At 30.8% G+C, this 144,179-nt stretch overlaps 1 protein-coding gene across 1 annotated transcript; it reads left to right on the top strand.

Annotated features, from left to right (window-relative positions):
• The first annotated feature begins 51,983 nt into the window (after positions 1–51,983).
• LOC147072868 (neurotrimin-like) lies at positions 51,984–104,564 on the top strand. The gene is made up of 9 exons (XM_085945903.1): positions 51,984–52,319; positions 53,404–53,495; positions 77,559–77,713; positions 79,380–79,520; positions 80,612–80,705; positions 94,462–94,655; positions 96,972–97,077; positions 98,243–98,366; positions 104,295–104,564. The coding sequence occupies exons 2-9, from the start codon at positions 53,411–53,413 to the stop codon at positions 104,296–104,298; spliced, it is 903 nt and encodes a 300-aa protein (XP_085802029.1). The 5' UTR covers positions 51,984–52,319; positions 53,404–53,410; the 3' UTR covers positions 104,299–104,564.
• Positions 104,565–144,179: the final 39,615 nt, after the last annotated feature.

Below are 144,179 nucleotides of genomic sequence, written 5' to 3'. Positions count from 1 at the left end.
TGTTGGTATAAATATTTTTATTATTGTATAATATTATTCTCTACCAGTTTTGAATGTCTTATAGGTATAAAACACATACTGTGTTTTATTAAATTTAATACAATGTACTCGTACCTATATCCACTTAAAATAATTGGTTAGCACCATAAAAGAAATAACCGAAGACGATGATAGATATTAATATTATACAAAACTGCCAATCATAAAATTTAAGTGATAAAGTATAAAGAGTTTTCTTTAGTCAAGTAGCAGGTAGTATCCAAGAATACACTGAAAAAGTTATAATAATTTACTTTGGAAAACTTTCTGAGGACGACGGGGGAGCGTGTTGTGAAAATTTTCCTCTTAAACTACTCAAACGTGATTTGATTTTTTTATAACGGTACGACGACTTGAATATAAATCGAAGTATTTTATTGGCAGAATATTTACGGCCTACCTGAATATATGAAAAATCTTGAATAAAAAAAACCTTTAAGTAGATGTCTCGTGTGTAACTCATGGAGTATACCATATAATATAATATATATGAGACTGTTCATATGAAATATTAATCAAATCGATTTTTTATTGAAAATATTGGCTTTGATATAAGCAGAACACAAACCTCCGTCTATATAAAATTTTATCCTTCGTCGCATCGGGTTTTCAGCGGTTACATTGTGTTACTATAGACAATTAATTAAGTGACAAATTACTACTTTATAGTGAAGAAACTTGAAAGTTGGGTTTGTCATACATTTTTCATTACATGCATTACCAAAAAAAAAAAAATTTGTATCTAAGGATTAACTCTTGCTTTAAAACGTTTAGTACGCAAAAGCTGATACCTAAGTCTTGTATTATTGTGATGATTATATTTTCTCACCTTTAAAATTTACAATTAAATCTCGAATTATAAAACGTATGTTTTCTTCAAATAAATCTACAATGCGAGGTCATGATATGTAGCTAACATAATCAGTAAGTAGAATAGTTGATCTATTTTATACACAAATAAGCTATCAGTGGCTATCGATAGTAGTTTATCATATTTATGTATTGATAGATTGATAGTTAAAACATAGCACTTTTTGACAGTTTAGACCAGTGATTTTTAACCTTTTTGGGTTAAGTATTTTGAAAAATTTTGGAGAACCCCTACCCGGACGAGACATTCAGATCGATAGGAGTAAATAATTACAATATATCAGTAAGCAAAGGAATACCTAAAGAAAGTGCTGCCCATAAGCGATCTTAAAAAACCGTCCATCACTACCGTAAGTAGCCTTATTTTTTTATTTTCACGGGATCTACTTAAGGCTAAAGTTGAGGCATGGTCTAAAAAGATCGTGGCTAAGCAATGCGCGGATTGTGCAAATAACGCGTGCCGAACTAAATATAATTTGTCATATAAATCCAACATGCATCCATTTAATGTTCTGTTTATTGTTCTATTAGTAACAATAATAATATATTCATTGACATGTTTTCTTTTTCAAGTAAATGCGTAACGTTTTTTAGCCATCTTTACACGATTTAAGTATTAATACCCCCGTCGCCATCACGAAACAAATTGACGTATTAACACCTTGATGTTCGCTCTCCGATTGCCAGCGAGTCCAAAATTTCATCGTACCTATAGATGAAAATTATTTGCCGTTTCACTGAAGTACCGTCTTAAGTTGTATTATTTCTATTACCTATAATATCTTTAATTTACTGCCCTACATAATCTTTTAATTATCTACGCACTTTCAAGGAACGTCGCTGGCGGTAGTCAGTATACTATATTTATTATTTAATACTGTTGCAAAAAATATTTTAAAACATATTTATTACCTTTACTTTGAAGCAAGAGTTTCAGCTTAGGAGTTGAAATATTAACTTTATGTTAACTAAAACGTTAGAATACTTCACATTTTTGCTTCAAACGCTTTCGCAAAAACAAAACGAACAGTAGATAATTAGGTAGCGACGCTCATTACAAACAAAGCAATTTCTCAGATTTTATTCCGGTATCCAGTGTTGCATAAAAATTCTCTCTCCCAAGTATATACAAGTACTCACTAGATATCTGGTTCAATGATGCATTTGATTACATGAGTATCAAAGTGGGACATAAGTTTTTTACGAAAATTTAAAAGAGATTCGCGAACATGAGTGTAAAGTGTCCGTTTTTCATATTACACAAGCTGAAGTACCCGGCTTTGCAAAGGGTCGCTTCGTGAATACATTTATCTTAGATATTTATTAATAATAATAGGTAATTATCTTTTTAATATTAAAATATCTGTGTAATACAATATAGCAATATGAAAGTAATAATTATAATAGGAGTAAAGGTCAAACAAAAGAACACTAAATTAAAATCGAATCCAATATATGCAAACGTTATTAATAGTATTAATATGTAGTAAAAAAAATCAAAATTGGATGGAACAAACAAACAACAAACTTTGTATTTTATATAATAATAATTTAAAAACCTTCGCAAGTGTGCGCACAACTACTGACGAAAGTTTCATCGCAATCGGATGAATGGTATAGGAACGCATACATATAGAAGAAAAAGATGAATTTCTAATTCAAAAATCTTCGCGGGCGTGCGCACAACTACTCACCAAAGTTTCATCGCAATCGGATGAATGGTATAGGAATTCATACGAATAAAAGAAGAAGAAGATGGTTATACTAATTCAGAAACCTTCGCGGGCGTGCGCACAAAAATTAGTCAAAATTTCATTGCAATCGGATGAATGGTATAAAAACGCATACGAATAGAAGAAGAAGAAGAAGGTGGTTGTACTAATTCAGAAACCTTCGCGGGTGTTGGCACAATTACTGACAAACGTTTTATTGCAATCGGATGAATGGAATAAGAACGCATACGAATAGGAGAATATAGAATAGAAGAAGAAGAAGAATATGGTTGTACTAATTCATAAACCGTCGCGGGTGTGGGTATAACAACTGACGAAAGTTTCATTGCAATCGGATGAATGGTATAGGAACCATACAAATAAAAGAAGATAGAATGAAGAAGTAGAAGATGCTTGTACTAATTCAGAAACCTTTGTTATTATTGTTGAAATGTTATTATTCTATTATCTTACCAAAAAGTTTATCTCGCAAAGCCCTGGTATTACTTTCGGATCTCCAGGGTTCCGCAAAAATCCGGTTGGGAATAAATATATAAATTTTTCTCAGCTGGTCGAGTACCCGCGATGGACGCGTGGTAACGTGTCCACATATGAAGTCGTCGGTCTCGAGCTAAAATCCAGAGAATAAATTATGTTTTTTTTTATTTGTGCAATGACTCAGAACATAAACTTAAAACCTAGTCCAAAGCAAGAACATCTATGTACATAAACATTGTTTTCTATCCGTGTCCGAAATTAAAAATACATCAATATTTTCATATTAAAAGTATGTAAATGCAGGTATATTTTCGTATAGGAATCTTATAAAACAACTTAATTGGAGATTTAATAAAAAACTGATAATATTTTATAAAAAAAAAGTTTAAAAATTACTAGAAAGATGGGAAATAGTTGTCAATAATGAAAATATATTTTAAATTATTGTGTACCAATTCGAAATATAGACTAAATTAATGTAACAGAAATCAAAAAAATGTGCTTGTTAGGTATAACGTAGAAATACCACCAAAGAAACCATTAGATAAGGAAATAGATTACGCCATGTGACAGAGGTTGCTAAGCAGATGAAATGGCAATGAGCTGGTCATGTCGCTCGCCAAGTGGACAACCGCTGAATAAATGCCGTCATACAGTAGTACCTACCCTAAAACCCACTATATAGGCGAGATCATAAAGTTTGGTGAATGTACATGGTAGTGAAAAACAAGGGACTGAGAAGAGTGGAGGAAGCTAGGGGGACTTCATCCAGCAGTAAATCGACTTTCGGTGATGACGATTATTAATGATTTAAAAAAAGTTTTATGCTGCTCTATGGATAATAGTAGATTTATTTCCGTTACCAATTATATTTACGTGGCGTATATTGAAACTGATATTAAATTCCCTTATGAATAAATTCCGTTCCTCTTTTAATAAAAAAGCTCCAATTTTTAGCACTGTCAATAAACCTTGGAGATGTGTATCTTTGCTATTATTTCGCGGTATCTGTAACTGTAAAAGATAAAAACTTGCGAGGATCATTTTTATAAATGTTATTTTTATTATAAGTACTCGTGTATGTCTTTATACCTCTTGAAATTTTATACTTTCATAGCCGGTAAATAATGTGTTAGTTGTATAACCAAGAGATACAATGAGGCTCATAAATTTATACGAGTTTTTACAAATAAAAATACAAAATCACGTTCAAATACATCGTTTCATTTAAAAGTAAATTATTAAATACACAATCAAAAGGTATACGAGAGATTTATCCATAATTTCAAGTAGGTAAGTATATTATTATGATTAATTGTTGCCCCGATTTTGATCTATTTTTTTTCTATCTTCATTAAATCTGGGATTACGATTATACGTACCCTGACTAACTTCGTGGCAGAGCACACTGCAAAAGGCTAGGGACGGCGCAGGAGCCTAAGGCCAAGTCCAACGTAGGCGTGTTCGGCGGAGCGTTGAGCGGCGCGCGCAACTCAAACGTATAACCGTGTGTGAAAATGTTTGTAGACAGTCTTCTTTTTGTTATAAGTTTATATGTTTGAGTTTTGCAAGCCGCTTAACGCTCCGCCGAACGCGCGTACGCTGGACGAGCGCTTAGAGCGTGTCCAGATGACGTGTGTCTTACCGCGAGTGTATGTGGACATGTCAATGAGTTCACCTGTAACTCGACCGCGCGCGAGAAATGACACGCAGCGATTACACGTGGACGGCTCAATGAAGTCACATGCACATGGAATGCGCGCGAGTTTTTACGCACAAGTTAAATTGCACAATCTGCTAAGACACTTTATAGTAAAGTTGCATTGTATACGCTGCAATTCATATTCATTCGTAGCTCCAAATATTTCAGAATCTCTGCTTCAATATCGGCAAATCGTTATCAGATTTTTCACATATTGGTGGCGCTTTTGCAGTGGACCGTAATTTGAAGATGATGCTGGTTGGTGGATTACGGATCTAGGTTTACACATTTATATTATTTTTTATTCAATACGAAATATACGCAATATTACGTTTTATATATGATAGATTTTCAAAACTCTGTAATTTGTACATTATGGTAATATATTATTTTTGGAAATATAAAAAATATTATTGGTTTAAAATTCAATGGAATTATGACGGAATAAAATGAATACAAGTTCTAACTTCTCATTTGTTTTTAATAGACAAAAATATTTGATAAATATTATAAGTTATACTCATATATTATTATTATAAGTATCATAAACATTAAAATTTCTCAAGATAAAGATTGTATATCTGTTTTTTGCACTTATAAATCGACACTAATATTCATGGTCCATAAACTGCTTTTGTATGTATACGATATATTTATTCGAAGAGATATTGTATCACAGCGAGACATACAAGATACTTTTTGTAAGACTAAGACCAATAATAAATTTATATTAAAGATTAAATAATATAAAATTACCTATACGGGTACTAAAACCATCGGAGTCCAAACTTCAAATGGATTGTTTTCTACTATCTAGTTACTAGTATTAAAACTGATAGTGATCTACCACATTCCATTGACATTCTTTAACTTCAACAAACGTATCATATTTGGGGATACTGAGACCTTACAAAATAAACTAAAAAACTTATCTTTCACCATCATAAAAAAATACCAATCCCAAAGAGCTTACTGCGTGGTAGTAAGCGCGGATATTTTCTCTATCTATCACTCCTGCTTGGCCATGAGTACCGCAATACAAATAATATATATTATATTATTTAAAACACAGTGATGTTTTAGAAACATACCAGAGCTCAAATTTATCAACGTAAAAGCATACCGTGCGCTCACATAACGTGATAATAGTCTGTTTTTGGCCTAAGCGATGGTCGTAGTGATTTTTGAAATTGTCGCTGCATGTCGTGAGCGTAGCGTTGCAATGGCTTTTATTTGTCAGATCTAGCATTTTTGAATAAGCATCTGGCCTACAAAATTTGCATTTATGAAGCGCCTAGTTTCAAAAGCCCCTAAAACGGGTTGTGAAAATTTGTGAGTTAGATATGTATTTAGATAGATATGTTTATTACCTATAAGATAGCTAAAAATTTACCTTTAAAAAACGCCAAAAACCGTCAATACGTATGATCATAAGGGTAAATTTCAAAACCCGCTAAAATGGTAGGGTGTGCTTTTCAAATACCTCTAAAATGGAAAGCCAAAATACTCTTTATAATGTAACGAATTAAAAAATAAACACATAAAGTTCAAAGATTTAATAAAAATGCTTTTTTCTCATTTTTTTCAAAACTACCTGAAATCGTTATTCTCATTTTTCTCAGAACTACTTAAAATCGTTTTAGGGGCTTTTGAAACTAGGCGCTTTATGTGGTGTATTGTATTAAATATAACGTTTTTTAAGTACCGCAATTCTTTTATAATTTTACATAAATAAATTAGAATATTACTCCGGATTTCATTGACAATCAAAATGCTGCAATATTGCACCATATTATCAAACCAATGAGTCTATTCTACACTTGGTGCTGAATTTAACACTATACTAAGTGCTAAATTTTAACAGCAACAAGAGAGGTGCTGGTAAAATATAGCATTTATTGCAACAATTACAAAAAGTTTATTGTAATTGTTACAATGAGTGCTAATACTTTGATACAAACCTGCCCTATGTTTGAAAATATTTATTACTTTATCATTTTAGCGGTCAACAAGTTTAGTATAGAATAGACCCACAAGAGCTACAATATTTGAAGATAATTCAATATTAGTGGTAGATTACGTTTTTCTATGCCACAATTGATTTTAATGCTATTTTAATTTTCTATCGTATTTTGTTCTAACACTATAACAATATGCCTATTTCTATTAGGTATTGTTCATGAACCCTTTTCAATTTTGCGATACCAACATTTATTTATGTCACTAATTAATTAGTTTATGTAAATCATAACATTTATTTTTATATAATTTTGATGCGTGTTAAAAGTTATTGATCATCACATATTGTCTGAAATCATACATTGACTATGTAGACGTGACTTATCGGTTTTTATTTCTGGGGACCTTAAATTTGAAACAAGTGCGTTTTGAGTACGTACACGAAAGGGATTGCCGAATGAAAATATCAATACCGGTATTTTGGGATTTCCAATTGAATACCGGTATTCATAAAATATATGGAAAAACAGAAGAAATATTGTTATAAAAGCTTCTTTAAAAAAATAATATTTATTATTATAAAGTGTTCTTAGATGCATACCATGCGTTATTCCACCCAATATTTTATTAGTTTATTTCACTTTTTACACTTCGCAATTTCTTTAATTTTATCCCGTAAGAGGTAAAACCAAACACAATATTGCTCACGTTTTTGTCGAAAAAAAACATATTTCTTTGTTATTGTATTACCAACTCTTTAGTAGATAAGCATAAAAAAATAGCGACAGGAAAGTTCATTAATTAATACTTTATCATGAAATATTCGCAACTAGGGTTGAGATTACTAATTATTATACAAACAAATAGTATTTACCCGCGATTTTAAATTCATTTAAAAATACACCTGGCAACTGTTAAAGCATTTATGTTAATTATTACATTTTGTTTCCACTTTCAATACAGAATACCTATATTGGTATTGTCTTATTTTTAAAACCGGTATTTCGTTATCGAAAAATACTGGTACATATTGCAATCCCTAGTACACGATGGCCGAGCGACTAAGCGTCAAGCTTACAATATCGTGGGTCACAGGTTTGAATCCCGTGTCGGGTAAGAAAAAAATACACACAACATTTCAGTGTATGTTTGGACTCAAGTTATGGATCTAATAAGTTGAGGAGTGACTAACATTCATTTATCATAAAAACAAAACTCTGTTAAGAAACCTCTTTGTGCGGTGGCTGAGTGTAGAGCTAAATAATAATTTTTAATGGACAAGCCTTAATTTTGAATTGTATGATTTATTGATTAGTTGTAGAATAATAAATTCTTGTACAATATATTTTATTCTAGTAAAACAATAAAATATAATAACTAACACAATAAAGCGCTTGTTATGTCTTATAAAGATAAATTACAAGATAAAAAGAACTTTTTATGTACCACGCTTTTAAATTTTCTGTTGCACTATATAAACTTGACAATTCTATGTATTAATAATTTAGGACAAATAAGGCAATTGTCAAGAAATCATTTTTTGGCTATTTTGCAACAAACAAACAAATATAGAATACTGAAATGTCATTTTGATTTCCATAGTAACACACGTATAAATTAATAATTTAGTTTCTAGGACCACCCTCTTAGCAACCAATAATAGTGGATTGGATTACGGATTTCTTCGGAAATAACTTTTCATACAAAACATAATTAACTGAAAATGAATTCAATTATACTTAGATATCGCTAAAAGTATTAAAAGAACGCATTGGCATCGTGTTCTGATATATTCTTAAAGTTTCAAATGTCTAGCTAATCGGGAAGTTAGTTAAAAATCGATTACAAGATTTGTACTGGACAAACAACAAAGCGGACAAAGCAAGAATACGAGCTAAGAAAAACGTGGTAAAAAATATTATAATGCGCAAAAAATAGAAGAGATTTGAAATTTACGTTAGGTTCTGTTAATAATAATAAATTAATATATTATTATCTGGCAGTGTGTAGCCAGTTATTCTCAAACTCACGAAAGGTCTATCTAAATTACTGGTTTATCGCGAAGGAAACGAATCTGAATAATTTCACCGTTAGGGGGTCCATTTTCGGATAATGTATTCCTGGCATAGAAAGCACTACTTACAAGCGAGATCTTAGGACCGGATATACCGTACATTTTAAGATACCATACATTTTTCACATTAATGAACTATTATTTAAATACAAAAATAAAGCGAGGCGCACGGTAATGCTCGACACGGATAAATTTGGCTTAGTGCTATTTCGTTGATATGAATGTTGTTTTTTAAAGAATTAATTTGTGTCACGCCATTATATTATCGTGGTTAAAAATTAAAATAAATGTAGCATTTACTTACTGACTATTTTTAAGAGGGTGTTTTAAAAAGGGGGTGCCGTATAAGTATCATGTCAAGATTTTCAGTAAACAATCCGTAAAATATGTAGAAATTAGATGGTGATGTGGTATTACATCGTTTAACTTACCTTATGTTAAGTTCACTTGGTGAGCGTATGATATCATCATCATCAAGGGCGTGACAACCCGGTGTGGGTTTTGGCCTCCTCCAACAGCTCCTTCCATCTGTCCCTATCCAGTGTGGCCGCTTTCCAATTTGGTACCCCTAGAACACGGCAGTCATTGGCAGCTCCATATCCAACCAGCGAATCTTTGGCCTGCCTCTTCTTCTACGCCCGATTGGATTGCCGGACATCACTCTCTTTGCCGGTTCATTATCATTCATATGGTGCATATGACCTAGCCATCGCAGTTTCTCAATATTAATTGATTTAACTGCGCTGCAACCTTCGTACAGCCCGTAGAGCTCAGCATTATATCTTCTCCTCCAATTGGTGCCGTCCCTGATCGGTCCACATATAAGGCGGAGAATTTTTCTTTCAAAAATGCTCAGGCCTCGTTCATTTCGCAGAGTTAATGTCCAGGTTTCCGATACGTAGGGGAGCACTGGCTTTGTGCGCCAAGTGTCTTGTAAAGAGTGCTTTTAGTTCGGTGAGATAGTATGCGGGACTTAAAATATCTTAACAGGCCGAAGTAGCATTTATTCGCAGACATAATTCTCTTGTTGATTTCTTCTGTAATATCATTATGTCGAGTTACAAGAGAACCAAGGTATATGAAACTGTCGACCGAATCAAACTTGTATGCACCGATATCTAGCTTTGATGCGCTTTCTCGTGGTGTTACAAAGACAGGCATGTATTTAGTTTTTGCGTTTTGGAGCGTATGATATATATATATAGATATAATTTGAAAACATTCGTAGTTTTACAATAATCTCTGAAGCGCTCTCTCAATTATTGCATTAATTTTTGGTTGTCGGCTTATGTATTTTAAATAAAAGTATTAGTTACCGTAATTACTAACCGGTGACAGGATCTATCCAAATTTTATTTATAACGTACTTGCACTTGCTAATAATTTAATAAACTTTGTTATTCAACGAATGATTCACAAGAGTTAAGAATGCAACATTCTTTTATTAAACACACATATTTTGAAAACATTTCAGAAAAATATAAAACCACTAGAATAAATCGTTTTTGAAAAATAATATACGACGCCCAGCGGGTTCAAACTCGTGCGCCAGTCAAAAATAACGCGATTTAGAAAGCGTTTCAGAGAGTATTGTAAAATCTACCACTTAATTCCATCGCAATAAGATACGACGTACCATAGCTTGGTTGGTATAGCACACGGACGCGTATCCCGCAATGAATCGGCAACTTACATATGGATAATATCATCATCATCATCATCAGCCGGGGTCAATCCACTGCTGGATGAAGGCCTCCCCAAGCTTTCTCCAACTCTCTCGGTTCTGTGTCGTTCGCTGCCAAGTATTTCCGCCGAAATTCACCAGTTCGTCAATCCAGCGGCTTTTAGGGCGACCATGTAGCCGTTTCGTACCCCTTGGGTACCATTGGATGACGGCATTTGTCCAGTTGCCGTCCTTTCGGCGAGCAATGTGCCCCGCCCATCTCCATTTCAGCTGTTTGGCAACGTCTATTACATCGCGTACTCTTGTATGCTTCCTAACCCATTCGTTTCTCTTACGGTCCTTTCGCGTGATGCCTAACATGCACCTCTCTATGCCTCGCTGTGTGATTCTTAGCCTTTGGAAATCTCTCGTGTTGAGGGTCCACGTCTCGCAGCTATACGTGAGCACGGGTAGCACACATTAGTTGAACACACTACGCTTAAGACATAATGGTAGGTCACTCTTGAAGATACTATTCAGACGTCCGAAAGCACTCCATCCCAGCTTTGTTCTTCGAGCAATTTCATCGTGCATGCTTCCGTCTATGGACACCTGCTGTCCGAGATAGATGTAGCTGCTGACTTGCTCGAGTTGGGTGCCAGAAATACAGATAATCGCAGGGTCCGAAAAACAGTTCCTCATCACTTTTGTCTTTGAGACATTTATCTTTAGACCGACCATTTGACTGACATCCGCGAGTTCTTGCATTCTACCTTGGAGGTCTTTCGGGTCTTGTGAGAGTATAACAATATCATCTGCAAAGTACAGGTGACTGAGGTGCTCTCCGTTATTTGGAACACCTTTTTCCTCCCAAACAAGTTTCCTAAATAAGTCCTCAAGAGTAGTGGTGAATAGTTTAGGTGAAATGGTATCACCTTGCCGGACACCTTTGTTAATGGGAAATTTACACGACCGTTTGTGGAGTTTCACGCATGCTGTGGCATCACTGTATATAATGTTCAATATGTTTATGTAGCGTCTGAAAATTCCTTGAGAATTCTTCCTTGACATTGAGAATTTTTTGATGGAATCAAACGCTATAAAAAGGCGTTTGATGGATAAAATAAATCAAACTATATTCAAACTCAGTTTATTTCTAATGTAGTTATTTGTTATTAAAAGTATTTTTTCTGTTATATTTTCGTTTTAATTTTATTTTCCATAAAAAATTAATAAAAAAAATCAATCCCGAAAGTTTCGGGATTATGTTTATCAATCCCGGGATTCATAGGTATCGAAAATAGCTCGGGATCCCGGGATTAGAATCCCTAGTTATGATAGTGCTACTCTACAGTAGCAAGTTATGGCACTTTATAAACACAGAATATTATTATATGATTGCGGAATATTTTTCCCTAAATTATTTATTTTTAGATGTTTGCGTATTATGTTACTCATGATTTTTTAATCAACTATTAGTATAATGGTCGTACTTTGAATCCATACGTTAATATTGGAATATTAAACTGTTACAAACTTTAAGCATAACAGAAGACTACTCTCAACTGAATAGTTGAAAACAAAAGAGCTTTTTTCCATTTTATATCAAATACCTTTAACATTAATTTATGATGTAGATACGTAAAACTTCCTCAAAATTTAGACATTATTTTAATGATTATAATATCAATGTGTAATTAGTGGAGAGGTCCTTTTGATTTTAACCTACTAAATTATTTTATTCAGACGTTAAAATTCACTCCCAGCATTTTTTTCCGGATTAATCTTCAATCATTAAAACCTTTATATTAGGGCAGTGCTCGAAATTGAAAATTTTAAGAACTTTACTGATCGATAATTTTTCGAAAATATTAACATATTTATCTAATTTTGTATAGGTATCTTACATAAAAATAAATGATTGATACGTAAACGTAAGTTGCTTTATAATAATTCACAAAACGGAACTGCACTCCGGTCCATTTAGAGTCCTGTGTTAGAATAAGAATGATGCACAGACCAATGCAGATTATAATATGAGAATAAAACCAGAATTATTTTTAAAACTTTAAAAAAAAATTTAATTCGAAAACAAAGCACATTAACAACCGCTAGAATAACATAAATGTCATTTACCATATTAAAACAATTATCAATTATCGAATTAATCACATACGAGCATGTGTTTCGTTGGTTTCCTGATTGGTTTGATTGGGTTCAAACCCTCTTAAATTCAGTTCTGCACACTGTAACGTAGGAGGGAAATACTAATGACGGTTAGAAAATATCTGTAACTAGGTCACACCATGATTAAGGGTCGGACCAAGTGGCGCTGAAGGCTGAAACCACGAGTTAAACGTTGCATAAATGGCCTTTTTTGTTATGTGCTACTCATTTGTTGAAGCATGTTTATCAGATACATTACTAAGACAATGCATAACAAAATGAGAAACCCTTTCGATATATTTTCACAACGAAGAAACTCTGTAAAATTAATTATAAATTAATATTATTACTATCGACTGAAGGTACTTACTTAATTTAAATTGTAATGGATTTAAGTTTTGTAATGAACAATAATAATATGTTGTAATGGTTTGGTATAAAACATTTATATTGTCTATGTATGTGGATGTAGGGATTGCAATACCAGTTTTTCAAAACCGGTATTCCAGTATTTATCAATACCGAAATACCGGTTTTAAAAATCCAAAATACCGGAATTTTTGCTATTAAGAAAACAAACTCGTTTACGTTTTTGAAAATGAATTGTAAGTTATGTGCTGCTAAAATGCAAATATGTTAAGTGAATCCAACAGAGGTGAAAAAATAATAAAACAAATATCAAATACATTTATATAGGTAATTTTTACGATAAATTATCATAATATTATTTATAAATAGAAAACATCCGTGAAAAAAATATGCAATTCTTCTATAATTATTGATGACTGTATGAGCGTTGAATTTAAGAAGCTTTTCCTGTGCATCCGTACTTATTTGCACTTGATGAACTTTTGAGGGCTTTAGTTAAAATTATCAATATAGTTAAATTATTTGTAAAAAATCACTAGTTCTACAATTATGGTCAATACATATTTTTAAATGTCAACATAATAAATGTAGGTATGTAGATTTTTGCTCTAAAATATTATCTTAAAAAGATTTTAATAGCTATATTTATTAATAAGCACCTACTTCTGTTTTTTTACAAATTAAAAAAATACCGGTATTGATACCGATATTCAATAAGAAATACCGAAAAACCGGTATTGAAATTTTCATTCGGTATTGCAATCCCTATGGGGATGTATAATATAATAATATGGTATTATGTTGTTCATTGATATATCCATATATATATATTGTGTATTTGGGTATGTATGTGTGCTTATTTGTAGATTTGTTATAATAAAAAAATTTAAAAATAAATAAAAGTAGTAGCATGTAAGATTATTTGTTTAACCAATAAACTTTTAAGACAGATAGGTATTATTGATATATCTTATTAGTGAATTCCATTAAATTCCTATTATTGACGGCTTTATACCTATTGAATGCAGTATTTATTGATTATTATTTAGTGATCTATTAATTAGAGTTTTGACGAAGTATATACCCATTGATTGTTTTATTACTAAAATTAGTGATAGGGGTTTTTTTTAACAAATTCTTCAACTATTCACAATTTTTTGGTTACTTGTATTGTGATCCTTGACTTAATAGGTAGGTGATAAAGTTTATAATTACTCTGTTGTACTAATTTTATTCTTATTATATATATTAATTAATTGTATTCTTTATTAGTGTATTTTTACATTTAGGTGAGTGCACACAGTGCCTGAAGATGCCGTAAGGCGAAACCCAGGTGGCAAAAAACGACTCAAACGGAATAGTAAAAAACTTAAATCCATTAGAATTTAATAATAAATTATAATAAATTTTTGTAGTACAAAAAAAGGATTTTTTTTTAATATGATTTGAAATTACGTGGTAACAATAAATTAGCTATGGCTTTATTTCATGTAATTGACTGTATACATATAAAATGTAAGCTATTTAGCAGTCGATCGGCTAAATAAGTATTAAAGGTCCAGCGCATCTATTCAATACACAAGGTTGCTATCGGCGGCTATCGAGGGTAGTTTATCATATTCATGTATTGAGGCAGTTAATTGTTACAATAAGTTAACCGTCTGAACTGTAAAAAAGTGCCAAGAGTGGCTGTGTTAACTTTTAGAGTAAGATACACAGCTTAGACGGCTAACTTATTAAGTGTTACAATAAAATTATAATACCTCAATACATAAATATGATAAATTACCCACGATAGCTACCAATAGTAGCCTTGTTTATAGGATAGATGCGCAGCTATGCTAGTATTTTAGTTGTGACGGGTGATTTACTTACCAATAAATGTTTAAGTAACTGAAAAGTGTTCGAACACAGTACATCAGTGAGTGGCATGTCGAGATGTACAAAGTACAACGTAAAATGGAAATAAATAAATTAGGTAATAAATTTATTTGTAATGGGTATATTAAAAGAAACGAAGAAAGAGATTATCCAGAAAAACAGAAAAGAGATTTGTACCAATACGAGTGATAATGTTCGTCTCAAACAACTCATCATTATGAATGATAAATAGTATTATCGTGCATGTTGTAAGACTGCATGCATGGATCAAATAAGTTTACAGGCCGAACTTTCACGCGATAGTTGCAACTTGCACGACGTGTCTACTTTTACCAATTTTTACAACCTGTGAAATGTACCATACAATGACAACAACGCTTACGTTTGAATAATACGGTCAGTGAGACAGTCAGCACTTTTGCGTATAAACAGTTATTATTGCGGTAGTTTAATTTACACATTAGTGCCAGTAAATCCATGCACGTGTACAAGCGCTATAAAGATAACGTGTTCAGCATTATTTCTGGGCTTATTTAGTATTTAGTGAGGGATAATGGAGGTGGCTATTCGACAGAAAAATTACAAAATAATGGATTGACTCGACTAAATGATAATACTAAACCACTTGACAAAGTTTGTCTGTTCATACACGTTTAGTTACTAAATTGCTCGTCACTCGACTAAAATACTCACACTCACACTCACACTCACACTCACACTCACACTCACACTCACACTCACACTCACACTCATACTGAACAAGGTTTAATTGTGAAAACAATGTAAACATAACCGCTGATGTCACACTTGTGCTTAGAAACCTGCGCATATGTCAATAAAACTAGATCGCGAATTGTTGTTAGAAAGTTTATAACATATTAACATATATCGGTCCTTAGAGTAATTACTAAGAATAACCCTAAGGACCTGTTGTGTTTTTCTATAAAAGGTTGTATGTGATAAATAATAATAAATAAACTAATCAGATCTCTTTCACAATAGTTTCTAAACAGTGGATTTATGAAATTGATCTTTTGATGAATGTCAATATATATTAAGTGTCCCTGCGGAGACCGTGTTGCCATTTGAACAATAAATACATATTTCGTAGAATTACTAATTTATCATAGTACGTATATTTTAACAGTCACTTTTTACTGTCAAATATTAACCATTCAAGTATTTAAAGTTAATATTATTATGTAATTTATATTACACTGTTCGGAAATTTCACCATTCTCGAAAATTTAGAAATTTAAAATTAATTGTCGATTATCAAAATTTATAACAGTGGTGATAATTATAATGAGTTTAATAACTTTTATACATGATGTTTTTTCAATTAAATATAATTGTATATGCTATCCACGTTAGTCCATTATATCAAAACAATATTGTAATATTTATTAGCAATTTTGTATAAATATTACTTCCTAAGTTTTGCAGCATTCCATTTTAATAGTTTTAGCATCCCGGAGTTTGCCTAAAACATCTTCAGGCACTATTTATACGAGTGGTATTCAAAATTATGCACAAGAGCAGCGCAAGCTGTCTGAAAAAAATCCGTCCACTTGTACAATTTGACTCCAGGAAACTTGTACACACCCCTTGGTCTGTGGCAAGTTTTTTTCCACTACGTTACCGTAGGAGATAATGACTTGTATCTTTCTACATAGTTCAAATACCTTAGTTTAGATCTCCCGACAGTTTCTTTTCGTTTACTGAAAAAATACCTTTTGGGCTGGTTGGGTATCTTTCACCCTTGAAAACCGCCTTACTTTTAAATGTGAGACAAGTTTTAATGCAATATGGTTCGTATCTATACATTCTCCCATAGAATAATTTCCACATACGACTTCGAAGACCCTTGTCAATACTTTTCTTTTAAAGATATCAGCTACCTTCTTTCTTACTCTATTTCTCCCCAGGCCTAACACTCCGATCTGCAGATGAGGCTATCACCGCCAATGGATTTTGTATAAAGCTTTTACTTTTCTTCGATAATATCTGAAAAGTTTCTGTAAATCGTAGTAGAATTTATTTGCAAATCTAGCTTATTATTTCATTAACTCATATTCATTTTACATACAATTTTGAGTAATGAAGCCTATTATTATAAATCTACTATACAATATTAATAAGATAAGCTAAAATCTGCAGTGTTTTATATCACGTTTTTACGTTGACGCTAATTTAAATTACACTAATACATTATAATTACAATTTTAGGGTGGTTCAGTATTCCATACGTCATGTACTTACTCATATTCTCTATAAAATATTCTTAAAAAACTAGTATTTTTGTTTCTAATCCTATCGATTTAAAACGATCATAAATAGACTCCTCGTGGACGTTTCCGAATATAAAAATAAGAGAATCGTTGATCTACTTTTTGAAATAATGGGGATTACCATTTTTTATGTCTGTTGAAGGGGTTGGGGGGAGAGGCGAAATCGGTGAGAACAGAAATATTATACCTAATTATGTAGACATACTGATGATATTTTCAATAATTTAAATAACCGCAGTGTAAGTTAGAATATACATATATAATATATATATAGAGTAGGTAATTAGTAGGACGTTTGAAGATTATGGTACTTATTATGAGGGAAAAATACATTTTGTAAGGATTTTTTACGCATGAAATTATTTTACATACTTACACACTTTGGGTAATAACCCTCACAAAAAAGCTCTTAAAGTACCTACATAAGAAGCTTTTATAAAATTTAAGCTCAATTTAAAAATTTTACCACCTAAAGGGAGTGCGAATTACGTTTTTTTCCCAATGAATTGAATTTAATTAAGATCATGTTAATTTTCTTCTTATTAAAAAATAAATATAAATTTCATCACCTACAAATCATTCTTCAAAAAAATTTAACGTTATTCATATATAATGACAGTATGTTCAAATTTGTTTATATTGATAGTGTACAATTCTACTGTAATCTATATTAATATAAGTATATAAATTAAATTTGACTAACCTATTCTATTGCTAGCGTCATGAATAGGTTTATTGATTTTGTCAACTGCGTTAGCTGAAAATGTATTTTGATTGCTTAATTAAATTGCTCGGTAAAAAACCTATAGAAGATGAATACTTTTGCAATCCCGTGAATGAGTATAAGATACATGCTTTAAATAAAATTATAAGTTATATTAGTGGCAGAATTTACATTTCTACCCCATGAGCCCGATTGGGCTATATTATAATCGTGACAGAGATACAGATACCTCATTGGAAAAGAATATGAGAAAGGATACCAGTCGAGTGATCGCTAAAGAACGAGGTAAAAATAATAATGGCACTGGTGTTAAAATTAGACAAAACATTAAATAATTATTAGCAAGTGCAGGTACGTTATAGCTAAATTTTGAAAAGTTATTAAGGTAATTGATACTTTGATTTAAAACAAAAAAAAAACGACTGCCGAAATAAAGCAATTCAAAAACATTAAACAACCAGTTAATTTTTTCGTCGTTAGATAAGACGCACTTGGCTGAATTCGTAAAGCACATTGACATAAATCTACTGGATGTGAGTTTGTGTTCTGCTGGTCGTACATAATTATATCTGAGGTCCAATAAAGAATTTTACAGTATCAAATCTTCTAAATTATTCATTGAAAAAAAATATAAGAACTAGAAATATTAAAGAGAAAATACCTACATATTATAATTTTTTTAAAGATAAAATTAAAGATTTCAAGAAAAACTGACAATACAAGAATTCTTTGAAATAATTTATCTTATTATAAAATATGTTTATACAATAAATGTTATCTTTTAAATGTATAGAAAGCATTTAAAAATAATTTATAGTATTATGTAATGTATTTTTACTTAATTTTAAAACATTCATTTTTTATAAAAACCCTTTATCTTAAAATATTTTATGTATATAATATCTAATTGAGATACTTAGCTTATTGTTACAATACCAAGTAACTGTAATATTTATAGAAAATTTAATATAATTTATTGTTAATAATATATACCTAAAACCCCCTTAAAATTGTTGTAATTATTTTAAATAATTTATCTGTATATCTATATGATGAAAGTCATTTTGGTTTTAATCTATTCTGAGTGTTAACTCTACTGTATATGATAGCCGAGCAGATAACGTGTCGGCCTATAATGTAATGGGTTCCGAGTTCAAACCCTGGGTCAGGCAATAAAAAACACATATTAATTTTCAATTTGTGTTTGAACCCAGAGTATGGATCTATAAGGTTGATATGCTAACATCTATTTCTCGTAAAATCAAAAATCTGTTAATTCAACCTTCACTATTGGATGCCCATATTATTATCTTCTTAGGATCGGATATGGTTTAAAAAACAAATGCTATACCTACTAGGTATGTTGAAATTTGATTTTAGTGTTTATTGTTTTATATTTTATAATAAGAAAATGAAGATGGTATGGACCAGATAAATCCTTTGTTAATATAACCTCACTGTAAACAACAGCAAACGTATATATATATTCTTTTGAAAATTCATGTACAATAAAAATCTAAATAGTATATCATTTTCCATATGGCATATCCCAAAGGGCGAGTTTTTGATTGCGAAGAGAAAATCGAATTAAAAGCTTTTGCGCACGAGCGTCCCGGAAAAATGGTTGATTACCCCTGACAATAAAGGTACACTCATAATTCAATTTCAAGGGTCGTGGATTCGCGACGCACACATACATATAAACAAATTTTGAATAAACTTGCCATTTATATTGAGATATGAAAATAAACATTGATTTTTCCTGACCTGCGCGATTACATACTCTCAACACAATTAATTTTCATATAATATAACATACAAATTGGCATCGTATTTTTTATAAAGATTTTTTTTAGTTGCTGTATATTATTAGGGGGGACATGCTCGTCGTAGGTCAAAATTGAGTTTTTATTGTATTTTCAAACCATGATCCTGGACACTCCTTAAACGTTGTAGATAATCTATTTATATAATTTTGAAGCCTTATTATCCCTAATTTTACAAAAATTATCTCGTCATAAATTATACTAATGGTTTTATAAATGCGTTTAAAAATTAATAAATGTAAAAAATCTTAACACCACTGCACAGTTATGTACCGAAATATGCCTATATTCTAAAACATTAGAGCGAGAGGTTTAAAAGAATACTATTTTATGTAACAAAAATACTTTATGCAGTCATAAAATGTTTAAAATAACTATAAAGGATAATAAGACTTCAAAATTATATAAATAGATTATCCACAACGTTTAAGGAGTGTCCAGGATCATGGTTTGAAAATACAATAAAAACTCAATTTTGACCTACGACGAGCATGTACCCCCTTAAGAAGTTTTTCCTGTGCATCCGTACTTATTAGCACTTGATGAACTTTTGAGGGCTTTAGTTAAAATTATCAATATAGTTAAATTATTTGTAAAAAATCACTAGTTCTACAATTATGATCAATATAATATATTTTTAAATGTCAACATAATAAATGTAGGTATGTAGATTTTTGCTATAAAATAATATTGTAAATTATAAAATTATTTATGTTCAATAAAAAAATATTACTCTCTGAAACCTTGTATATTATTTATTTTGTAATACATTTTATTTTTTTAATATTTTTGACAATCAAAGCTTTTATTGAAGCAAGTTAATATAATATATATTTGACAATATAATGCGTGTATATAGCGTGTAAGAATACTAAGTAAAATGTAAATAGCATTAATATAGTATGTAAATAATGAAACAAAGAATATTAACATTCATTGTATATTTACTATAGAAAACTCCTTATAAAGGGTACTAAAATATGTATGTAAATAGTTCATAAACATTTCAAATAGTCTAAAAGTAGGCTTTAAGTAAGGTTCACAGTAAGTTTGAAAGTCACCCAAAGAAGTTAGTTTCCTTTGAATTTTTTCCACCTAACTGGGTCATACAACATCTGTTTTGAGTCTCAGAATGTTTTCCAGCGTCGGTTCGCTTTTGTTTTTCTTTGCTTTTTACACTCATTTTGCTAATAAACGAACTTTTCTTGCACAGGTGAGCGTTATTAAATTGATGCGTTCTAGTATAAATTTTACGTTGAATTTTTATTTCTATTTTCAAATTTTACATTAATAAAATGAAACAAAAAAAAACTGGAAGAGAATTCGTGTTTCTATATAGCTATTTTTTATTTGGCTACGTTGTATTATATTAAAGGTGTGGTAATCTAGCTGAATCTACTAATTGTATCGTATCCGGAAATTTGTACGTAAATAGTTCACCGCAAAACACTTATTCGTGCGCCGCAGTACGTGAAACATGAGTTTGTGTAACATTTAATCAAATGACGAGTTCTTCGTTAAACATTTTACCGTGGAGTATCTTTGTACGTATGCTACAACATGTGGAGATGTCTTAACTAGGATAGGTTAGGTTAGGTTAGGGTTAATTTAATTAAAACAGTACTATTTGCAAACTATCGCCGCATTTTGTAAGATACGTACAAATGTATTCCACTTTGAAATGTTCAACGAAGAACTCGTCATTTGATAAAATGTTATACGAACTCATGTTTCACGTATTGCGGCGCACGAATAAGTTTCCCACGATGAACTGCATACGTACAACTTACATATAACCTAATTGTATACAGTAGTTTGTTAGAGATAACCTCATCTATCGATATTATAATCAAAGCGAAAAATATATAACCTCCCGTTATGTTTATAACGATAATTTCAATGATCCAGTTTCATGTCTCCAGTAAGTAGGCAAAGATTATGACCATTTTCACTACGATTTTTTTTAAACCAACGTATCTATTCATTCAATAATAATTCAATGATTTATCAGTATGTTCAATACCTCCGATCTAGCTATCTAAAACTTCATTAAATACAACCACTTTCATTATGGACTATTATAATAGTAAATTTATGACTGGACATGGTGGTTTCGCTAGTGGGGTCTATAATCTTGATTTTATCACTTATTCAACATCTCTACGCAAACCGTATCCTATGTAGAAAAAAGGAGTCACTCTAACTGGCTGTTTTGAAAAATATATGTTTTTTCAAAAGTATCAGGCTAAACATGATAATTTTGCGTGGATTTATATCTTGTTGATTGGAATGTGACTTTTGTCTGACTAGTTCTGTGATTTTTTTAAAAATAATAATTTTTATACATCACCATCGCCAAATAAATATAACTATGTACATAATTATTCAAATTTAATTTATCGGTTAACAAAAAACTCTCCAGAACCTTGTAGCGAAACTTAAAGGATTCCGTCCCCATGGCATACCCTCATTCACCCTGCAACGGGAGTACAAAAGCGAAAGAAGGAAATGGCGCGATCCTGTGCTTGACTTATGCTCCAATAATCGTGACAGGGTGCAGTAAATACATAAGCTTAGTAGCAAAAGACTATAGATAATTAAAAAAATACTCCAGAAATATACATACAAGAAAAAAAAACTAAAACGCCGGGCGGGACTCGAACCCGCAACCAACGGATTCTTGCCAGCGTGTTTTGTAAATTGAGCCACATATGTCTTATTTGATTATGAATAAATTAAATAGTATTATTACAAACTGTTGCAAGATGTCCTTATTGGCAATCGGTTTTTATATTTGAAATCAAGGTACTGATAATAGATATACACTTACCTTGATTCCTAACCGACGTTAGGATCCCTCTACATTTTAGTCTAAATGTACCTAAGTATTTGCAAGTGCATTATATTATAATTGTCTAGATTTAGCTATATGTCTGTATGTAATACAAGAGAAATAACATGTGTAAATGTTTCGTGCAAAAATCCTTGGTGGCCGCGCGGCTTAAGCGTTGGAATTTCACGCCGTGGGTCCCAGGTTCAAATTCTGGGTCTGGCAAGTACACATATTGTTTTTCAATTTGTGTGTGAGTCAGGGTATGATGGATCTAAAAGGTTGAGCAAATGGCTGACATCCATTTCTCGTAAAAAAACAAAATCTGTTAATACAAACCTCTACTCTGTGGAGGCCCATATGATCCTATTAGGACCGGACATGGTCGGAAAAAAAATGTTTTAGAGAGAGAAAAATAGGGAAACGACATATTTATTAGAAGGGTTAAGGTGTGAGAAAACATAGTGAAGTTTCTTTCATTCTATGTTTGAAAAATAAACTGACACGCAATTAAAATAAACGTATCGTGAAAGAAATCAAAAGATAGGATACTCTCATAATAGTTTGACAAATGCTTACAGTGCAGTACTAGAATATCGAGTATATAGAAAGTATTCATCATCATCATCAGCCGGGGTCAATCCACTGCTGGATGAAGGCCTCCCCAAGCTTCTTCCAACTCTCTCGGTCCTGTGTCGTTCGCTGTCACGTATTTCCGCCGAAATTTACTAGTTCGTTAATCCAGCGGCTTTTAGGGTGATCTTGTGGCCGTTTCGTGCCCCTTGGATACCACTGGATGCAGCGGCCGTCCTTTCGGCGAGCAATATGCCCCGCCCATCTCCATTTCAGCTGTTTGGCAACGTCTATTACATCGCGTACTCCTGTCTGCTTTCTAACCCATTCGTTTCTCTTACGGTCCTTTCGCGTGATGCCCAACATACACCTCTCCATGCCTCCCTGTGCGACTCTTAGCCTTTGTGTTGACGTGTTGAAGGTCCACGTCTCGCAGCCTATAGAAAGTATTAAATAGCATTATACCTAATTAATCAATGACGGATTGACGGAAAGGTATACATAATTATGGCGTCGGATGGAAAAGACGATTTTGAAGTACTGAAACAGAATAATATAATAATTTTTAAAAACAATTTTTTTTTTCAAATTATAATTATTTACGCTGAATATAGAATGTTACGTTATCGTGTCTTCGTAAAATATTAGTTGAAGAAAAACCGTATAGTTTGCCCAGTTAATAGAATAATATGTGATTATTACTCACCCTTTATATGCCGTAATAAAGTGGTATTTCACCGATGCATCTTAAAAAGCTTCGTTTCTTTGATGGTGAAACTTTTTTCAGGAATTTAAAAACCTTCAGCGTTACCTCATACTTATTTTTGATGTATTGTAGACTCTTTATCGCCAGTCGAAATAAAAACAAAGACTAAAAAATACGAACACGGTGACCTAGTTTAGCATTGTTTATTTATTATTATCATGAGGCATTTTAAAGCGACGTGGGGTGAAAACTCACCCTTTTTGATTCTTCAGTAAGACTTCCAGGAATGTAATTCCTTATTTACGTAGAGCCAGATCTTTATCATATTTAAATAGATAGATAGATAGAGAATAGAAATCCAAGACGCAGATGGAGAAAATATTATGTAAATATATCATTATTTAGTTCAGTATTGTAGTTAAGTTTTTGTAAACACTATTAAACCCTAAATGGTAAATTTGGCTTTCAAGGTGAGTTCAGAACAAAATATTATAATATAAAATAAATTAAACTCTAACCCTTTACTGCATGATTTTTTTTTTGAATTTTTTTTTCTTGGTGTCAAAATGCCTTGTGAATAAAGGAAAAATAATAAAAAAATATTTTTCGAAAATTTCATTACATTCTGTATGTTACTGCGCGGTGTCGCAGATTTACGACATTTGGAAATCTAACATTTTAGTATGACAAAATACAATACCAAATGATAACAATTATAAAAAAATGAATGTACATACCTTATTTGATGTGTAGATATTTTTATTCAACCAATTTCAATCTTCTGTATATTTTTTTTTATTTATTCACAAATGCGGATTTTTGCGTACATACGAATTCTTCAACTGTCAAAGCAGAAATGCAGAGACTATAATGCAGAAATGCTTTATTTCTTGAAATGTCCAAACAAAATCGGTAAAATAGGATGTTTATGGTAAAACAGTTTTCTAGGCATCGAAAAAGGATATTATTTGATAATTTACACAGATGGCATTGGCTATATCGAAATAGTTTGAAATGTCGCAAATTTGCGACACTATGCAGTAAACTCTAAGCGAGTGACAGAGGCTAAGATAATACTTCTAAATTGAGGCGGGGCTATTGTATTTCACCAGTATTACAATATTATTTCATTTAATTTTCAAGTTCAGCTTTATTTTAATGAAAAATACAATATTTACTTGAATTCTGTATGTAATTCAGTCGTCCATTTTGACAGATATAACATGGGTATTTCAAGTTTGATGTTATTTAGATTGGTTTAACGGCAAAGTCCCAGAATCTTATCCTTACTTCTATCACCCTGATTCGCTCTTACTACGGAGCATGAGTCTCAGTTTGCAACAAAATTAATAGGAACTACCTAGGTTCCCACCGCCACCTGTCATGTATGTACAGCCCTGAATATGCACGACCGCCTTCTATGACGCTATAAACGTGTCTGAAAGAAGTGCTTTTAAGTGCTCATTCCGTGCCAAGAGTGAGCCGCATGGGACTGATGCTTCAACCATGAACTGCAGTGCTTAAAGAAGGAAGTTAACTGGCATACTCTACCGAGTGTAGAAGCCGTTTTGAAACAGGGTTCACTCTTATATTATAGGCCACAAAATCAAGGGATACAAAAGACGCCGATCGTCTTAAAATATTGAATGCGTATTATATTTACGTGATAATTATGAGTAACTGTTGAAAATAAGATATTTTTAAAGTGTTTAAGTTTATCCTACATTTTCCACACTCAAGATTTATACGCTATTATACCACACCCAGGAGGGTAACTCAGTTACAATTTTGCGTTCACTGAGCGCCACAAACGTCAAGCTTCCTATTTAAATACATTTATATGTGACAATTATAATAAACTTGATGAAAATGTGATGCCATAGTTCGAAGTTCACGCGTATGTTGACGTTTGTGACGCTTCTAAAAATACCAATGCGTTAGAATACTAAATAATGCAAATAGAAAGTCACTTTAATTCACTCACTCATTTCGGGTCTGCTACCCGTAGATAGCTCTTGTAGTTTCACTAAAGCCGATTTCTATGAAATAATATACAATTATTATTAAACTGTAAAATCTGTATCTCACAAGTCATCCGGTATATATAGAATTAGATTTTTGATAGAAATGGGTTTGGTTGATAGAGATTTTGTACATAAATTATCATATATATAGGTATATATATATAACAAAAACCCGTAATTCGTAAAACCATAAAGTCGTACGTGTACTTGCGGCAAAAGTGAGCCTATACTGTGTATTTACAGATACAGAAAAATACTCCAATAATCAATACTTATCACTGAACTGTAGGTACTATCAAAGAATTTGGTCTATAAATAGAAGGAACGTTATAAGTTATTTCTGTTATGATGTTTGAAATTATTTAGCAAACACATAAAGCATCATTAAGTGATATTTTGAATAAATATTAAAATTGCTCAGTTATCATTTCAATTATCTGACACAATGACTGCCATTTTTATGTTCATTGTGATTACTTACTCGACTGCAGTTATAAACGGTTTTACATAAACTTCACAGGATTTTTCAAATAAATATCAATTCGAAAGTGTAGAAGATATTATTCACTCATTGTGACAAATTGTCTTTTTTACGGACTGTAAATTGGCAAATAAATGTCATAGAAGTAGTGTCAAGTTCTCTGTAAATGAACCTGCTATGCCAGAGTTTTTCAAACTGCCGTATGCAAAAGATTTGAAAGGGCATCTACGCCTTTTTCATAATTTTTTTTAAAATTAAATCAGTAAGTAGCGTAATGTCGTCAATCGAATACGATAATAAAAATTTAAAATTTTTGTGTTCGCAGTAAAATTTAAAAAAAAACTAAAAGTATGTTAAACAAAAAACTGATATTACGATTATAAAGTATTTGCGGTGACCACCAAAAATCTGTTGAAACTGATTCGGATAGGAAAAAACACAATTAACGGTTCAGAAAATCTAAAATAGTAATGAAAACTCACAATTCTTCGCCATTTAAATATAGGTATGTTTCTTAATAGGTACTATCATGGTATACATTTGGGAAATACTGCGTTGAAGGTTTCTGATGATAATGATTAAATCGGTTTCTCCTTGAGTCTGTCTATCACAAGTAATGGCCACGATAAATACGTTCCTTTGTGGAGATGGTGTATCTGATGATAAAACAAAGTTACGAAGAGAGTCTCGTCCAATGACAGAAAGGAGAATAATGACGTCATTAAGATGCGTGGGAGTAAATAAGACAGTGTTTGCAAACGTAAAAAGAGCGTGCTAAAATAATTGTCTGTGTACGTGAACGGAATAAACAAAGTAAACCTAGAGGCATGCGTTGGAGATTAACTGGGGAAAAAAACTACAAAGATAAACATATATTTTTGGAACAGAAACAAACACAATGAAAATAATTTTATTGAGTAACAAACATAATGAAATTATAAAAAAAAATGTTTCAGATAACCCAATCCTCCCCTTTTTCTAAGTTAATATTAAGAATTATGCCCTGTGGGAGTATCCTCATATTATTGAGGCTCTTAAACCAAAAAGTTTATGTAAGAGACTTGTCAAAAGTGCGTCGGCAAGAGTTATTCTGCGACACAGTTACACATATTTTTTTGGTTTTAATTATTCAGTTAAGCAGGCGCTACATACCATGCATGTCCATGTCCTACTACACAACCAACATTTATCACGAGTTCTCACTCTCTCTTTGGAGTCGGTCACACTCAGCCTCTTTGCGTTCCTCTCGCGGTGTCCCAGGAGCCGTGTAACTATATGGTAATGAAAAATATTATATATCTACTGTCAAAACAAACACAATTTTTTCAAACTGATCTTTTTCAATGGTGTTTTGTTATAGTGTTCGATTTCGTTTAAATACTGTTCAAAACCACCTGTCGAATTCATCTTCACTCATATCAATAAGTGACCGAAGAATGGTTTGATATAGTTTTTTATCGATATAAACAGTGCACGCGATGGCCGAGTGTTAACAAACTTGGTAAGTCGAGGGTCTCAAAGGGTTAAAATACTGGGTTTGGCAAAATTAACATGTTGTATATCAATGTGCGTTGGAATCCAGAGCAAGTTAAACAAAAGGCTAACGTATATTTATCTTCAGAAAAGTGATACGGAACCTCGTCATGATGTGGTCAATATTCACATCAAATTGCAGTCAATTTAAAAAAAAATATGTCACCGTAAGTATTGCCTATGCGAGAGAATTTGTAAAATTGCAATTTGCCAAACACGCAAACAAACATTAAAACAGTGTTGTTATTTTCTTCCAATTAAAAAAGAAACTCATACTTACAAGTATTATATATTATTAAATGTCCAATTAGCAATTCGTTTTTTATGAATATTTTAGCAATAAGTTAATATAGTTTAATGTTATGTTCTTTAGTATATATTTTTTTAGATTAAGGAAAAATCGATTTTTCAATGAAATATAAAAAAACCTTGGCAAAACTACCTTTCCCACCATGTTCAATCCTAATAAGATTATATGGGCCTCTATTGAGTAGCGGTTTGTATTTTACGGGCCCTTTTAATTAATTTTGTAATTAACGTGTTAATTTGCATTTGAAAAGTAATTAGCAAAAACTAATGTTGATGATGTCAGCTACTTAGGCCACTCAACCTATTAGGTCCATACTCCGACTCATATACAAATTGAAAAACAATATGACGTGTACTTGTCAGACCCAGGATTCGAACATGGACTCAAAACGTTACAGGCCAACGTTTAATCCAAAGCTACGTACTACAGGCAAAAAACATGAAGAATTTTAATGAGTTTCGTACAATATATTTTTTTAAATTTGGTTTTCAAAAATACTATCTCAATGTTTTAATACATAGTCATTATTTATTCTGTCTGCATAGTTTTTAAGCTACAGATAGCCAGTTTCGAAGGTGGCACGACAATACTATGTAAATAGATAAGATTATTTCGTTATCTATAGTTAAGTATTTTTTTATATTTAACAAATAATTTAAATAAATTAAAATGTAACATTATTATTTATTGAACATTTATAATAAAATTTAGAAACATGCCTGAAAATAGGTAGCGGGTGGGACCATTTATGTGGGAAGATTTTTTTTTAATACTTGTGTTTTTGAGGTGGTTCTAAAATATGATAATCCCAATTCATTTAGTATTATGAGCCACCATGACAAATTACCTACAAGTTTTAAACTTTCACAAAATGATGGGAAGAGGTATACATAGTTACAGAAATATTAGAGTATAATCAAATTTATAAGTTGTCGTCTCGCTTGAAAGCCTTCTGCAGAATTCTGTATGAGTTTTCTCCATCTTTCTTAATTGCGCATGATAAGTACAAAGAACTACCGATTGTCATAAAATAAATCATCTTATAATGTATAAAATAACACACCCACCTAAACTTATAATAGGTTAGTCGAGTTTTACAAAAATGTATAAAGTGAAAAATATGAATCTCCAAAGTAAGGAGCAAAAATTTAGCAAGAAATATTGAACAAAATAGTTTTCAGCGATCCGAGCGGCTTTTATGGGGCGGACCAGGTTTTTCGATATTTATGAAATCTTGACTTGTTTGGCATGTATTAATTTTCAACCATGTTCGATAATCTAAGAAAGTCATATTTTTGTTTGTTTTTTTTTTACAAGAAATCGATGTTAACTTGTTTAACCTATCAGGTATATATGTGATTTTTTCAGACTCAGGATTCAAACCCGAGACGCAAGATATAAGCCAATACGATAGCCGCTCGGCCATAGTGAGCATACCACAATATACTAACAATCAATATGGATATAAAAATTAATAACTTAAATAAGTATCTACTTTATATGCAAACTGAAAGGATTTTCATATCACATAAATTGTCTTCCAAAGTTTTAGCAATGCAGCTGGGACCGAAAAACTAATTTATTTAATATTTTTTTAAAATTATTTTATTGTAGTGGTAATACAAAATAATAAATATGTAGTAGTTAACAATGTCACGTATTTGAATTTGCAATTGTCGAATAGATAGGTAGGTACATACAGCTTAATCAAGAATTCATAACAAAATATTATACGAAGCTGAAATTTGGTTAGTGTGAAATTTTTGACCTATTTAATTATTTAGAGGTGGTGTTTTTTCCATATTTTAGTGTATTAGGTAATATCTTACGAACTGGCTTTTAATTATCTTAGAATTATAACTGACATAGAAAACTGTAGGTGAATATATGGAAATCATAATTGCAATTTAAAATTGTAGTAATAATTAGAATATATAAATCATATACACAAAATAACTTTTATTTGAAACGCAGAAATTATTACGCTCTTGGAAGTGAAATATATCGATATTCAAAGAAATTTAGAAGAAAATAGTATTATTAAATTTAGTATTCTAATGAGCCACACCAATGACAGGTTTTTCTAGAGCAGCGCATCTATTCAATACTCAAGACTGCTATCGGCCACTGTCGGCGGCTATCGATGGTAGTTTATAATATATTTATATTGATGTATTATAATTGTTACAGTAAGTTAGTTAGTCAGTAGCGGACCGGACAACCTGGAGAGACTGGTGGTTTTGGGTGGCCTCCAGGAAAAGTGAAGCAGAGGAAGAGCGTCTGCGCGCTGGAGCGACCAAGTGAAAGAGCTGACAAGGGGCACCAATCATTCTGCCTCGAGAGAAGCGAAAGATTGAGAATAATGGAAAGTCTTGGTCGCTCAAAGGATGGCAAAATTAAAAAGTGGTCACGATCCTCAGCCATGTGCGTACGACCGAGAAGTTAGTTGTAATTGTTACAATAAGTGCTATGTTTTAACAGCACCTCTATTGGCTGTGTTAACTTTCAGAACGAGATAGACAGTTTTGACAGTTTAGACGGCTAACTATTACTTATTGTATTGGGATGATATTGACCAGTATCGCACTCCTCGACAATATTGCATGATGAGCCTGACACGAGAAAAAAGTTTTCATCCAAAAGCAATCACGCATCTACCAGGATAGAAACCAGGATATAATACTAGGATTGGAAACCACGTGAGAGCAAAGAAAAATGCTTTTAGAACAGAAGTGACCGATGAGCTTCAAGGGAATTAAAATCAAGCATGTCTTAAAGAAAGCTAGTTTAAAAATTGTATGTATTTCAGTGGTGATACCACAGACTAGATTGATATCGAAGAAGCATGACAGCCAGTCACCATAGACCAATATTTTAAATCACGGCTTATTTTATTATATTAAACCATGAAACGCAAATAACCATAACATTGACGGGTGCACATAAAATTGAAAATCTTTAGGACGTCAAGATTGGAAACCATCACTCCTGAAAGTGGAAAAAAATGTCTCAAAAGCAGATGATCTACGAGATTTAAGATAGTGAAAAGCGAGCATACCTTGTAGAAAGGCAGTCGAAAAATAATCGTTTGAATTATCGAAAGGAAAATAGTGATATATATATCTTAAAATAAAGACATCAAAGAAATTTCTTCCACAGCAATGCTGATTTATATTTAGAAGCAACGTCTCGTGAATTGGACTGATGCGTGAAAAAATAGTACAATATCGAACAAAATAATTACATGTAATCTAAAAAGAGGCGATAAAACCAAACACTTTACTTTCATAGCTCGAAGGTCGTAAGCGATAAAATGATATACTAAAACGCGCCTTTTTTATTTCGAAGGGACACAGCAAAGATCCGAGGGGGGCATTTATCCACCCGCGTGTAATAGCATTTTCCGAAGCAATAAATACCGCCATTGGTCAATAAATCTTTGCAACCCCCTACCTCCCTCCGCCCGGCAACCATCTTCAGTCGCTTGTCTCGACTTCGGGCCATTATTTTTATACTCTTCCTTTCTGAGGTCGCATTCTCAATAAAAAGGGGTAACTTCCATCTACCCGCGTCACTGGTGGAACTTTGACCCTGGCTTGTACAATTTAAAAAAAAATGTGCCTCGCATTGTTTTTTCACGCCGCCACTGGAATTTGTTATTTTGATTGCCTACGCATTGAACTTTGTATATATGAATAACAGAATATTCTCACGCCTTATGGGAAAGTAGTATCTATCTCTGAAGCCATGGATTAGGGTTCGAAACCTGCATCTAGCCAAAATTTATAATATTCGGCATACTCGATTCTTTACCGCTCTTTTCAGGAGTGCTGGGATGATAGGTATCAGTACCTACTATATAACAAAAGTATGTTTATGTGCGAGAGAGAGAGAGAGAGAGAGAGAGAGAGAGAGAGAGAGAGAATATATTTGTGTGGAGAGCACCTCAGATAGAAGTTAAGCTATTGTTTTGCTTTCTATTTTCATCGTTTTCGATGTTTCGAATACACGATTAATTATTCTAAATTGAAAAAGTGTCAACCAGCAATTTCTGTTTTATTGTCTTTGAAATTTTTATTGACGTCATGCGGTTTGCTTGATCAGATTCAACTCACCCACCTTTGTTCAACTTGTCAAGTAATAAGTGTTATAAAATTATTTCAGATTATTTATTTCCTTAATGGTGCATTAAATTGGTAGCGCGCTTGGCATTTACATCAGCAGGATTTACTCTACCAGTTAAATTGCTATGCCGTGCGTAAAAAAAAGTTAAAAACCAACTATTGTGATAATGATGATGTCGTGAAGAATTTTATATACAGTACATCCTTAAATTGCGAGTAACTTGATCTGCAAGTGTTTTATAAAACGTGATATACGAGCGTGGTCTTGCAAAACGAGAAAAGTTTGTAGAAAAGCTCCATCTGAGTAAGGCTGTATCAAAACGAGCGATGAAAATTTCCTTTAGATTACAAACACGTATGCGAAATTAATTATGTTTACAATGCAAAGTTTTACTATATCTTTTTCTTAATCGTGTTATCCCCTAACGAAGGTCGGACACCATCATGGCGATATTTATTTTAATAGTTCGAAGGAGCTGCACTCGTACTAATCACGGAGATTTGTAAGACACATAATGCGGCATCGTCTTCTGGTATGCTTACCGTTGATCTTTTCTTGGATGACAAGTTGGAGATTGCTGTACATTAATTTGTTCTCTCATAATATGGCCGAGGTATTATATTTTCTTGGGTTTGATACATCGCAGAACTTTTTTGTCCTTTACCATTCGATTGAAAACGTCAAAATTTACCACCCGGCCAGTTCTAAAAATCTAGAATCTAGAAATCCTCAATTCTTTGTTATATGATTTAACGTCCATACCATTTCTATACCATGGAAAAGAGTTGAGAGAATATAACAAAGAACAATACGCAGTCGCAGACGTAGGTACCTATATATTTAACTGTATACGTTGTTTTTTATCTGCAGTATAAATAATTTGACGATATCAAATTTCCATAATTAATTTTAATCGATATGTACCCAGTATTCAAATATTTAAATTTCTTCTTTCAAAAAACCATTTGAAACTGATTAAATTTGATATAATTTATAAAGTCTTTTAGGCCACAGAGTCATTAAATCAGTCAAGATAAAAAATGCTTCACGAACATAAACTGTGACCTTTAGGATTCTCAAACTTATGTCTACCGATAAAAATGTTCGAACAATCTAGTTGGAGAAGCTTTAATTTCTTTTGTACACCGCGAAAGTTTTTTCCCCAATTTCTCTGCCAAATCTTAATCACTGGATGAAATTTATAAAGGTTTTCTTTTTTAAAAGGCATCTCAGTATTTAAATAAGCACAGGGAAAATGATAAGAAAATTGTTTAAAACATTGAAGAAAGATAAATTTAAATTAAAATTTCGTATGTTTTACCTTTTATTTTAATCGCGAAAACTCCGGAAAATATAACAATGTATTTTTATTTACTTTTAGTTATTTTATTTAAATTTATTGTTATTCTAACAAGACTTAAGTAACAATTAACAAACAAGAGCAATTATTTTGAACCATATTGATTTATTGATAATGGAAATAGAATTGATATACCTACTCAAGTCGAAAAAAATCTTCATGGTTGTAGCATCAATAATTGGTAGTAGAATATTGTGCATTTAAAAAATTGAACGTCTGACAGAATTGACTTTTATTTTTTCAGATCCAGAATAAGGATCCAATATTGGACGTTAAATTAACAATCATATTATTATACGTGAGAATCTAATGAATTAAATAAACCTGTTAAAACCGCATATTATTTACTGAAGAGTGAAAATGGAAATTTACCGTAATTATACTTCAAAACTTGCTGAGTTAACAATTAAAAAGCTTATAATAGTCTATTTTTAACTATTAACTTTAACTATTAGGTAATTGTCTAACTTTCTGTTTTTATATTTTCTCATAAGTGTTTTCAAAATTATGTATGTTCAATAATAATTAGAATGCTACATTCTTTAATCTTGTGAATTATTCGTTGAATTAATTAAGAATTATTAGCAAGTTCAAGGAAGCTACAACACTAAAATATCTTGGAGTGATCCGTGACGTCAGTTAGAAATGAAATTAATACCTACTTTGATTTAAAATACAAAAGCCGATAGCCAACAGTAGCTCAGTTTAGAAAGCGCTTCAGAGAGTATTATAATAGCCATTATGCCATTATGTGTGTGGGCGGGAAACCCGAAACAGGTTCGATTCCTGCCGGGTGTCTTACTTTTTTCCAAAAAATTTTTTCTATCGGTTATAATTAGGGATCCCGACGAAACTTTCGGGATTGATTTTTTTTATCAATTTTTATGGAAAATATTATAAAAACGAAAATATAACAGAAAAAAATACTTTTATTAACAAATAACTACATTAGAAATAAACTGAGCTTGGAAGTTTGATTTATACCCATGTGTAAGTTGCCGATTCATTTTATTTTTTCACATAAATTAATATAAATGAGAAAGATTGGAAAAAACAATGCTTCGCACTATTAACAAAGTAATTACACCATGATATTCTCATACGTTTTACGGCAGTTTCATATTTGGCTGACTAATTAGATTTATGAAGCGGAAAGGCCAAAAGTACACCAAGATTTGCTTTACTATTTTAAATCTCGCTAACCGTTTCATTAAGTCTTTACTATCAAAAACAGCAATCTCATATTAAATTCACATTATTATTGATATAACAATATTATTTACTCAATTAAACTTATGAATTTCCAAGTTTGAACGAATACAATATTAACAATAAATGTCTTAATGGTATAAATTATACTAGATTTATTTTTGGCCGATTTTATCAATGTTATTTGTAAATAATATAAATTTTTTATATTAACAATGGAAAAAAAATGCCAATCCTGGGATCAGAATTTTGGCTCGGGATTGTATTTCCTAGTTATAACTTATTTTCTCAGAAGTGTGTTCAAAATTATGTATGTATAATATAGATATTTTTTAAAGTGCTTTGTATTAAATAATTTATAAGTAAAAGATTCCTTTATTCCGGATTCATTCATTAATTGTTTCGCTTTAAAGAAACAATAAATACTTTAAGTAGATCTACCAAAATGAAAAATACTTACTTTTCAACAAATATTTTCAATCAGGTTAAAATCCTCTTTAATTTGGAAACATCGAATAAAATAAGGATTCTAATCGCTCAAGTACAAATAATCTGTCTGGACGTCGAATACACTTCAAACGTAGGAATTTAGAATAATATTCCAGCAGAAAAAAGACGATCTATTCTGTATTAAAGCTTTTTATATCGCATTGTTGAAGTCTCAACAAGTCAATTTAAGTAATGTATACATATACCCAAGTCTACCAGACTTTTACCATAATTATATATGGTGATGTTTTCTAAAAGCCAGAATAATAGTACTACAATGATTTTACTCAAAATAAACTCTACTTAATAACACAATGTACGTAATTAATTATCTGGAATATTAAAAGGTATCTCTATATGTATTTTTAAAAAAAAAAAAATTATTTCATATTTTTTAGTCATTTGTCTTATTTAACGAATTCTCTTGTTTTTTTTTGCTACAACTATTTTGAATGCCTTATAGTCGCTTAAGGGGACGCTCTACAGAATCGGCCTTGAGAATTGAGAATATGATTTTTTAACATGTGGTCCATAATAACTGGTCTACTAGTTAATATAAAAAGGATGCCGCCAATGTTTGTCTCAATAAACTCCCTCCAAGTGAAGCTTGTGAAGTGAAGCTATGGGGTGACCAAAAAATAGTACTTTCTAATAAATGTTACTAAATTCAATATGTTTATCAGTTGTTTGGTGGGAAATATTGCAACTGATATGATGGATATGAAAACTTTTTTGATTTTGTGTTAGCCACGATATAAACTTAATAATATATTAATAAATTTTTAACCTGAAATTGTCCGAGAACTAAACATACGAAGGATGTTGAAATACATATCTACCTGCATTTTTATTTCATGTGCTATCCAAAAAACATTACTAATGAATAGTGTTTATTTGTAATGTTTAGGACCTACGTATTAAAAATAATAGGTATTGTTTAATTCTAATGAATATTTAAAAAAACGTAGAATTTAGTGTCTGCCTATTATAAAAAGAAAGTGACTTTTTATTGCCTGCGCAACTTCACTTTTATACTAGTGAAACAAGTGGTAGGTAGTACCATTATTGTATGTAAAGCCAATGAGCGAAATAATTTATATCATGAGTGCCTAAAAATAATTATTAACATACAGTCACTACAGACATTATTTTTTTATTCGCACATCCGACTCGCGGGCGAATAAAAAATGACGCCAGGGCTGTCGACGCAATGAATTATTTTGTACTTTTTAAATTTTATTTATAATATATTTTATTTAAGTTTTGTGCATCTAATATCCACTGTGGTTCACGTAGTGGCATGGACCTGTTGTTTCTGGGGTCAACTAATTCAAGAAGTAAACACCCATGAAAGAATTTTTCCAGTTTTAGTTTTTTTTAGGTGTACATAGTAAACAAACCTACGAATAAAAAAGACAGGAAGGAACATACTGATTCATCGCAATAAAAACTGGCAACCAAATTCGCCATTTTGGAAAGCGACGACTTTGCGTAAACAAATATCGCGTGGCCTGCACGTGTGCGGTGAACTTAAATAGGTAATTGTGTGTATTTTATGTTTCTGTATCATGCATTTTTGGCCATATTTGCCGGCTTTTCTTGATTGCCGTGATTTGTACACACGTTCCTTCCAGTCTTTTTTATTCATAGAAAAAAACAGTATATTCTATTAGTTATATAAAGTTGACCTTGAATCTGTAATAAAATAATACACAATTAAAATATTTTCAAATGGAAAAAAACACATTTTCCAAGCTTTGAGCCGTGCTCACTCACGAATGTCATTCTTCATTTAGGTAAGTAAATACAAATTTTGATGTTATCTTGCAAATTAAACAGGTATCTAACCTTTTCACTATATTATACATGTACCTACATGCAAATGTAATGTTTTCAAATAATTGATATGGATTATATACCATCGTATTATTTTCTCAAAATCATAAACATACTCTAGTAGTATTTGAGTATCAACCTATGCTCAATTTGAATTAGGTAATAATAATAAAATACCCGTAGATATATCAATAGTGTGTTTGCTACGATATCCACCCAAGTTATCAGTATGTACGTGCACAGGTTTGATTAAAAACTATGATGAAATTAACATTTTAAAAATAATAATTCATGCATTATTTTGACAGCCCTGTTTTCTGATCGGCGGACACTGTCTTGCAGGTGTTTATCAAATAATAATTTGTAAGACGGCCGACAATACCAATAACAATAATAATGTTTATTTTTTAAATAAAATCTCCGATGATTAGTGATTTTTGCGAAAATATCGATTTAAATTAACGTCCTTACGACGCCGAGATCCTTTTTATACTAGATTATACTTCAATCTCCTTCTCTTGAGCCCCCTCTTAAGGGCATACATAAGTGAAACGGCAAATAATTTTCAACAGTAGGTGAAACGAAATTTCGCACTCGTCGCCAATCTGAGACCGACAGTCGAGGTGTGAGCACGTCAATTTGTGTTGTGATATCGTCAGAGGAATATATTCTTAAATCGTGTAAAGATGACTAAAAAACGTTACGCATGTACTTGAAAAAGAAAACATGTCAATGAATAATTATACTATTATTATTACTAATATAACAATAAACATAACATTAAATGGACGTATGTTAAATTTTAATGACAAATTATATTTCGTTCGGCACGCGTCATTTGCACAATCCACGCATCGCCTAGTCACAATCTTTTTAGACCATGCCTCAGCTGAAGTATAGCCTTAAAACACGTTGGTGGTGCCTTTTCAGTGGACTGTAATTTGAAGATGCTGGTGTTTGGTAGATTACGGATCTAGGAGGGGGGAGGGGGTTACACAGGATACCAGATATTGACCTTTATGTTGAGGACGGCTGGCCTACGCTCTACGGCCTACGACTACTCACGCACTGGTAAACGGAAGGTTTACTTTTGATGGATGATATATTATGTGGTTGATAAATGATGATGATAAGTACAGGATGGATGACATAAACGCGATGTTTGCTCAAACAGTACCAGATTTAGTGCAATGAAGGTCGAACAAATGTATTTTGTATGAACCAGTTTGTAGTTTACGCGGCCTCGTTCGTATCGTATTAGAGCGTGATAACTTTAACAAGCCTACGCACTCGGCTGTCTTGAAGTAACTTAACTTAACTTTGTGAAAATAATCTGGAATTTGAGGTTGGTGAAAAGAGAGGATGAATGCAAATATTGGCCCAACCATACGCAATAATAAGCTTTGGAAATTAATATGATGTAATACTTATTATTCCACATAATTTTGATTATAACTGTTTGTTTATGAGTATTATAAAAATGAATTTGAAAACTTATACAAAAGCAAAGACACTTAATAAAAATGTACACTATCTGATGAAAACATGTAAAATACACGATTCATTCTTAATGACAAAATAGTCGCTTTCTCTTGAAGGAGATAAAATATTGAAAAATTTTAAGGGGGTTTTAGGTATCTTATATGTTTTATTATAATATATTAATATAACAGATTAACTATTGTTTAAATTAAAAATAATGTAGTTATTTGGTCTAATTTGAAGATTTCAAGAGTGACTCCAGTGCATTTTAAAAATGAGGAGATTGCTTTTAGCCTACTCAAAAGTTTGTTTTCATATTATATTAAAAATAGTGTAATTATAGCAATTTATTTCGTTTGATAAACTTGTTGCAAAATATATATAATATTTAAAGAGTAATCAAAATTTGAATGTTACTTAATTAGGTGTATGTAAAAGCATTTAAAACTAGTCAATATTTTAACACCATTATAATACTTATGTACATATAGAATAGCAACTCAAAAGATCTAGAATTTTAGATTCATATTAATATCATTTTAGGAACAATAATGTTATAAGTATAACTTTTATTGAGAAAGGAGAAAAATATATTAAATATAGTTTGATAGTTAGAACAATGATCATTCAAATATATTCAAGCAAACCAAGGACGTAATTATTCTAATTGGCTACCTAGAACAGTTTAGAACTAAGCGAAACAAGGATTACTCAATTATCCAGCCTCATATTTGCGATGCACTTCACTTGTCCATGTAAACAGTGAGATATCTGTAGTCATGTACTCAGCTGACAGGGTGACGAACAGATCCTAATTGAGATAAATTACATTGATTTTGATTAGATTTATCAATATTTTATCTTGTTAATAATGTTTGTAAACTTACATAAATTACCTACAGTGTTTTATTTAAAATATGCATTGTGTACACATTATTGGCGCCTATATATTATTCATATTATAATACAACACCGTTCATGTTTAATAACCTTTCTTTTGTCAACTGATATACATTCATATTATTCATTGTTAATCAAATTTACATGACAGCGCGAATAATCCACGGCTTGATTTTGAGAGTCAATATAATCTTAGTTTTATCGTAGAAGCACTTTTTTAAACTAGTAACTTTCTTTTTCAATATTTTTTTTTGCAATATTTTCTTATATAATATATTACACTCCTTCTCTTTTAACAAACTGCATTTCATAGTGTATTTTTTTATCGCATTGATGCGTTTAATTTACTTTTGTTTTTCAAGATGCATAATATTATTTATTACCCAATAACGTATTCATCCAAACACGATGATAACTTGATACTATCTCATTGCACATAATAAGCTGCAGGGTCTGATACATAGAATATTGGCATATACTGTAGTAAATCTAACTGGTTAAGAAAACTATGCATATATGATAGTATACTGACATATAAGAAAACCTTGACCAACATGACAACATCGTTTTCAATTATCATTTTAAGTAAATTATTAATTGACATACAAAGGTAAAATTATGAAAACTGGATAATTTAAATTAAATAGTTTTTTACACATTATTGATTAATATTACTTCATATTATATTTGATTAGTTACTTTTAGCTGTTTTTATTGTAAATACACGCGCCGCGAATAAAATGAAAAAAAACGCTCTCCGTGTTTATTGGTAATATTCATTAAATTATTTGCCGATTAATTAACCTGGAGAGACTTGCAATTGAAGTATCCTAGAAAAGCAAAGCAGGGGTAAAAAATTGGCGCGCTGAAACAACCAAGTGAAGGAGCTTACTGGGGAAGCTCTGGAAGCAGACGACCGTAAAAGGCGGAAGATCTTAGTTACACAGAAGATAACTGCATTTCATAGTGGTCATGATTCTCAACAATGAAGGAATTCCTAAGAAAAGAGAGAAGGAGAATCGAGTAAATGCTTTGAAAGTATTCATTAATTATTGGTTGGCATTTGCATTAATAATTACTATTTACTCACTATAATATTCTACAGCTATCCACAACTGTATTTACTATTTCTTTTAAAAAAACGTAGTTATTCACTTTTGTTTTAATATTTTGCCGCCAGAATCACCGCATCTGGTGCAATTAGTTTATCGATACACGTCAGTTATAGATACATAAAAGTTCCTATTATTTATTTATTTATTCGAATAATGTGTAATGGCTGACTTAGTTAAATAAATACTACTGTGCATGGGGTCCTTAGTACTGACTGTTTTAACGGTGATGTAAAGCTATAAATATTTAAGTTATGAATTTGCAAGCTACCAAATGAGTGGTCATTCTAATTGCTATGGCCGACAAACAATATGGTATATTATGCTCCTACGTCCTCCTATTATCATAATATGGAATTGTGATTAGTTGAAGTGATGAAAACTTAATACAACGATTTTGGATATTTAAACACGATGTATTAATATCTATTAATAGTCTCATGATCTCAGTTATTCTCGATCCACTGTGTGTTGCTACCAAGTTGACCAATAGATATTTTGGTAATTAATTTATTATTGGTAACACTAGCAACTGAAGCGCAAAGTATATTATGGTGCATGTCGTCTACTATCATGTGACGTCACAGTAAGCTGCCTCTACGGGAAAAAAGTGTGTAATGTCGTTTTTCTTGGTGTTTAAAATATTATCAGACTGATGCTCCTATCCCGTAGCACATTTTGAACCTTTAAACAAACATTGTCACTAGCAAAATCTGCCGAAATCACCAGAACAAAAATGAGGTCACCTAATGTTGAACTGCACTGCATCGACACTTGCATGACTCAATGAATGTTTTTATCATCTTCTACATGCCTACACTTTTTCGACTCATGTCAAAATCACGTTTTTTTTTGTTTTTAGCGTTGGCACTATGTATTTTCTATAAGAATATTGTCTATTATCTATGGTCTGCAGGTTGAGTTCTGTTCAAAATATTATCTATGGCAATATGGCTATAAAATATATCTGTCGTACGCACACGCAGAAACTGTTAAAATTAATTGAAATTAGAATTGTTAATTAATAATAACTCAAATTACTAATACATTATACTTGGCACTCTTCATCAGTGTCATTCTTCAGTGAATTTACAAAGATGGTGATCGTTCATAATATTCTGCGAAATGACGAAACCGTTGACTAATTTTGTCGCCGCGACAGCGTGACAATAATCGATATGTTGGCGACATGCACTTCAATTTGATCACAACTTGAGAGTATTTATTAGGAATCAATCAAATCAAGCGTCGACACCATAGTCAACACTAAAGTTGGAATTTAAAGTCGACGATTGCTCACGATGATCGTTGAATCTAGTTAGATCTACGAGTCTACTGGTGTAATTAGGCCTTGAGTGATATCCACTCGTCGTGGTGTGGCGTGTGTAGAAGTGTCTATCGTAAAATAGATGAACTGTATTGGGAAGTTCTTCAAAGAATTATGTTTATTAACTTTTCTCCGTGAACAAAATGGAGTGTGTCGATATTGTAAGAAGAATAAGCTATTGTTACGTTTGCAAAACACACACACAAACTCATTTGAATATGTATGAGCGTACACACATCTTTGAATCTTGTAGACATCATATGCCGAAGTGGTGAGTGATTTATGGTCGAGCCGATATCTCTTCTACCAGAGATATTCAAGAGTTTTTTTGCACACAAAACATACATATTTTATCACTACGAAAATATATTATCTCAAATTTAATATTTTCATACTCGTCAAATTCTTTTAACCTACTGAAATACTACACACGGCACAATATAATATTTTCGGACATATTATAATATAAGTAATAAAAAAAATATATTTTCTGCACAATTTTACCAACCACAAATTATTTAAAATGTATTTTGTATTAACCGCCAAATACACAACATTATTAGGCTTTCTGTATTTAATCGTCTTTGTGTCTTTGAGTTCAAAACCCGCTATAATACTTTTTTATTATGTTGAGAAAATCAATTAAAACTTTTTGAACTAAACAGGTTTTTGAATGTTTCAGTAAAGTTATAGCGGTTTTGATAGACGCATTGATTTTGTATCATAAATGGCAGTTAATCGTAGCGGATTTTGAAAGAGGCGATAAAATTTTTATGTAGAGATTTTAATAACAAATCCATCGATATATATATCTTAATTATTTAAAAAAATAAGTGTTATAGCGGATTTGAAACTCAGCGACGCTTATATAATATATATTAGATATATATTGATGATATATACATGATAAACATCAAGTAAGTAGTTATAACTTTGACCTTAATTAGTAATAAAGATGGTAGCTAAAACCTGGTGAATTTTTGAAGCATTTTCAAAAAAACAATATGTTCATTACCACTTGGTCCAGAATTTTTCTGGAATACAACATTTTCTGCTGCTTTAAAATATATTTAATATTGTTTTTTATGACGTCCAAAGCAAATGGATAATTCGAAATACTAGCCGGAGTTGCAAAAGACAATTTATCTAGGTTAGGGTAGGATTGGTTGGCAAGAACCTGTTAGAACCCTCATAAAGTTGTTAAACCCAAAATGCAAGTATGTGAACAACTACTGCTAAGGTCGTGTACAAACAAGTTATATATCAAACTGGAATGCGTGCCCCAGGATGGTAAACACTGGAATAAGTGAGGTAATAGCAGTGACGTTACAGCATTAACTATTTTATTCTCATAGAAAAATCTATCATTACAAACAAATAATTGTATTCATTAATCTCTTATAGGTATATAATTATCCTGAGATTTTATAAAACGCACCAACTGCTCATTTGAGATTAATTTTATTGTTATTTTTAAATCTTCACTTCGATCTGTGCGCTACCTAATTATTTACTGTTTGAATTGAACACATTTCAGAAATTTTCCATGCTTTTACAGGTACGTGACGTTTATTATTATTAATACTAAAATTTAATGAACTACTTTTTATTATTCGACGAATAATTCACAAGATTTGAGAATGCAACATTCTTTTATTAAACATAAATTATTTAAAAACACTTCCGATAGAAAAAAATAGTTAGTAACCGATAGAAAATAATTTATTAAATTATTAGGAAGTGCAAGTACGTTATAACAAAAATTTAATTTAATAGTTAGTGGTGATATTATTACAGTCCCACAATGGCCGCGTAGCTTAAGCGTCGGTCTATGGCGTCGTGGGTCCCAGGGTCGAATCTCGGGTCTGGCAAGTACACATATATTGTTTTTCAATTTGTGTATGAATCAGAGTATGGACCTAATAGGTTGAGCAAGTAGCTGACATCCATTTTTCGTAAAAACAAAACCTGTTAATACAAACCTCCACTCTGTGGAGACTGGAGGCTCATCATATGATCTTATTAGAATCAAACATGGTCAAATAATAATACTAATAATAGTGATATTATACTTCCAGTAAAGTATACTTCCCAATTTATCTGACTATTTTAGATTAATTTAAACGTATTGTGCCCATTATTTTTTAACAGTATCCATTGTAGTATCAAGAAAAATGTGTAAAGGGAGTAGTCGTGTTCTATATATTATTATTTGGCAATAAGCTTCAATTTTTAATAAAAATAAGGATGTGACATTACAGGCACACGTAAGTAAACGTCAGATCACTTTTAAACTGTACCTACCTACGAGAATACTATTCATGTCGAGAACAATAGGTAATCGGTGCAATGAGTAAATACAGAACAATATTATTGTTCAAATTTATCTATTAACATATAGTGAACATGTGAAATTTTAAATTTAAAACTTTCACAGTATCAATACCCTAGTTCTGTAGGGAAACAACTCAAAATACCTTGTTTGAAGATAATGGCATTTGAAAATTTTGCAATTTTCCTCATTTCAATGTTAAAGCCTTGATTTTTGAAGTAAATATGTTTATTTTTTATTTAATTGAAATTAACTTAGTGATGCAAAATGAAATTTTACAGTTTAACAAATAATTATCACAGACATTCCCGGTCTTCTTGCATAATTGAATTAATGATTAATCCCAAAAAGGGTTATTCGATTTTTGACCTGTATTGACCGAAGAGATTTGTGATTATTTTTTCTATTGAATTATAAATATAAGACCTTTCTACATTAAATGGCCATTATTAACTCAAAACCTTGAAATTTTGAGTTAATAATGAGTTAGAAATGTCATATTATGACATTTAAAAAACATTGTAATAAAACTGCATAAAAAAATTGCAAAATATTATGCAGAATTGAAAAAAAACAGTACAAAGAGTAAATACAAAATTTATAAAGTAAATACATGGGAGCAAGCCGAGACCCTATTTTAAGAATTTATAAAACAACGCCTACTTATATTCATCTTAACGTAGGTGGAATATATCAACATCCGTAGCGATTTGATTGAAAAAAGTTATTGCCCTCCCAATTGAAATCACCAATGGCGGGTTAGTTCTACTCCTTGGGAGAACAAACAATTACTAATGCTTTCGATTTGTAATATAGATATCGAACATACACATGTGAATGCTACCTACCGAGAATGGCAGAGTTCTCATTTACACCGCGTATCAGTCGGAAAAATACGTTGCCAAATATAGATATTTTCTAGTGTTTAAACTATGGTATGCAAGCATTTCTAAGAGAAAACCAGTTTGATAAAGCCATGGATAGTCTCCATATAACCTCAAATAAAGGAGTCTCAAAAATTTCTTTTGATGTCACTTATAGGTAGTTGTAACTATTATTTTATTTGATTGTATGATATAATTATATATCTGACTATATTTTTTTTAAGATAAATTATGGGTATAGGAATGATAAACCAAACTGGCATTTGTTTAGTTTATGACTGATATTCCATTAAAAAAGATAACGACTGAAGAAAAATACAAAATTTTGACGTTATATTATGTATGAATTCAATTTATAATAATATAAAGTACCTATATTTGTTTTTCAGCGTTATTATAATTCGTTGAAATATGTGAAAAAATAATACAATAGGCCTACGTCACTGGTGTATAGAATAAATGGTGGTAAGGGCAAATAACTCATCCCAGGGGTAGATTTTTCAGCGGCCTAGTTTTACGAATAATAGTGGGGGGGTGGGAGCCACATTTAAAATCGGAATGATGGATGTTCGCGAACGCTGAGAGAGACGCGTTCGGAAAAACACTTCGTTCGCAGTTTAGCCAACGGTTGATCTGAGTAAATAATTATCATTTGAAAAAAAATCTCAACTACTTTTTTTCAACATGCTTATAATTTATAATAAAAAAATACAACAGAAAAATACACGATATTTTGGTATTCTTTTTATGAGTAAGTATATATTTTTTGGAAAGTGAATTATGTCAGTCATTTGTCTTTATTAGGATAATGATAGTATTTTTTAGATATTATTTATTAAGTTTATTTATGAAAATCGTATAACATTAAAAACGACACAAAATACCCTGCACTGTATTTAAGTTAATGTGAACTTCAATCAGTATATATTTTAAATAGAGATTTTTTTGAATAGGTAAAGGTATAGGTCAAGAAGTGCGACACTTCGTACCCTTGTGGCAAAGCCTCAAATGTTTCGTCACCGCGGTCAGCTCTCCCTTTCTCTGCAATGCTGCTACAAAAGCGACCTACGCGCTGCAGGTCTGACATAGCGGGAGACCTAAAAGTTGGCGATGGACCGAGGGAAGTGGCGTAAACCTGTGATTGCCTATGAAGTAGTAGTAGTAGTATTTGAAGTCAACAGAAGTACCTAGTATGTCTAATAAGAAAGAAATACTTGTAGATTTTAAAGATTTTCAAGACAGACATTCTTTCAAGCACGCCGTTACATTTGAAGGTGAAACTATAATGACATATTAACTAAGGCTAATTATTAAATTAACGGCAAGTCGTTTCGCAGTGCAGATTCGTGTATAGCGATCTTAACGGTTTTATTGTCTTCATTTGACACAAACCACATTTCAACATAATTTAAGACTCGGTCAGTCTAAAAATAATTATATGCTAAAACCACCTCGAAAAGCGACCGAGGTTTAAGCCGTATCCACACAAGCAATGAAAAAAAAAATTAAGACCTGCAACAAACTAATTATATTTAATTCAATGTTAATTTACATAAATAACTTTAAAACACCCCGGAATGAAAAAAAAAATGCGGTGCCAGAAAATATTCGAACCTGCATCCGGCGGATTCCGGAAAATTTGATTTACCAATTTAGCCACCTTCACTCTACCAAATTACAACCAAAATAACTAATTGTCAAGCAACTGAAGCTTTTTCTCAGACTTCGTTAACATTGGCTAACGGCTTTAGAAGTTTGCAGTTGGCTGAATTTGTAAAGCACATAAGCCGGAAGTCAAAGATAGCAGGTTGGAGTCATGCCCGCCACTTTTTTAATATTGATTTCAGTTATGTTTTTGAGGTATTTTCAATCTCCATAATTATTGCCGCCACACAAGCACTGCAGTACCAGACACATTAATAAATAAATGACAATTTAATTACCTCCAGACCATAAACGCGTCAATACGTGTATCACAGAAATTATTCAATTACGAATCATCGGTTCGCCCAATGCCTCGTAAGCAATCATAATTCATAAACAATTAAACTCATCACTTAACCATCTATTCAAAAAACTACAGAGTGACTCAAAAAGTAAAGTGTTACTGAAAGAGTGGTAGCGCTAGTGAGTGAGAATCAGACTACGGAGCCAACCTCATCATCATTAAAAGTCAGTGCCTGGAATCCTTAGTATAACCTCCTCCTCCAGCATCTAAATCATCCCGTCCTATTACAGTCCACTAAAAAGCATAACCATAATCTATTTTATGTTATACTGATTTACTTATTAGTAAAATTTACTTCATCTTGCACGTTCCATCTTTGGAGTACAATGCAAGCATTTAGGAGGTCAATTTCTCTTATTATAGAACCACGTTGATAAAAACGTGTTGTTTTTTTATTAATTCATTATTTTTGTGAAACCTACATGATTTTAAATTCCAAAATAAAATGTTGAATGTCGAAAACAGAAGTCATTGATCGGATGTTAATATTATTATATAATACGAGTATCATATTATTCAAAATAATTCAGAAGGAAGCTAATTGTAAAATCGGTATTGTTCGGTTAAAGCGGATACAGCGAAAAACGCATTTTGAAAATAGCCGATAAACTAGATTATTTGTTAGTTTGGGTTAGTTTAGGTTAGGTTAAGTTGGGTTAGGTAAGGTTAGGTTAGGTTAGGTTTGGTTAGGTTAACCTAACAAATAATCCAGTTTATCGGCTATTTTCAAAATGCGTTTTCCGCTGTATCCGCTTTAACCGAACAGTACCGTAAAATCTAATAATTGTTTTGGCACAATATACTCAACGGTAAAATTTATGCTCACAATTATGTCACCTCATAATTATAATAAAGAACAGTATCAGGCAAATAATAATAAAATAAATACGTATTTATAATTATTATTAACTCAGATAAAAACTAATGCTTTCCGAGTGAAAATTTTCTGACGATGTACAATGTAATTGAGTTGTTTGTGTTCTAAAAGTTTAATATTGTGTACAATGTTTGTCGGTTTTACCATTTTGAGATCGTTACCGAAAACTTAAAGCTCACCGGATATGATACTTATGCATACAACATTGATCTTGAAGGACTCGATACACCTTAATTGCGAAATAGCAATAATCCGAATAGAATTGGGTCAGAGACGAAAAAGTAATATTGGAATTTCGGACGTGAATAAACATAATATTATCAGCAACTCAAAAAGGCTAGTAAGATATTTTGGGTAAATATATTATGGCATCAATTTAAAATATATGTTTCGCTATATTTCAAAATCAGCCAAGTCCACCTTTAGGTATTTTTTACTTTTTTGTGAATTGCTGAAGAACTACTGCTTTCTAACATTTCTGCATTATCAAAATATGGAACTTATTAATTTTAAATATTCTACAGTCGAAATAATATAAACTTTCACCCTTGTGACTGTGTATTTGAGAAAACAAAAAGCTGTTTTGCTCCTATTCATCTATTATGGACTTGGCTGATTTTGAAATCTAGGACACATATATGATAAAAATTAAAATATATTTACTTTTAAGTACTAGTTTTAAAAGAGAGTTTTCAATGTTTTTCTAAAGCTTACATAAGTACCTAATTTGGGACACTTCAAACCACTAATTTTGAAAAGGCATATCATCGACCAAGGAATTTGAATTACAATTCTAATTGTTGGTTTAATTTTGTACTATTTCATTTGAGTTGTTTTTTGCAAACTGAATTTCGCTCTTCAGGATATTCAGGCACTATGCATACTCATCACATGTAAATGCACACTGATAACAAATACAGTTAATTCTCGCTTATTTTATATAAAGGATCAAATATAAAACCAAATTTAGAATATTTCAAATGTTTTTAAAAACCCGTAAAATGTATTAGATACGTATTAATATATTCGGTTAGAGCATTACATTAATTCAATTATTAAATTAGAGCTTTAAATTAAATTAAATCTTAAAAATATGTATATTTCTCACAAATTGAGTAAGTACAACATCGACTTCATAAAGGAAAAAGGACGTAACCCTCAATTTTTTACATTAATAAATATTATGACGTGTCATTATTGTCATCTTTAATAATAATTATTTTTGGTTAAGGGATGTGATTTGAGGAGAGATACATTGATATCTGTACTAGGGTTTTTTATGATTTCTATTTAATTTTTTATCATCTCGGGCCTCAAAATCACAGTGTGTTGGGTATTTGTGTCAATAAACTTGCCACTACGCCATATACTGGATAAGTATGTGCCATTTGTATTGGGAAATTAAGTTAATTTTAGTTACTTTTCAAATCAATAAAACGATTTAATTATCATATACAAGTGCCCATGTTATATATTATAAGCATATTAGGAATATTTTTTTCTGACGATATGATCTGGCAAAAAGCTTTTTTAAATTTTTAAGTGTTTACATTGAATAAAGCTTCAATGTATTTTTATTAACGTCGGATATAATATAAATAGGTCACGGACAAGTCGGAAATTACGCATATCTTTGTACAACAAATGTATATAAATGGATGAATTACTGATAAAAGTGTACAAAGGTTGAAACTAGGATGCTTTTGGATGTCGAAATGAAATATTCAAATGTTAGCTCTTACTATTCTTAAAGAGAACGTATTTAACAGTAGTGTTATTTCAATACGAGGGTATGTGATGAAAATCAAAATTTTCGGTTACAAAAACTAATAATAATACAACGCAATGTAGAGAAATGCATGCTTGGCGTAATGCACTAGGATCTAAAAATAAATAGAAATGTGACTAAATAAAAATTCGGACATGTAAAGGCTACCTTGTTGGACTATCACGCCGTGGGTCTCAGGTTCGAATCCTGGGTCTGGTAAGTACACATATTGTTTTTCAATTTGTGTCTGTCAGGGTATGGACCTAATAGGTTGAGCAAGTGGCTGACATCCATTTCTCGTAAAAAACAAAATCTGTTAATACAAACCTCTACTCTGTGGAGGCCCATATGATCCTATTAGGATCGGACATGGTCGGAAAAAAAAAAAAAGGCTACCTTACTCAAAAAACAAAACAACACTGGACAAATCACAATATCATCCAGTAGTTATAAAAAATGTTCATTATTTAATTTTATGTCGAATTCGTTTAATTACGACAGCTGTTTAATTGGACTAAACTGCCCAACTCCCAATATGTTCCAATTAAAGGAAATTGACTGTATATGCCTTCTATTAGTAGTGAATCGAAAGTGAAAACGATGAAGATAAATATGTAGCGGTCCCGATTCATTCAGTCACGAATACAAGTCAACCCACAAATACGTTTGATCTCAGATATTTAATACTAACTCATGCTATTAATTATTTTAAATTTATACATATACGTAATTCTATCAAAAATCAATTTGTTTAATTGCAATAACGTCTTGACATCAATCATTATACAAAAAATGTTTTAAAATGTATGGAAACAAATTAGCGAAGTCTTATCGAACATTTGCATTTTGTATGTTCAACCGTTTTAGAGTAAAATCGTGAAATCAAATTGTCAACTTTTGAATTGTCAAAATTGCTCAAGTTGTCTAGACTCTAGACTTCGTCTAATTGACATTTTAGAACGTTAACTTATTTTACAAATTTATGAAGACATTTAAATGTAAATAAACCTGTAAATTTATATGAATCATGACAGAAAAGTTGCACTATTAGAATATTTCTTCATAATACTAGGTAGTGATATTAGGCAGTAATAAGTTTATTCATCTTAGAAAATGATAAGTTTCTAGACTTTCTACAATAATTTAGTAATTATCTTTAATTAAAAAGTGATATTTGTTTGGTTCTAATATAAATGCATAGTAATAGCTCGTGACTTCGTCCGCGTCAAATTACGGAAATAAAAATTGAAAACCTATAGACAATGAAAAAATAGATTCATCCGACTTTTTTCTGAAATTAATTTGATCGAATGCTTAGAAACAAAATTAATTTTGTTAATTCTATTTGAATTGAGTCATTTACGTTGACCGCTGTTTTGAGATAGTTATAGTTGACCATTCTGAAGATGAGTTTATAACCGGGAATAGTTGGCAACGTAGACTGAAGAAAATAGTTTTGTTTCAAATCCATTTTAATAAAAAGAGTTATACGACGTAAACGCTTTCTTTTAAACTGATTATAATGGATTTATGTAAATAAATACTTTTTCTTTAATATTTTTTCTAGAATTTTTATTTCATGTATTTTTAATAAATCTATTCTGAAATATCGTAGGTACTCGTATGTATTCAGTTTTGATTTAAAAAATAATTAAATTAGTCAAGAAACATCAAAAATTAATCTTAAATAATCGTAATACTGAAATTTACTCAAGTAAAAGCATTGAAAATGAAAGGGTTTTGAAGTGATCGATCAAGACAAGTAAATATGTCAACGAATAATGACAATTTTATATTCTGAGACGGAAAACCAAATACAAGAGTTTAAATAAATATAGACAGCACCACACAAATCGTACAAATTATAAGTAGATTACATGGAAAGCGAATACGTGGTAATGCCGATAATGTGCTTTTCCGTATAACTCCCGTTGCCGTATTGGCTTTGCATCGGCAGATACCGGGGCCAACTTAAAAATCACACAGTGCGCATCCTCGGAGGCTTTCACGGAGCGATTCGTAGGGGCTGAGTCGCGAGGCGTCGCCAGTCGTCATCCGGACTTCGGTCGATTGTAACGGCGCTGTCTGTTTCCGGTACACAACGGAAATAATGATCGGTTGATTTTTACGCCGGGTTCTTACAACAGTGAAAGCTACTTAAAGTGTCATTGAAATTTTTGTGGTGATTTATTGTTTGTGAATGAAGTGATCCAACTCGCTTGTTTGTTAGTGCTCTGTTTATAAATATTGAAATCGGAAAGATACATTGAATTTTATGTGATAATAAATTATTGTTGTTGTTAAGAAAATCTATAAATAGTTATTTAGCGGTAAGATGAGAGCTAGTATAAGCGATTTGCTTCAGGCCTAAAAACTTTGGTAAGTTAGTTAGGATTTTTTATAAACTTTGTATTAATATTTTATTATAAAAATGTCTCTTCATTAGTGTTTCTTATAATTCCAAATTCCATTTAAACGTTTTATTAATATAATAATAGAATTTTCATATATGTACTGATTAGAAATAGTATTTAGTGTTTATTTATATTATATTTAATATGTATTTCGTATTTCATAAGTAGGTACCTATTTAAAAAGTAAAATGAATAAATAATATCAAATTAACAACAAAAACATGTCAAAAAATCTTTAATAACCGAGTGAATTAATGGGATCAAGTTATTCTTACCTCTAAGAAATTATAGTTTTTCTAAATATCATTACGATACATAAGAATTTAAAAAAAAATAAGAAAAATAGCTGAAATTAATAATATTTATAATTATTATGAATAGATATTTCAATATCAGGCTAATGTTTTTTCTTTCTTTTTTTCTTATTCTATTTTTCTACTTTTAGTTACTCCATAATATAACATGACGGTAAAAACATTATTATATTAATACAATTGATGGTATTTAAATATTAATAATAATAAAAATATTTTTTCAACTATTTCATCATCCGTATTATTTAGTGTTTCAAGGATTATCTAATAATACTTATATAATGTAAATTACTTTTTTTTATCTCCTAAGCAGATCATACTGGTCTTTATAGAATAATGGTTAAATTAATCTAGTTGTTTTTAACATCGATGACTGATTTTAATAACATTTATTATTATTATATATTTAAAATATATTATTATACACACACATAGTATCATTATCATCATCATCAGCCAGAGTCAATTCACTGCTAGATGATGATCTCCTCTTTCCTCCTCCTACTTGAATTCATATATCCAGCGGCTTTTAAGACATCTCTCTGCCCATTGTGTGCTACTGTATGACGACATTTGTCCAGTAGTTGTCCACTCGCCGAGCGACATGTCCAGTCCATTGCCATTTTCATCTGGTTAGCGACCTCTATCACACACACACGCATATAATATTATAACAATTTTTATATATTATTTATTGAAAGACATATCTGAATATATATTTATTTTTCTTTACAGTATCATCATGAAAGCAGCTATCGTGGCGCTGAGAAGATCATTTCCAATCATCATAGCAATATGGATACTCGTTTTATCAAACTTTATAACCGGTAAGAATAAAATGCACTATTATTTATTATATTAAATATATTTATATTAAAATTATTAAAATTTAATTGTTGTTTACCATTTACCAAAAATACACAAAATATTATTATTTTACGATTTTTTAAAACTATTGATAATTTTGCAAACTGGTGAGACATATTATTATATTCTGTTAAATTTATCAAAAGCCAACAATAAAATTATTATTATGAGAGTACTAGCGGAAAATCCAGTTACGTTAATAACTTTTCATTACGAGATACTTCTTGACAAAAAACCGGTTATTTATAATACTAAGAGGTTAAGTTAAAATATTAATGGTGACAAGTATAATGTTAATAATTAAAATTTGGAATAGAACAAATAATGTAAAATAATACACACTAAGATTATGAGAAAATTATATTTATTTTCTCTAGATAAAATACTGTATCAGTATCGGCTGATGAATATTCCTGACATTGCAATAAATATAAAATTATACCCAAGTTATATTAACAAAAACGGATAGTTTGTTAAAATGAGATAGGGCTTATACCTCAGCTGAGGCACGGTCAAAAAAGATCGTGACTAGGCGATTTGCGGGTTGTGTAAATGACGCGTGCCGAACGAAATATAATTTGTCATAAAAAATAAACATGCATCCATTTAATGTTCTGTTAATTGTTCTATTAGTATTAATAATAATATATTCATTGACATGTATTCTTTTTCAAGTAAATGGGTAACATTTTTTAGTCATCTTTACACGATTCAAAAATAATACCCACGTCGCCATCACAAAACAAATGACGTGTTCAAGGTCGACTTTTGATCTCCGATTGCCAGCGAATTCGTTGCACATGTAGTTGAAAATTATTTGCCGTTTCGCTCAAGTATGCTTTTAATAATTACAGCAAAAAAGTTATTTTTATGCTATTATATTACTATTATTTAATAATATTAGGTGGGTAAATTAGTATTTCTGCATAAATAAATGAACAAGGTTTAATTTAATTTGGTTCCAATAATGTATAATTGATTCTAACCGAAATACTTAAATAATGCTTATTTAAAAAAATGCTCATGAAAAATTGGTACTTTCGACAGAAAATAAGATTATTCTTAAATAAAATTTTAATATATTATAAAACAAAATAATGTAGTTCTCTCAAAGGAAATATTTGAAATAGTGATAAAATGGTTTCTTTTCTTAATATTGCAATAATCGATGAAGTACAATAAAAGTATAGTTTACGTTTTGTATAATAATTTATTAATAATTATAAAATCATATTCTTTGTATTCGTATAGGTACATGTTGTAGACCGAATAACTTTACTATAAGCATATCGAGCAAGCATGTGATTCATTTTTTAAATACATTATTTTGACATAAGTACTGTTTTATTATTGTTGAATAAATCTTAGTTTATTTAGTTCTATAAATATATGGAAACTTTGCTGGTTACAATAACTTTTTAATATTAATTTTAAATTTTTGTAAGCAATATGTAACTGTTTGTTTTCTTAATAAATAAAAAAAAAATCTATAAATAGGAAAAATAAAAAAATATTTTTTTTTTAACATAATTTCCACAGTTTGTTAAGTAAACGAGTAAAATTTGCACTATTGTTAATTTTGTAAGGATTTATCGATAATAATTGAGTAGTTATTTGAAAATAATACTTTGCCCGAAAAGTAAAAATTAATATTATGTATGTAGGTATATATCCTAATATAAAATTTAAAAAATATATATTTTTGTACCCGGTCATATATCTGGCTAGTTTACCCTAGAGTTATCTGGGTAATAATATAGTATATAGTATTTATATAATAATATGTGAGTTATATATTCACTGATTGTCGACTACAAAGAAACAAACATTACAGAATAATCACAGTCAATATTCAGACAAATATACACATGCCCGCAATCATGTTATACAAAGGTTCGTAAACTTTTAATGCTACATAAGTAAAAAGAAGAAGTAAACAATCATCTGTTTGACTATATGCAATGCTATGCATAAACATGCCATTTTTACATTTTGAAACATTCCTATCAAATAAAATTTGTTTAAGGTGCCCAATATTATAAGAATTTGTGGGCTTTAAAAAACACAACTTTCCATTAGACAACGCGTCGCTACTAATAATGAAACACTAAAAAACTTCCTCCAATATCACGAAACTAATAATTGATAATGAATATAACTGTAGCTGTAGTATAATAGCGATCAAATATCTATTGTTTAACGTATCAAATTATTCTGCAATAATATATTCCCAGCGAATCAATTTCCAGTAAAAAAATCTTAGCTAGATCAGCAAGTTGATTGGCGATATTAGAAAAGGTATATTATTACATCATATCACATCACATTCTATCATTACGGTGTATTAGCCGAATAATCATTTCCCATAATATCATATTTTTTTACGACTGTAATAATAAATAATATTTCACAAGCTACTCGATTTAAAACGCTGACTCTATAATAAGTCCAATATGATTATGTACCAGAATATAATGTTAATTTATTACTTTTCATTGTATAAATAACGAAGAATAATTTATCTAAATGTCACTCGAATCCAAGTACGTAAGTAACATTATATAAAATTGAATGATAAAAACATTATTTTAAACTTATTTATACCCAACTAATTTGCAACTTAGTCTCAGATTTATATTAAAATGTATTTGAATGATATTGCATTGTATTTCTAAAAGGAAGACGATAAATACTCAGCTCGTGATTTTCAAACTGCTTTCTCCGGGCGGAGAAAAATGGTCAGAAATTAATCACAGATGATACAGGCTTTTAAAAAATATCATTATTTTACCTACCATACCATTTTTTTCTCTGTGGTGGTCAATAAATCATAAAAAAAATGCGAAAGCCGTTACATGAAAATATAATATTTTTGAAGTCGTGAAAGAAAATTTATGATATTTCCAGAGTAAAATATCTAAATTCATATTAGGCACAAAGTATACGGCCCACCTATACTTTATTTATTTTTATGTAAAATATTTTGATAATGCATATGTTGTACGATTTATAATTCAGCACATCAGTAATTTATTATCCGCATATAACGGACGAGTACTAACGTGTCAGAATATTAAGTTGATGGTCTCGGGTTTAAATTGTGGTTTTGAAAAATCTTTCAAATTTTTCAATGTGTGTTTGACCCGGAGTGTGGATCTATTATTATTATATTATGCAAGTAGTTAACATTAATTTCTTGTCAAAAAAATCGGTTTAGAAACGTCTACGTGAAGGGACTAAGATTTACGTTGAATTTTTTGTGAAATAAAAGTAGTCTATTGTGAAAAAAATGTTATCTTTTTTGTATTAAACCAGTTAACAACAATCAGGATTCGTTTAATCCGCTTCCCAATGAGGTGACAGTTAACTCTCATTAAGTAATATTTGTATTGTTTATTATTGTATTATTGCATCAATGAATACAAACTGATGGTATGTAGCGAATTTGAAATACCTCAAGTAGTGAAAATATAACGAACAGTTTAATATAACAACTGAACAATAAGACGTGTACTTGAGTAAGTGCCTTTATTAGTTAATACCATTCTTCCGGAATTCGAAATAATTTGATTTGTTATTTAAATTTATTTAAATAATAGAATTTGAATCGGATTTTTATAATTTCTGAGACTTGCCAAAATAATTTATTTCCCCAAAAATTATGCTATATTCTTAAATTTTGTATATTAAAATATTATCTAAATAATAAAATTTTATATAGATTTCCTTCAATAAATACTAAAAACTAGATTTAAAAATACAAATTTACATTTTTATTTAACCTTATTGTAAATTAGTATTACTTACAAACTATAGTATACTTTTTCTTAAACATTCAAAGTTTTTCTTGTGGTAATTCGTGATATTTTTTTAAAAATTTATCTATCGCGAATTACCAAGATTTTAAATTCTAATCGCGTCCACTTAATTTTCCTATTATTATTTTTCACACCTTCCAATAAAGCTTTCCCATTTTGCCTTCTTCAAATTATAATATAGTATTTCCCCCCCCCACACACACTTTATAACAATACAACAAGCTAAAACATACAATACTTGTACAAGTACTTTTTAAAAAGATTTTCTACTAAGCATTTAATAATCAAAAGTATGTATTTATGAAATTTAAAAAAAAACAATATTTTTAATATTCCATTACTTATACTGACTGGTGGGGCGTAATCCTCTTAGTCATCTTCACCACAGCTTTGATCCATTGCCAGTACCCTTGTTTCATCTTCAAACGACGCATAAAATGACAAAGTATACATAGCTTAAGTTTTATTATCTCGAAAGTTAAGTTTTAGTCCGATGATCAGGGATACCGGATCAAATATTGGATTTTGCTGACAGTACGGGACAAGAAGACAGGGAAAGAAGGAATAAGTACACGTGGTGGAAACCCAAGAATCTATCATCAGGAATCTATTAGTTTAAATAATGTTTCAGATTGTATCATCATGATCAAAAAACCTTTTTTTTAAGAACATAGTATAGAGACACGTCATGTTTGGATCACTGGACTATCTCCAAATTTGAATATCATGTTTTGTTACCGCATGTGTATCAATTTTCAAGTCGTGAGGTATACGAGAAGTAGGCGAAATTTATGTGTGACAGAAAAAATTATACAAATTTAACAAAGAAACGTTGCAGATTTTAACTTCAATTTTATATTATAGAATAGTACCTACATTAACGAAATAAACCTTTATTGTGATCACGCCAATCTTTTCTTTATATTGTTTTTATCAGTTTTAATGTTAAGGTAAAAAAATATTAAATATGTAGGTATGTATTTATTATTCAAACCCACACAGTCTCAGCCCAGTCGCACATTGAAAATCGTCTCGACTGGAATATAGTCATAAAAATCATACATCAAAACTTCCAATACGCAATTTTGCAATATTATTCCGTGCGCATAGGCGAGGCTCTGCCGAAACAGTGATTACACGCGACTAGCTAAAATGAATAAGTAAGTACCACATTTTTGTAGTATAGCTGCACCTGCGGGCGAAATTTGTTGCATGCGAAAACAACTGGTTTTTCACACCAATAACATCAAATCTTTTAAGTTTAAGTTTAACATCAAATTACACATGTTTTGCGAATACTAACATAATCATATCAACTTATTCGATATGTTGCAGTCCAGGCGAGTTTAGATGTGCGATATGGTTAAGTTTTTTTTAAGATGAGTAGGTTATCATGTGTATTGTGAGACTTTTTATCGATACGTATGATTAAATTGCTTCAATCCGTCCATATTATTTGTGTAATAGTCCAAATAATTTTTGTTACATAGATAATATTATTTTAAAACAATTATTTTATTGATCAACGTAATAATTTTAAATTCCATGCTCACAGTGGCCAAGCGGCTTAAGCATCGGTCTATAACATCGTGGATTACAGATTCGAATCCTGGATCTCGCAAATACACAATTCTTATTGTTTTTCAATTTGTGTTTGAGTCAGAGTATGAACCTAATAGGTTGGACAAGTGGCTAACATCTATTTTTTGTAAAAACAAAAATGTTAATACGAACTTTTTCACGCCGAGGAAGCCCATATGATCTTATTAAGATCGGAAATGGTCAAAAAAAAAAATATTATATAATAATATAGTGTGGATATAATTTTTATTTCCATTTCAATGAAAAGCGCCTAAATAATATTAATATATTCATATCATTTACAATTTGAATGAACAAGTAATCAATTTATGTAAATTTTGAGTGATAATTAAATTCTACTACACAATACTACCTCAAATTAATTTAGGGAAGTATTTCAAAATGATGATTGTTTGCATAATTATTTACACATCAGCATACAGATTTTTCAATGTGAATTAACTATTGCAATAATTATTTTTTATACAAAAAGACACCTGTCAATGTTATATCAAATTTAATATAATAACCGATTGTGTTAACCTCTAAATGTACGATAGTAACCTTACACCTACCCTGAAAGCAGCAATGGGATAAGTCAAAATACTAGTTTCGAGACAATTGAACTTTGTTGTTTATATCATACAAATGAAACAGGACATTTAAAAAAAGGCAAGAGTAGGGAACTGCAAGTTTTAAAATAAAAATTCATTCATACTAAAAATATAAAGAATACAGTTTGCTGTTGAAAAGTAGCACCATGCAATGACGTGTTAAAAAGTCAATATAATTAATATATTCCGATAATTGAAATACATAAGTGTAATTTAACACGCGAATATAAAAATAATACAGAATTACTTTGACAAGATATAATATAATATATATAAATTGTGCCAATGACGACTATTTCTTTTACATTTTTTTTCATATAAATCTATTTTTAGATACCTAACTAATAATTTAAGTTTTAGCATGTTTTTGTCTAAGAAAAATTTAATACTTTTATATTTAAGTTTTTTACTATCCTATTTGAGTCGTTTTTTAAACTTTTTGTTTTTTGTTTGTTATATTTTTTATTGAGATCCTTGATTTAATCGGTAGGTGATAAAGTTTTTACCTACTGTATTGTATTAATTTGGTATTTAGAATTAACTATATTCGTTGTCAGTATGGATTGCAGTGCCGAAGACATTGAAAGAAGACATCCGGATAGCAAAAAATTACTCAAATGGAATAGTACAAAACTTAAATCCATTAGAATTTATATTTAAAGTTTGTAGAAATATGCGTTTTTACTATTCTCAATTACATTACATCCTCTACCCATAGCAAATTTTATATCTTTGCCTTATAGTGTTTGTGTCTTTGGTGTTACAACAAAGATAACTATCGACTTAAATCTAAATCTATTGTAATATAAATTCAAAATACGATAATTAATTAATATAAATTATTTGCATCATTCTATTAAAATATTAGTGGAATATCATAATATAATATTGTAATAATAAAACGCATATGCGTCCATTTATCTAAATTATGTGAACTGTAAGGATTTTAGAAATCTGAAGTTATAAATTTTGTTTTCGAAACTCAAGAGCGTGAGATAGTCAACATAACTTTTAGTTATTACAAACAAACACCACAATTTATTACTAGTGTACACCATCTTCCTATATAAAAATAATTACAAGATAAAAAGAACTTTTTATATACCACGTTTTTAAATTTTCTGTTGAATCATATAAACTTAAAAATTCTATGTATTAATAAAAAAATGTATTTACTTGATAGAAATACTGAATAAATATTATAGAATACAGAGTCATATAAAATTCCATAGTAAGGTACGTATATATTAATTATTTAGTTGCTAGGACTCCTTAGCAACCAATAATAGTGAGTACTCTTCTGCAACATCTTCTTGGCTACGCTTCTAGGCGCTGTTGTCGACAAAATGGGTGGAGCTTGTTAGTTTATTATGGAAAAATGGGAGGAGCATGTTAGTTCATAGTTTTAACACGTAGCCAAGAAGATGTTGCTGATGAGTAGTAAATATTACTTTTTACGATTTTTTTCCGAAACATACAAAACTGAATTAACTGAAAATGAATTCAATTCTGCTTAAATATGGCCAAAAGTATTAAAAAAATGCATTCTTGTCGTGTTCTGATATATTCTAAAAGTTTAAAATGTCTAGCTAATCGGGAAGTTAGTTAAAAATCTTGGAAAAACAAGAAAAAAATTGTACTGCACAAGAAAAAATCTGTACCGGACAAACAGGAATACGAGCTTATAAAAACGTGGCAATATAAGTATTTTTTTCTAAATTTATTATGTTAGAAAATAAAATTTAGTATAATAAACTTAATATTATATTTTTAATGACATAAGATTTACTTTTTATTCGGCAACCTCAATTAATAAAAAAATATTCCTAAAATTATACATTGTTTAATTACAAAAGTTTGCAAAGCTTTATAAGGATTATATTTTCATGTGAGTATATTATAAAATACTGTTAATATAACAATATAATTTTATCGATGAGCTTATAACTAATCAATTTGAAAGATAATATTGACAAGTATTATCTATTAAGAAGATGGCAATATTTTTTGTGTAACGATGAATGCTCGTCTCCTATGAGGAATTCAAAAAGCGGTCTTGCTGAACACATGTAATATCACCCGGGGATTTAAAGCACAATAAGTAGATGGCAACAACCTATAATTAATTATTGCGAGATATTTTAGAAATAAAGTAGTGAGAAAACGTATGTCTTCTTCTTTTTATTGCTCTTCTTGGTAGGATATTAATGGTGGATAGCTCATATTGATGTAATTTCTGGATACAAGTAAATTACACGTAAAAAATTTCACCGTGATACAGTTCCCCGTGAGCTTTCTTATCAGAAAGAGATGACCGTATACTATATATTCTCCAATTTTATTAGATGCAATGTGAATATTAATTTAAATTCCATAGCTGTTTTTGGCAAAATTCATGACTTCAAGAACGAAAACCTAACCTAACCTAACCTAACACATAATACAGTATATCGCCTATTTTCATAAGTAAATTTGTTTGCTGCTGGCTTCCTGCAAAGTGTAAACCAACAAGAACCGTGTTTTATTTTATGTCAGGATTATACTACCTAAAGAGGTTGTACCATCTTTAATATTATATGGCCATATATTTCCGTACGATACGGTACGTTTCAATACGGCAAACTGCATACGTACAAGTTTCCGGACACGGTAGTTTCTGGGCAGAAGATGTTATCGGACCACCCCTTTTTAAAGATTCTATTGAAATTGCGCTGATTGTGAGATGGCAACTATAACCGTGACATGATAAATTATCATACCTTTTTGCACGAATTAAATGGAATGGACATGGAAAATATCTGGTGTCAGTTGGATATCACCACTTATCATAAATGCGTGAAAAATACAGAAGTTATTGCAGTCCATGTTTCCTGGTCGTGTTATTTCCTGTTTTTCCGCCGTTAATTGACCTCTGAGATCATTGTGGTTGGATTTTTTTTCTAAAGATAAGTTTGCGGATAAGTCAGAAACGAATTTAGAACTCAGATATAATATCAGTTGCTTTATCGGTGAAATAGAGCCAGATTTATACGCAAAAGAATAATAATTTGTCAGAGAAGTCGACGTAAATATTTTATTAATTTTACATATTATTCACAAATCTCATGTATCAGTATAGCAATGGATAACAATAACACAAATATTATTATTACTTTACTTTTTATCCAATTATTATAAGAGCTAGTTTTATTGAAACACATTTACAATAGTAATACCTACCTATATTATAACAACTGACAATCGTATTGTTTTTAAACTTAACAAAACTTTTCGAATTATACAATATAAGTTTAAAGAAATTTAATGTTTTTATTCCATTCATAAAAACTTTAATGTTATTTTTTCTTCAAGCTTTTAGTTTTTTTTTCTTTTTTGAAAAAAATCATACATTAATATAGAAGAAACCTTTTATCGTTTTAAAATAATGTGCACTTACCAGCTTATAAAACACTTTAAAGCTTATTTTTTATAAGCTCCTTTCTAGATACAATAATTAATTAAAATGTATGCAAATTATACTTTTTAAAAGAGTGGATTTTAAAGTAAAATTTATGGGTAGACTGATTATAATTATAAACCAGGTACAAACGTTTTTTTAAGTTTTTATCAGTATCTACAGCGAGTACTTATTCTCCAATAGACAAAAAAAATGTAGGCTGTCTTGAATAGCCTGTTTTCTAGAATTAAAGATATAATAGGCATAATTCAGTTTTCATGTTATTATTATAAAAATAAGTACATTACTTATTGTATTTTCTTACTCAATATTTGAAGCAATGTTAATCAATTCAAAGAATATGTATATTTTTTTCTATCTTTCGCCCTCTTCATTATTTTAGAGAAAATAATAAAAACCTATTTTTTCATTCAATTTACAATCCGACGTGAATTGCGTCCACATTCAAAAGAGGTTTCTTAAAATTGAATATAAATAATTTTGAAAACACTTCTGAAAACACATATTATAACCAATAAAAAACATCTTTTTTTGAAAAAAGTAAGACACCCAGCAGGAATAGAACCTGCATCTCATGGGTTTTGCGCCCATGCACATATACCAATATGCTATAGGCGCCATAATTAATTGCGACAAATTTTAACTAATGGCTCTTAATACTATCTGAAGCGCTTTCGGAAATGAATTACTATTGTCGAGCAGCTTTTGTATTTTAAATCAAAGTAGGTATTACTTTAATTACACGTCACGGATCACTCTAAAATTTATTGTTGTAACTTATTTGAACTTGCTAATAATTTTAAATTAACTTTTTTTTTATTCAACGAATAATTCACAAGATTTAAGAATGAAACATTCTAATTATTGAACTTACATAATTTTGAAAACACACAGAAAATATGTTATAACCAATAAAAAAAATCTTTTTCATATGTTTTATACAACAAATAAATGTTAGATACTCGCTTAACATAATAATATTGGGTTCATGCTCTGTGTCCAAATAAATACGAATTGAAATACGACAGTCAAATTAGTCAGATGAGGGATTCGAACCTGCTTTATAAATGCGAAATAATTATAGCAAAATATAAATCAATAATAGAAATAGTATATTATTATAACTATAAATGGTTCAATTTTTGTTTTTACGGTGCTTGATCTTAGTTCATAGTCCAAAAATAATTTAAAAAAAACACCAACATATAAAAATTACGTAATATAGTTAATAAATTTGATTATATCCACATGACAAACTATAAAAGAAAAGAGTAATGTAAGTCAGTTATTGGCATCATGGGGCTTTTGGATTTGGTCGCCACAGAGGCGAATTTTCTTGTATCTAAAATAATTATATGGTTTACCATCTTATTACAATAAATAATTGTTAAGTATTTCTCAAAGATTTTATATCCCATGCGAATTGTTAAGATGTGTGTATAGTAAGCTCAGCCAAAGAACATTTCAGTGCATGGCGATAACATTATTGTATGATAGATCTCAAGATATTGTCAGGCCTTAAAAACTGCAGATTGTAAGTACCGTCACCTATCTGTACCACTCAGTTAAGAATGGGTTAAGTACGGGTAGATTGGATAGTTGGTACAGCAAAAAAATACTACTAACACTATATGACATACATTACTATTATTTGGTTACCGAAATACTTTCGTTCTTCAAACAAATCCAACAAGCAATCACGTCTCTTTAGTAAAATTTTCATTAGCCGCGGTATCGTGAAAATCTAACTTCCAAATTCCTTTTCAGCGGTCAACTAATAATTATAGTACAGTATTTGTTTATTTATTTCTACGATTAGATATCAAAATTTTCATAAAAAAAAGCTCTGGGTGTAAATTATAAAACAATAATTACAATTTAATGATCGTAGAATCTAACTTTTTATTTCAAACTACAACTTTTAAGTTTGACAAATAATAATGACATGGGAAAGTTCTTATAACATTCACATAATGTACTTACATCAAATCTAATACAAGTTTTAGAGCGTACTTGGTGGATATTTCTTACAAATTAATCTAAAATACGAAAAAAATACTTCAGCTTTTGCACCCATATTTTTATGTATTACTTTAGAAAAAAGTCTTCTTCAACATTATTAGAAAAATATTCATTTTAACCAAACTTTTAAAAATACCACAATATTTGTCGATATTATTTCTTCACCAGGGTTGACTGCTAGATTAAAGCCTCCATTATTTTCTTCTACTCTTCTTAATCTTTATTTATTTGTTGCCACGTGCATCAATACTCCAATGAATATTATGTGTTTGTCGATCAGCATTATTTGCATATATTAAAAAATATGTATGTTTTTGTAAAGTTTCAGGAAAAACCAAAAAAGCGTTAAGAAAATAATTGTTTCGTCAAATAAAAAGTTAACAAATTATTAGTAAGTATATGCAAAGTACACGTGAACACTGAAATTTGGAGAGAACCTAACGTTATATAATATATTGGAATAAATATAGTCTATTGATAATTCATTGATTCAAAATTTCAAAAAAATTTTCGCCAATATTAACTGAATTTTAAATAATAACGGTTACTTTTTTTTAGGAAATTTTATCATTGTAATAAATTAGGGCATCAAAATGTGATGGTTATGGGTTCAAATCTTAATCAATTGGTGTTTTACGAAAAATGATGGAAAGAGGTGTAATTAAAAAAAATAACCCAGTGATCGTGGGATTAAAACTTTTGTTATTTTACCCTGTCACATTTACTTTGGGGCATAAAGCAAACAATGTCACACCATTTCCCTCAGTCCATCGCCACGTCTTGCGTTTCATGTGAGGCAGCGCATAGGTTGCTTTTATAGTACCGCTGCAGGGTGAGGGAGGGTCGGCCACGGCGACGAAACCCTCGAGGTTGTACAACGAGGGTACAGAATGTCACATTCTCTGGTGACCACTTGAGGCTTCTCAATGTGATTACTTCAATCACTGAGAGCTGCCGTATCCGCTCATAAACTCAACTAAACGCGGTCGTACCAATGTAGCCCTAAGATTTGGCGGATACATTGATTTCATAGCCGAGACTTTTGAAGCTTGATAAGATACCCTGTCTCATAACCATACAGAAGCACATCTACATTAGAGAAAATATATTAGAAATGCAAAATGAAAGGGAAATTTTGATACACACGTGAAAATGTCAAATGTATTAAAATATACCGAAATTGAGAGTAGCGTGTGTATTTTTGGATGTAGGAATCAGGTACTTCTATCCAATGTCAGAGATAAGCTTCGTATAGCCTTTAGTACGCAGCGAGGATATTAATTAAATACACATATCATGTTGCCTAATTATTTTGCTCATAATATTACATAAATATTATTTGAAGATATGCCTTAACCTATCATCATTTGATATCATATAACGTAATTGGTTTAATTATTAATTGTGGTACATATATCTTATTAAACTATGTATACCATAAATAACAATATGGTATTATTTTAAACAAGTAAATAATTTTAATAATAATAACAGAAAATAACACATAAAGAATAATTTTAAATTATTAATATTACTTATGCTAATAATAATTATTCAATAATATTTTTTTATTGTTCTTATGATTTTTTTCTCTATTTTATGTTCTTCTTACTTTTGGTCTTGTTAAGCTCTACTTTATTTTAATATATTTTGTTAAATCAATTTTAATACAAACTTATAATCAATGTAACTATAACAAAATAAAAAGTTATGAAATGTAATTTCCGAATAGGTATATAATAGGCATGGTTACATAGGCCTAGTATTAATAATAAGTACCCATTGCTGACACGTGATAACAGGCTAAATACTAATTTAATGCGAGTAGCAATTACTTTTTATACACTTTTTTCTGACTTATAAAGCCGCGTTGATACGGATCCAAGTCTACTTGGATAGGAATAATTAGTATGAAGATCTCTCATCCAAGTGACAGCTCCATACTATTTATTCCTATCCAAGTTAACTTGGATGAGTAGGACGCGGTCCAAGTAGCTTGGATACTATTTATTCCTATCCACGCTACTTGGACCGCGTCCTACTCATCCAAGTAAACTTGGATAGGAATAAATAGTATGGAGCTGTCACTTGGATAGGAATAAATAGTATGAAGCTGTCACTCGGATGAGACATCTTCATACTAATCATTCCTATCCAAGTGTACTTGGATCGTACTTGGACCGTGTCAACGCGGCTTAAGTGGTGTAAATGAGAACTCTGCCATTATTGGTAATATTAATTGACCTATGTAATATTTCTTATAAATTTCTCAGAAATAGGGAGCATCAGTTTTTTGTTCTCGCAAGTTGCAGAACTAACCTGCCATTAATTTTGCTAATTGGTAGGACAATAACTCTGTTCAACCAAATCGCTTTGAATGTTGATTATTCCATCTAAATTGTTTTAAAAATTCTAAAGATAGAGTGTATTTAGCTCATTTAGCGTACTTCCATGTTTCGATTTTACTGTTATACTAATATCGATTCTATTTCTTTGTTTTTGATGTCATGTTTGTAAATGTCTTGAATTTGTATTTTTTTTTTTAGAATTATTAATAACCATGTCCTTGCTTTTTTGTATAAGGTGGTTGTTAGTAATTTTGAACAATTACAAACACCCAGGCTTTGAGAAAAACACATAAATGTTTTTGTCATGACCGGGAATTGAACTCAGGAACTCTCGGGTGGAAGGCAAGCGCCTTACGCACTGCACCACTAGAGCCGCCTAGAATTTGTAAATTGTAAAGTTCACTATATGTCAATAAATAAACTTGAATTTCTATTTTTAATGGGTAGCAATCAGCACCTGTAAACAAGACTTAGGTAATTCTTAGAATTTTTAAATTATGAATTTTCACAAAGTATAAAAAATTGTTGAAAATGACAAAAAATACAGATGTTTTGGTCATTTTTTTTATCAAACACACCGTTTATTCTTTTTAAATACTTCAGTATATAAAAATATTGATTTATTTTCATTTTCTAAGAAACGAATGTGTATCACATTTTCAATTATATTTTCAAATTATTTACGTAATATCTACCGAATAAATATGTTAATAAAATAACAAAAGATCACGTACCTAGGCTTATCCAAGAAATGAAAAAATAGATCATACGTAATTTTGAAAACACTTCTGAGAAAATATATTATAACTAATAGAAAAAATCTTTTTGAAAAAAGTAACACAGTTCTGCTGGGTGTATAAATATATTCTCCCAGAAGCGTTTTCAAAATTATGTATGTTCAGTTATTAGAATGTTACATGCTTAAATCTTGTGAATTATTCGTTGAAAAAAAAAATAGTTGCTTAAAAAAGAAAAAATAGATATTGTCTAGAAATTGTTTTATAATATGCACAGTATTGTTACTGTCTCTAAAATCCTTAACGATAAGTGCTTTTGCTATTCTGTCAAGTTTTTTATGTGTTACATTTTTTCTACGTAAAAATTGTACGTTTTTATGCACTTATATTATTATATTTATTTATATTTTGGTCATTAATTAATACAGATGATAAATTATATATACCAACTAGAGCTATAAGATTTTTATACCTGCTAAAAAAAAAATAAGTGGACATGTTTTTTTTAAATTTCCACATCATTTAAAAACATATCATTATAAACTTCCATAATATGGAGGAGGTATGTTTTATATTTTATACTACCTATATTAGTAAAAATAAATTTAACATTTAAATCTAGATTTTTTGACTTCTGATTGATGATCGCAATTTAAATAATAATATCGATACACAACTGTTATAATTTGAAATAGGGATAGAATTAATGTTTTATTGAGGAGTATATTATTTTAGATTAAAAAATAGACTTATAATAATATAGGTACCTATGCAAAATGATCGTAAAATCATACACAGTATAGTATAGATTCATCATGAGTATGTTGTATTAATATTTTTCTTCTTCTTGGTCATCCCCTCATGGCTGAGGATCGCGACCACTTTTTAATTTTACCATCTTTTGAGCGACTGAGACTTCCCATCCTTCTCGATCTTCCGCTTCTCTTAGGGCCGCACGTAGATGCTCTCCTTCTGTTTTTTCTTCCCTGGAGGCCACCCAAAACCACCAGTATCTCCAGGTTGCCGGAAAAAATGTCCAAAAAACTGCAGAATGCGTCTCAGACATATTGTCGAGAGCCGTTCCTTTATCTGCAGTCTCTGGATGATTAGCTGGTTTTTCCTGTGTTCTGTTCAACAAATTCGAAGCATTCGGCGCGAACACCACATCTCAAAGGCATCAATTGCCTTCCACTACCTTGCCTTTATCTTTCTATAAACTTTATGATTATTTCTTTATTTATCATGGAAGAGTCTTTAAATTCAATATCAGATTGACAAAATTTTACTGTATGACGGCTCGTTTCTGTAATCTAAATCAAAGATTTTTTCTATCCGGTATAATATATTTTCTCAGAAGTGTTTTTCAAAATTATATATGTTCAATAATTAGAATCGTAATTCTTAAATCATGTGAATTATTCGTTGAATAAAAGAAATAGTTAATTAAAAATTATTAGCAAGTTCAAGTAAGTTACATCATAAAAATATTGGATAAGGCCATGATGTCGGTTAGTAGTAGGCACTTACTTTGATTTAATAAACAAAAATCGATTGATTTCGAAGAGCGCTGATGAGCAGGTATTAAAAAGGCCAATAGTTAAAATTTGTCGCAATTAGTACGTCGCCTTGTAGCATAAAGGATAAATGCGCGGATGGGGCGTAAACCCAGGAGATGCAGATATCGATTCCCTGCCGCGGTGGCTTACTTTTTTCAAAAAAGATTTTTTTTATTGGTTATCATATATTTTCTTAGAAGTGTTTTTCAAAATTATGTATATACATTGAATATAGTTTTACCGTATGTAACCGTTGCGATGATAGATAATTTATAATGACACGAGTATATTTTCTTTGTTATATACATTCTTTGTTTTAGCTATGTATTCTGAGGATGAGTTCATAGCTTAATTTTGTGTAAATGGCTTCATATTAAAGAATTAACAAAAAAAAAATGTTTCCATACCTTTGTTGAGCTATATAAAATGATTTAACATGAAATAAAATGTGATGATTACTGTTTCACAAACAAACGTAGATTAAATAATGAGACAAAATTTTATGATGATTAATGATTACATCATAATCCGTCAGCAAAGTTTAATTTCATAATAAATTAATTTGAATGTGATTTTTAATTTTTTTTTTGTTTTTTTTTGTCAATGTGGCATGAAAAGAGTTGGGAGTCAGTGTAATTGACTAAAATTTTGGTACCAATTTAGTGGAACTACGTCCCAATATCTTTCGAAGTGGCAAGATGTGACAAAGTGACAAGTGACAAAAACAAAGCACTTTGTAAAGTTACAAAAAGTAAGTAAAAAACCGAAGAAGAAACCGTGTAGGTATATATCTCATTTATTTTAAAAAAAAATCAAATCGAATAAGTATTTTTTTTCATTTTGTACATCTGTCTGTATTTCACGCCGACAAAATCATCGTGCCCGGAAACTTGTACGAATGCAGTTCACCGTATCACACTTCACCGTGAAATGTTGTATTGGAAACATATGGCCATATATTACAGACCGTCCAACTTCTTTATGTCATAGAGGTACTGACATAAAATTTATGTCTAAACAAAACACGGTTCTTGTTGGTTTACATTTTCCAGGAAGCAAGCAGTAAACAAATTTTGAAAATAGCCAATATACTGGATTATTTGATAGGTTAGGTGAGGTTTTCGTTCTTGATTTCATGATGTTTGCAATTTAAAAAGAATTTAAATCAACTATGAAAATCAAATAAATGTTCATAATGAATCTAATAAAATTGGAGACCGTATAGGATACGGTCATCTCTTTTTAAAAATAAAGCTCGCGGCAAACTGTGTTATAATGAAATGTTTTACGTACAATTTACATGAAACTCGAAGTCACTAGCTAACGCTAATTTTATAATATGTGAATAGTCTAATTAGATTTGACATAATTTTTAAAATTGTATGATCAGGTTTTATTTAGGTATATTGTCCCTGATTTTTGCAATCAACTTTGAAAGCTCATATCAGTCTTCTTGTTAAAAAAAGGTTCTTTTCTCCTTGTACTCTCGTAAAATTTTGTATATTTTAAGTATTCCGCGACCTTTTATTTCTCTCCTTATCTTGTTACTTCTCAATATTGTAATCGAATATTAATTGCAGAATCTCGTATTTCTTGTAACGGAATTAAGTGCTCGAAATACACAATTTTATCCTACTTGATTTTGATGGGTGGATACTTAAGCTATAAAATATTAATTCACAGTTTGTGACTTTCTCGATTGGGGATACTTAAAAGAGACAAAAATATCTTTTAGTGTTATTTAGGAAAACTAAAATTAAAAAAATAAAATAAAATTCGTTTTTATTATTATTGGATATTGATAACAATGTGTAGTCACCGCATTATTAAAATACTAACAATAACATTTACCTAACAAAAAGTAACAAATTTACCAATAAAACGTGGAATATTTTATTTAGGGTCGGTCGTTTCTTGAATACGAAGTTATTTTTTGTTATTGTTAATCCTTATTGAAAGACCATCGTAATTAAAGAAACAATACAAATAATGTTTTATTATTACATTTTTTACGTTTTATTATTGTAAACTTAGGAATACAGGTATTTTCAGCTATAACTTTTTTGTATTAATAATTAATGGGACTCTTCTAGATATAAAAAAGTACATCTAGTTGTAAATCGACGTTATTAATCATTAATTACATTATCCCTTCCTACATAAAAGATTTATGATTTTAAGATTACTTTTATTGTAAATACGTATTTTTAAAAGGCTTATAAAATATAATATCATACTTTATATTTTTTCTACTTACTAAAAATCCTGAAAAAATAGAATATTATTCACTACGGTGATCTTATCCATTATTGATCAGTGTATTTACTTTGACATTGACTTTTTTTGACATTTTTTTTATCGAGGATTAGAAACATTGATTTTAAGGGGGACATGGAAAATCGCGACAATATATTGTAATATTTTTTAACCAAAGATGTTGCACAAAAAATCTTATAGCTAATAGTAAAGCTGGTAATTATGTTGCTAAAACGCATGATTTAATTATCTTTCTTCTTTCGACCATGTCCGATCCTAATAGGATCATATGGGCCTCCACAGAGTGGAGGTTTTGTATTAACAGATTATATTTTTACAAGAAATGAATGTCAGCCACTTGTTCAACCTATTAGGTCCATACTCTGACTCGTTCACAAATTGAAAAACAATATGTATACTTATAGTCCGGCGCTTAAGCCACGCGGCCATCGGCAGCTCTTTCGATCAGTCTTATATAATTTTATATGTATAAAACTTCATATTATCATACTTTGAGATTTACTTTTCTTTTATGGTGTTAACTGTCAAATTAATGATAGAAATGTATTGTAATTGTGAGAATCATGGTGTGGTGGATGAGGAAGTCGAGATTTGGTGGTTGCTTGGATGTATGGAGGAGCAAGTTTTATTTGCAGTGTGAGCAGTCGGTACAAGAGTAGGTATGTTACAATACTTATGACACTGTTCCGAGGTCCGAATCTCGGTAGAATGAGATGTTGTGTGGAGCGATACGGAAACTGAGATACTTAAAGACCGGGAACTTATATTCGAGTGACATCTCCAATATAATACTTATAATACTTATATACTAATATAATACTTATAATAAAATTATTTAGGAAATAATTATTAATATGATTGAGTCAGCTGCTATAATTATGGACTATGTGGAAAATGGATATCGTGGAAATAATAACTGCAGTAAGCTATTTACTGAGTTTTCCATAATCGGATACTACGGGAAACGGATATTTAATATCGCCGATGAATATGTTGACGTGGATTGAGTTGTTTATAAAAAAAATATTTAGTGCTAGTTCCGCTTATTATCATATTCGTTGGGACTCGTTTTGCCCGTTTTAAATGGACATTGTTAACTGGTAAATAATATTTTCCCACGATAGCCGAGTGGTATGCATCGGCTTATAATGTCATGGGTCCCAGGTTCGAATCATGAGTCAAATACACATATTTTTTTTGCAATTTATGTTTTGAGTCTGAGTTAACTAGTTAACCTGATAGATTGAGCAAGTATCTAACATCCTTTTCTCGTAAAAAAACAAAAATCCGTTAATACAAACCTCCACTCTATAGAGGCCCATATGATCATATTAGAATTGCTCAGAAGGAAAGACGTAATATACAATAATACAGATTTATACTAAAAACTTTCAATATGCAAATTTATTAATTGTTGACAATAATGAATAATAATTATATAAAATTCTAATAAATTCTCTATTTGAAAATAAGTCAAATAAATTTACCCAGCGTATGTATCAGAAAAACATATAAAAATATATTGTGTATTATTATATATTATAATATTTACCAATTGACAATGTCCCTTTGAAGCGGATGGAACCGGACGTGGCTAATATTAAAATAAGTGGATCTAGTACTGTATATAATGCTTTATTTAAATTATTATTTTTTTTACTACGTATAAAGGTATCATTTAAAGGTCTTACATTCGTATTATTATTTAGAAGCTTAAAAAGATTATCATACTATGGGAAATTATTATTCAAATAAAATTGAAAATTACTGTACATTAATCAGTAACCAAAGCGAAAGAATGAATTTGTATTTTATCAACAAACAATGTATCGTTTTATCACAGGTAACTCTCATTAAGTGCAGTACTTTATTATTATACTTAAAGTGTATTACATTTGGCACGACGGTATTTAGTGCTACTAACACAGAGCATATTAAGTTATATAATTTTATTATTTATCTAACTAGTCAACCACATTAAAAAAAATTCTCGAATTGATATCATTATTATAACATTGTTATTAATATAAAAGGTGCATTACTGCCCTAAAAAATGAATTTACCTAACTCACATATTTGTTAAAATATAATTAACGAAAGGAAGTTGTTTGCTATCTACAGAATTATAAATTATATTAGGTACTGCTTACCAAATATATAACACACGTTTTTAAGGCTTTATTAACAATATTTGTGTAATTAATTTTTAGCAATTTTATTCTATGTAAGGAGTGCAATACCTGTATTTTAAAACCGGTATTCCAGTATTTTTCGATACCAAAATACCGGTTTTAAAAATCGGCAATTTCGATATATTCGGTATTGAAAGTGGAAATAAAATATACTAATTAATATTAAAGGTTTAAGAGGACTTTTTGACGGGTTACGTCATTCTAATATTTTGATAACCTCAGCAATAGTTTCGAATATTTCACGATAGAATAATAATTATTATAATGGACTTGCCTGTGCTTAACTTTTTGATGTTTATCTACTAATGAGTAGCTAATACAATAATGAAAAAATATAATATTGTTGAAACAGTGAGCAACATTGTGGTTTTTTTTTTTTTTTTTTTATGGAATTATTAATAACCATATCCTTGCTTTTTCGTACAAGGTGGTTGTTAGTAATTTTGAACAATCACAAACACCCAGGCTTTGAGAAAAACACATAAATGTTTTTGTCATGACCGGGAATCGAACCCAGGAACTCTCGGGTGGAAGGCGAGCGCCTTACCCACTGCACCACGAGAGTGGTTGGTTATACTTCTTACGAGATAAAAGTAAAGAAATTGCTGAAAAGTGTTAAAAGTCCAAAAAAATATGTAGAATTTCCAGTGGGGCACATACACATCTTAGAACACTAATTCATAATATAAATTTATTGAAAGATCATTCGAAGAAGAAAGTACCAATAGTTCTACTACTATGTAGTTATAAAAATCAGTTACTCTACCGTATTTTACCTTTACATTTCATAGTTTCGGTCTTTTTGTGTACTCATTGTACTCATTGTCAACCTGTTCTCTTTCTGTCCAAAAAGCCAACTGTGCACTATAAAAGGAAACTACACGTCAGTTTAAAACGCGGAAATTCAAATTTTCTCTTTCTACGACTCCCGTGGTAGGCCATGAGTAATGTAATCAAGTGATACAGGTCACGCGGGTTTACTAATGATTAATTTGAAAATGACTTTCACATAACCTCATTTGATATGACTAGAGTAATAAGTTACCTTTGTATTAGTTTAATATATTTGCATTAAACTTATTTTATCGGAATTTCTTCATTTTCGACCAATGTTAAGAGCCCTTTCTATTAATATAATATTACAAAGTATACTCCATTGGATTAGTTGCGCGCCGTTTATTTGTTACTTTGTTAGGCAACACAAAAGTTATATCAATTTCACGATAGATAACCGTGCAAATTAAAATTGTGAAAAACGGAAACAAATAGTGATATACAAATACTTTAACTATGTGTGTTCGAAACCCCCGTGGAATTACTTTTTGAATTTGTCAACGTTTTGCCTCATGTTTGCCGCTGTTTTGCAAAACTTTCAATGCTTTTACTTGTTTAGTGTTCACGACTGAATTTAAATTTGCATACATAGCATCTGAAACATATACCATATTACAATTAGTATTGTGCCGATTAGGCGATACCAACACTAGTCACTAGAGTAGACGATGCCATTTGGATACCAGGTAAAACTGGACGATGGAACAATAATTAATGAGCGCTAAACAGATGAATAAAATAATGTTGGTATACATAAACGTCATCATCATCATCAGGGGCGCGACAACCCGGTGTGGGTCCTGGCCTCCTCCAACAGCTCCCTCCACCTATCCCTATCCAGTGTGGCCGCTTTCCAATTTGGTACCCCCAGAATACGGCAGTCACTGGCAGCTCCATTCAACCAACGAATCTTTGGCCTCCCTCTTCTTCTACATCCTATTGGATTGCTGGACATCACTCTCTTTGCCGGTTCATTGTCATTCATACGATGCATATGACCCAGCCATCGCAGTATCCCAATCTTAATTGATTGAACTGCGCTGCAATCTTCATACAGCCAGTAGAGCTCAGCATTATATCTTCTCCTCCAATTGGTGCCATCCCTGATCGGTCCATATATACGGCGGAGAGACATAAACGTACGATACAATTATATAGCAATAAATACGCAAGAAATTGAGTTTTGTGGTCATCCTAATGATTCAGATTAATGACATTTAATTTTTCTTAAAGTAAGCTGCAGTGATATTGTGCAATAATAATGATTACAAAATAGTCTATATTTAGCAAAATTCGTAATGTGTTTCAGCAAACGTTTGATTGACACAATACAATGCACACATTAACAATATTGTGCAATATATGACATTAATTAACAATATTTTGCAAAATTATCGATTATATTGCGTAATTTGTGGAATATCGACCAAATTTGTATATTATTATAGCATAATATGATTGCAATTTGGTAAGATTGGAATGATAAATCAAACCATTGACATAGTTTTTCCCAGGGCTTCAAACCGTTATTTTTTTTCAATTCGGTTTTCGTTCCGGTTTGAGTAAAAAAATATATCAGTTCGGTTTCGGTTTTCGTTCCAAAAAAATAACGGTTTTTCCAGTTTTCGTTTTTTGTGCGGCTCCGAGTGATTAACTTTTAAATGTTTCCAAGATCCAAAACGTAAGACGTATTGCGTCTACGACAACTGAATAATGACCGAAGTGTAAAGTAAGATCATGTTAACGCGCGTATTTGAACATGCACCAAACTGAAAAAAACCGATATTTTTCGGTTCGATTCCGGTTTTTTTTACGACAAAAATAACTTCTTTTATTTTGTTAACTGTCAATTCATGGTGGAACTGCATTGTATTGTTGTTTTTATTTAATAAAACGCAATTTTTTATAGTACTTATTCAACTTTTATTTAATATATTAGGATCGGTTTCATCCGCCTCAGTGGGACATTTCAATGTATTCAGTTGAAAATGTCCCACTGAGGTGGACGAAACCGGTCCTAATATATTAAATAAAAGTGGAATAAGTACTATAAAAAAATTGCGTTTTATTAAATAAAAACAACAAGACAAAAATAACGGTTTTTCCGGTTTTCGGTTCAGTTCCAGTTCGAAGCCCTGGTTTTTCCAACTATTATATTTCTTTGTCTACTTGCTGGTTGAAGTCGTGAAGCACATGTAACTGTTTCTTTCTGCATTTCATTGTTTTGTTCAGCGCCGAGATGTCCGTCGTCCAGTTGTCTTATACATATAGCTATTTTAAGATATTCTTCTCATGGTACTGTATTGTATAAAATGTTGGAAATTATATTCCAGTGCATCTCCTTATTCTTAATCAATCCATTTGATATTACGCCACTTACAGAGATTATACAGTCAAGAGAATCTTTTCTATCTAGTTTTTAATCTAGTGTGAGTTGGTATATTTTGGTGATTTTTTTTATAATAAATAAATGTGACCAAAGTATGCAGGATATATGTGTTTAGTAGTACCTAGCTAAAATTACTAAAAGCTTGAGCTTCTTTTTTCTGTCACTAGATTGATGACACATTTTAATCATTTTTTTTAGTGCTCTCGAGCTCCGAGCTCAAACCATCAAAGCGAGTCCACCAGAAAGTTTTGGAGCACAGACCCGCATCAGTCTTCGATTCTTCAACAGCAACAAACGTTACAGTCCAGCTGGGCACCCATGCTTACCTGCCCTGCAAAATTTCACCGTCCTATGTAAGTATTAAAAGAGAATGAATAATTTATTATCCCTTTTGTGCTGGTTAGAAAGCATTGTTATCAGACTAATAAGAGAAGAAAATGGTACAGAAATACTGATTATAATTTGCGTTTTGAAAAAATGCGAGAAAAAATATTAATAAAATTTCTCTTTGGCTATCTCATATTTCTTAATAACTGTTGAATAATATTATGTAATATGTACCTACAAAATATATGCAAAGATAGATATTTTACAACTGTAGAGAATCCATATATTGCTATGCAGTATCTTAAATAATATGATCTTGCTTATTCTGATATCGTAATATAAATTCATTTTTTTTTAATTAACTATTTTTTTTATTCAACGAATATTTCAATAGATTTAAATTTATGTATTTAATATAAAATTATGTTTTCAAAATTATGTAAGTATGTTCAACTTGTGAATTATTCGTTGAATACAAAAAAATAGTTAATTAAAAATTATTAACAAGTTTAAGTAAGTTACAACACAGAATATCATGGAGTAATCCATGGCGTCGGTTAGTAATCAAAGTAATACCTACTTTTATTTAAAGTAGAAAAGCCGATAGCCAATGAAGTAAAATTTTGAAAATCGCTTCAGTCAGTATTATAAGAGCGATTAGTTAAAATTAGATAGTTATTAGGGGAAGACAATATGTCAATACTACAAAGAATGGCAGAGTTCTCATTTTCATTGGGTATAAGTCGGAAAAAATACGTGGCCAAATATAAATATCGTCTAGAGTTAAAACTATAGTATGTAAGCATACCTAAGAGGAATCCAGTTGGATAAAGCCACGGATAGTATCCATACAACCTCAAGTAAAGGAGTCTCAAAAATTTCTTTTGAACTCGCTCCACCATCTAACCTACAAAAATGTGGGGAATGGGACGACTGGCCTCCGGACAATTGGACGCCGCACTGTCGTAGACACGTGTAAACGAGGTATTTTAATCAGTTTCTATCTACTACTTAGTAGTTTGAATTCATTTTACTCTTAACATAATGTATTCTTTATCGCGGATTGAGAATTACCATGCCTAAGGCTTAAAAAACTCTTTTTTCGTTGGAACTTAAACATATGCACGATTAAATCATTGTTTACGTCTGCATATTTACATTCTTACCAACTATTAAATCATAATATAATCATTGAAGTATAAATAATAATATTGAATATTTTTTTAAAGTACCTATAAGTACCTAACGTCTATTTATTTTCGAATTCCGTGGCGTCCAGTTGTCCGGTGCCAAATTGTCCTAGACCCCAAATGTGATATAACAACCGACCGAATATTACCAACAAATCGAAATGTTTGACGTTTTATTGGGATGATTTGGATCTCGTGAGGAAATCATAATATAGCAATACCCTTCAGTAGGTAATTTATGAATAAGTTGCCTCTCAATAGGTTGCGCCGTGTTTTTTTTTATTATTTCAAATACCGTCATTAATTTAAGTTTTTGTATTAGTAAAGTGAAATAGATTGTCGACAATTTATAAGTGATAATCTGTTAAAAATAGGAAAAAAATCACTTAGGACAGATCCGTTAATTAACCATTTTCAGTAATTCGAAAAAATTACCCATGCGTCTTTTTAAATATCTTATATATTATATTTACTATATTACTAATTAAATGTTTTATTTCAGATGAAACAACTCGGAAACAAATCTGTATCTTGGATAAGACAACACGATGCCCACATCCTGACAGTGGACCGCTATACCTTCATAGCGGATGAAAGGTTTCAGGCTTTTTTTGTCGAAGGAACCGACACCTGGACACTTCAGGTAAAACATCATGATCTAACTTTAATACCAAAATAAAACGATCGTTACATTAGAATCATGAAACTTTACGACATCACCGTATGATAAGCTTCATGAACAGATGTTTGCGATGAATACTGGGTTTGCATGACATTGTCAGAAATGACCTACATTGTATACCTCTAGCTGCTTTCGCCCAGGGGTTCACAAACTTTTTCGTCAAAGGGACAATTTTGAAATCAAAAATATTTGGCGGGCCGCCATTCCATTTATAAATATTTTCTGTTTTTAAAAAACATAGACAAAAAAAAATATTTCATTGTGTAAACTTTTATTTTTCACTAAATATTCATTATTATCACTCTTATTATGTAATTTACCAAAAAATAATATTTAAATTTTTCACCATGTAATTTATGGAATTGTTTGTTTGACACTAAATCCTGCAATCTATGCTCAAAGTTTGTGGTGTAAATACGCAACACAGATGCGATATGATTGTCTGTTAATTTTGATCTTAGTTGTTATTTTTAATTAAGATATTTTTATATATTTGTATGTATTATGTATTATGGCGCATTGGCCAAAAGCTGTAATGCCGTAATACTCTTTTTTTATAAATAAATAAATAAATAAATCTTAAGTTTAATTTATTAATGCTCATTGTAGATTTTTTCCCCCACAAATATAGGTACTTCCAAATAAAGAAGCCATTTTGATGAGTATGTTTAACTATGTTTGGATATACCTCAAGTGAAAGTCCCTTGTCGAATTCAATTAAATTCATATCACAATAAGATGCTTTTGCTTCCACATTCTCTAGCAAATCTATTCATTCAAACTGGTGACACTTTGTAGTTCTCTGGTTTAGAGGAACTATCAACTGAAATCTGTTGTTTTATTATATCTCATATACCTTTTTCTATTGGTTGATAGTTAAATGTAATAAAAGTGTTGCCATTTGATAAAAAAATTAAACACACCGTATTTTGAAAATTATTATTAATTGTATTTTCTTATATTCTTCATAATAGGTTTGTAATGACATTGTTATGTAATTAGCATATGTTGAGATATAAATGCTTGTTATTGATCTCACATTTCTTTCTTAGGTCAAATATGTCCAGCCGAGAGATGCTGGCTTATACGAGTGCCAAATTAGTACTGAACCCAAGATGAGCCATTTCATTCAACTCAACGTCGTAGGTGGGTACTTATCTAACTTTTAACTAACATTGGTATTGATTAAGTTACTAATTCAACCATATTTAATACATTCAGTAGTCTGTATTAGTGTGTTATTATAAATAAGTCGTAATACTTTCTTTATTTTAGTAATTTTAATTAAATATGAGTATTGTCACAATTATCATTAACCATTGAAGAGTCTAGAGTGTATAGATGACAATGCGTTACCTGAAATAATGAATTATTTATATTTGTCTAACTCTATCTGTCTGTAATACATAAGCTATTTCTATTTAACGCACGTAAGTTTTCATGCGAAAGGGTTTACGTCTTTGTTGCGCGATTGCATAAATACAACATGTACGTTGCATTCCTTTCATAGGTGCTGTAACTAAACGCCTAGTCATGGAGGTACCAGTAGTCCCAGAAGTACCCGACCTGACGTATAGATAGTAGTTTTTGTTCAAAAATAATGACCATGATAGAAAGTACCAACATTATTAAGTATAAGTTTGAAGTTTGACGATGCTACGTTGTTCAGTAATTATTTGTCAGCCATCAACAGTGAACGCTCTCAGTGAATTTGTAAACATGAAAAAAATTGGTCATAGTTATGTGATACAATACTTTCATTTGAAAGGCTTCAGTCCAACCAATATCAAAGCAGTGCTAGATTCTATTCTGGGGGTGTCTGCTCCTTTGTTTACAATAGTAACATATTGGGTGGCTGAGTTTAAACGAGCTCGGACGAACTGCCAAGACGACCATGCCAGAAATGGTGACGAAAATCCACAAAATGGTATTGAATGAACGTTGACTGAAATTGCGCGAGCTAGTAGACATAGTAGACATTTCAAAAGTGCTGTACATTAAATATTGACTAAAAATTTGGACATGAAAAAGCTGTGCGCAATGTGAGTGCCGCGATTACTCACAATGCAACAAAAACAGTATCGCGAGGATGTTTCAATCGAGTGTTTGGCAAAGTTTCACAGCAATAAAGCAAAGTTTTTGCATATATTCATAAACATGGATAAAACATGGGTCCATCACTTTACACCTGAGATGAAAGAACAGTCAAAACAATCGACTGAAAAGGGCGAATCGGCTTCAAAGAAGGCGAAGACAGTTCCATCTGCAGGCAAGGTCATGGCGTCAGTTTTTTGGGATGCGCGTCGGGTAATTTTCATTGACTATCTTCAGAAAGGAAAATCAATCAACGGCGTGTATTACGAAAACTTATTGCAGCGTTTGAGTGATGATATCAAGAAAAAACAACCGCATTTGGCGAAAAAGAAAATTTCGTTTCATCAGAACAATTCATCAGTTCATACATCTTTTATCGCGATGGCCAAAATCAATGAGTTAAAGTTCAAATTCTTTCCTCACGCACCCTATTAGCCAGATTTAGCCCCCTAAGATTATTTTCTGTTTCAAAACTTGAAAAAATGGCTCGGTTGTAAAAGATTTGCCAACAATGAAAAGGTGGAGTCTACGGTTGATGGCTATTTTGAGGAGCTCGACGATTTTTACAATAAACAGGGTATCTAAGCTATTGAACATTGCTGGGAAAAGTGTATCGACTTGAAAGGAGACTACGTAGAGAAATAAAAATATTTTTTCCATTTTTTTTGTGTTTTCTTTGTTAGGTCGTGTACTTCTGGGACTACCCTCGTATATGCATTTTTTTATTGCGATTTTTAACCCATTTACTCATGAAACTCATGCAAAATACACAGTTTTTTGGAATAGATATCTACCGATCTATATTGGTATTCAAATCGTCACGATCTTTTGCTATGAATAATGTTACCAATAACAAGTAATCTAATATTTTTTCTCTCTCGCACAGTCCCTCGAAACAAACAGAAGACTTCACTATGAAAATTCCATTTCGATAAATATAGATATTGTGTTTAAATTCTAAATTACCTACTTCTCGTCCGTCTTTACAATAATATCTCTCAATATATTATCAGTGATAAAGACTCCATCCAAGATGATTGTTTAATTTAAATCCTGCCTTCTTGAAAAAAGTAATTTATAATTGATTATTAACGTATTTAAATAATAACTTGATTATTTCATATTCTACAAAAATAATATAATTTTTCATCGACACCTCTCGTATATGTAGAAATGTATTATAAATTGACTGCCAGCTAGACGGACGTGTATCTACTCCTACTGGGCCCAAAGAATTGATACTAATAGGTAGCAGAAACCAGCCCAATCATAACACGTACAAATAATTACACACGTATTGTAAAAAACACATATATACAATGTCATACTATCACGTGACCTGAGGCTTTTGTATAAAGCATAACATGTTCTTTTGTATATGTATGCATTCATTTTGGCTCGCTCGGTTCATTCCGTGGCCTAGTGGTGTAAACGTCCGACTCTCGTGATAGGAAAATTTTGTAACTCGTATTCAAATTGCGATTTTTTAAAAACTATTTAAGTGTCCGTTATCTTATTTTCGTTTAATATCTACCGATTATTAAAAGATAAAATATAACATAATGTTATTCAGTAAAATATTGAATTAAAATTCAAGTACCTATAGTAAATATGGCTGTCCTAAGACTTATTCTCAGTTATCTACCACAGCCATACTACCTTCAACAGGAACCCTTCGCAATTGCAGTATATGTATATATATGTTTGAATTTATATGCGCCTGTCAATTACCTACGTGGTCGAAGTCATGATTTATTCTGGATTGGAACTGTTTCCTCGTGTCAAGCCTATCAAGCACCATTAGCGAAGGGTGCTAGATTAGTAAATGCGCTTTCTAAAGACATTTTCAATGATGAACTTTGCATTTTGTTTTTGAAACTTTATTTAACTGTATAAAATTGTCTGTTTTTTCTTTTCAAAACTTTATTTTTCTGTATTAAATTATTGCACTTAATAAGTATGTTTTGATTAAATATTTTTCTGTTATTTTTATTATATTCTATATTCTCTTCTTCTCTCTTGTGAGGGTAATATTTGTTATAATGTAAATCTCATGTTGTGTACGTCTCGAATTTAGATTTGTATTCTTAAATAAATAAATAAATAGTATAAGCGTATACAAAATGTAATGAAACTGCCAAGAAAATTATTACCAATATTCGGCCATTAATAAAACACAATATGTAGACTCATGTGAAAAACAGCATTCAGATTGCAGTGTTATGAATATGCGTGCCCCACGTCTTCGAGGAACTGAAAGCAAAAGAAGACAACTTAACGGGCATAATATAAAAAGTTTCGAATTCATAGAGACATAATATTAACCAATTTGCGAAGCATACACCCTCATTTAGAGATGGGTATTTCCCGAGAAAATCTCAATATTAAGATTCGGGATTTCCCAAAATGATGAAATTTTGAATTCTCGAGATATCGGGAAAATTGAAAAAAAACAGTAAAAAATCCTAAAATCAGCGTAAAAACAGACAAAATCTGAAAAAATATGATTTTTATAAATTTTATTTATATTTTTATTTTATATATTATATATTTATATAAATATGATGAAGACAAATAGAAGTAGGAAAACAAAAATTATTCAAAACATTTAAGTACTAATTAAATAGAATTTCAAAAAACACAGACTGTCAATAACTGGGTCTGATAATCGATTTTGAGTTTGTCGCAATTTGTTGTGCAATGTTTGCGTTTGGTTTTGAGCATTGCTGGACATATTTTTCAAGTTGTTTCGCCATATCTTCTTTATAATATCTTCTTATAAGAAAAGACGTAATCGTATATGTATTTAAGATCACGATCACGATCACGATGGCACACTCGCCAGCCACCACACTCGAACTCAAATTTTGTTTATTTATTTTATTTAAAAAAATCGTTTTTCAATTAATATTTCATAATAAAGAAATCCCGAATCCCGAGAAAAGATTCTCGAGATCCGGGATTTCCCAAAATGTTAAAAATTTCAATTCTCGAGATTCGGAACGGAAAATCTCGAAAATTTCTCGAGAATTCCCGTCGGGAAATTCCCGAAACCCAACTCTACCCTCATGTAAGGAAAGAATGCATTCCAATGCAAATTACCGTCAAGCTAGCTTAACTAGGTATCACTATGATTAAAATAATTACATTTCAATAATAAATATTCTAAACACCGATATTATTATTACAGTAATTATCATTTAAACAGTAGTATATAAATAATAATATATTGTAGTACATTGTAGCTTATTTCAATCGAGCTTGTATTTTAGCATTTATTATTTCAGCAAAATCGTCAACATTGCGTGCATAGTAAGTGTACGGCGCTTATGTCACATGCCAATATTAATATTAAAATCTATTATTAATTATGGAATGAAGCAACAAGATAATTTTCAACCAGCAGCACCCCAATATGCGGCCCTTTTTCTTAATTGTTATTGGAATTTAACAACGCAATTTCTCGCCACTTGAAGCGCTACCTTCATAATGGTTAAATAATAAATAATATGTATCAATATTTTTAATAAAGCATCTTCGTTTAAAATTAAAACGCAAATAAAATATTAGGTAAAGCATAATACCAAAAGAGTAAGAAAGATATTTTAAATATGATCTCATATCATTATACGCCTGCTGCAATTATTCATCAGTAACCTCATAAAATGTATTTTTATTTTTCGTAAAAATTGATATTTTTTTTTTAAATAAAAAATATAAATTGACAAAACGGAATGATAGTCCCAAGATCATTTTATTAAACAATATTAAATTGATAATTTAGTTTAAAAATAATATAAAGAATAATGCAAAATCACGTAAGTTGAAACCTTATAGGTATTTACGATTTTTTTCTAAATTGTCGCTTTCTCTTTGAAATAAAAACATATTTTTTTATTTTCCCCATTTTATTTAGATAGAGATTGATCGATTAAAATAACATATATAAAGCTTCAATTTGACAATAAACTTCTATGCCCCTGTCCTTTAAATTTAACCAGGGCTTGAAATGGACCGGAGCGCACCAGAGCGCTGTTCCGTTCATAAAATCACCAAAATTATCGTTCCGTCTCGTGGAAAAAATAATTTGACCGCCTGAGCTAGATACTTGTAGGCCATATAACAAAAAAACTAACACAAATATTTTTATAAAATACATATAGAATTAGATAACTATGTTGATATTTTCGTAAAAATTATCAAGTGCTCTGGTATATTTTTCCATTTTGAGCACTGAATTTAACATTTATTGAGTAGACAAAATTATTCTAAAGTTCAAAACAAAAAAACATAAATTAGCTTCGTAAACTTAAAGTAGAATTTCCAAGCATAAATAATAACACTCTATCGATTAATAACCACTTAGTTAGATACCTACCTTGTGGAGATGATTTATTGATGATAGTAATTGACTAATTAATCATCATTCATCATGTTTTAACAAACGCTTGAAATATGTACACTATTTAAAATCCAGTGCCTCAAATATTGTATTATGTGACGTCAACAAGCCATTTTCACCACAAAAATTAAACAGTATTCTTACTTAAATAAATCATATTTAGCAAATGTGCCTTGTTTCGTCAATTAAAATTTATCATAGAGATTTATATAACTTTCATTAGTCACACAATTATTGTCAGTCTATCTATACGTTACTTTAAACACAATGTTCACGATTTTCAAGAGATCAAAGTTTGATACACCTTTATTTTCGACTGTATGGATATTATCCGGGGCTCTATCCGATTATCTTTCTCTTAGGTATGCTTACATACTATAGCTTAAAGTATAGATTGGTTCTTTATTTAGTTACATATTTTTTTCCGGCTTATACGCCGCGTAAATGGAAACTCAGTGATTATTGGTAGTATTGACTTGCGTCCCTGATGCTTATCTTAGAATTAGGGGGCATTATGTTGTTTGTTTTTCCAAGGTGCAGAACTACCTTGCCATTAGTAATGCCAATTGGGAGGGCAATAACTATGTTTAATTGAATCGATTCAGATATTGATATATTCCACTTATGTGAGAGTGAATTTAGGTGGACGTTGTTTTTTAAGTTTTTCAGATAGGATCTATCTACCTAGTTCACTCTGTGTGCTTCCGTGTACTTATATTTTTATGTAATTATTTATTCATATTACTCAGTATTTTTATTTCAACATTGATATCACTTTCTTTATTTTATGTCGTAAACGCTTTGAATTTATAATTTGTCATGTTCATTATATTATGTAAACTAAATAAATTAAAAAAATAAAATCATAGCAATATTCATAATATGATTTAAAAGTACTTTATTTAATATTATTGTCATAATATTCACATTAGGATGAAATATCATATTATTTTAAAATAAAAAAAATCAGACCAAAATTAATAGGCCTACAATTAATTAATTCAAAGTCACTTACATATCATCGCTTTTAGACCAACGTTAGTATTTTGCTAACATGGTGAGTTTTGATATAATTACCGAGTTTTAATAATTATAAATAATAATATATTGCGAGAGGGAATATATTTTAATGGGAAAAAAAATAAGAAGACATGACAAGAAGATTTCCAAATTATGGTAAATAATGAAGCTACTAATAGTATTAATATTTTGATTTATTTATAATATAAATTATAATTATGTGAAAAAAAAAATTTTAGTAATATTTATATGGTTTGAGGAAAGAAATTTCATTTTTTTTAAAGTTTGTATTCAGAGTATTTTATCTTTTGTACAATTTAGATTGTTTACCACAATCAATATTCTGACAGTTAGTCAATACTTTAGACTGACATCGACATTTTATCAATATTAATAATCCTATAATGGTAGCTTCGGGCCTTATTTTTTTATATAAAAAATATGTAATATCCAGTATGAGCGATACATTGTAATATGTATATAAATAACTTTATATATTTTATTGCTTAACTTAATATTTTATTTTATAACTTAATATTTTTTTTAATATGAGACTGTCAGAATAACCATTTGCGTATTATAAAGATAATTAATTTCATTAATGTACAATAAATCATATTTAATGTATTTTTATTATTCCTGTTTCTTTTTTTCATACAATTACTTATTAATGACACGACCGCGATAGGACAAAGGTGAATATTATTTTTACCTTTCCCATTTTTCCTCGACAGGAAGCAGCTAATAAAAAATTCAAAGGAATGGTAGAGAAATTAAAGAATAACATTGGCTATACAGTATGTTATTTCAGAGATATATGAATATTACATGTGATAGCGGTTTTTTGAGACTCCAAAATGAGTAGGTAGCGAAAAATAAGTATGTTATCATTGCATTAAAATAAATTAAGAAAAAAAATAATACGTAGCAAAAAATTCATTTACCCGTTAAAAATAATTATGGAAAAAACTATGCTAGCAATTATTTTTTAATAAAGAAAGTCATTTTAATTACACATTAGTAACTAAACGACATTTTCGTTAAACTAGAATGTTGGATTTTTAGGAATTTAATATAATATATTTTTTAAAACACTTATCACCAATTGTGCTAGGTTCTAACAAACCGCCGTCTTACATCAATAAACTATTTCCACTATTCAACGAAAAATTCACAAAGTTTAAAAAATAATATTCTTTATTGAACGTACATAATTTTAAAACATGCCTAGGAAATGTAGAATTTTTTGTTTTGTTAAAAACCTGCGCCCCCCGGTATTCTTAAATCTTGTGAATTATTCGTTGAATAAAATAAATAGTCTATTAAATTGTCAGCAAGTGCAAGTACGTTAATTATTATTTTTGGGGGATCATGACATCGGTTGGTAATTAAGGTACATATTATTTAATACTTTGATTTAAATTATACAAAAGTCGACTGCCGACGAAATGTAGAAAGCGCTTCGGAGAAAATTGTAAAAACCACTTTCGGCGCAATTAAATATGACAGTTAAAGCTTGTTGGTAAAAAGCACATGGGCGCGTATTTTTCAAAAAGATTTATTATATTGTAGTGATAATATTTTTTCCTGACGTGTTTTTAGGTTATGTATAAATTACAAAGATAGGTTATAAGATAATTTTAAAGCTCGCGACGTCACACGTCGAAAAAATGTATTATTTCTCTCGCATACGAGAGACGAGTATTGAGTAAGAACACATATCAATCTTGCAGCATAAAATCAAAATATACTGATCTTATAAAATACTATTCAAATGGGGAGGGGGGGGTGAATTCTATGGATGCATCTAGGATACTCATCGTAAACCCTAAATGTGTTTGGAAATTTGGAGCCTGCCTTATTTTCTTTGTTGTATTACTAGGTTATTTATTTTATCACAAATCTAATTACTTCTTACTCCTACTTCTACTTACACATACACACACTTATCTACTTACAAATCGGTTTTATGAGCGAAATTTAGAATATGTACTGTTACACCCCCGTATGGTCTCCATTTGGGGATGTCTCTATGTATCTGGAGAGGCCCGAGTCGGTATCAAATCCAACAAATAGTATAGCGCTGATTACGAAAATAAATAATAATAATAGAGCCGAGCCGGCAATGCCGTGGATTATGACTGTTGAAAATATTGCAACGTCGCCGTTTTTCTACAACGCTTTCGTTGTTTGGCGGGTAGAACGCTGCCAACAGCCAAATCTCAAACGTGTACATTTCATCCTCCGTAAAATAATTTATTAAAAATGTAACTATTATATAATATTAACTTAAATATACCTTGCCGTTTCCAAAACAATTCCGGTGTGTTATTTGTTCACCTCAACATCCTGAATCCAGACGAAAAACTATACTAAAAATAAAAGTGACAGCTTGTTTTTTCACTTTCGAAAATGGAGGGAAGTGATAGTACATATGGGTACCATCACAAAAAGATGTCAGTTTGAATCCTGAGTTGAACAAAAATCAGAAATTACCTTTATTTAAATTGAAATCGGCACAAAAGACACCTAATTTATTTAATAAACATTAAATAATACAATATAATACAAATAATACAAACAAACATTGCATATTATAAAAGAAAAAACGAATCCAAAAAAATGTATTTCGAGTTAGGTATATCGATAAAGACTTATTTTTACACCGATAATAAATATTATATTATATAAATATATTTTAGTCTACAATATAGTATTAATTAAATTGACGAAACCTTCTTGCTAAAATGTCATTAATTTGAGGGTTAACTGTTTCATAGTTAACGAGATTTGTAATTTCTCAAGAAGATTTATAGGGGTTTAATAACACCATGAAAACACTAATACTTTTTTATGGTCATGAGGCGGTTAATATAGCTTATGTCCTTTACACACTTTATGGTGATTGTAAACGCTTAACGCAAGGCTATAAATAATAACATTAGGCAACTTTTCTTAGAAGATTTTCCAGTTATTATTATTCAAAAAAAAAAGTCTATAATGAGGTCGAATTATATTATATAATTTTTTGAATCATCATTAGGAGTCGGTCCACTAATAAATAAAAGCCTTTCCTAGCTCCCTCTACTCTTCTCGATCCATTGAACTTTGCTACCACGTACATTTATCATACGTTATGAGATTAATTTTTAAATATATATTCTTCTTCCCAGGCCACATCTGTAGGCTGGATTTAGCTTGCTACAAAAGTGTCCTCCATTGACTTTTATTCTTCGCTAATCTTCTTCAGTTTCTTTGTCTTTATTTTCTGTTCTAAACATCCATAGACTAATTATAACTCCTTTGCTGAGTGTATATGGTCAACACATCCAGTTAGATTTTTTGGCATCCTGCCATCTAGTAATATATCAATGGTTTGATGTTTGACTATATTTCTTCATGATTCATCTATATCTTAGAAATACTAGTATATATTATCTTACTAGAAAGTAAACAATTTGCTTGCGGTTAAAATTTTTTTTTTCTTAAAACTACTTATTTATCTTCATTGCTATATTTAAATATTACAGATTTACCACTGTTATTATTATGGATGTTCACGTTTTTTGGCCATTCATAGACATTATATTTAATTTTTGAAGCATTGATTTTTCAGACCATTTATGTAATTTCTTTAAAAATGATTTTTTTATACGTAAATAATATATTCTAACATAATATAAATATCAAATTTGTGAAGATAGAAGAGCGTAAGTCGCAATTTCAAATTTAAATACATCGGTTTGATGATAAATTAAAATAAATTTCGGTTTTAAAACCGTACTTACTAAAAAATCTCTCGCTAAATTAATCTTTTAAATTATGTATCAATATATTTGTTATTGGTAGCAATATTGTTCAGATAGGCACCCAACAGGCCATCAAACCTAATAACAGTAGTCTAGTAAAACATCATTTGTAGTAATAGAAATGAAACAATCACAAACACACACGCTTTGAATAAATCACATAAATATATTGTGATCATAAATCAAACCCGGAGTCCTAACAACATAAATCAAACCCTGGATGAAAGGACAGCGCCTTACGCACTAGATTATTTCATTACTAAGGTCTTTAATGATGATAATATATGTATAGTCTATATTATCGAAGCAGAATTAAAAGTCAGAAATCGTAAAATATATTCGTATGTGGGGAACATATTATTTTTTAATGTAAATTTAACGTAAATTTATTATTTTGGCATATACAGGCTGTAATAAATGAGAATACAATTTACTATTGGTAGTGGTTAAATATTCTTAAAGTATTTTTTTTAATGTAACATCACACAAAGAAAAAGAATTCGTCTTGTAAATATCAAAAAGTCTCAAAGCAGAAAGATAATAATATATAACAAGGTATTTGATTTAGGGGTAAACGCACCTGATTTTTTTTTTAATTAGAATATACGAAACAAATGAAATAAACTTGCAAATGGAAAATGAATTGATTATTCACGAACTAAATGGACACGTTTATTATTATATAATTTAATTTCTTATGTCGTAGTCGTAATGTTTAAAAACAGAAAAGACAATTTATTATATTTTGAATGGGTATTCATTTTTTGAAAACATTCCATGCGTATAAAAAATCATTTTGTAGAGAAAAATACGATACCCCACAGGACTTGAACATGTATCTGCTGGATTCGCGCCTGTACGCTTTTCAAAGTCTAAGTACGTTATAAAAACTAAATAATGGAGTAATCCGCGACGTTGGTTAGTAATTAAGGAATTAATTACTAATTAATAATTATAGTGTGTATATTAAAATGCATGAGATATTTTCAAATTATGTATATTCAATATAATTCTCACAATCTCAAATCTTGTGTCTTATTCTTTGAATAAAAAAGTGTATTATTAATTATTCTGAAATTTTATACTTTTAAATTTCGATTTATATATTTTTAAGGTATTTTACAATCTTTTTCTTAGCTCGTATTCTTATTTGTCCGGTGCAAATCTTGCAATCGATTTTTAACTAACTTTCCGACTAGCTAGACATTTGAAACTTTTAGAATACATCAGAACACGATGTCAATGCATTTTTTAAATACTTTTAGCCATCTTTAAGTAGAATTGAATTCATTTTAGTTAATTCTGTTTTGTATCAAAAGTTATTTCGACACCGTTATTGATTGCTAGGGGTCTGGGGTCCTAGCAACTAAATTATAAACATATACGTGCGTTACTATGGAAATCAATATGACATTTCAGTATTATTTCTATCAAGTACATATTTTTTGATCGTTTAAGCTAGTCAAGTCAAGTTTATATGATTCAACAGAAAATATAAAAACGTTGTATATAAAAAGTTCTTTTTATCTTGTAATTATTAAGTATTACTTTTATCATGCGTGGAAGCTGTATACAATATAAATTATTTTTAAGAATATAATAAGGTAGTTTATATTATATTACATTCGAATACATTTATATTTTTGGTGTAATTACTTACCAATTACGTTAAGACAAAAAGCCTAATCAAAAATGTTTAATTAAACACATAATCTTTTGTAAGTAATTAGGATTTTCCATCTACATGTATGTAATAATAATTAAGATTGACTAGGTGGAAGAGAAATAATATACTATAGTAAGTAAAAAGATTTGTTTCAGAATAAATATAATGAACGGTGAGTCCATATTATATTATTATTTATTAAAATGAGGAAAAAAGAAAATGTTATCATTAACGTAAATCCATTTTCGTTGACAGTGTTTTTAATCTTGTTTGACAGTGACTAAGATATAATATCTGGAATGTAATATTATATAAAGGAAAGATGTTTTTCAACTGTCAGAACTAAATTGGTACTTAGTGCTTCGGACATATTGTATGCAGAAATGCCTGCAATCAAATTATACTCTTCTGGAAAATAATTATTATTTTGATAGATTTTTTAAAATTTATAAATGTTTTTTTATTATATTACGTAATATTTAGTTTTTTTTATTAAATTCAGGCGATTTGGTATTTGTTTAATTATTTCTGATTAAAAATACAATTGAGTAGATATGAGAATGCAATGTTGGAACATTACGGTTCCGTTGGATGAACTTATTGACTTAAGACGATACATCAGTGAAACGGAAAATAATATTCAACTATAGGCGCGACGAAATTTTCAACACGCTGGCATTCGGAGAGCAAACGTCGAGGTGTCAATACGTCAATTTTTTTCGTGTTGGTGACTGGGGTATTAATTCTTAAATCTTGTAAAGATAACTAAAAACGTTACCCATTTACTTGAAAAAGAAAACATGTTAATGAATATATTATTATTGTTACTAATAGAACAATAAACAGAACATTAAATGGACGCATGTTGGATTTATATGACAAATTATATTTCGTTCGGCAGGCGTAATTTGCACAATCCGCGCATCGCCTAACCACGATATTTTTAGAAAATGCCTCAACTGAGGTATAGCCTTAAGGCGTCTGTAGTATTCTTTTATACATGTGGTATTCTTCGGTTTGGCGGAGGATATGTATTGCAGATGAGATACGGTGGTGGTTGTTCGTGATGATGGAGGGGGCGAGATTTTATTTACTGTTTTAAATAACTAGAATGGTACAATCGATGCAATATAATAAATATAACGGTAGTTCGGTGCGGTGTGTCTTTGACGGAAACTTGTAATCGTGTGCGATGTCCAATCAATTTTAAATCGCTATTAGAATTTTTTACCGGCCGCATTATGAAATATTATATTGAAATTATTATGAAATAATATTAATTCGCAATGTTATGAAATTGCAGATCCGATACCTCATAACATTATGAAATCATAATATGTAGGTACTGACTGATTGTGAATGAAAAATGGATATTACAATTATTGAGATCTGGGTTACAGGAATTTGATAACAGCCATACTTGTACACAAATTTTATATCTGTATAAATATTACTTGAACCAAATTTGGTATGGGCATTCCAGTTAATATGTTTATATGATGAATAAGAGTCCTTATGGGAGATATATAAATACTGCCCGCCCATGGTGAAGCACACATTGCAACACACAATCTACTGTATTGCTCATACAATTGCTTAGTTCCTCAGAATCATAGCGTTCGACCTCGCCTGCACGCTTATTTACCTTGTTCAGAAGTGAAAAGTGGCTGCGACGTGTGCTTCACAAAGGGCGAGCTGCTTTAGACCAGAGAGCACATCGTGTTCCTGTAACATATGAATGGAGGAATTTCAGACATTTACTAAGGCGAAGCGAAGACTGTTGCTTGGAATGATATCTTGTTATATTATAGTTACGTTGTAATTTTTCTTGTGAATAATAAAATTATTAGTTCTGTGATTTTGTCTGAAATGTTAACTATATAAATAAATAAAGTTATTTTCATTTCACAGTTCCAAAGACAGAAATCGTTGGAAAATCAGAACTGTACGTAAAAGCCGGGAGTACAGTCAGCCTGCGATGCGTAATTACACGCTCCCTTGAAGAACCTGCTTACATATTCTGGTACAGAGATAGCGAAAGGGTGCTCAATTACGACCGCAGCCTCATAGATATTCGTATGGAGCGTATTGGGTCAGACACAACAGTGAGTAGTTTTTATTTATCTTTTAACTACACATGACAGTAAAAGTTCGATAGCCTATAAACATCACAGATACAGAATCAAATGTACTATGCCAAAATGAGGTATTTTAAATTTGCTTAAAAATAATTAGTAATTTAAATCAATTACACATTCAGCATTACCTTTGTTGATTTATAGATACGGTCCGGGTTATTTTAAAATTATGTAATGACTTAATTTTTGATTATTAATATTTTATATGATTTTTTTTATTCTTAATGAAGAATTCTAAATTCTTTAATCTTGTGTATATGTATACATATAATTTAATTAATATTTGATGAGCGTATTAGTGATTCAAATTTATACGTATCTCTGATCGTTATTGCTTTATACTAGGGGTTACCATTTTTTTTGGTTTACGGAGCCCTTGGTGCGACAGGATTTTTCCAGTTGACTCATTTTTATTTTTTTTTCCTCAAAATTTTTTTTCGTATTCCTTTAATCCCCCTTATACATAATATAAATACATTATTTGTAATTTGAATCAAGATAATATTAAATATTAATTCATAGAAATGACATCAGGAGTGCTCCATTTTTTTTAATTGTCAGTGAAGACAACTGCATAATTAAATCATATGTACATAAGTAAGTTGTATATTATGTTGTATGGAATCAAAAGTATAACTATCCATCATTTAATATTATTCATGTGATTCAGGAAAATGTGCTGTTTTTTTAGAAATTTATTATTTTTGCGAGAATTTCGTGATTTTATATTCTAAAGTAAACAAAAAATGATTTGTAATTGTGAAAAATATATCTTTCCATTTTAGTAAAATATTGATGAGTTATCATTAAAAATCTTTTTACAGGTATAATTTCTGAAAAAAAGTATCTTTAAACGTTGTTTGTATATTAATAATAATATTTAACATGTTCTTAAGAAATTATACGTAAAAAGAGAAATAAGAAATATGACTTACCAAGATTAAAAAAAACTGCTGTTTTTATTATTTCGGTATTTTTTATAATAATATACAATATCTTTTGATTTAACAAAACTTATGTTTAGTGTAAAAATAATGAAACAAAATATTTGTTATTTTTTTTAATAATAACAATAATCTTTGATAAAGCGTATTACAAACTCAAGTATATAAGGAATGTCCTTGATTTTTACTGCCTCATACATATTACATAAATAAAAAAAAAACATTTCATATCACAGCGAAATAATACAACTCGTGTATTTTCTTCTTCATCCTACCGTTCATCTGATAATTTCCTCATCATTTCTTTTTCTTTCGTTGATAGCTCACAACGATAGCGCTCTGAGGAAATCTTTTCTCTTCGGATAAAAATTCGCTTTGCTCACTCACGCGGAAACACCGTAAAAGCCTTAAGAAAAAATACCACACACACACACATAAAGGATTATAATAATCGATTACTTCTTTCTATATTAATGGTATATTTATTTGATTACAAAAATAAAATAAAAAAAAACAAAATGATATAAAAACACAGTACTTACCACTATTTAAATCAATCTAGAAAAACTTCATTAGGTAAACCGTTTAACCCGGTTACATGTTAGTTGTACGTATGCAGTTTATAGTGGAACACGTCTTGTCTTATTCGTGCGCCGCAGTACGTAAAACATGAGTTCGTATAATATTTTATCAAATGAAGAGTTCTTCGTTGAACATTTCACTGTGGAATACATTTGTACATATCTTACAAAATGCAGCGCAAGTTTCCAAATAGTACTGTTACAATTAGATTAACTCTAACCTAACCTAACCTAGTAAAGACATCTCATAAAATTTACCACATGTTGTAGCATACGTAAAAATATACTCCACGGTGAAATGTTCAACGAAGAACTCGTCATTTGATTAAATGTTACACGTACTGCGCCGCACGAATAAGTGTCCTGCGGTGAACTATTTACGTACAAATTTCCGTATACGGGTTAACCCTCCGGTAAGACAAAATTGATTTTTTTTAATGTAAAGTAGAGTTTCAATAATAGGGTTGGTAAATTTTAATTGATAAAGATTTACCCTTAATTGCATGGTGTTGCCTTTTAGCAAAAAAACTGTGTTATTCCATATATTATTTTGTTGTATGAATCATTTTTTTTAAACTTGAAGTTCTCTGCGCCAGACAAAGTGTGCTTAAAAAATAGTTATAGTATTTTTACTCACAAATGCCACTGTTAATAATTTATAATACTATTAAACATTCAATGTGATAGATTAGTCACATAATGTACATTAAAGGGTTGCCATTATGCATTTAAGTGTTAAAATGAATATTTATTCTTAGGTTGGACAACTGACAATATACAATACGAAGCGAAAAGATTCTGGGAACTATTCGTGTACACCATCTAACTTGGACTCAGCCAGCGTCATTCTACATGTATTGAATGGTAAGTGAAAAATATACACATTCATCAGTAAATCGAGGGTTAGCAACTAGCAGCTATAATCCTATAACTTAATGCATAAATCATGAAAAAATACGATAAATTTTTTATGATGTTTTCATAGTTTTGTGTGAAAATTACACAACAGTGGTTTCACCGGGTGCGTTTAGTTAGATAATTCCAATAGGTGTCGTTTATTGTGACGTGAACGATAGTGCACTGCGCAAGCGCGGCATCGCAGGACCTTAGCAGGAGAAGACATGGGCCATGAACGAGTTTAAACGAAGGTAGAAACATGGATACCATTTCAAAGAAAATAGTTGTGGTAGGCATAGATTTACTGGATGACGTATTAAAAATTATATTTATTTTAGGTACCTAATATGAAAGTTTCAGTAGACATCGTCTTTATTGCCTTTGTTGATTTAATATAAAATTTTAGTATCTATTTTTAAAATTTAATGAAACTACATGTACATATTATTCTATGTCACCTACATTGACATTAATTGCCCCAGCAAACCAAACCAGCCCCTTAACCCCAATAACGCGTGGTCCCAATCGAGAGTATTACGGGACCCTAGTTTTGGATATAAAGCATCATTTTTTTGATAACTGTGAATATCTTAGGAGCAGTTCCCCAAAACTAAGGTTATCATGCACACTTTAAACAGTATATAATATATATTTAATGTGATAGGCGATTGGTAATGTATGATGGCCATACTATTTATGTTACTACGAATTGACGCAAGCAATGGAGCGTCAACACAGGTATTAATTGGTAACACTGGCAACCTCAGAAATTATTTTAATCGAAATTTAATGAGGTTGCCAGCAACTTGTTGTCAATGTGGACACGGCTTAATGTATCCAATTGGAATCAAACAAGAACCACCACAGTTCGCGTCAATTTCTTGTAAATTATGACGCCGTGTGTCTTAGTTCTTATAAACTCGTGAGTTGGTAACCCGGGTATTTAAAATATACTTGTTTTTAATCAATGTATTATCTAATCAAATAAGCAAATGATTGGTGCGTTGATTTAGGCGAGTATAATAGATGTCGAATTACAAATGACTCTATAGTATAGGTAGTAACATTTTAAAACGGTTGAAATACCATAAAGTGCTATTTATATCATAGTATTGCTCCTTCTTTATGATAGGCGAACAGCCAGCAGCTATGCAGCATGGCAACGCAGGCTGGAGAGTTTCGCGAAGAAACGGGATGATTCACTTCCTCTCTTTAGCTGGCCTGACATTGCTCGTTATAGCATCACATGGATCTATGTAAGTTAAAATTAAATTATAAAACTATTTTTTTATTCCACAAATAATTAACAATATTCGAGAAAGTAATATTCTTTATTAAAAATAGGTATAGGTAGGTATAATTTGAAAACACCTATTTCAAAAAATCTATTAAAAAAATACGACAAACCACGAGACTCAAACCTGCATCCACTACACTCGCATCAATGTACTTTACCATTTTTTTTTATTTTGTTAACTGTCAATTCATGGTGGAACTGCATCCAGTGTATTGTTGTTGAATTTAATAAAACGCAATTGTTTGTAGTACGTATTCCACTTTTAATCAATAAATTAGGACCGGTTTCGTCCACCTCAGAGGGACATTTTCAAATGTCCTTTTGTCCCAAAAGTTGAAAATGTCCCTCTGAGGCGGACGAAACCGGTCCTAAAAATTGCGTTTTATTAAATTAAACAACAGTACTTTACCAATTAAGCCATGTATAACATATCTTTTTTTTTTTTTTCTTTATTTGGAAGCAATTGAGCTCTTCTCTGAATGGAAGGCTATTCTGCTTTACAATGGTTTACAAAAGTATACATACATTTTTTTAACGACAGGCATAAATAGTTACATTATTAATGATACAGAATTACATTTTTATTGCACTATACACTAAACATTTACGTTACATTTTTGGAGAAATTCATGTACAATTTTCATAACTGAAATATTTGGTTTTGCCAGGAACGAACTAATCGTAAAAGGAGGGTATAACCTGCATTTTCCCAACTTATTCAATAACACTTCTCTCTCCTGGTCATAGGCATCACATTGCCAGACAATGTGGTTAAGATCTTGAGTGGGATGTCCACACTGACACTGAGGGCCATCTACCACTTTAATTTTGTACAATGATTCGTTGAGACTGTAATGCCCTGTCCTGCTTCTAGCTATTGTCACTATTACATCTCGCTTTATTTTACAATGTTTAATAAACCAAGTTTTAGGAGATCTACTATAAAAGTTTTGATAGTAGTGTGTTCCCTTTTCTTTCCCAAGATTTTCTAAATATTTACCGTTATTTTCGCTCATTGTTTGTTTAAACTGGGCTTTAAAATCTGTGTATGGAATTCTTATATTTTCTGATGGGTATTTTACAGATTTTTTTGCCAATTGATCAGCAATTAATTCCGTATAACATATCTAATAACAACGAAACTTACTGGTAGTTGTTATATTTTTGAAGCGCTTTACAAATTACGTAACGACATTAAAGTAGATTTTCACTAATCCAGTTGATGCGAATTTAAGTCCCGCTGGGCGTCGTATTAAAAAAAAATTAACATCTAGTAGCTATGTCTTATAATTGTTTATTGAATTATAATGATACCTATAACGTATTAATTTCATACTGTCGTTCAAAGCGGTAAACTATAATACAGAAGAAAAATGTCGGTTCGACCACAGACTGGACCGATTAGATATTTTGAATAAATAAATAATTTATTTTATTGTGTAAAAATGAAATTGTTCTCATTTAGCTTGACGTGAGATTAACAACGTTCTATTATATTACACACACGGTGGCCGCGCGGCTTAAGCGTTGGATTATAACGCCGTAGGTCCCAGATTCGAATCCTGCGTCTGGCAAGTACGCGTAATGTTTTTCAATTTGTGTCAGGGTATGGACCTAATAGACATCCATTTCTCGTAAAAAAACAAAAACTGTTAATACAAACCTCTACTCTATGGAGGCTCATAATTATGATGCTATTAGGATCAGACATGGTCGAAAGAAAAAAAAGTAATATTTTTAGTACACTTTGTTAAAAAAAATATAGCCTTATTTTCTTATTGGTATTGGGACCTTACGGATAACGATCAAAACCTCTGTAAGAGGGATGGCTATCAATCATTGAGAGGTATTAATTTGAGTATTTTTGATATAGTATGAAAAAAGATTTATATAAGACGAAAAAATAATATCGAAACAATATAAAAGTATAGTAGGTACATATTAAAGCGTTGTCCAATTTTGACATATCCGTGACCCACTTTTTTTCGCAGACAGGTTAGTTATAGGGAATTTTCATCTTTTGAAGATATTTTGCTTTTGTGATATTAATGATATATTAAAATCCAGTTGATTTTACCGAAATTAAAAATAGCTAAACATCGGAATTTAGAAAAAATCTTAAGAAATATAAAAAAGTGGTTGATTTTGGAACTAATTACTACCCACACTTACCAAATAACAGAAGAAACAAAATTTATCTACGAAACAATGTAAATGAGACATACCAATTTCATTGCGATTCCATTAAAATCTAGTCTAAAAAAACTAAGATTTAATTGTCTTTTAAATTTGGCATTCTTGACATACCCGCTATTTTCATCTTGTATACAAAATTAATTTTTGAAATATAAAAATGTTCTGAAATTTGTTAGCAATGACATATTTTTTTTTTTTATATAATAACCATACCCTTGCTTTTTCGTACAAGGTGGTTGGGTGGGTTAGTTGCATTGATGTGGGGCTAATTAGGTGCCTCCATTTATATCTTTAATTTTCTTTATGGCCAGGATTAAATATTTTGTGTAGTGTTCTTGTGTTATTCTATTGCTTAGTGCTTCGTGAGGCTTTTGGAGGTCAATTTCGTGATTATGTTGTCTACATCGAGTCCTGAGAGTCCATCGCTCCCTTTCTAGTATAGGGCAGTCGTTGATGACATGCCACACAGTTTGAGATGTGTTGCCGTCACATGGACAACAGTCGTCATCCCTCAATTTAAATCTTTTTAGATAAGCTCGCACCGATCCGTGGCCTGTAAGTATCTGTGTGAGTTCGTGTGATATTTTTAAGTTCCTGGCAAGAGTGATGGCACAGTTTATGTTTGGAATAAATTTCTGCGTTATTGATCCTGTGGCGGATGTTGTGTATCTGTGGTTCCATAGCTCTATGGTATCTTCGTTTAGTTTTTGTTTTGCGTAACTCAGAGGGAAGTGTGTATAGGTTAAAGGTCTTTTGTCTGTTGTGGCTTGTTTAGCGTATTTATCAGCTTCCTCGTTTTTGGCTATCCCTGTGTGACTTCTTATCCAGAAGAATCTGGGGTTTGTTCCTATCATTCGAAGCTGTGTTGACAGTGTTAAAATGTCTCTTACAAGTGGGTGTGTCGATGATGGGTTTTGGCCTTTTTATTTCTTACAAACAAAAGTAAATGACAGTTAAATGACTATATCTAATGAATATATATATAACCTATGAATATATTTATAATGTATATATATCTATCTATGGTTGTATTATCTACTTATTTTCTAGTTTATATAATATTAATTATTATTATTTTTTTATATATATTTTTTTGTATAATACATATATATTATATTAGGATTTTTTATTTTTGTAAAATATAATACTATTAGACAATGTTTATAAATTGAAAAATGGTATGTAATTAGTTTGTTTGGTTTGTAAGAACCCCTCTTCGGGTGAAGGCCTCCTCCAAAGTGTTAATCTCTGAAATAAAAAATTGTTCTGAAATTTGTTTGCAATGACATAACGTAACTATACTAAAAGAATAATTTTATTAAGCTTGATTTACACGTGCCCAAATTTATTGGCGCCAGTAAACACTAGTGCGCCAGTGCAAATAAAATACATAATTATGTTGACTATTGAATTATGGTGTAAAATATGGGTGTGCATATTGTAGAGTTGATAAAATCAGCAGTTTTCTAATAATAAGCCAGTGTTAAATATTTCAAATACAAACTGTTACTGGGTGTTAGTTGTGTTTTATGTTAGTACACATCACCTATAAATGTTGGATAATTTAGTATTATATTTCAATTTATTGTAAATTGCAGTTAGATATCGACTGTAAAAAGGAAAAAGGGCGTAATCCACACAAATCAAATTTTACAGGAGGAGCAAAAAACGTTTTTTCAATGATTTTCTGTCAAAATCAAAATAAAAAATATACACAGACTTAAAGTGCATAATGATTAATAATTTGGTGTATTATTTTCCCAATCTGACATTAATTACGTAAGTTATTAGAGAAAAACCGATAAAAATGATGGTAACATCCTTTTTCCTTACCAATTTTAAATGTCGTATTCATAAAATACAGTGGACTTACGCAGCAAATAGCCTTTTTTCACACTTATTTTTAATTAAATTCTTGGGAATGTATTTCTTTATAGTGTTTCACTAGGTGTCTATTTAATATTTTTTCATTTCCTATGGTTTAATTATATTAAGTTTAAAATTAGAACAATCATAATTTATTATTTTCAAAAAAAAGTATTTTATTAAACCATAAATGACACATAATCATTACATAATAATGATAATAGTAAATATAGCAAATATTTTATTATATTTAGATAGACATAGTATATTGATTCAAGCTAATCTTAGTTATTTACAATAATTATAACAAATGACCAATATTTGCAGATGTATTTGGTTCTTGACAATCACTTGTCACTTTGATCAGTGGCTCCTGACAACAAATTAAAACAAAACGCATTTTACTCGAGATTTATGTTATTACTATAAATAATACGGTGCATAATTATAATTTTTGTCCATTACAATGATTTTAATCGTAAATATAAGCGTACATAGGACCAAGTTCAGTTTAGAATTGTGTTTGACATGTCACATAACCTATAAACCGCACGGCGGTGTTTGAAGTAAATATAGCAAATATTTTATTAATTTTATCATCTAATATGAACAAGAAATCATTAACCAATGATTAAGACACAATATAAGTTGTAACATAATGTTTTATAACAATTTACAGAGAATTAACGATGACGCTTCACTTGTGCGGCATAACAATTTCAAGGCGTAATTTTAAGGTCTTACCATTTTTCTTTGTGTTGTTTATTCCATCCATGTTAACACCACATACTTTAAGAATATTTTAACTTCTTTCTATTGCCATTTTCACTGGATTAGTATACTTTAAATGAATTTTAATGGAGAGAGTGTCAAAAATCGTGTTGGACTGTCAAACGAGCGAGCAAAACTATTAGGTGGCTTAATCTTCATTATGGTTCATACCTGAGCCAGCCGGCCGTCAGCGTTTAGTGAAACTGCCATTATCCTCATACATTTACGGATTAAGTTGCTTACCGCCTTTTTCCTTACCACAAAAGATTGCTTAAACGACTTATAATGTCATTGACGTGGTTTGAGCCCCTTTTCCTGGACGTAAAATTCACACGCCCTTCATTTCTAAAAACTAAAAGCTAAATTTTCATAATAATTCGTCATTTGCAGCTTAAATCCTTTGGGCATACCGTGTATTGAGTTGAATACTTTGCTAATAACAAATAAAACCCACTTTGCAAAAACTGAGGCTTACGCCCCTTTTCCTTTCCACAGTCGATATTTACTATTTTGCATTCTAAAACATTGTAGAAACTTTATAAAGTTGCAAAGCAATTTATAATATCCCATTAACTAAACATACTTATTTGTAAAAGTGTAAGTTTATCAGATAAAATCCCATTGATTGGGTTGGTCATGTATCTAAATAATAATAATAAAGTAATAAAGACTTTCTAATGAAGAAGTCTAATCTAAGTAATAAAGACTTTCTAATGAAGTATTCAAATGATTTAAATGATCAAACAAAAGTTTACCAGGGCGTTAGTTTTCATTTCAATTTTACTACTCGTATACGGCATTATAATCTGATTATTTATTTGTGATATAAATTCATAAAGTCTCAAATTTTTCTCTGTCAACTATTTGGCAATTATTATAGCCGTCTTTTTGATATTTTTATCTAATAATAATTAGGAGCAATTAATGCATTTTTAAAATGAGACTGTCAAGATAGACTAAATTTACTGGCGTACTGACACTGGTCACTATGTGTGTGTAAATGAGCCATTAATAAATATTACTATTTTAATAATATTACTTATTTTATTTACAGATAAGCAGTCTACTACATCATTTTGTAAGGTTTAGTATTAATTATTACGATATAAGATAGCAAGGTGGGAAAAACGAACTGAAAATAATTGGTGAGAAGATTTTTAAGTGTTGGACTAATGTATAATGTTTGTTATGTAGGTAATTATTTCATAAATTATGTTAGGCAATAAAACCATTTTACCATAATGATTGTAAACTAACGATATTATTATTATAAACTTGTAAACATGATGTACAGATATTTTTATAAATAAACACAAATTACGACAAACGTTGTGTTGTTTTTTATTCAATTCGTATTTTGCAATTAATTATTAATGAGATAATTTCATTATTGAATACGTGTATTAATTAAGACTCTAAGTACCAAAAAGTAGTATTGCCTGTAGTTACAAAATACCGAGTCATTGCAGTAAAATTTCATGATGCAGACCTTTTGAAAAATGTGGTTTTACAGTGTGAAGCAATCACGGCAGCTTCTATAATTTTAGGTATTAAGAACTCGCAAGTGTCAACACACCATTGTCAGCCATTTTACATTGAATGAGGTTGACCACTGTAGTGCTATTTACGTCATCATAAATAAAACAGACCAACGGACTTACAACGTCGACAGGTTTAAATATTTTGCTGTATTTTTTTGATTTACTTACTTGAGGCACTTAGACAATAGTTGAAGTTATTAGCGTTAGTATGTAGAACACTTTTCTATAAAAATGTCAGTTTTTTTGTTTTTGGTACTTAGCGCCTTAATTAATACACGTATTCATATTATTAAAATAAAATGGAATAAGAAATTTGTCAAAATAATTTTAAAATGTGTATATTTGATACAACTTAGTATGCAACTTATAATCACAATTTACACCATTTAGTTATAAATTAATCGTAATCTCATTATCAACAGTCATATCTATATATAAACAGGTAGTCATATCAGATTCAAATTCAAATTCATATTTTATTTTACATATAATAAACATGGAAAATTATAAAATGAAAACGTTCACGAAATGATGATGAAGTAAGTGTTAATGTTATAATAAAAATGCAGGGTAATATGAGTAAATAAAACAATATTAAAATAATAAAAATAAAAGTACACGGAAGTAAGGTAGTAAAGTAGTGAGCTAGGTTAAAAGACCATATCTTAAAAACTTATAAAACAATGTCCAACTAAATACACCTCACGTAAGTGGAATATATCAATATCCGAAGCGATTTCATTAATCATTGTTATTGCCATCTCAATTGGCATTACTGATGGTAGATTTAGTTCTGCACTTTGAGAGAACAGACAACGGATTCCCCCGATATCTAAGATAATTATCAGAGACACACAAGCCATATGACCACTAAACATCAGTTTGCTGTCAAATGTAATGCCAAGATTCCTTACAGATGATATCCGCGAGAGAACTTTGCCATACATCGAATACTGGAAAACAATACTCGTGACTTCAAATAAACAGGTGAGTGCCGTTCAAGTACCTGAGACAGCGATTAAGTATATACATCCAAAGAGGTAATGCAGTTGCTGTTTTAGGTACTTTTGAAGTATCCAGGCGACTGGGTGACGTATTTTTATATACTTGAGAAAACTTAGTATATTAATAGTTTTATAATTGAAGACATGAGAATGAAAACAGGACAAAAACCAAAAAGTCTAAAAATGGTTTTTCGCAAAGAGAGAGTCCAATCTTTTTGGTTTTACGGTAATTTCATATTTAAAAAAAAACTCTGTTCAAAACCACTTTAACTATCATGTTTTACATTCACTTTTTGAATGATAGAATCACACGTATTTTTTAAATCAGTTTTAAGGCTCTCCCGTAAAATTCACTATTATTTGGTCTTTGTCAAGTTTTTATTCTCAGGTCTTCAATTATTATATTATTGGTTTATGTATTATACTTATACCATAATAAGCCTTGTATAATAATAATAAGAAAAAATTATTGGCCTCCAGAATGTAAAGCTTATCATCGTCAACATCAACATAGATATTCGCCCAACCCATCTGGATCTGACACGCATGGTAAAACAGACATATGATTTTTTCGATAAATGAACCACAGTTAAGTATATTATAATAATGTTGTTAATAAGTAATAATTGTTGAAATGACTATGACAGCCGAAAATTAAATTGTTTTTGGTTGATCATAAAAATGAAAATATTAACATTTCATATTTTTATATATACCTAAGTAATTATACTATATCTATAAAAAGTATGCATCGATTTTTTAATATACTAGTACTAATTTACTATAAATAACCTTATACCCGTATAAAACTTTAGATAAAAAAATGCATATAATTCTGCAAATTAATATAGATCCAAAAGATAGACGTCAAAAATTAACAAGTTAATTTGAGTGAGAGAAATATATATTATTATTGTTATTATTAGCATGCAGAATGTGGAAGTGAGAAAAAATATGGGACGTATTGTTACGAATTGATTATCTTTTCTGGTTCAAAGTCTAGTTTTGCATAATGGTCTATCTAAAACTATACACAAAAAACAAGCTAATAACTGCAACTTCATTTTGTCATCAAATATTAGTTAATATTATAAACTTAATAGTTATGTAGAAAGTATAGTAGGCATATTGTTGTATAAAAAAGTAGTATGGAATTAAAACTTTACGTAATGGGCGCCAACTTACAAAGGACATTGAAATCTTACTACCATTATTGAAAAAAATCGAAAATTGGGGTTTGGAAAAATGTTATAAAAGGAGAAGGTATATTTGAAAATGTAAAGTTTTAAGTCGGATTAATTTTAAATTATGATATTTTTACGTCAATATTTTGATATTGATTATAAACCAAGATGGGTAGTTTGAAAAACAACTCGTTAAATATTTTTTTAAATATCATTAAAAACTTCCAAATTTAATGTAACTAACAAATCTTAAAGTATTTACGATTTATACTGAATATTGTATAAAAAACAGTCGTAAATTGAGGCAAGTTTTTATGTAAATATGAAGTGACATTCTACATTTTTAGTATTCTCATACAAAACTTGGAAAAGTTCCCCGATTTATTTGTCCTGTTTTTTTGAAATTAACTATGTAGCATATTTTATGGAAAAATTGCCTTCTGCCAAAGTTTTTCCAAAGGCCAAAAAAACTGATTTTCTGAACGAGTTTTTTTTTTCTTAAAAAATATGAGTGAGAATTTACGTACATATTTTATTGCTCGACTATAACATGTTGAGCGTGTCTAAAAAGTTTCTCTGGGAAGAAAAACCGCGCTTAGATAAGAAAAAAATATTTTTTTAAATCAATTCATTTTTTTTCTTATTAGAAGTTTTGTGTTTTTGATTTATTTTTATTTTTATTTGGTACTATGTATGATTGAAATATAGATGAAAATACTAGTTTTATATATAGGTAATTTAGATAATATTAAGCTACTACCCTACAATACTAATTTAATGAATACATTTTATCGAGAAAAAAAGAGAATGTGACTAAGAAAATAAAATTAAATATATAATCCATAATAATAATTATGATGCACTGGCCATATATTATATTTGAATTTGATAATAAATGGTAAGTTCATTATAAGTGGTTCAGAAGCCACGTGAACCAAGTCCATTCTGGTTAGTTTTGAGTAAACTAGGTTCAAACGTAATATTTGAGTATTTTTGAGAAATATTCGAAGAACATTTTCAGCATTGTTATAAGCAGCTATAATTCTGTTTAAATAATATTATAATACCACAAAATATCAATTTTATTTACAAATAGCTGCCCTGAGAATTGATGTTTTTAGATTTATCACCATATTCACTCCATACACGGAATTATTATCTCCTAATAAATTAATTTAATAGGTACACAATAAATGAACATTAATGTATGTATTCCTTAAAAAAATATATGACATTACAGTTTTTTTTAACTAATATTATACAGTAATTATTATATAAAAGTAAATAACAAAACAAAAACAATATGTATATAATTTATGATGTAAGGGTCGCAGACCAAAAAAAAAGCAGGACCAGGATAGCAGCGGTGGAGTGGTGAGGTGAGTAACGAGTAGAGAGACATGCATCTAAATACAACCATTATTGAAAAACGCACTTGCAACAATTCATCACGAGTAAGTAAATTGTTTAGATAGAGATAGTAATGGTAGAGTGTTGATGTGAGATGCAAATGGAGGGACATGCGCTTACATATTATAACCGTTGTTCAATAATGCACTCGAAACAATAATTAGGTAATGAAAAAGAAAAATGATGCAATAATTTTATTTTTTGTTGTAATTTAAAGTCACCTATTTATCTCATCAAATATTAATATTATTATTGATTGGAATAAGAACAATAAGTGAATAAATCACATTCGAATAGAATCAATATATTCTATATTTATTCTGTATACCTATGTCTACTGTTTCTTTCAATATTTCATACGGGCAACGTCGTGGGTAGGGAATCCAATCCCGAGCCAAAATTCTGATCCCGGGATTTCGGGATTACAATTTGACAATCCCGTGATCCCGGGACTGGTCCCGGGATTGGCATTTTTTACATTGTTAATATAAAATTTTTATATTCACAAATAACATTGATAAAATCGGTCAAAAATAAATATAGTATAATTTATAGTATTTAAGACATTTATTGTTAATATTGCATATCTACGTTAAATCTTGGAAATACACAAGTTTAATGGAGTAAATAATATTGTAATATAAATAATAATTTGAATTTAATATGAGATTGCTGTTTCTAATAGTAAAGGCTTAATGAATGGATTAGCGAGATTTAAAATAGTAAAGCAAATAATCATGGCGTACTTGTGGCCTTTCCGCTTCATAAATCTAATAAGTCAGCCAAATATGAAACTGTCGTAAAACGTATGAGATCATAGTGGAATTACTATGTTAAAAGTGCGAAGCATTGTTTTTTCAATCTTTCTCATTTTTAATAATTTAAGTATGTGAAAAAATAAAATGAATCAGCAACTTACACATGCGTATAAATCAAACTTCATTCAAACTCAGTTTATTTCTAATGTAGTAATTTTTTATTATAAGTATTTTTTCTGTTATATTTTATATTCCATAAAAATTGATAAAAAATCAATCCCGAAATCCCGGGATTATGTTTATCAATCCCGGGATTCATAGGTATCGAAAATAGCTCGGGATTTGGGATCCCGGGATTGGAATCCCTAGTCGTGGGTGATCGCTAGTATAAATAAAATTGATGTCTTAAAATATTCAAAAAACCATCAGGAGTATAAATAATCAAAATATTTGATTGGAAATAATTCAGAATGTCATATAATATAATATAATATTAATAAGAGAGTTTTCGATAACAGGGGTTGAAATGTAATAAAAGAATAATATCAAGCTACATTATTTATATTGATCTTGTATAACTTTAGGCTGATGAATATAACATATAAGAACGTTGATATAATTCGAAGGTTGGACAAACCTTTCAAATAATATGTCATACTCTATCTCGAAGAAACAACCTATCTCACCCATAATATTATTAATTTAGACAGGGGTAAAAATGTATTTTATTTTTGTATAGTTTAATTGGTTATACAAACAAATACTATACTTATATTAGAATTAATATATATTATGTAAATCGAAGTGGAAATAGAATAATTATAACCGAGAAGCTTGATTTATAGTGAGAACAGCGCATTGCACTCTATGTGTCATACTCACAGTATCAGTCGGTCGAAGGAGTGACTAACGTCTGCAAGGCGCATTGTGAATTAATGAAATTAGTTGTCTGCTATGGTTCGAATGGATTACGATTGATGCAGTATTTCTATGTTTATACCTAATAATTACAATCGATTAGATTGGTTATCAATTAATACAATTTATATTGCTAATAACACGTATAAGTATAGGGTCTTTATATTATTATTGTTACACTCTCTTATTTATTTTTATTATATTATCGACCAGTCGCGGTAATATAATAAGTAACAGGGGCTCCAGGGTTGATTCCTAGTGGGGTCACTATATAAATAATGTTAATGCTATTTTCTCAAAGCCTGGGTATTTGCGATTGTTTCATTTATCTTAACCTATAGCTTACGGGCCGCACAACATCGTGTTTTTGCTAATTACTTTTCAAATGCAAATTAACACGTTAATTACAAAATTAATTAAAAGGGCCGGTAAGCATTGTGTTAATAATAACAATAACATGAAACATTCTACACCACTCTCATTGGGCTTCATGGTCTCTTGTAGTGGTAAAAAAAGAAGAATATAACCTCAAAGAGCCACGAAGTTACCAATGCCTTCAGTTGAGGCATGGTCTAAAAAGATCGTGGCTAAGCGATGCGCGGATTGTGCAAATGACGCGTGCCGAACGAAATATAATTTGTCATATAAATCCAACTTGCGTCCATTTAATGTCCTGTTTATTGTTCTATTAGTAACAATAATAATATATTCATTTACATGTTTTCTTTTTCAAGTAAATGGGTAACGTTTTTTAGTCATCTACATGGTTTAAGAATTAAAACCCCCGTCGCCATCACGAAATAAATTGACGTGCGCACAGCTCCACTTTCGCTCTCCGATTGCCAGCGAGTCCAAAATTTCGTCGCACCTATTGTTGAAAATTATTTGCTGTTCCACTGAAGTATGCTCCTAATCAGGTTCAAAATTACTCAATCGGATTCCAAAGTTTCACCACCACCGTGCAAATTCTACAGCAATTACACAAATATTTAATTAACCAAGCTTAAAAGTTCATGTAACAGCTTTTTTTATTTTATACGTAATAAAGAAAATGTAGCATGTCGGATCACCGGACACGAGTTTGTAGAACTGCAGGATTCTTTGTAACTTAGCTTGGGAAGCACTGATCTCTAGACTGTATTATTGAATACTTGAAAATAATTTTAAAAATTTTGTCCCAATAAAATAAATAATAATATGTATTTCAATAATATAACTGCTATGGAGGATTGGGAAGTAGGTATTTCTTTCTTTGGAAAAAAACAGTTGCTTTTTCGCACTTGCCCCCTGTGGCAATATTGTTTACGCAGTGTCAAATAAGCCAATCACATTGTCAGACCGCTTGTTTCGTCATCGTGTTAAAAGCAGGGATGTACAACTAACTGTTGAAATGCGGGTTTCAAAACAATAATAAAAAGCAAAAACATATAATATTATTTGACATAGATAAAATTTTATAAGAGATTGCTAAAAGTTGGTATATAAATAGAGATAAAATGAGAAATAGAGCAGACGGTTTAACACAATATACCATACGACAGGCCAGTTTCAAGCATTTTTTTTTATTTTTTAACATGGAACATGTTTTACTAATGATCTCCGAGCCAAAATCGTTACAAAAATTTAGTGGATTCTCGCTGCGCCGGCAAGCTATGCTCTCCCCTATCGCCCATGCCTGCCACGCTCTCCCCTCCCGCTAGCGCCTAGCCGAATATTATTTTCATTTTGCAGAGTTGCTGTGGTGCTCACCGGCCGCGGAGCATAATATTTTATTTTATTATTTTTCACTAGTTCACTTACAGCGCAACATAATATTCGTCTGTAGAAAAGTAAAATTGTTTCAATCCTTTGGATTCGGCTAATTTCACAAATAAAATTTCTTTAGAATTTGGAAAACCCAGCATTCAGAGATTCAGTAGGTAGAAAATCAGATATTTGCCAGCCAACACGCTAAAGCATGTTCCATGTTTAATATTGTTAGCCCTCAGGGTTTACGTATTTCTTTTATTTCACTATATTATTGTATGACCAAAACATGCTACGCATTTGTAGTTATTAAAGATATCAGCAACTGTTCCACTTTTGATTTATGCTGACTTAATTTTATCTCCACCATATTATATACCGTGGCGGAACGAACCTTACATGTCTTTTAATATCATGTATCCTAGAAGAAGCTTTCCAAAACCTTGGTTAGTGTGCATTAGGGTGTGCGTGATTACTATTTTGATTAGTAGTGCCGTAAATGACCGCATGACTTTTTATAACTTTCATTTTAGACCAAACCAAACCTAACTTAACCTAATCTGACCCAACTTAATCTAGCCCTAATATTCGTGTGTTATAATGATTCTTTGAAATATATGAAAATATCAAACTATAAATTAATAATTATTGGAACGAAAAACATCTGCACCGAGAGAAAGGGATATTTAATATACTTGTCTACATGGGATAAACTGTTTACGCTAAAAATATGTAAATGGTCATGCTTTTTTGAAAGCTGGCAAACTTTTAGAAAGTTGAAAAATTTTCTCTCGTAGATACCGAATTGGAATGGCCGACTGATTCAACTGAGGATAAGACCGACTTAAGAAGCTCTTACATTTCAACCGACATAATAATGAGGACACTCCTAGATGATGTGATTGGCATCCTGAATATTGCCCAATGAGCAAGTCAGAGATTTTATAAGGCCAAGCTGACAGAACTTCAATGGTCTGCGGTCAATTTGGTTGTCTTGATGCGCCACTTTATATTAGGATACAAAACAAATGAGTTTTTCTGCCCCTTGGAAAAGGAGGTCAATGGCAGTTCTTTAAGCACTAAGGTGCAAGGTTACTACATCAGTCCCCACGGAGCATTGCTTCGAGACAAGGAAGTGTGGCACTAAAATCTTTTAATTCTGACACGTTTATAGCATCATGGTAGGTGGTCGTGCACAAGCCGCGGCTGCATATACATGGCGGGTGGAGATGGGAAAACTCAAATCATTGCCCCTGCCCTGCCATGCACTCAATGCAGCGTAATACGCCAGGGTGCGTACAACAACTTTTCGACCGCGTCGGTCTACTAGAACACTTCGATTGAAATGACTACGAATAATAAAAGATAAAGATAAATTTATAAAATTCCTCTACAGACAAAAAGTATGGTCACCGTAGTTTTAAGTTGAATATGCCGTAAGCGACGATTTACTTTTGAATAATCGTTAAATTAAATGTAAATTTAGAAATGATACAGTTTGACTCATTACCTATATAAACTGACAAAATGTATAGTCAAAATTATATATATAGTCAATATGGCACGGAGAAAATGTTAACTTTTATAATTCAGCACGTGTAAGAAAAAGGTTCTTCACGTACTTTCCATCCGCCTACCTTCTGTGGAAAACGAATTTTCCGACTTTCCTCAATATAAAATGTTTCAGCACGCTTACTCAATCCGAATTGAAAAAATTCACATTGTCAAATGCCTTCGATAAGAGAAAAGCAAGGTTTCTTTTATTTCACCTACTTTTTATATCTCACGAGCAAAAAAATGAAAACATTCTCGATTTCTGCGAATCAATTTAATATGGTTTTGTAAAATATAAAGAAACGTTTTGCCTGTGTCTATTCACTTTTTTTGGAAAACTGATTTTGAATAAAGACGTTTACTTTATTTTGCGATAAAGGCTTCGCCTAAATCCGAAAATTATTTCTTGCAACGGTAATACAAATAAATACATAAAAGAGATTCTAATTAAAACAGAGTAATTTATCGAAAAAGTACACAAGAAAAAAACAACATTTTACAAAGATCGTTGAAGATTATTTGTTTGCTTATTCATCTGAAAATAAAACGCCTTTGAATGATATTTTAAGGACAGAGAAAAGAATTTAATACAATTTCAACACAATAAGAATTTTTTGTATTTATAATACTTCGCTAAGGCCTCGTAGTTAAAGCGCTGGTCTTTCACCCGGGGGCCCCGAGTTTGAACTCGGTGATGACAAAATATAAATTATGTGATTTTATCAAAGCCTGGATGTTGTGATGGTTTCTATTATAATATTACTATATACACTAATTTTTCTCTACACAATGTCATCGAGCCTTATGGGTTGTTGTATTGTTGAAAAGAATATATTATTATATTTTGTAATATCTCTATATATATAAAAATCTCGTGTCACGATGTTTGTGGTCGAACTCCTCCGAAATGGCTCGACCGATTTTTATGATTTTTTGTATGTATATTTGTTAGGTATGAGAATAGGTCAACAAGTATATTTTATACCGCTAGGTGATTAGTATATCTCTATCCAGAAAATTTTTCTTTTTATTTTTTGATAATTTTTTTTTTGTATTTTTTTTATTATTTGGCTTAAAAAATACGTATAACCCCAAATTTTTACTCTCCTACCCCCACCCTCCCATTTTTTAATCGCGATTTTATTATTTTTGTATGAACAAATTTAACCGTCGTTCGTATTTCAAACAGAACGAAAATATTTATGTTGTTGAATGACAGATAGCGCTACGTCCGAGAAGAATTCAAGAGAAGCGTCGCGTCATTTTGACATTTCATTCGGCATATCACAACGCAGTGCGTGCAAAATTTGTACGATTTATTTTAATTTATCTATTTTTATGTGCATGTATTACATTCCACAATGCCAGCAAGACGCAAGGGGGCCATTTGGGCCGTCGAACGAATAAAGCAACAAACATACAAAATAGTAGAGCAGAAAGAACAGATGAACAAATCCAACAAGATAACAAAAACGTGCGTGTAAGCATGTCGCAATTGCGTGCATCTCAATCACAAGAGGCACGAGCTGAACGAAATCAACAACGACAATTGGAACGGAGCCAAGCGCGCTGGTTCGTAGTTAATACACGCAGAGCAAATGACCGACAACACCAACAAGTACATCGAACATTTACATCCGCTTCGTTCCTTCGTCTCGCATTCGAGTACGAGCCAGATATTGAATATTCCGCTCATCCAAAAGTGCTGATTGGTGCTATGGACAAAGAATGTCCCCATTGTCATGCGCTCAAATTCAAACATGAGTCACCCGGGATGTGTTGCGCATCAGGAAAAGTGAAACTACCAGAAATTGAGATACCACCAGAACCATTGAACGGCTTGCTCATTGGCACGGTTCCAGATTCAAACCTGTTCCTGAAGTCCATTCGTACATTCAATTCATGCTTCCAAATGACTTCGTCCGGAGCAACAGAAATAGTTCACAATACTGCGGCAAATGGTCAACAATTCCATTCTACGTTCAAAATCAAAGGCCAAGTATACCACAAAGTAGGCTCATTGCTGCCAACACCAAACGAACCACATACATTTTTACAAATCTACTTCATGGGCGCGGGGCGGTGAGGACATCAATCATGTGCATGCACGTTGCGGCTACAATAGCCTCAATTCGCCTAATGCCAGGCGCATCGTCGGCGAACTGGACGCCCTGTTGAATGAGCACAATGAATTATTGAAATTCTTCAAAGCACACATGCAAAAATTGCAAAGTGACAATCACGCTATTGTCATCAATCCTGATAAAACACCAGCTGGAGAGCACGTACGTCGATTCAATGCGACTGTTGTTAACGACATTGCTGGAATCATGGTTGGCGACCGCACATCGACGCGAGAAATCGTGATTCGAAGAAGAAGCAATAATCTGGAGTTCATCGCTGACACACACCGTTCATAGGACGCTCTCCAATATCCGCTAATTTTCTGGAAGGGACAAAACGGATATTGCATAAACATTAAACAACGAGATCCTGTCACAGGTAATTCATTCACTATGAACATCATTACTCATTTTGAATTGAGAAAATGAATGGTTGATGTTTTTTTGTTTTTATCGGCGGTCATCGTCTACAGCGCTCTATTCCTCTTTCTGTCATAGATCCCATCCCCACACACTTACGATACATTCGTTATTTTTTATTTAACAACCAAAATATTCACTAGAAATAATTTATATGGCAGAACAACGTTTGCCGGGTCAGCTAGTATTATTATATATTTAAAAGCATGATTATAGTAATTGAGGATTATTAGGCTTGTATCCGAAAGTAAATCGGATTTGAATAATATGTTAAGTACACAGTGAAAAATTTAATACAATTTCAACACAATAAAATCCATTCGAAAGATATTTTTAGGATAAAAATACCTACCATACAAATTTATAAAATATGATTAATAAATTTACATACAAAATTTAAAATGATTTATTACCTGTATGAAAATTAACTGAAATATATTTTTTGAATACAATAAAAAAACATTATGTAACCTTTTCGATAGGTTCATCGTTTGCTTTATGGCAATCCATCACGTAGCGTTGGTATAAGAGAAATATTAAAATAATACCCTCATATAAGAAAGAAGCACATATCGCGTGATAATAATTGTATTCATATGTGAAAATAATAAAGTGAAATTTTAAAATAAATCAAAAAAGTCAACAAAAATTTTACTGTAGTACCATTAAATCCAAACCTGACACTGTCCAAAAAAAAAATTGAAAGACGGTAATAAATAAGGCACTAAGTGTCAAAAAATTTATATGGAAATACTAAGGGTTCAAATCTGTGGTGTACAACCCGTGGCTCTGCAGCCACTAAACGCAATATGCGAAAAAAATATTTAAATTACCAAGATTATATTATTTTCAATGAAATGTGGTAAAGTACGTTCATCAGGTAATTACAACAAAATTAACAGGTGTTATTGATGTTTAGTGTACCTAGTTGCATTTTATCTCATTATAGCTTAGTGTACGGTACAAGTAGGTAGTGATTATTTTCGTTAAATTATAATATGTCTAGATTTTAGAGTTTATTTTTGAGAGAATAATATTATCCCAGTGCTCATTGGCAAAAAGGTTTTGTATGAATGAACAATAAAAATATTGAAACTTTTAATATTTTGACGAATACATAGTTGTAATTAGTAATTGATTTTTTCGCGATGGATGAACGATGTAGTGTTCAATTAACTATTTTTATTCAACAAATAATTCACAAGATTTAAGAATCTAAAATTCTAATTATTGAATATACCTACATAATTTTGAAAACACTTATTATAACCAATAGAAAAAATCTTTTTGAAAAAAGTAAGACACCCTGCAGGAATCGAATCTGCGCCTCAAAAAAGAATCAAAAGCGCTTCAGTGAATATTAAAAGCCATTCGTTAAAATTTGTCACAATTAAGTATGACTCCTTTAGCATAGTGGTATATGTGCGTGGGCGCGATACCCGAGCTATGTATGTTCGATTCCTATAGTGACAGTGATTTTGCAAGGTTAATGTAAGGTATACGCCGACACATTACCGCTTGGTCATTTGTTATAATGGCTATTAACATCATAATGAATTTTAATTGTTATGTGTTGATACTAGTATGGCTATCGGTTATAAATTGAATAATATAATATATAAACGTATTTACATTTCCATTCACTGTAATTATTATTATTGCGGAAAATTCAGAAAATTATGGTATTATATACCAGTATAATATACTTGTTGCAGAATATGTCAAAATAATTGAGTTAATTTGTTCCAATAATTATTATTTGAAACACAACGTATAGAATGGAAGAAATTTTGCATAATATCATTTGAGTAATTATTATCCGATATTCATAATAACTTTAAATACCTTAGAAACATTTAAAAATAATTACAAGATAAAAAAAACTTTTTATATACAACGTAAAATTTTTTGTTCAATTATTATGCTCAATATGCTCAAAATTTTACTTGATATGAAGTAAATAAAAAACAAACAAACAAACAAAATATAGAATACTGAAACGTCATTTTGATTTCCATAGTAACGCACATATATATTAATAATTTAGTTGCTAGGACGACCCAATTAGCAACCAATAATTGTGGATTGGATTACGGATTTCTTCCGAAATAACTTTTTATACAAAACAGAATTAACTGAAAATGAATTCAATTCTACTAAAGTATGGCTAAAAGTATAAAAAAAATGCATTGGCATCGTGTTCTGATATATTCTAAAAGTTTAAAATGTCTAGTTAGTCGAGAAGTTAGTTAAAAATTGATTGCAAGATTTATACTGTATAAACAATCACCGGAAAAATAGGAATACGAGCTAATAAAAACGTTGTAAAATACATATTTCTACAATTCTATGTGGATCTTGACTGCCTCATAAAGAGATTTTTAAACGAGAAATTTATGTTACCTATTTTTTGTTTAATCAAGTAAGTTCACGCTCTGGGTTTTAAATATGTACAAGATGTTAATTTTGCCAGACCTGGAATTCGAATTCAATCCCGAGATCCACAATTTTATATGCGGACACGTAGCGACTCAGCCATGGCGCCCGGAAAAAAACATCGGATTCCAGACAAAGTGCAACGTGTACCTACTACTAACTAAGCTCGTTGTTTAATCATAACTATGAACCCGGGGATTATAATATTCTGTAATCTTGTTTATTTTGGCGATGATATTTTGTAACATTAATATTTAATATTACTTCTATCGACTAACATACATAATATTATTATATATTATAATAATATAATTTATTTTAATTCTGTTACAAGCAGAAATAGCATCACGTTGTAGAAAAAGTGTCAAAAAAAACCTCTACAAATATCGAAACATTCCAATGCGTTTTACTCTTCTGAAAGCTGGCTACATGTTTATTTTTATGTTTCCAATCCTGTTTTCTTAGACACTTCATATTTACTAAAACATTAGTACATGGAAGATTGTAAAGTTGAGTTCACAAAACGTGTTAGATAATAAAATATAGCATTATTGAAACACTGTGGACTTTATCTGTAAAGTTTAATAATATTGATTTTTAATAAGAAACAATAATTATGATAATAAGTTTACAGCTATAATATATTTTTTTAATAATTTCATTTTTTTAATAAATTTCATGTACATTTCTTATAACTATTATAGAGAATATATTATAACACCATAAGAAACATGTTACCTTATATATATAAATATATATGGTGGCGCTTTTTGCAGTGGACTGTATAATTTGAAGGTGATGGTAGATGGTGGATGATGGATTATGGATCTAAGGGGAGAGGGTTACACAGGATGCCAGACACTGACCTTGGATGTTGAGAGGGCTGGAACTGGATCGGTGTTCACGCACTCAAGCACTGGTAAACGGACGATACACTTTTTAATAATTATGAGGTTGACGAATGATGATGATTAGTGATATTTTCAATTTCAATTTTAGATTTTTAATTTATTTATTTTTAACATATTGTGGTCATTACAAATTATAAGTTTAAGACGTTCACAACATGACATTTAGAAACAAAGAAATATAAAACAGTATTACATAAAAAAGAGATAGATCAGTATATAGAGATAGATAGTATGTAATTAAACAGTAGAAATGTGTAAGTAAAAAAATATAAATTAGATAGTTACAGGGAAGTACCTACACCGGATGAGTTAAACAGACCCTATTTTAAGAATTTATAAAACAACGTCCACCTATACTCATCTCACGTAAGTGGAATATATTGACACCCGAAGCAATTTCGTTGAACATAGTTATCGCCCTCCTAATTGGAATTACCAGTGGCAGGTTGGTTCTACACCTTGGGAGAATAAACAACTGATGGTCTCTATTTCTAAAATAGTTATCAGGGACACACAGGTCAACACTGTTGATATGAATGATGAGAGCCAGTATCATGGCTTGGCAGGTATTCAGAAGTATCGCTTGAACGACGGTCACACTATATCAAGCTGATCCGGCCGTGGCCCACGAACAACTTCTGAATCAGTCTGTATAATAATTTAATTAATCAATAAACTGTGGTTTAGCGGTAACAGGCTAATACGCACACCAGTTGTCATGAGCTGACACACGCGCGACGGCAGTCTGGTAGTCACTGAATGTACATTGCAGTCATGGTCTATTCATGACCCGTAATTGCTCGTCGTCTGGTCTTGTGACAATAATAAATAAGTGGATTTGAGCAGGTGGGGAATAAGAATGATGGCCACCACGATCATGTTCTATCCTTAGAAGATTAAATGGTCCTCTACATAGTGTAGATTGTTTACGTTTACGTTTTGATTTATACGAGAACTGGATGTTAACCACTTGCTTAACCCATTAGGTCCATATTCTGGGTCCAAACACACATTGAAAAAAAAATGTGAAATTTTTGGTACCCACGGTATTTTATATTAGCTAAAAAAATAAGTAATAAAATGCGAACTGGGTTTTAGCGCAGTTTTAATTTAAAATTTAAACTGCACATCTGAACCGAAGATCTACATCTTTCTAAACGGACACGTAACCACTCGGCTATTGTGGCCAGAAAAAATATTTTTACCAAGATATATATAATATTATTATTTATTTTAATTCTGTTATAAGCAGAAAAATAGCGTCACGCAGTAGAAATAGTAATACTAGCTAAAAAAAAGTTGGTAACAAATGCGCACTGGTTTACTGCGCAGTTTAAATTTTAATATATAACTCGATGACATAATAATATTATATCGACGACCTAAAGTGAAATTATCCCATAATTTTTATTACGTCTTATTTAATTGATTTTCAATTGATAGGTGTATATATCTAATGGCATTGAATGAGAAATCAGTACATCACAGTAGCCTTTAACATGAACATTGTCACGTTTTGACACGTCTAGAATTTTATATTAAATCTTTCCAACTCACAACGGAGCAAGATTAAATCAAATATTATATTTTTAATAAACTGGTGTTAGAAAATAACTAAGAACAGTCTAATACCAATACAATATATAAGCGGTTTTTTATAATCATTAATAATTGTAGGTACAATCTCAAGATATGAAAAATAATCAGATTTCCGATACATAAATAGGGTTTGGAGCTGTAGTCCGTATGGGCGACGTTGAAATGCGGTCGCCAAAAGTTGCATTGATGTAGGCATAAAAATTGCATTTGAATAAGTAGGGTTTGGTAATAAGCTATCGGGTAAACTAGTAACAGGAAATTATGAGTAATCTACGTTACCTATAAGATTAAGAGGCCATCCAAAGACTGAAACAGTGTGTCATACTTAACATGATTATGATGGAACACGATTTAAAACCACTTGAAGTTTCAGTCTACGGATAACTTGCGACAGGGTGTATAATACAATGGAGGAAATCGTAACTAATTGAGGCATCTAATTTCAAAAAGCGATAACTCCACATTTGGTCAAAATCGAGAAAAAAATACGCTAATATCTTTGTATAATTTTACACAATATGTTTTGTTCCATCAATTCCAAAACGCGACAAAACACTACGAAAAAAAAATTTTAAGTCTCGATTTATTAAAAAAAGCGCCGTGTTTCATATTATTGAAAACTTGGTTGATTTTGCGCGTGTTTAGATCAGCCAATAAGGGAACGTTCAATGTTGGAAATGGCGTCTCCCATGCTGTAGCATCCGGTAAACTCATTACAGTGCCACGAAAATATGTGCCTTATGCGGAAGAAATTAAAAAGTGATGTTCAAGTAGCGCTACGTCCAATTTTATTTTGCCTATATTTATTACATTTAAGAGTTTATCGGCTGAAACAAATTGCCATTTGCTACTAATTTTGACATAGAATACAACGGAAAAATAATCTCACGTTAAAACAAATAATTGAAGCTTGAAACATAAAAACGTTGTTTCCCGCAAATATCGAATTGCAACTTGTCGCTTTTTGTAATTAGACGCCTCAATTATTATGTATCTACTAAGTTTTGCAAAGGATAATAGTAGTGTAAGTTGTCATAACCACCCAATTTACTGCTATTACTGCAGTTACTGTTTAATAGGAGTTTTATTCGAGACATTTTCATTCTTGCACTTATCCGAGAAAACTCGATCAACTTCCTTGCACCGTTTTGTAGTGGCTGGTAGGTACCCGACGCTGAATTCCGCGGTAAAGATTATGGCCCATAACGCGATAGTGGGTATGGTATCGATACACAATATTACTGCGGCTTCATACGAACACTGTTGGTAAGTTATTTTTTCCAAGACCAACACCAAGAGAAAGTAGCTTCACCCATTTTGCCCGTTGTTGCAACTTAAAATTTTAAGCGTTTAAAAATACGACATATTATTATTATGTAGTGATTACATCATAAATAATTGACTTTCAATAATAGCTTCTATTATTGCATTTAATCATAGAATATTGACTAATATACAATACTTGATACTTATAGCACTTATGTACGTATATGGATTGACTTGTACCAATAGTGTGTATTTTAAACTATCGCGATAATTTAGAATACGTGTATTGATTAAGGCTCTAAGTACCAAAAAGTAGTATTGCCTGTGGTCAAAAAATACTGAGTCATTGCAGTAAAATTGCATGAAGCAATTTGAAAAATGTCGTTTCACAATGTGAAGCAATCTCGGCAGCTTCCATAATTTTAGGTATTAAGAACTCGCGAGTGTTAACACACCGTCGTCAACCATTTTATATTAAATGCCGTTGACCACTGCAGTGGCACTTAAACTATTATAAATAAAACACGCCAATGGACTTACAACGTCACCAGATTTAAATATTTTGCTGAATTTTTTTGACTTGCTTGAGGCACTTAGACCATAGTTGACGTTATTGACGTTGGTATGTAGAACATTTTTCTATAAAAACGTCAGTTTTTTTTTGGTACATATCGCCTTAATTATTAATACACGTACTCCTGTTTACACGTAAAAGTGCTGACTGTCTCACGAATCTCATTCTTTAAGAGTAAGCGAGGCGCGATGTTGTCATTTTATGGTACTATTTGACAGGTCATGAATATTGGTTAACCTCAAAATGAGTAACTTGAGTTGTTATTTGCTTATAATAATTTAAAATTCCGAATTTTATAAACCTGATCTTTGGTATAATTTTAATAAGTAGCAGTTTTTTTATAAAAAAAACATCTATTTAAGATGAGAATTAAAATAAATCAGAATTTAGAAAACATTTATATTGTATTACTCATATTATCCAGGATTATGGCTTGGTTAAGGCTATACCTCAGTTGAGGCATGGTCGAAAAAGATCGTGGCTAGGCGATGCGCGGATTGTGCAAATGACGCGTGCCGAACGAAATATAATTTGTCATATAAATCCAACATGCCTTCATTTAATATTCTGTTAATTATTCTATTAGTAACAATAATAATATATTCATTGACATGTTTTCTTTTTCAAGTAAATAGGTCACGTTTTTTTAGTCATCTTTACACGATTTAAGAATTAATATCCCCGTCGCCATCACGAAACAAATTGACGTATCCACAGCTCGACGTTCGCTCTCCGATTGCCAGCGAGTCCAAAATTTCGTCGCGCCTATAGTTGAAAATTATTTGCCGTTTTACTGAACTACCTACCGTCTTAATGTAGTTATTGTATGTATATTGTTTAAAATGTTTACCATTCACTGTAAATATGTATTATTAAAGAAATATCAATTAGGCTGAGCCTATCATCTAATCATCATATTGGCAAAAAATATTTTCAGACCTTACTATATTTTAAAACTATTTTATGAATACATTCAAATAAATTGAGTTGTTATGCGAAAAGAGAATAATTAAAAATGATCTGTTTAATAATTCATTAAGTGAATCCTTCAGAATCAGATATGAAAGAAAGAAAAAGTACGTCCAAAAGCGCGCCAGTTAATAATTTCCCTCTATTGTTTGGTTACACTACTTATTGGCCTTAACGGGCGAATTAATTCAAGGATTATTAAATATTTGATGAAATCTTCAACAAAAACTGTCCGAAAAATGACGAGACTGGAATATTAAAAGAGAATTATATTAAAATAAATTTAATTAAAATTTTAAAATGAATTCATTGAAATATTTGGATAAATATGAATCAAGCGGCAAAATAGAATATTAAGTAATATATCTTGATTTTATTATAAAATGTTTGACTTTCAGAAAATTTGGTCAGCATTATTTACTAAAATGTTTATATTAATTTTATTCATGATTCAAACAACATAATGATAATATCACATCAAGTACGGAAGCTATGACTTTACAGTCATAAATAATAAAATAATAACCGATGACTAATTATTAATGGAGGCAGTAGGTATGAGAAAATTTTCGTAAATAACCATGCTTCTTCACATTTTGTAAACATAAATACAGATGATTGCGATTGTAAAATGAACTCCACCTACATAAAATAAAGGTAAACATTGGAATTTCACGTCTTTAAATCGTCGTCTTAATTTGCCAACGCGCCAGCTGCATATTTTATTGTAAATTATAATATATTGTATGTAGTTGTCAGCTGAACCTTATCTACACTGTGATAAGGGTGATTATTGCGAATTTGTATTATTGAGATTATGTGTATGAGTCAATGCATATGAAACAATGACATTATTATGGACGAATCATCTGGAAAAGAAAATGACACTCACTTTATTGTCGGGTCTGCCGAATGGCATAATCTGTTCTAACGCCATTACAATAAAGGTGATATTGCTATAAATTCCTGATGCTTTTTGTTGGGTTTGCCGAATGGTTCGGTTCGAACGGGTTCGCTCAAATGAACATTGACATTAGAAACACTACTCTAACGCCATTACAATAAAGGTCATATTGCTATAAATTCCCGATGCGTGATATCACATAATGGAAATTGCGTGACGTCTACCTATACATGCGAATGCGCGAATTTACTTGCTAGCTACTGTATTGAGTGCGTCGTCCATTAATAATGTCATTGATATGAAATATTATTTTATTGACTATTTGGATCAACATTCATCTCGATACGGAATGTCTTGGACCCAAGACTATGCTAGGTTGATACTAAATGCCGCCTATTTGATGCTTTCATTCTGACAGTGCTGCTTTATGGTAGTGGTTCATGGCACCTTACGAAGGCTCAGAGCAACAGTATTCTAAACTTTAGAAACAGATGCTTGCTATGAGTATTGGGTGGTTGGTAGTATAAATTTAAAAGTAAAAGGAAGATAATACATGCAAAACGTGTGATTTGGTATACAAAATGGTCACTTCTAGGGTCAGTGCTGCTCCCTATACAGCAAAATATAATATGCTAGAACTGAAGTATAGTTGTGAGTCACATATAGGAATAAATACCCATAACTTAGGTTTTTAAATACATATTTTGTGTGTTTTACTGCTAAGTGGCACATCACAGGAGGGTGGCTGACGATTGTATGTCTTACCCTATGTTAATTCTAAGAATTCTTTTCAAAATATGTATATTAAATACAATTTAGTTAAATAAAAACTATATCTAATGGTTACCAAGATACTTAGTAAATTGTTTATATTTTGATATTATTAAAAAAATATTTTTTTTGTCTTTTTTTTTTAAATTTTATTAATAATTAAAATATTGATTTATTTATTTATTATAAAATCAATAAACGAGTGTATTTCAATCACTGCACCACATAGGAAGGTGTACACAAAACTGAAGCCAATATTGGAAAAGATATGAAAAAACGCCAAATTGCTGCTCCAGTCGTAAAGTGAACAGGTTTCATCTAGGTTTATAGCTGGAACTTTATATAAAAAAGGATCACATACAACTTTTCCACGTAAATAAAAATAAAGCCAACCGAAACTTTTTTTCTTTTTCACGTTAAAAGAGGAAGGATATAGCCTAACGGAAGTCAGCAATGAATAGTAGCGAGACAACTTTTTGATTACATAAAGTAATTGGAAAAAATGCTAGCCCTAGGCACATATAAATATATTATATACGTAAAATATAAAGAGATTATTTCCGAAATCTGATAATGAAATTCTTTGTTTGCGCCCCTTTACATCTAGAACCAAAATGACGTGAAACGAATAGTATCGAGCAATATTCTACTATTCGATAAAGGAATTGTAGTTTATGAATAATTTTAAAATACTATTTGAGTAACCAAGCCGATGAATTCATATATCTAGGATCACGCATCACTAATTTTCAAAAGAACATTATTTAATTTTGAAATAATGTAATTATTAAACTATTTCACCTTTTATTCAACAAATATTTCACAAGATTTCAGAATATATTTTTTGAATATACCTACATACCAAGAGGCGCATGTTAGAATCCTGCTGGGAGTCAAAAGAGGTTCTTTAGTGGTTATATATTAATTCTCTGACTTGTTTTAAAATTATGTATTGTAATGAAATTAATTAGTATACCTATCATATTTATGTCGCTAAATTTCAAAATCAGCCAAGTCCACCTTTAGGTATTTTTATTACTGCTTTCTAACAATTCTGCATTATCAAAATGTGGAATTTATTATTTTTAAATATTCTATACTCGAAATAATATAAACTTTCACCCTTGTGACTATGTATTTGAGAAAATAAAAAGCTGTTTTTCTCATATTTATCTATTATGGACTTGGCTGATTTTGAAATCTAGCGACACTTTCTAAAAAGTCGACAAATTAACATATTTGGGATGATAATATTATTATAAAATACGTTTTACACATTGTCATTGGCTGTATATCTTCTTTCACCCTGTCACGTCTCAGCATTGGAGTATAGGGCAAGCACAAGTTAGCTCCACTTCCCTTGGTTCATCGCCAACTCTCGTGCTTCCCGCCATACCAGACCTGCAATGCGTAGTTTAATTTTGTAGCACCGCTGCAGGGTGAGGGAGGGCTGGCCATGGCAACGGAACCCTTGAGGCGCGGCATCCGAAACATATGCCCCAGCCACGTAAAGCGTCTCTTCGTGATTACCTCAATCACTGTGGGCTGCTGTGTCCTCTCACGGACTCGAGTATTTGTAACGCGTTCGTACAAATGTACCCCTAAAATTCGGCGGAGACATCGATTCTCAAAGCTCAAAAGCCGAGACAGTATCATTAATTTATAGCCAATATGTCGGATTTAAAATGTGATATAAAATCATTTCAATTGAATTTTAGCTATGTTAATATTCTAATAGCATTTGACAGCTGGCTTAATAACTATCTATGAAAATATAAACGGGTTCATATTATAATTACGATCACCCGATAATACTCAAAAACTTTATATCAATTTTCTATACAAAGAAAACTAAAATAAGTAAAGTAACATACCATTTTCATTCTTAACCAAAGCATTTATGGGCACTCACAGAGTCAATGTTATAATAATAATCTTTGAGGAATAATAATTATTAGCTATTTTTCAAATTGATTATTTTGTTGCAAAAAATCTACACGGAGGTGCAAATGACTGCCCTATACTTGGGGTACCAAGCTGAAAAGGGGCCAGTATATATAGCAATAGGGGGAGATAGTTGTTGTAGAAGAGAGCATCCACGCAAGATTGACGTTCTTCTGATGGTAAGAATGATGCTAATATAGTGTCTTATGTATTAAGTTAATTTTATACTTATTTGTACATCAGTGGCGAAAGGTGGGGATGCAAGCTGTTAAGGTCCGACATAAATGGTGCACATTTAACTTTGTCAGTCATACGTATTTATTTCTATTGAACTAATATTGCAATTTGCAAAGAGTGTTGTTTAGTTTTAAAAATACAATTAAACACTGTATTAAGCAAAAAATAATAATTTTGGTATGATATAGGCGACCCGACAAAGATAGTGCACACTTTTTCAGTCACACTTATATATTATTTTCTTTGCATTAAGAATACAATATACAGATGGCGTTAGGTATGTTTTTTTTTAAATTCATTAAGCCCTGTCCAACCAAATCATAATAGATAACAAATGTTTTTCAATCTATAAAATATTCAGAATTATCTATGATTTAATGGCATATTTTTAGATATTTTATAGATAGGTATACAAATATTTAATTGTATATGAATTTAAAGAATTACTTGCACTATTAATTGAAAATTGAACGTAGTTGTGCAGAATGTAACCAGTCCACAATAATGCTGAGTTGAGATAATGGCACTTTAGCAACAACATGATATTAAAAATTTATGTAAAATTGTAAATAGTATTTTATTTCAATAATATTTTTTTTGCGGCTTGGTTATTTTCAGCAGAACGTAGAGAAAACCTTCTCGCATCTGATCTATATCATACATCATATCTCATTTTTTTAATTTTTGTGAATTGGCTTCTTTCTGCATAACTATGTCCAATTGTAGTTTCAGTTCAATTAAAACAAATACGTATTACTGACAAAGTTTAACGTGCACCATGTATGTCAGATCTTAACAGTCTACCTCCACCTTTCGCCACTATTATTTATTATTATTATTACAAGTCTACTAAGGTAAAATTATGCCAATGATATGTTATATAGTAAATACGTAAATAATATTGACAGACATGTGACTGAGTAAAGCAACATCATTAAAAAAAATCGTTTATTCTAAGTCATAGGATGTCATGTTTTTTTGCAATAATTTTTAATGTAAAAGTTATTATTTCCGACAGTATTCACAAAAAGAGAGACTGAGAAAATATAAAAAGTTTAATCATTCAAGAAAAATGAAAAAAGTTTCTTCTCCTGTCCGCCAACGCGCTGACGAAAATTACGCTATTTTATTTCTTTATTTGCATGTTTTTTTGTTGTCATATTTTAAGGATAAAGTCGTCCTTTGATATTCGCGGATTTTTTTTATTCGCGGTCAATTAATAATAAAGAGAAAATGTCAGTTCAATTACAATCTGAACCAATAATGTGCGCATGACTTATATTTAAAAACACAATCTTAAATAGCTTCAAAAAATTACACCAAAGATGACCGCAATAATTGTACATGAAATTATGCAATGAAGTTTTCATTTTGTTTTAAATTTTAATGCTAAAACATACCAAAATTCTTCATTATAGAAATCAGATAATCACAAACATATATCGGCTTGATAAAATTAAATAATACTTAAATGACATGTAATCAATGCATCAAAATAGTATAAAAAATCTGGCCTTAAAATAAAAGCCTAAAGGAAGAATTACATTAAATGCAAGATAATATTATTGAAAGCGATATGCACATGGAAGTTTTATAGTGATTGGAAATGACTACAGAACAGATTAATTAGATGTGTTCCCTGGGAATGACTTTTTCAAAAAAACTAACAACTTATTTGGGTTCCATTATTAATCACTGCTAACAAGTATATGGAAACACAAATCAGAATACAAAATAATAATAATTACAAGATAAAAAGAACTTTTTATACACAACGTTTTTTAAATTTCTGTTGAATCATATAAACTTAACTTGACTAGCTTCAACGATCAAAAAAATTTGTACTTGATAGAAATAATACTGAAATGTTATTTTGACATGTCATATTGATTTCCATAGTAACGCACGTATATATTAATAATTTAATTGCTAGGATCCCAGACCTCTGGCAACCAATAATGGTGTCGAAATAACTTTTCATACAAAACAGAATTAACTGAAAATGAATTCAATTCTACTTAAAGATGGTTAAACGTATTAAAAAAATGCATTGGCATCGTGTTCTGATATATTCTAAAAATTTCAAATGTCTAGCTTGTCGGGAAGTTAGTTAAGAATCAATTGCAAGATTTGTACCGGACAAAAAACCACCGGATAAAGAACCACTGGACAAATAAGAATACGAGCTAAGAAAAAAACGTTGTAAATAAAAATAGATGACAAATTGTTTTGAATCCATAAACATCATAATTCAAAGTGCACAAAAATCCAGACAAAAAAAAATGCTGAATTGGCCAATCTTCGCAATATATGAATGAGAATGTGAGATTATTGGATACCATTTTAAAGACAATCTTCTGATTTTCGAACGTAAGAAAGTGTGGCGCATACGTTACAAATAGGTACGAAGTCTGCATATTATTTAGGAAGACCAATATAACAGACTTTTTTCCGACTAATGTTCACTGGTCATGTTCAACAAATGGGCCTGGGAAAGCTAGCCCGGAAAGCTTTTGATGTTAAGCCATCTAGGCGAAAGATTCTTGAGAGACCCAAATTGCGGTGGTTAAATGGCTTGATTTTATTTATTTATATATTTGAAAAAGACACGTTGAGTACATAACAAATTATAAATTTAGGACGTTCACAACATGACATTTAGAATAAAAATTACAAGTAATCAGTTCGGAAAATCAGAAAAAACAAAGTGGAGGAAAAAAAGAAAGCAAAAAGGTTTAGGTTCCATATCTCCACCCGTCATATATGTACAGTCGAGAATATGCAGAACCGCCTTTTTTGACGCTGAAAACGTGTTTAAAAGAAAATATTTTATGTGATCACTCTGCTTTACTGATACAGAGCCACACGGAACTGATATAACAATCATGCACCATGGTACCTGAATAAACAATTTAGAAAGAGAAGAAAAGGGTTGAACTGGCTCAGTTAGTCTCAGTGACATTAAGTGTGCTTTGTATCAGCATACTGATTCAATAGAGAAATCGGGATTAACTCGATTAGCCTGATCTCCATGCGACGCAGCAAATTTTTCAAATGCCCTATATCAATTCTGCATGGATAATTATACCCGTATGTAGACGCACCCTGAAAAACAGCTCCACTCGCTCAAAATTCATAAACTGGTAATTCATGGTCCAGATAACGTGTTCAACGTGTTGGTCAAAATTGCTATGGCCGATATAGAACTGGCTAGTCCAGTGTGTGGGTCAAAGTCCTTTGTCTGATGCCTGCAAAATACGCCTGGAAAAACAATAAAGTTAACCATCCCTCGGAGGAAGCAGTCCACTTCGATTGCTATACCGCAAATGCGGTCTTCTAAACGAGGAAAAAAGATGCACGGACGATTGGAATTCCGGATCGCAAGAAGGTTGCGGAGGATTGACTGCACTGGGAAAAATGCCTTGATACACCAAGAATACTGAAGATGATTATTAAAAAACAATTACTATATTATAATACTCGATCATAATAATAAGTTTCTCTTATTTTGTACACAACAAATTAATCTTGTAAGATTCTTGGGTTGCATTTTTTATTTGTAGAAACAAAAGTATTAAAAAAATACAGCTAGAAGTGTTAATTACACATAACCACTTTGCATTCGTCGACCGAGAAGAAGTTGTAAGTTTGCAGGGTACATGAAACCACACAAATAACAAACTTAGATACTGTTGAGACAAATGCCCCACTTTCCTCATATAAACTCCTGCGCATACTATTATAAACTACTTGTAATAGTACAAATTAGGAAGAGGAAGTGATACAAATGTTACAAACAAAATAAAGGTTAATTATATATTTTAAGAAAATAAAATGATTGTATTTACACTATTAATTAGGCATATTAAATTTAATAAATATTTTTTTAATTCATACGAATGGGACAGGACGTCGTAGTTATACGTAACCAGCGCATCTATTCTATACACAAGACTGGTTTCGGCCGCTATCTAGGGTAGAAAAGTACCCAAGTATTACCACTTATTGTAATAATTACAATAAGTTAGTTGTAATTGTTGCAATAAGTGCTATGTTTTAACAGCATCTCTCTTGGCTGTGATAAATTTTAGAGTGAGATAGACAGTTTTGACAGATGGCTAACTTATTGTAATTGTTACAATAAGTGTTAATATTTCAATACTTTCCTACCATAGTTAGCTGCCATAAAGGCCGAAAGCAGTCTTGTGTATAGAATAGATGCGCAAGAAACTGTATGAGGTACCTTTACATATACGAGGAAAAAACGACAGCATTCCTTAAGTCGTTATCCAAAGAATGGTCAAAGATAAAGTTTAACCATTATATTATCATTGTTGCAGATGTCTTAGCGGCGATCTGTAGAACTACAAATCCTTCCGTACTTTCAGGTATATTCAGACGTCACCACATTTTGTGGCTCAAGAACCTTTGGAACGAGTGCAGCTTTAACTATTCCAGGTAGTATATGATAAACAAAAGATTACTCAGATGTTATCCGATCACCAATAGGAAAACGCAAGAGAAGAAGAAGATCTCTCTAAAATAACGTAAAAATAAATAATGAATTTTGCAAAAACAATTAGTGTACTTTTATTAGATTTAATTTTTTGCTTTAATTTAAACATAATTTTTCGACATTGTCAAGTTTAGTGTGTCCAGCTAACTTATATTCAATTTATCGACTTTCTTATTTAGATTAATTTCTAGCTCACTAATTCTTACATAATATTACTAAAGTACCTAGTCATATATCTGGACGTTTTTTTGTCAAATGAACCAGGGTGTTCCCGTCATGGTTTATGAAACCTCTGTATTTTTTTCAATTTTATAAAAGTGGGATATTGCAAATGGTAGAAGCATCTTTGTCGCTTCTACTCGCATAATTATGTATAGTCTTATTTTGCATAATTATTTAATATTATGTATATTTATTTACTTTGATTTTTTTCCAGTCTTTAATACCTCATTTCTTTACAATCACCCAATTTGGTTAATATACTCCATACACCGACATCTAAAAATATCTAAAACTATAAAATAATCTTACTACAAAATATTGATGGTAATTTTATCCCTTATTACTCGTAGAAAACACAATAAACGAGAGTCACTTGTCTCAAAAGAGGCCAACACTACAGCAAAGGAGGTATAAGGGTAATTAATTCTTTATATAGTAGAACGATTCCATACCGGATACATTTACGGTCTGATAAGCGAGCTGTTTTACCTGATTCGCTCATTACTTATTCACCACTCAAGGGTGCATTAGCTAAGGGTTGCTTTCAAATGCGCAACTAAGCAGCTGTTTATTAGTTCCATTGTACGCAAGTCGCTTATTATTAAAACGCAAATGAATGAATGAAATAAAGGAAGTTTCTTAATTGGTTATTGTTATCCGTGTAATTATTTTTTTATTGTTTGCTTTACGAGTACATGAGATTTTATCGTGTCCATAGTTACTAATACCAATGTCCGGTTATGCATACTTGTTAGATTTTTTTTGTTTTCTTCTTCTTTCTTTTAACCACTGCAATAGGCCATGAGTAGTCGATAACTAACAAATGAGTGAAATTAGTAGCAAGAAAATTTTTAAAGAAACACCCAAATTTTTATAAAATCAAATATACGTATTGTAATCTAACCGGAAATTGAGCCCGGAGCCCTCGGATAAGAACTCAGTCCCTTACGCGTTGGACTAAGAGGGAAGCATTGTTCATACATAAATCTTTAATTTATTTTTATTTTTATAAAGTTTAGAATGATTTCATTATTCATCCGTTTAGATGCTACAAGAGCGATCTATACCGTGCAGAGTTTGTGAAGCGAAAGGTACGTAACGTGGTACTGGATCATTCCACGTGTGTTAAGTTATTCTTAAATTATAATTATTTTTTCAAACAGACATTTTTTTAAGGATAATAATGAATCTCCATTGTTTAAGGGCAGACGTGCTCAGCGTGGGTCAAAATGAAGCTTTTATTCTATTTTCAAAGCATGATTCTGGACATTTCTTAAACGCTATAGATAATCTAGTGATATAATTTTGAAGCATTATTATCCTTTACATTTATTTTAAACATTTGATGACTGCATAAAGTATTTTTATTACATCAAATAGTATTTTTTTAAACCTCTCGCTCTAATATTTTAGAATATAGTCATATTATAGTAAATAAATGTGCAGTGGTGTTAAAATTTTTTACATTTATTATTTTTTAAACGCATTTATAAAACCATCAATATAATTTATGTTGACATTATTATAGTGAAATATTTACGATAAAAAAATATATTGATAATCTCTGTGATCCCAAATTTGACAAAAATTAGGCATTTTATTATTCAAAAAATGGGCAAGATTAACACATTAATTTGAAGATAATTCTAAAGATACTCATTATAAGCTATGTTTTTGACCATTTAAATGTGATAAACATCCTACGAATAATGATTGCTGTATAATAATTATTGACCTAAGAATAAGGTAGTGTTTTTTTGAAATACGCCATTTCTTTTGGCATTCCCCAGTGGTTAATCTACAACATACGGCCGTAGCCATAAATTGACAAACTAAAACTGAAGTAGGGAATATGTGGAGTTTAATAAGTTAATCACGTTCGATAAATTTGCAAAATTATTTCAAATTTCATATGTATATGACTCGTTTTATTTATATTCCAAATGCATTGCTCCTTCTAGTTATAAGCCCGCCTCGTTTGATAATACATCGCACCCCCAGTAAAATACTGTCGTAAGTCTGAAATGGGCGTTTTCGAGTAATGGATGTGGTTGGATTCGTATTTTTTTTTGCTATTTTAATAAAATACTATCGTATCTCAAACTCAAATAGTGTCGGAGAGAAAGCACTTAATACAGTACATTACTTTCCGAAAACTGTTGAATAGATAATAAAATAGTGTTGTAACTAAGTTACGACAGTATTTTACAAGAAGCTTTCTAAAAAACTAAAACAATACTTTTCAAAAAAATACTGTTGTAACTCTGTTACTACAGGAAAATCTTGAGATACAGCGTAATTTTCTCACTAATTGCATGGATATTATTGTTCCAAAGTATTCAAATAAAAAAAACTGGAAGCAGCAGAGGCAACAATTTTTGTTATCAACAATTAAATGGAAGTAAAATACAAAAAGTATGCAAAAAATACTTTATCAACACATTTGGGGTGAGTGAAAGGTACTGCTCCACTGCATGGAAAACAAGAGATCTTCTTTCCGGAACGCCAATTCCAGAACAAAGAGATCACAAAAATCACAAAAAAATTAGTGATGTTTAAAAAAATGATATAAGAGCTCACATTAAGTCTTTCCCAGTGATCGAGTAACATTATTTGCGTGCACAGACGTCCAAATTGTATTTAAATGGTAAATTAACAATTGCTGAAATGTATCGGTTATACAAAAAACAACAAGCTGACAGCAATATGCCATTTGGAAAAGAACACTATTATACGCATCTATATTTAATGACGAATTTAATATTGGCTTCTTTAAGCCTAAAAAAAGATTTGTGCGTTGAATGCGACCTATACAATAATTCTTCACCACCAGATGAAAAAAAACAACTTCAAGAAAAATATGAGACACATCAACCTGAAAAAAAGAGGCAAGGGATGAAAAGATCAAAGACGTAGCAGAGTCCCGAACTAATGGCCAAAATAGCGTCATTAATGTAGCTGTATATGATTTGCAGGCTGTTTTACCGCTTCCTTGCGGAAATGTGTCAACTTTCTATTATAAACGAAAGTTTGGCAATGTACAATCGTACAGTCTATAATATCACTGAAAATATTGCAAACTGATACATGTGGGACGAGAGTCAACCTGCATGAGGATCCAATAAAATTGGTAGCTGTGTACTCGATTTCAATGCATGTAAAAAATATCACCACAATGAGCATTTTATTTTTTACAGTGACAATTGTGCCGGGCAGAATAAAAATAAATACATTGCTGCAATGTATTTATATGCCACCGGGAATTCACAAAAAAATACAACGATCTCTCATAAGTTTTTGGTCACCGGGCATAAACAAAATGAAGGCGATATCGTCCATTCTACAATTGAGCAGCAGAAAACCAGGGCTCTAAAAAGTGGACCAATATTTGTGCCCAGCCAAATGATTACCATTGTACAAACAAGTAAGAAAACAGGACAACCATACATAGTTAAACCCATGACGACAAATAATTTTCTCAACATGAAAAAACTAGCAGATGAAATCGGTAAAAATTACAACACGGATGAAAATGGAGAAAAAGTTTTGTGGCAGAAGATTAAAGTTATAAAAGTAGACAGAGACTATCCATACATTATTTTTTTTAAAACCAGTTATCATGAAGAATGTAGGAAATTGAATGTTCGACAACAGCAAATAGGCAAACCGTTACCAATGGATGGTCTCAATATATCCAAAGCATATCAAGAGTGGCCAAAAATAACGACAATTAAAAAGAAGGATTTGCTTTCCTCTGCACCGCTAAACATCGTGAATTTTATTATGATTTTTTGCTTCTCTTCCAAGTGATGTTTAAAAATTAAAAATCGTACGTAAAAAAATTATTTTCCCATTAAATTAAATAATTAAGTATTTTTTTGTTGTTTTGAACTAATAATTGTATTTTTCTTTTTTTTTTCAATAAATCTTTAAAGATTGTACCATAACTTAATATTTTGAAAACCTTCCTTTACAGTGCCCAACAAATTAGTTGAAATTATTAGAGTGATGGTAGGGAAATTTACATAGAAAGTATTGAGTTGATTCAAATTTTACCATGAAATTGTCAAATATCCTAATAAAATACAGTCGTAACTCAGAAATATTCAAATATCTCCCTTTGTATATGTTTTAGAGAAAAATGATGAATACAGTTGAAAATAGATCATGTTTTTCCATAAAAATGAGTAATAATTTTTACATTCAGACTTTTCCTGTATTTACAAAGAATATTTGAAACTTCAAATGGCTCTCCTGCAAAATGCCAATTTTTGACTTACTACAGTATTTTACTAGGGGTGCGACATAACAATATTATCTCCCGTTTATACGAAAAATACCTACGGGCGTTTTCTGAACTGCTTAACATGACTGGTTGATGGATAAATTGAACAATGAAACTTGGCAGTTTTGAATGATTAAAAATTAAACCGAAGCAGTGTATTTTTTTAAATGTACGCTTATAACCGGTAATATTCAATATATCAAACTGAAAAAATCATTTGTCACTCGCGACAAGCATATTAAATCACTAGTTTACAGAAAAAAAACGAGCAAAACATTTTTCATTTCTTGAATTTTATTTTTAACAGTTATTTTTATTTAAAAGTTTCATGTGTTTTGCTATATAAACAAGTTTATGAAAAAAACAGTATATTTTTTTGTTTTATTGTATTTGTATAGGTATATATCAGTAGCGAAGGATGGAGGGTATGCTGTTAAGATACGATATAAATAGTGCAAACTAAACTTTGTTAGTCATACGTACATATTTTTTTTCAGTGAATGTAAGACACTAAAAATTGTAAATTGTGTTGGTTTGTTTTTAAAGTTAATGAAACCCTACGGAAACAAAGCCATAATAGATAATAGTAAAAAAACATTCGTCTATCTATAAAATATCTGAAACTGTAGCATTAAATCATACATAGTTTTAGATATTATATAGATAGAAGAATATTTTTTGACTATTATCTATTATGACTTGGTTTACGCAGGGTTCACTTTAATTTTAAAAACTAACCAACACTATTTGAAAATTGTAGTCTTAGTTCAGTGAAAACAAATACCTATGACTGATAAAGTGTGGAATATTTTTGTCGGATTGCCCATAGCATACCTAAATTATTATGGTTTGGTTTACGCAGGGTTTGATTGATTTTTAAAAAACTAATGAACACTATCTACAATTCATTTTAGTAATTAAATGACAACAAATTTAATAAGTATGCCTGGAAAAGTTTAATGTGCACTATTTATATCGGAAATTAACACCCTATCTCCACCTTTTGCCACTCATATATAAATACCTACCTAGTTTTTATATTCTTAACTGTTTTTTCATAAACTTATTTATGTAGCAAAATAGATGAAACTTTTTAAATAAAAAAAAAAAAATTTAAATTATTCGAAAAATAGAAGAAATACCGATTATTTTAGAAGTTATACTTTTTTTGGGGTTTTTAGTATAGAGTGAAATTGAGAGCTGTGCGCGCACACCGTTACGAACGTGTGCGAACAGTCAGCTATATACAAACGCAAGTTTGATAGAATTGTTCCGTTGCTTAGGCAAGAAATTTATTATTGTCAGCCATTTGCATTTTTTTACGTAAATAAACGATTAAGCGTCAGAGTGACAATTGCTACTTTAAAAATAAAAACAACGAGAAATAAATATATAATTTAGTAATAAAAGTTAAAGTGTATAGAAATAAACCAACAGCGCTCCATTAAGCGGCCCTTTTGCTTGAGTGTGTAATTTAACAAGATAATTAAGAGCTAGTTGAACAATATAGGTTATCACAAGTTTTGTTTTGTTATACCAAAGAAGTATAACTTCTAACGCGCGTACTTAGTACACACACCAATTTTTTTTTGTTTCTACATAATTAACTCTTCTGAAATAATTGTTAAAGTATGGTCACCCGCAACTCATTGTGAAATCTTTCCATTTGATTCAGTATCTAATTATTGCACTTGAGTCTATGGAAATATTATAATCCAAAATCATCAAAGTATTAGATAATTCAACTGCGTTGCAAAATTTAAATAACTGTTTTTAGTATGGTACACACCTACAAACTTCCAGAGATACAGTGATTCAGAATAACTGCCATGAAAAATACAACTCTAAACTTGAGTATCATTAATCATGATCCATCAAAAAATACCCCGATAATCATTGTACAATAAATTATGACAAATCTAAACGAAACGGACACCGCAAAATTCAATTAAATAAAACTAGGCGATGCTAATGGGAAAATTTCCCCTGTGAATTTCGGATGTAAATAACACAAATCCTAAAACATAGTATTATGCGGTTAGAGAACGAACTATCGTTTATAGTTACCTATATTGTTTTGCGGCAATATCATTTTAGATTTCCAGACGGGTAGGTACCTACGTCATACACGAACTAAAATGTAGAAGAGTTGTACGACTAATAATATCTATAATACCTAATGTGTTTATAAATAAACATTATATTGTCTATGATACTTAGTTAACAGGTAACACTGTTTTGAAAGATTCGGCGCTCTTTTGTTCTTTTTTCAAATTATTATGCTTTTATATTTTGTTTTCGCATATCGTTTGTTTTTTTTTCTGACAGACACCAGTAATATGCCAGTAATCATAGACCAATGTTTTTAAGTCAATTTCGTTTCATAGCTTTAAGACTGTCAGTTTATAAAATACAAACAATATAAAACATGCTGAGTGTACTTAAATTCAACCAATATTGAAAGCGCGATGTTTGAATTTGTTTGAACTGAGATAACTATTGAAAATACCATATTATTTAATACGCATGTAAGTTTATCCTATATTTTTCTGCACTCAAAAATTAAACCTTGTTATAACCATACGCGAAATGCAAACTAACTTTCTATTATTTATATTGTGTTTCCTGATCTTACCCTACATCAAATATGATAAACTTCTATTCAGCTAAACATCCGTAACTAAGATTAATTACTACGCTATTGTAAAGCTTTCAATATTGTTTAAAGTGAAATACAACAATAATTATATGCTGACTAAGTCTGCATCTATAAATGCAGTGATATTAATTAAAGCATGACAAATTTGTTAAAATACCCATCGCAATTTCAATGATATCCTAAGCTATATAAAAATAAATGATGTTGTCTTTGATAACTTTTAGAGCAACATCTGGAACTGTAAAAGATACGAGAGGACGAAGGGTTGAATGGATGTTTGACAAAAATGAATAAATTTAAATAAAGATGAGGATTTGTATACAGAGTTGGTGAGCATATTTCTGCATTCTCAATATGGCCCCCACATCTTGAAGCGAGCTCCCAGACTAGAATCTTCGGCAGGCCCCCTACCTATCTCTAAGGTTTAAGGCAGTGTGACGGTCTACTAAAGTTGTGTACAGTTGGTAAAATTTAAGGTATTCTATAACATTTTTTTTGTATTTTTTAATATACCCACTTAAATTATAGAGTTGTCGAATATCGACAAACAATAATCAAAAATTGTATTCCACAATATATATTTTGAAATGTTAGTATGCTTGAAGTGAAATAGCGCCTTTTTACTATTAGTTCAATATTGTGATGTATGTTTATCTCACTTAACTGGTTGATCCGCCACGCTGGGCTCCCAGGCTAGAGGCCTATCAGCCCCCCCTTATGAGGGCCATGATTCTCAGTGTACAAAGTTTGCGACATTTTACGGCGAGTGAGAAGGTCTTTTTTCATCGAGAATTATTAACCGTAATACATTATATCGAAGTAGAAATCACAGTGTAAATCAACCAAGGTTTTAAGAAGTTGCTCCTGGGACACTTTCGGCACAAATTTTAAGAGCGCCTAACGTTCGTAACGCCACGGTATACGCCTGCATAACGGGTGTGGAGACGTGGTGGGTGGTAGAGGGAAAAGAGAGTGGTACATGAAAAAATATTGATTGTTACTCCATAACGACACTTGTTAACTGCAGTTTATTGATAAAAACCCGTTTTTTCATGGCAAATGGCATGGTAAGCTAAGATTTTTTTACATAATATAGAAGCTTGTCATTAGTTTAAATACAGTTCCATTCAAATAAACATAACATAACAATACGGAATTATTATTGAATGTTAAAACTTAAAGCATTAAACCCGGGCGGTCCTTTGAAAATTCGAAAAGACGAGCAATATTTAATTAGCCGCGAATCAAAAATGACTTTTTTGTGACGTACCGAGTTTACCAAATTGCGTTATTACGCTATCACAAAGGAGAGTTTGGAAACTCGAAGGCGACTCGTGGCATACTAGGGAATATTACAATAATTTAATTTAAATATTAGATAAATGAAAAAAACAAGTCAGATAACATTGAAAAGAAACTGAAGTCAGAAAATGAAAATCTTATACCTCATAGCTACATATTCTTCTTCTTCGTTTTAGGGCCACCAACTTTGTTGTATCATCTGCTACCCATAAGCAGTTCGCTGAAGATGATCTTTTACCAATCACGGAGGTTTTTAAGCTGCTAGTACTACGTTTAACGTTGATATTTTTATAGATAACGAGTTTTCTTCATATCGTGTAGTCGAGGTACTGTAGTGCTCTGGTTTTGATACTGTAAATAAATTTTTGTCCTTCCATTAGTTTGACGATGCACAACATTATTTATCACAATGTCAGTCTAAAGAATACAAATGATTTCTCTATACAGCCACCGAAACGAAAACTATTCGTTAGATATGTTTTTATTATTAAATAAGTTAGTTCAAATATTCTTCTTCTTCGGTGGCACTACAGCTCAAGTCAAGCCCTTTTCTCGACGTCTTTTCCAGTTCATGATTTTTAGCAGCTGGTTGGTATCTTTTAAAATGTTTTCACCCCATCGTGTGCGTGGATTTCCCACTGGCTTTCTTCCCCTGGGTTTCCTTCGAGGATCTTCTTCGGTATCCGTGACTCAGGCATGCGCTGGACATGGCCTGTCCAGTTCAGCCTCTGGAGTTTTATGAAGGTGTATAGTTTTAAATCTAGGTATAAGCAGTATAGTTCCGTGTTGCACCTAATTATCCACTTCCTACCATCATTCATGGGTCCGTATATCCGCTCAGGACCTTTCTCTCAAAGCAATCCACCATTTCAGTTGCTTTCACATTTAGCGTCCTTGACTCGCACCCGTATGCAACGACTGAATAATTAAGTTAAAACTTAACATCTAATATTAAGTTAATAAACTATTCACCACAGTGTGTCATATTAGCATAATATTATTCACTCCAAACGGCAATACATCCGTTTCTGTAATTATATAATAATATGAAAGTTTGATTACCGTATCTGTAATCAAATGTTGTATTTTATTAATATCTTATGTTTTATAATATATAGCAATAATCTAACGTATTAGGTGCATTGATGACAAGCATTCTTTGTAGAAACAAAATCAGTTAAAACATTCACCCTGTAGAGGCCCATATGAACGTTCCCTTAGGAGCATAAATGGTGAAAAAGAGTTTATAAAGAATGCATACGCGAGGGAATCAAGGCTAGCGCGTGGATTTTGGGTTTAAATCCTGCGACTGAATCATTGAGGCGTATATTTCTAAAAAACACAATAAATTGACATAATATGGTGTAAATGTTATAAAAGACGCATATTCTATAAATTATAATATGATTTTGTACAATATTAAATTATCAGTTTAACAATACAAGCATCGTTTAAACCAGGGAGAAGCAAACTGCGGCCCGCCGGGTATTTTTTTGCGGCCGGCCATCATTAATTGTACTTCTGATTACGAATAACTTTTTTATATATTTTTTAAAAAATATTGACTATAAATTAAAATTTGTTTAGCAATAGTACGCGATCCATTTTCAATAGATATTGATAGTGTACCGACAAAGCTACAACTTGAGATTATTGATCTGCAGCGTGACACTGATTTAAGAGAATTGCATCGTCGTGAAGAAATCTCCAAATTTTACAATGCCCTTAATTCAGACAAATTCGAACAACTTAAAGATTATGCAAGAAAAATGTTCGTTATTTTTGGATCAACTTATATATTATGTAAACAAACATTTTCGATCATGAACCTCAATAAAAATTCTTTACGATCAAATATCTCCGATCCCCATTTACAAGCAGTTTTGAGAATATCAACTACAAAATTAACACCTGAATTAAAAAAAATGTTAAAAAAAGTACAAAAATTTCATTCTTCTCATTATTTTTTTAATGTTTATTTTTCGTGATAATAAATAGTGTATATCTAAAAATGGTATTTTACTTGCAGCCCGGCGCTCATTTTAAATTTGGCCCTACATCCAAAAAGTTTGCCCCCCCCTGGTTTAAACCATGCATTTTTTAACGTGATATTTACGAGAAACCGATAAATTAAAAATATACAAAGAATTGCCGATATGTCCGATTTTATTATGTAAATATGTATTACAAGTGAGATATAATCACCGTATATGAATGTGCAGATTACTCTTATTTGAAAATAGAATTGAATAATTGTGTACAAAATGATCTGACGTTAAAACGGATCACACAAAGTGACGTTTATCTCAAATATTGAATTTCGGACGTCATATCAATTTTTGGAAATATACACCATAATTCATACATATTTTATTTCGGTAAACATTACATTTAGAGCAGAGATTCTATGAAGTCGTAGGAAAAAAATGCCAGGATAGCCTCTAGGATAGTCTTAAAAACTAACTAAAAAGAATATTTAGTTCATTGTCACCACTATTTTTATTAGCGTGTGTGCTATGGCTTCTTTCACAATCTAACTATGAATCTCTGCTCTAGGAACCTTTTACCTAAGATTGAAGATAGGGTTTTCAACCATCCTTGTTTGGCCGATATTCTATCGGAATTGGTTTCCCTGTCCAGAATATCAGTTAAACACATTTTTCTTGATATTCAGATAAAGTAATCGAGTATGTAATATAAAACCACAACGTAAAGGGTCTACGATTTTTGCTTGTAAATAAACATAAATTATTATCCATTTTATCTACAGGTAAATGACTTTTCAGCCCTAAGCCTAGTTTGCTCACAGAATTATAGACTAGTCTTTGTATATCAAAACTAATGTAATAATACGTGGATTTATCAGACTGACTTAATCTTAGATATATTTAAATACTGTAGTATTAACGTTAGAATATGTCTATAAATGGTAAATGTTTGTAAATTGTAAATGAAAACTCTGCTATTCTTGGTGGTACACATATGTAGGTACCTATGTCTCGAATAACTAACTACTTGAATAACTAACTCTTGAAATTGGTAGCATGAGTAGATGTTTGTTTTCCCAAGGTGCAGAACTAATTTGCTATTCGTAATGCCAATACCAATGTTGATCTGAATACCATATTTTGCGTAAGGATGAGTTTAAGTGGACGTTGTTCCATGTATTTTTTAAATCATTTTTCTGTTTACTGCTTCAATTACTATGTTTTTTCCGAAGTCGTGTTGTGAATATCTTAAATTTACAATAATGTAAAGTTCACTGGATGTAAAAATGGATAAAGACAAATTGGAATAAAACGTATTTCACCAATTTATAATATAAAAGAAACCCATATATTTGTGTATGCTTAAAAAAATAATGTTTTCTCTGATAAATATTACGTTTTTAATAGTCAAATAACGTTTTTTGTGGAATCACACATATTATATAGTAATATATAAATAATTTATTTTTACTTATATAAAACAATGTCGTTAATTTTTCCAACAAAAATAAACAAGCCTAGTTGAAGAATGGAATCATACTCGATCACTCGTTTTATATAGACATAGTAAATATTATTACAATATATAAATGTATTCAAGAGAAAGTGCACGTATGTTTGTATGAGGCGTTATTATGAACTTATTATTACTGAAAAAATCGGTTGAATGTAATATTGTATCATTTTTCCAGTCTTATA

The sequence above is a fragment of the Rhyacophila brunnea genome, unplaced genomic scaffold (genome assembly GCF_057557595.1).
Source record: "Rhyacophila brunnea isolate RB1 unplaced genomic scaffold, BYU_Rbru_1.0 scaffold_19, whole genome shotgun sequence".
Taxonomy (NCBI): Eukaryota; Metazoa; Arthropoda; class Insecta; order Trichoptera; family Rhyacophilidae; genus Rhyacophila; species Rhyacophila brunnea.
Note: the sequence above shows the minus strand (reverse complement) of the source record. Positions and strands in the feature narration are given on the sequence as shown.

Coding starts and splice junctions, on each gene's coding strand:
- LOC147072868 (XM_085945903.1), top strand. CDS start 53,411: ATGAAAGCAGCTATCGTGGCGCTGAGAAGATCATTTCCAATCATCATA. Junction 79,521..80,611: donor CCGACACCTGGACACTTCAG/GTAAAACATCAT, acceptor TTTCTTTCTTAG/GTCAAATATGTCCAGCCGAG. Junction 94,656..96,971: donor GTATTGGGTCAGACACAACA/GTGAGTAGTTTT, acceptor ATTTATTCTTAG/GTTGGACAACTGACAATATA.